Source organism: Cololabis saira, chromosome 8 (genome assembly GCF_033807715.1).
Source record: "Cololabis saira isolate AMF1-May2022 chromosome 8, fColSai1.1, whole genome shotgun sequence".
Classification (NCBI taxonomy): domain Eukaryota; kingdom Metazoa; phylum Chordata; class Actinopteri; order Beloniformes; family Belonidae; genus Cololabis; species Cololabis saira.
In genome coordinates, this window is record NC_084594.1 from 18,527,280 (window position 1) to 18,652,033 (window position 124,754).

A 124,754-nucleotide genomic window follows, 5' to 3' on the forward strand; every position below is an offset into this window, starting at 1 on the left:
CAAATCCTTTTCAGGTAAAACTTTCTGAAAGACGCGACTGACTTGCAGGAGGCCACCAGCTCCAGCAGAACCTCCACCAAACGCTCCCTGGCCTTGCTCTTCGGCCTCCTCAAGAGTATTTCCACCTCATCGAGACCAATATCCTAAAGACAGGAGACGCCGGACAGTGTGAAAGGTCATTACATGACCTATTTCGAATGATGTCCTATGGGAAAAAACAATCCTTATTGTTCTCACAAGCCTGTCGGCCATCTTGCTGAGCCAGTTTGCCTGATGGAGACGAAAGCTGTGGTCTTCAAACTGACTCCAGATGAACAGGCAAGGCTTTAGCCTCACTAGGGGGCGTTGGAGCTCTAGACACTGGAATGACCTAATAACAAAGACACAAAAGGAGAAGTGAAGGGAAATGGAGGTGCTGTTCACCACTGTTCCCTAATGCACCAGGGCCGTTTCTAGCTCTGCCGGGGCCCTGAGCAAGATGCTGTCTGGGGATCCCTAGTTTTCCAAACTATGATGGAGAGATACCGTATTTTCTGGACTATAAGCCGCACCTGTATATAAGCCGCATCCGCTCTATTTAAAAAAAAAAACAATAAAAAAAGATATACAAGCCGCACCTGTATATAAGCCGCATCCGCTCTATTTAAAAAAAAAGATATGCAAGCCGCAAATATTTCTGTTGTTAGATTAGACATTTACTACATGTACAGAACCATTTTGAACTGTAAATGATGTACATGTTTGTACCTAAATAGATCCTTTCCTAACAGTGTCTTTTAACACGGCAGCAACTTTGCTGATTAAAACTGGACAGAACCAAGATAAAATAACCAGTATTTATTTATCTGTTCATCTGTTTGAAATCTGCTTCTACCTACTTCTATCTGCTAAAGAAGAAGTAGCGTATTCTTCTTTGCATTTATTTTGTCTTAGCTTTTATTCTAATTCCGGTTAGAGCGCCCGAGCGGTGGAAGAAAAATCCACAGAATAGCCGCACCTTTGTATAAGCTGCATGGATGAAAACCTATGAAAAAAGTAGCGGCTTATAGTCCAGAAAATATGGTACATAATCCATTAGATGATCCACAAACATGCCATAATCTATTAAAATGTACAAGCAAAACAGACAACAGTCATGATAAGCTCTCGTATAAGATCTAAAAATTTACCACTAAAGCAAGATAACTGATAAAAAATGACAATACAGGAAAAAGAACTTCCCTTCCGACACTTGACTTTATGGCAGACTAATGACGTTATTGAATCAATCCAGATGTCTCTTTGTAGGAGATGTTTAACACAACAGGTGGCTGACTCTTTACCGGTCGTATTCAGTGGACTGAGGTCTCATGGCAGCAGACACAGATCTGTTCTCAGGTTCAGCATTCTGCATCTCTTCTCTGTCCAGCTCATCTTCCGACTCGAGCAGACCCTGCGCCTCCTCGCCCAGGTCCTCTCTGCTCCTCCTCAGTTCTTCTCGGCTCCTTCTCAGCTCTTCCCTGCTCTGACTCTTCTTGGACTTCGTAACTCCCACCGCCTTTCCGTAATTCCCTGCCAAGAGAGAGAAAAAAGGATTAGCTCCTACAGTTAACAATGGCAATAACCTAGAAACCTCAGACTTATTTTTTCATACGAGAAGAAGGATTTACTTCTGACGAATATACATGATCGGATATCATTTATGACAAAAAAATAGGCAATATAGTCTTTCTGTAAGTCTGTAAGCTTCAGACTAGTTCACATGTGGAGTATATTTAATAATGTTTACCTATTGAGAGTTCAAACGTTAGTGGCTTTGTTCCCACAGACGGGTCGATCATAGTGACTTCAAACAGCGATGCAAACAGCAGGAATTCTTCTTTCTGACCCAGAAAAGCCTGAAGACAAACAGAAAGAAACAAAGACACTTCTGAGGGTTGTAGTCTGATGCCCCATTCTGCTTTCCTCTCAGGAAGTAATTTCCACAGACCATCTCAATTGGTTTTACATTTCATCTCACATTGAGTCTCTACCTTTGTTTTGCTGCTGTCTTTCTGGCTGACTGGCTTAACTCAACTACGTTGTCTGTCTCTGTTTTCTATATAAAATGTGGGTTCATGACTCCGGAGCTGATGACCAGAGACGTCTTGTATTAACTTATTGTTATAATTCTTTCTGTGTCACAGGGAAAACACTGACACGGAGGTCAGGAGTCCCCTGTTGGTGCGTAGATGAAGGCGCCTTTACGACACAGTCAGATTTATCCCTATCAACGGTTTCTCTTGGTCGCCTTTTCCATCATTACTGTCTAGGCTCTCAGTCTCCTCTGCCATGATGCACAGTGGCTGTTTTTACCGGGACACAAATCAAAACTGACTTTGAGTGGATTTTGCCCATAATAGGAGCCGAGACCCTTAGATTTGACCATGGTACCAAAAAATAATGGAATAATCGTTCAAATGAAACTGAGACCATTTTCTTTGACAGGAAAACACTAATTTGCATTGTTTCCCCTTCTTATTTAAGCACACACCTCTGACCACACGTCAGTGTCGAACATAAAGCCAAGCAGAGCAGCAGACCGGGTTTCCTCAAACATGAGAAGGGGAGGACTAAAGGCGCCCACAGGCATGAGCTGGCAGAGCTAAACTGCATGTTGTATAGAAACAGATATCCCCAAAATGAAGTCAAAACAATCATATAGCTTTAAAATGATATCAAAGTCAAACATTTCTTTTCCATCGTCAAAGTTTTGGTCTTTTGATTTCAGCCGAATGAGCACCCAAAGTTAAAATAAGTTATATTTTATCATAAATGTATTTTTCCAACATACCTATACTGTATAAAAAGGAAAGAAGAGATGAGATGAAGACTGGAGAAGAAAAAACTGAGAACAAATATGTAGGAAAAAAAAGAAGAAAAGTAGCCTGACTGAAAATAGGCTACCCCAAAGTCACAAATGTTTAAAATGAAATCTAATTTACTCTTAAACATCAGTGTGTTTGGGCAGTTTCTCTGTAAAGGGCTAAGGTGATGAGTTGGTGGCGATTGTACAGACCTCAGGGAGAGGATGGATCTCCTCAACATCCACGGTTACAGACTCTGGCACCTCAACTCCTGCCTCCCCGGACTCATCAGCGAACCCACTCTCAGCTGAAGATGCTGTGAAGGAAACATTCTACTTTTATTATGTACTGTTAAAATATGCAAATACAAGTTTTCTGTGTTAGTCTCCTTTGGAATAAATCAAATCAAATACAAAAAAATTGCTTCAAAAATTGCCCCAACCTCAAATATCAATCTGGTTCTCTCCCCATTAAAAGAGACATATCTTTTATTTTTCTTTTTAGTTTACACAATGTATTCAGGCGTAAATACACTGTTTGGGACTTATGTGAATCAGAACTGCTAAGCGTCAAGCAAAGTTAAAAGAATTTGTTAGATACCCAAATGTATGCTCTATATATTAATGTATACTTTAACTCACAGAAAAATAGATATTGTTTAAATAACATGTTTGCTTTAAAGTTTTTTCTCTGTAAATCATCTTCAGCAGACTAACCATCTTTCTTTTTCTTGGAGCTCTTCCTTTTCTTCAGTCCAAACTTTCCCAGCGCTCCTTTCACCTAAAAAGACACATTAGAAATAGGTCCATCTCATTTACAGAGGTTATAATACATTTAAAGGTGTGTTGTTGTCAAAGTAACAATACTGTCACTCTGAAAACAAGTCAGTAACAAGAATATCTAATAAACCATACACACATACAGTCGTTCCAACAGCCCAACTATTACAAGGTACCTTTGCCACGGCGATGGAGCCTGTTTCCGTGGTGACAGAGGAAGGGGAAGAATAAACTTCCATGCAGAGAGCAAGAAGGATTCGCCCTCGATAGAAGATTCCATCGCCCAGACCCTCGTTCAATGCCTTGAAAAAGGATGTGGGTGCTTTTACTTTTTTATTACAGGCTACAGCTCAGAAATCCTCACGTTTACAGATTAAAAAAAGGAGATTAACAGTTTGGGAGTCCCTTCTATGTGATTCATTTGTCAAATAAAATAGAAGAAAACATTGTATTACCCTGACAAACAACAACATCCACCTATCAGAACTTGTAAAGCTCATATATCAATAAGCTTTAAAGCAGACGATAGGGCAGGTTGGTTAATTTCTTAATTTTCTTGCCAATAATTTTCAGTCTTCGTGCTCAGCGAATGTGATGAAGTGCTACCTGTCATCTCTAAAATTTCTAATTGACAAATAGGAGATTGCTTCATATATATTTTTCTAAGTCTAAATTGTCTTAAAAAACAGAGGAAGTTAGAGGTTTAGTGAATCTTACCTGGTGGACATCTCCGAGGGTGGAGTTCTGAGGGGAACCGTAAAGATTAACCCAACTAGGGCCAAAGGTGGGGTTAAAACCTGCGGACAAAAGACAGATATTTGATTTAAATGATGTTACACTGCACAAAGAAACAAGTCCTCTGGTTACATCCTCTCCTGCTTTCTTATACCTTATTAGTACTTCTCTAGGACTACTTTATTAACTCTCATGATGCTCCTTTTACTCTTGTTTGTATATTATTATTGCAATCAACATTGATTTGTCTCAGATATGCCTGGACTAATCGGTTCAGGTTGGTCTCACTCAGACGGTCCACCCCCAGAGACTGGTTCTGCTGGAGGTGAAGATTTAACTCTGTTGGCTTCATTAGCAAGACTGTTTTTGTTTGTTTTTAAATGAAATTGAATCATTAATTTTAAAAGTGTACTCATTTTGAATGAACTGGTTTCTGGTTCTGTTTAAAGTGCCTTGAGATATTTTTAAATGATCTGGCACTGTACAAATAAAATTAACTTCATTTTTATGTTCATCCCAACAATATGTTGTTTAATTTCTTAATACAGATTTGTATTGTTTGTACTTGACCTCAACAAGGTATTAAATACCTAAACAATCACGAGTGACAGCATGGTAGAAACATATAAGACCTTTTTGGGTCAGATCGAGCTAAAAGTCCAGTCTATTGCAGAGCAATGCCAACAGTAATCCTCTCCTGCCTCTTTTTTGTGTAGTTATTTCAATATTTGCTGGCCTTAATTGTGAGACATTTGTCCTCTGGCTATGTTGGATCCGTCTCTGACTCTGTTTGCATAATACTTATCAAGCTAGTACATAGTCATATGCGACACAATCCTCTACCCAGACTTCATCTCTCATTTGAACTACCGCAACACTGTCCGAGCAGGTCTTATTGTCTCCTCTGTGTATTTATGTGGTTTTGACATGTTTGTGCATTTGTAGATTGGCTAAACTGCAAATGTGCTGCACTACTTGTAATTAATAAAGTTGTCTGAATCTGAATGAGGTGTCCAAGTATATACTGAGAAAATACCTGCAGATGGTCTTGAACAACATGCCTTGCAAGGTTTTAGACCAGCCAGAAAGGGAACATGTTACTTCTACACTCAATAAACTCCAAAGGCTATAAACTCGAGTTACTCAGACTTCCTGCTATAGCAGGTATTCAACCAGCACTTATGCTCCTCCACTTCCTCCAAAAGCCCTCCTCTCCATTTTTAAGTCACACGGGATAACAGTGTCTGCAGTGTCTAAAAGATGAAATCTAAATGTAAATACCGTTCCTGGTGGGGTCAGAAATCTGCTGCAGGTCCAGGAAATGCGTTGCCAAGGCAATGTCTCCCATCTTTTCATCATCAAGGACCTGGACTTTGATTCTCTGAGCTAAAGGGGGGAACTGCTCAATGAAGGAGATCTCCTCGTTCCAAACTGGACAGCTGGTGGCACCGGCGACCGACGTTTCTCCCTGGAAGCCGCCAAAGAAGCAGAAACGAAGTCTGAGATTTTGGTTTGCTACACTTAGGAGCTAAACTGGGGAGTAAAATATGATGGAATAATTCTTTTGTGTTCATATTGGAACAGAAGACTTGTGAGGAGAGGATGTTCGTAAAATTAACAGCACAACAAAACATATCCTCTTTAAAACAAGAATGACAATGCTTTCTCAGGTCTTTATTCACAACTCGGAAGTCAAGTCAGTGCTGAGGGCTAATTGGCACAAGTGATGATAACTAGTCATATGCTGTACAAAAATAAATTCACAGTCAGCCGTAAAAATTTACTCCAGCTACAGAGACCAAAACTATTTTTTGAACCAGGCTCTAAATATGTTTATTATTATACTTAAACTAGACATTTCAACATGGGGTCGATGGAGATTGACTCACTATTGAAGCCCCCAGTGGTCACTCGACGAACTGCAACATTTTTTTATTTCTGTGTTGCCTTCAACCCAGAATCTATGATGTTGTGGTAGAGATGCTCTGATACCAATTTATTTTCTTTCTGATATGGTATTGGTATTGTAATGACTAGTAATGACTGCCCCCAATCATGCACAGCTTCTACAGAGGCAACATTTAATCACTGTGTGGTACGGCGCCTCCACCGTGTCCTGCTGCAAGACTCTGCAGCGCATAGTGAGAGCAGCTGAGAAGATCATTGGTGTCTCTCTCCACCCCCTTCTGGACATTTATAACACCCGCATTGCCAGCAAAGCCATCAGAATCGCAGGTGACCCCACCCACCCATCTCACAGCCTCTTCAGCCTGCTGCTGTTTCTATACAATTTAAAATCTATTCATCTCTCATTTTATTTAATCATGTAAATACTGTAAATATTCAAGTTTAGTTTATGTCTTTTTAATTATTGTGGACAGTTTATTGTTTTTAAATTTTGTTTATTCTTCTATTTTATTACTTGTATTTTTGTATTTTGTATTTTTGTATTTTGTGTAGAAATTAGTACCTGTTGACCAGCGAAGGTCACTTGTACGTAGGGGTCAATGAATACTGCCCGGTCAGTGACTGACATCTTTGCCATTAGGCCCGCATCCATGGCGGGCAGGCCCTCCGCCCTGTAGATCCTGATACGAAACCGGGCCCACGGACGTTCGGATGGCATGCCACGCGGAAGCAGAAGATGTCTACAATACAAATACAGAGCAAGAACCGGTCACTGAGTTGCTCCAAGTGCTCAAACATCCACACTTTTCCATGTTAATCTTTACTTGCATTTTTCTAAAAGGGGTCATGTTATGTTTTGAAGGTATTCATGCCATCTTGCAACTTATTCAATGTTTTGGTTAATAACCACCCTCATTTATTTAATCATATTCCTCAAATAAGCAATTTATGTACCACAATGACTTTAAATCAAAGGGCTTGATTGATTATATTTGGATTTTCTGATGCAAGATGTTTGTTGTCACATATGTTTCGCTACTATGGATCCTGTGCAGATCTGAGGTTATTTGTTTTATTGTTATCCTCCATCCATTATTGGTACTAGCGCTGATTAAAATCACTAACTTTTCCATGTCCTCGCTGCCTCCGGACGAGGAAGCCGGTGACATACTGGGCATGCGCAGAGCTTCGCCCTTCATCATCACGCTGAGGCTGGCCTTGACGTAGCCCTTCACCCCCGACCTGGTGTCTGCCGGGTCGGTGAGAGGAGCCCACTTCTGGTAGAAACGGTGGTCTGGAGCGGCAGAGAGGCCAGAGATGAGTTCCTACTTGTGGTATTTAGATTAGTGCTTCTCAGTGTGAGCGGTCCTGGTACCTGGCTGGCGGTACACAGTGGAAATGTCAATCTTAAAGGTTCCGATGTGGGTCATTAGGAAGGCCAGCGTCCGCCTGTGGAACACCTGAGAGGAGGAAGCGTCACAGGTGATGTGATGAACACTCCAGCACGTGCTTTACTATGACGCAGACAGTAGAAACTAAGGAGAAAAAACACTGGTGAACTGACCTTTATCTCTATGACTTTGTCAAAGAAGAGTTGTTGAGCCTCCTGAAACTCAAACTGGAAGATCTAAAGGAGCCAAAGCAAAGAGAAGCAGCTCCACCTTATTTTACTGTACTTTAGACACTACATTTATTTGACTGTACAATAAATGTTATTGTTTTCTACCTCATTCTACTAAGCTATACACGGTCTGCTGTATTCTACTGTAATCACATGCAGCATCCTATCACACTGGAGGCTTTCTGCTTTACTGTAACCTAAAAGCTGTTGTACTTTACTGCCCTCTGCAGGACTGTGGACAATACACTGACAACACTATTATACAGTTTATTTTAACGTACTGGCTTTCAATGCATACTGCAGCATTTTACTGTATAAGTCTTCAACTGTACTCTTGGTATACTTTAATTTGCTGGCATCCCACCATAGTACACTGAATTATGCAGATATTTGATAGCGCTTGGGAAGGTCTGTTCCATTGTGGAGACAAGCGGCCATCTTGGTAGCTACAGAAGGGCGAAGTAAACAAGTCCAGAGAAGATGAGAGTACATCAATCCTATTGGAGGGTCTCAGAGTAGAGATGCGGCTCCTTAAATGGATGGATGGATGGATGGATGGATGGATGGATGGATGGATGGATGGATGGATGGATGGATGGATGGATGGATGGATGGATGCATGGATGGATGGATGGATGGATGGATGGATGGATGGATGGATGGATGCATGGATGGATGGATGGATGGATGGATGGATGGATGGATGGATGGATGGATGGATGGATGGATGGATGGATGGATGGATGGATGGATGGATGGATGGATGGATGGATGATGGATGGATGGATGGATGGATGGATGGATGGATGGATGGATGGATGATGGATGGATGAATATATGGATGGATGATGGATGGATGGATGGATGATGGATGCATGGATGGATGGATGGATGGATGGATGATGGATGGATGGATGATGGATGCATGGATGGATGGATGGATGATGGATGGATGGATGATGGATGCATGGATGGATGGATGGATGGATGGATGGATGATGGATGCATGGATGGAGCGATGGATGGATGGATGATGGATGGATGAATATATGGATGGATGATGGATGATGGATGGATGGATGGATGATGGATGGATGGATATGGATGGATGGATGGATGGATGGATGGATGGATGGATGGATGGATGGATGGATGGATGGATGGATGGATGGATGGATGGACGGATGGATGGATGAATGGATGGATGAATGGATGGATGGATGCTTTGTTCAGCTGTATTCTTCTGGGCTACACTGAACCGTCCTGCCCTGTATTGTGCTCTCTTAAACTTATTTACAAGAGTTTTCAGCTGTACCTCGTTGTAGAACGGGCAGTTGGTGGACTTCTGCGTCGCCGTGTTTTTTTTCTGCCCCCCCACTCTGATGAAAACTGCAGGATTGATGTTCACACCAACGAGCTTCTGGGCCTCCAGGATGTTCACGTTCACCTGCATCCACAAACAGTAACAAAAATACTCCCACTTCAGTAAACAGGGAGATTTCAGGTTGGACAGCAGAGACTTCTCACAAGACGATACTCTGTGGCATTAATGACACCTAGTGGTGAAGACTGTATGTGTTGCATTTTATAATGAAATCACATTTATGTCAAATGTTAAAGGTATTCTATGCAACAAATCCCTGATCCCTGATCAGCTAGCAAGATTTGAAAGAGGCACCTCTAAGCCCCCCCCATTCGGTCCGAATGATACGGATTGGTCCAGGTCCAGGAAGGGAAAGAACCAATCAGATGCCTTCATTTTAAACCACGCCCCCCCGCCCTGTCCCATGCGCGCACTCGCTTCCAGCAGCCCGACGTGTTCACTTCCCACGGGTCCTCCTGGGCTGACAGTGTCCCAGTGTAACCCCCTCCCTCCCTTCTGCCACAGACCCCAGTATGTAGATATTATGTACCGGTAGTTATTTCCAGAGCGGGTCGGTCCCGCTGTGTGTGACCGGGGAGCGGGAGCCGTTAGTCTGTTGCTGCTGCTGCTGCTGCTGCTGCTGCAGCAGCAGCAGTGAGCGGGGACACGTGAACAGCCGCAGCCGTGAAAAGCCGCAGCAGCTCCAGCTCGGAAGCTGTATGGGGTCCGTGGGGATGTAGGCGTCTCACGGCGAGAGTGGAGAGTGCCGGTGCACGGCAGCGCGCTGCGGTGCCGTGCCGTCTCTGTTGCCGCAGCTACGCCGTACCCTACGGCGTAGACGCCGTAAGCTACGGCGCCTGCTTTAGAGCCTGCAGCGCACCGCAGCGCTGCCGTGCCGTGCTTTTGGGCATGATGCACGTTTGGGTGGGCACAGCCCCCCCCTGCTTACAGGTGAATGAGACATGGGGTTTTGCTGTAAATGTGCTGTCCAAAATGTTTAATAATCGTATGCGCGTTCGTGTTTGTGGGGGCGAGGCTTTGGACGGAGCACTCGTGGCTGGGGACGGGGGGGGCGGGGCTTAGAGGAAGCGCCACTTTCAAATCTTGCTAGCCCTAGGAAGTTGCATAGAATAACTTTAAGAGAGTGATTAAAGCAAATTAAAATGAATCAAAGCCACGGTGGGCATCTGTGTGGGTGTGGTCCGACTTAAAATGACCAATCATGTCTGCAGGCAGGCTGGTCAGTAACAGCAACCTCTCCTTTTGCAATATGCATGCATGGATGTCATGTTATCATCATCTTATTTAAAAAATACATAGACATCACATGAAAGCCTAAAGTTAGTGCCCTGTCTTTTATTGCTATTTTTTTTTTTTTTTTTTTTTTTTGGAGAGACACAATAAAAGATAATTTAATCATAGTGGGTCTTAGTATTGGGCAACTACAACCTCAGCCAAACAGCAGCATAATATGTTATGTAAACATACCATTATTTGTTTCAGAAAATTAAGCCAAACAGAAGATATAATGTAGGCAATACTAAGTACCCTCCAGTATTGTGTGCTTGTAGATCCAGCTTTAGAGGTAACAGCTTGAGCTAGTCTCCTGTGTGACTTTGTAAGTCTCTGGTGTCATTGAAGGAAATCTTTTGACCCATTCTTCTTGGCGGCATTGCTTGAGTTTATTGAAACTTTTGGACATTAGCATACAACCCTCTTAAGATCCAGTCAGAGCATTTACATTGTGTTGAGGTCTGGAATTTTGACCAGGCCGGTCCAAAATCTTGATTTTATTTATTTTTTGTTTGTATTTTTTTTATGGATGAACAAAACAATCTTAAAGGCTGAATTATCTCACCTGGAAGCTCTGGACTCTTGGCATTGATGCAACAGCTCTCCTAGAAAGTGGTCTGCAGCGACTGCAGCACACACACAAACACGCACACATCAGACAGCAGATCAGTTTTACTGCTTTAACAATCAGACTATCAAACCGACCTCATGATTGTGGTGAAGATGATGTCAGAAGCTTCCAAGTCCACCAAATCTTCATCATCATCATCATAATCGTAGTCATCATCATCATAGTCATTGTCTTCATCCCCCGTCCGGACCAGACTCCGACCGAGACGCTGAGCTTCTCTTTCCACCTGATCCGGGTTAGCAACCACTGATCCCCTGATCACGAACAGAGAAGAATGAATGAACGGCTGAGAATCGGCTGAAGTACTGCACAACATTATGAGGTAGGTGACGGAGAGGATAAGTCCTAGCAGTGTTTTGGATGAAGCCCGGTTGTATGAGAATAAGGCCCAATCCCAATACTCCCCCTACTTTCTTTCACTAGCCCTAAAAAAGAAGGGACAGATTTTAGGGCACTGGAAATCTTCCCAGGGGCCTGTCCCAATACACCCACTACTCCTACTTTCAGCACCACCACTAATCAGGAAGCTGAGAGCCAAAAGCTGTTTTAATTTCAGCTGTAGCGCTGTTAATATGCCACTTTATTAAGTTTTAATATTTTTTCAGGCGTAAAAGTAACCGTTAAGATCCCCAACCTGGGCTCAGTTTATCCAAATAACCCCTGTTAAGAAATTTGACCCGATGTTTTCGGAGATGAGAAGAGCCGCTGGCCCGGGGGGGAAACAGCAGCAGCTCACGTACAGACGTGATCGCAAGGTCAACCTGCGCCGTCGTCCCGGGGGAGAAACCTGCAGCTCTGTTGAGAATTACCGCTGGCTGAAATAAATCATTTATGAAGATAAATTTTGGTTTGATAGATGAAATCTATCAGCTGTAGCTACGCCTGTTAAGACATTTGCTCCGAAAATTTCGCGATTTCTGCCTGCCGGCTCCGGAGCTGATTTATGGGTCTGCGTTAAATCGACTCGGTTACGTACGTTACGTAACCTACACCGTAGGCTCTGCGTTGGTGTAACGCGGAACCATAAATCAGCCTTTATTCTGGCGTGATCTTCGGCAAACGGGCAAACAAGTGATTATGTACATTCACTGAGTGAATATTATGAAAGTAAAACATATATTTCTCGCTAGAAATGTAATCAAAATGCATTTTTATGCAGAAACTAACTCAAAATATTGATTTTATTCACTAAAAAATAAGAAATGTCCCCCATGTTGTTTTTTTTTATTCAGTCCGCAAATGACGACGAAAAGCATTCTGGGAAAAAATGTTGTCCCTAGATCAAACTAGTGAGGATCGGAAATCCCTACGTCCGTAGGGAGAGATTCATAGCAACTACACTACTTTTCGTCACTACCCCTAGGTGGAAAGAGGAATTGGGACACCACTACCCTCACGGGAACGCGCAGAATTTAGGGGTAGGGATGAAAGGGCCTTAAGGTGCGGGTATGGTTCTGCGTCACACACACGCAGAGCACACGGCGCACCCGTGACGCCGTCACGAATCGTTCAGAGTTCTCCGTCTCTCCATTTGGTCGCGGTGCAGTACCCCCCGCGGCCACTAGTTAGCGATCTTTTTCTGAATGGTTTATCCGACTTTTTCCGGTCACAGTAAATCAAAGAAATAAGGACAACTATTGTGCAAAAAACAAAAACAAAAAAAATCACACATAAACGAAGAAAAAAGCCCTGGAAGTTCACTACTGCTTCAAACCGGAAACCGGAAATGCTTCGCTTTCAAACGAACCAATCACAGCCCTCTCGGTCTGCGTGTGGTCGGCGTCTCCTCGACGCGTAGTTACAATTTTCGGGAGGTGCACGTCACTGACGGCGCATGTGACGGCGTGTCCTCTGCGTGTACAAAAACCACACGCCGTAGACACGGCGTCGTTTTGACGAAGAAGCATAATTCAGCCTTTACTCTGGCAGCAGCTGGTTTAATAAAAATCCCAAAAGAACCTAAACATAAATTCAAGGAGAAGAGTGAGCAAACAGATCTGAAATGTCTTCTTTACACAACAAACACACATTTTGGATCCAAGAGACATCGGGGGGACAGACAGGCTCTGTCTCCATCTCAGAAGCATATAGAAGTGATCAAATATTATTTACTCATAACCGTTTTACAGCAAACAGAACTTGTGACCAACGTATGCAACATTTTCAGATGCACAGAATATCAAAGAAAGATTGAGACATTGAACAGACATATCAGTGTCAGAGTTTAAGCTATCGTTACAGCTGAAAGAGCGTGAGTGAGGGTAAGTCCTACCTCTCTGGGTCGTCGAATCCTTCATTCCTGAAGACCAGAGCTGATCTGAGGATAAACAAAGAACAAATCTATTTTCTTTCTTTCTATTCTCTCCTAAACGCAAATGAATCTGATTTAATAGCCTGAGTTTTCAGAAAACCTGAAGTATAAAAATAGTGGGTGACATGTGGGACAGTTCAGATGCTTCAAAAAGTCCTGAAGTAAATTCTGCCTGAAAGACATCACTCTGTGAGGACCTGAACAAACATGAGCGTTCGCTTTACATTCAAAGTCATCTTATCACAGTTTTCCACTTTGTTTCGGTCGATTTTAAACGAGCTTTGGCCCGGAGAAGATGGTGGTGTTTCTGGATCATGTTCACGTCTGGTACCTGTATGAGTGGATGCCATCGCCAGCGATTTACAGAAATGTTAGTTATTTCCATGACGTTGTGGAATCTGAGGGCCTGAAGATCACAGATCTCCAATATTGTATTTAGATTTCACCAAATTCTCTCAAACCTTTGATGATATTTAGAACTGTAGATGGTGAGATTGTCAAAGTCTTAGCAATTTTTATTTTTTCACAGATTGGTGAACAACTGTTCATTTTCACTTATGATAGTTTCTATTTATTTACGTTCTGTTTCCAGGTGTTTCTATTTAGTACCAGTAATTTTTTCACATTTTGTTGCTTGTGGCCTAAAATCTGAACGATCTTAACCTTTTTCACGTGACAGTCCAATACCTCTCTTTAAGTTCTTGATGTGCTTTAATCAAGATGACTTCAATGTCACGTTGTGCTGTTGGAAGGTCCCAAATGCAGGAGAGCAGGAGGAAGGAATTCCAAAAATTGTGATTTATTAATCAAACAAAACCAAAAGTGCCTCTGAGCAGGAACGACAAAAAACACAAGAGCTTAGCACTAGAGAACATCAAAAAAACTGACAGGACACAAGGAGGGTAGAAACAGTACGGACCAGCAGGGAGCAAGGGAAAGACTAGACAAGATATACACAGAAGGGTTGACGAGACACAGGTGCAGACGATCAGGGCAGATGGGAACCAGGGAAGTCAAGACAAAACTGAAACACGAAGACCGGGGTTTCGAATTAAAACCAGAACCAAAACAAACCGTGACATTCAATACATTATTGCATCTAAGAGTGAGTTCCTCTTTCAGATCCAACCCTTCCCCAGTCACTACAGGTGTGCCCCAGGGCTCTGTCCTGGGACCCCTTCGCTTCATCACCTATGTGTTCCACCTCAGTAATATCTTTTGCAAAATATACATTTTTAATACTTTTCCTATGACACCCAGCTCTGGCTTTCCAGCAAAACTAGACTCAATACCTCCTACCTCACTTCCTTCCTATCCAAAATCAAAACCTGGCTCACTGCAGACTTCTTGAAATTAAACACCGAAAGAACTGAGCCTCTCCTCATTGACACAAAAGCATCATTATCCAAAGTTGACCACTTCTCCTTTAACATTGACAGCTCCTTAGTCTCCCCCTCCTGTCATTCCATTCACATATCAACAACATCACCCAGTCTGCCTATAAGTATATAAATCCGTATTTAAACCGACTCCACCCCTCCCTTACTACCTATACTGCCTCCATCTTTGTCCACTGTCTTTTCACCTCCTGCATCGTTTACTGCCACAAGCTCCAACTGTTCCCTGCCCCGATCATAACAAGATCAATCACATCACCCCCATCCTGCAGCAGCTCCACTGGCTCCCAGTCTGGCAAAGAGTTTATTACAAACTCCTTCTGTTCACCTTCAAGGTCATCCATAACCTCTCACCACCTTATCTGTCTGACCTCCTCCAGATCGTCACTCTGAGCCACTCCTTCAGATCTTCCTCCTCCAACCACTGTCTCCTCTGCCCGCCTTAGCACCTGCATAGCTTTCAACCGCTCTGCTCCCAAACTGCCACATCCAAAATATTGACTCTCTTCCCATCTTCAAATCCAGACTCCAGACTCACCTGGCTAAGACTGCCTTCTCACCCAAGTCCTACAACATGTTCTTCATGTTTTTACTATGTGCTGATTTTATCCATGTTGTTTTATCTCCTTGTTGGAAAGTGTCCTTGGGTTTAATGAAAGGTGCTTAGAAATAAAATGTATTATTATGACGATTGTCCCTTTCTCAATGCTTGAAAAACAGATATTGTGAGCAACATTTTGTATTTAATATTATTTTGTTCCAATTTTAAGATATGTTAGGGATAGTGGAAACCAATTATTTTTGGATGCCTATGACACAAACATCTTCTCATCTTTTATCAATACAGTTTTATGGTGCTGCTGTTTCTGGTTCAGCAGACGATCTTACTCATCATGGTCTTCAACTGTCAGAAAGTCCAGGCCTTCCCAGTGTCCGGCTGCTCCTTCCACCGGCTGGAACCGGATATCCAGCTCTATAATGATCTACAGGGACACGGAGAGTTAACCGTAGTAGCTGTAACACCCACATGAACACCCACTAAAACATAAATGTGTGTGTGTGTGTGTGTGTGTGTGTGTGTGTGTGTGTGTGTGTGTGTGTGTGTGTGTGTGTGTGTGTGTGTGTGTGTGTGTGTGTGTGTGTGTGTGTGTGTGTGTGTGTGTCCATACATCAGTCAGGCTGTAGTTGTCATCAGTGAGTGGTTCCCGTAGCAACAACCTGCCGGAGGTAACTACATGCTGGAGACTGATGACCAGCCGTCCAAGCAGTCTACACACACAAACAGACACTCGTCACATTTTCAGTTTCTTTTCGGGAAAGCTCTTTCTTTGACCAAAATAGTTCTGCAACTATTTACTTATTTGAATTTTTTATTGATATACAATTAATATTCTTTCTGATGAATTAAAAATACATATAGATTGTTAAGGTTTGTGTGGAGGAAAGTGTGATGGCTTAGATAAAGATACGCACAGATGACACTAAATAAGCGCATCTCACCTGTTGGAGAAGAACTTGCTGCTGTTGTAAAGACTGATGGACAAAACTTCATCCGTGATCACTTTACCGTAGTGCGGCCAACGAAAATACTGCGGGAACAGAATCACAAAAAAAAACATTTACTGACAGAGAACAATGTTTTGAGTTAAAAGATCTTTTTTTTTTAGATCTGACTTCCTACTTCTTTGAGACTGTTATTTTCTTTTAATGTCACAATTACGGAGCCAAAATTCATACCTCCCAACAGTTTTTACTGTGTTGCCAACGGTTGTAGTTTTTCCATTTCTCCACAAAATAAGCTAAAATGGTATCCAACTAGAGGGCACAAAACCTCTGAAAAGTAATAATTCAGCCTCTTCTTTATCTATTTGTTGTTGGATTTTTTAAATGAAGATGACTACACCTTTAATTCATGCAATTTAGGGATTAGTCTAAAATATCAATATAAAACAGTTTCTAAGTATACTCGTGTGGTAATTTAAATATGGTTTCACTGGCTTTATTTTTATTATCAATTTTTCATTTAAAAAATTGAAACAGTTAAAAAAGTTGAAGATTTTGTTAAAGTAGATTATTTATTCACTAAATAAACCCTCCACAATCACAGTCAAAGGTTAAAAAACAAACAAACAATAAAAAAAGGATTTTACCTTTAAAAAGATTGTAAAATTTCAGATTTTTAAATTTGATTTTCATCATGTCATAAAGAAGGAATGAATCAAATAAGGGTTTTTCTGACTAAATAACAGATCTTCATGCTTGTTTTGTTGCAACACAAGTGATATTTACCTTTTACTGAAAATGTGCATAAAACTTTCGTTTTTCCTACTTTTGAGAAATGTCCTTTTTACAGCAGCAACAAAATCAAATTATTAAAAATAGGATAAAACATGTTAAAATAAACATAAAACTAGGCACCCTATACATTTCTGTATAACGCATATACAGTAGGTATATAAAAAAGTATAGGTCCATCATTTAGTATAAGATCTTGTAAATATATAAAACACAATAAACTTGAAAGGGAAGGCAGAAAGTGCTCCTGTCTCTACTTTGGACATTTTCCAGTCCAACCTTTGACCTTGTGAGGTGAGTACGGGGGTAGACACGCACGTATTCACCTGCTGGTCACACCTGAAGAACAAACACCTGCCTGACTCAAGCAGAGAAATGCAGCTCAGACATCCAGAAACCTCACGCCCGCTCACGTCACGCGCAGCTTCCTTATTTACTTTACTGCTACTGTCAACCGTGTTCATGTCAACAAACAGGAGGCGACATCGGGAAAGACGCCGCAGCGGCCTTGGTTCAACATACATCTTCCCTGATGATCTTCCCTGATGATAAACTATTACGGTTTTCTTCCTGGAAACCACAGATTAAAGATCATGATCTCCTCTGCTCATCAGGGTCAAATCTGTTTTACGTTTCCGTGAGTCAGTAGGACGACTACAGATACCTATGTATGTAAATGTATCTGCAAAACTCCCTCCTTATGAGACACTAACATATTTATGGCCTGCTACAATCTATAGCTACCTGTATGCGGTCCCTAAACCAAAAACTCCTGTGTTGAACGCCAATGTCACATAAGGAATGTGACATTGATAATGCGTTACATAAATGCTCAGCTTGCACTTTGGAAACTTGCACTGTGATCACCTGCACATTGTTGGACCGCTCTTTTATTCAACTCACTGAATCACTTACTGTGTATATATTAGATATATAGAAAAATCTGTTGCACCAACTACACCAAAACAAATTCCTTGCATGTCCAGAAACATACTTGGCAATAAACCTTTTTCTGATTCTGATTCTGATTCTGAAAGTCTGGTGATTGTTTTTAAACCCTTGTTTGCTGTTCTTGGGGGTCCAGGGTCCACAAATCAGGAAGTAGCTTCAGCTCCGTGCATACCATACGTCCAGGTTCCCGAGAGTTTAACTTTGAATCAGCCGAAGCAGTGCTCGGTGGGACACTGCAGCTGTGATTGAAACTATTAATGTTATGGTTTATAAAACACAGCAAAGGTCACCACACGCAAACCAAGGTTGCCCATTGTGAACCTCTGCTGCTAAATTTACTTTGAGTCAAAAATGAACAATGTGCAGAATTGGAGGAAATAAATGAAACCAAGAGATTAGGAAAATCTTAATTAAACTAAGAAAATAATTCGACTACAAAGAATGTAGATTTAAAGGTAGGGTAAGTGACTTCTGGATGACATCACATCTGTTGATATTTGTGCAAAACACGGAGAGCTAATTCCTCATCATGAACTCTCACTATGAGGACAAACCCTCCCCAGTTAGTGACTGGCTGGAGCAATGCTGGAGCTACTGCTTTGTATTAAGACTAGTTTGGTTTAATTTTTTTGGTCAGAAGAGATATTCACTGAATGTGACGATAAAGTGTTCTGGGTTAGAAATCACATAGAATTGCTTACCCTACCTTTAAGGGCATCATCTTTCAAACATAAAGGCTTCATAGGTCAACAGTTTGAACATTTCTGTGCTGGGAAGAGCGTTACTGACCTCATTGAAGATGGCCACATTCTCACACCGCAGGACTCTGGTTTTATGGATGAAACCTGGAAGACAAGCAGACTGGTTACCATGGAAACGATAGCTTCACCCTCTGTTGGCAGCAATCTGATTGGTAAAACTAACCAAAACTAGATACTAATCTGACAACGACCCGGATTTGGGACCTGGTCAACGTTAGAAGGACGAATAAGAGTTATTTTTTAGAATTTAATTACCTAAAAAATAAAACAGTATCAAGTAAATCTTACAAGCTTAAATAAATGTGATGTGTCTGTAGTGTTACTTAAAAGCATTTTCTTGATGCAGCCTATAAAGCCTCCACAGACCCCTCAGTAAGAGCTGTCTCCAAAAGCAGCTAAATCCAACAAAGTTAAAGCTGAAGTTCAGTTTTGCATTTTCATTTGACGTGAAAAATCTCATCCCTTTTAAACAAGAGATGCGAAGACTCAAATAGTCGTGTTTGTTATGCGGGAGTTGAATGAAAACAACAAACGAGCCTCCTGATAAAGTTCCCACTCCCTCTGTCCATCTGAGAACTTCTAAATTCTTCTTCACGTTTCCAAGTTAACATGAACCCAACACTGAGTCGTTACAGCATCATCACCACCAAAATAAAGATATAAGACTAACGTCCTTAAGAGGTGCTGGTACAGGTGTTTTTTAGATGGATTACCTCTGAATGCGAGTTTGACCTTTCTGTCGGATCGTCCCGGCAAGTTGGAGATCCTCTTCAGATTCACGGTGATGGACATGATAGCAGATGTCTGTCTGTCCGTCTGTCAGAACTACATCACGTCTGGTGGAGGATTTCTCTCCGGCAGCAGCTGAGTGTGTTCCTGAAGCTTATTAAAGTCTGTGTGTTTCTTGGGGCAGGTCTTTCTAATGTTTGATAAAGCAAATAGAGTTGCTCAACTAGTTTCCACCGCAGAAAAAAACCCATAAGCAAATAGAGAGACAGAAAGAAGGCACCACATACTGTAACACTAAAAGATAAAGAAGAATGAGGCTGATATTTACTTATAAAGTACATTCGTCTTCTGAAATGTGAATGATTTTTGTTTGTACTTTTCAGCTTTCTACAAAATAATTGCTGATCTACGACAAAAGAAAATTGGAAATTACGAGAATAAAGTCATAATATAATGAGAATAAAGTCGTAAAATTACGAGAATAAAGTCGTAATGTTGCGAGAATAAAGTCGTAATAGAATAAAGTCGTAATATTATGAGAATGAAGTCGTAATATTACGAGAATAAAGTCGTAAAATTACGAGAATAAAGTCGTAATGTTGCGAGAATAAAGTCGTAATAGAATAAAGTCGTAATATTACGAGAATAAAGTCGTAATGTTGCGAGAATAAAGTCGTAATATTATGACAATATAATTTATGAGAACTCTAACAGGAAGAGCTTCTTCTCCCTGAGGAATATTGAGTATCTTGTGAAGTTATATTTATATATTTATAATATATTACGACTTTATTCTCGTAATATTATGACTTTATTCTCGTAATTTTACGACTTTATTCTCGTAATATTATGACTTTATTCTCGTAATGTTACGACTTTATTCTCATTACATTATGACTTTATTCTCGTAATTTCCTTTTTTTGTTTTTTTGTTTGGCCCTAATACTCCGTCGTACTGATCAGCTTCTTATGAGTTGCACAAATAAAGTGTTTCAGATAAGCTGCTGAGACACAAGTGGTTATATTAACAGCTACAAAAGTAATAAATAATTTGTCATCTTTGTTGAAGGGAAGTACAAACTTGGTAAAGACATTCTTAGATGACTTTTAGACGACTGTTTTTCAAACTCGACCAAAATCAGCATTAAAGAATTTCAGTCACAATCTGTTTGTTCAAAAGGAGACTGTCTTCATCTTCAGGGTTTTTTTCAGTCTGAGTGTCGTCATTTTGTCTCGGGTTGTTTCTGGATGATGCTAGTGTGTTTATTATTAATATATCTGGTTGTTTCTTCAACCCCAGAATCAGAATAAGGATCAGAATCTTTATTGTCATTGCAGAAATGCAGTATTGTATAATGAAAATATAAGTATGCAGTGTTCAGTGTAAATATGAATGTATACAAAAGTTAAGCTTATGGCATATGATAAGACATGAGGATTTATTGCGCTTGCTCCCTTCCAGGCTGGGAGCAGGAAGTCAGGAAGTGAGCGTGAACACGCCCGCCATCCAACTGACTGCTGAGCAGCACTTAAATAAAACTGTCCTTCCCGCTACTTGTATCTGTTTTTAAGGATCTGAAACATCCACCTGAAGGCAAACGTGTCTAGGGTGTGATGGATCCTGAATAATCCTCTCAGTCTTTTTGAGATGGTGCAGTTCTCTGCAGAGATGGGAGAGGGCAGCTGACAGTCACCCGGTGTGTGACCCAGCGCAGCTCTCTTCGAGTGCTGCAGGAGAACCACACACAGATGCGATAGGTCAACACACTTTCCACTGTGCAGCAGGACAGAAGGACACCAGCTCTCTCTCAGGGATGGTTTTCCCTGAGAACCGTCTGGAGATGAGCCCTGAGTCATATGTGTAGAGAATATGAAGCAGGAGGCTCAGCACGCAGCCCTGAGACGACAGAGCCGGTGCTGATGCTGATGATGGCTGTGGAGAGACGAGGCCCACACACACCCTCAGCCTGCGGCCGCTCAGAACATCTTTGATCCAAAGGCAGGTGGAGTATGGGAGTCCAGTGTCTAACCGTTTGCGTTTGGGGAGAATTGTATTAAAAGCAGAGCTAAAGTAAACGAAGAGCATCCGGGTGTAGCTCCCCTGCTATTTCAGGTGGGACATGTGGCCACAGCATCCTCAGCAGACCTTTTAGCTCTGCCGGGAAACTGGTGTGGGTCAAACCCAGGGGAGCTGAAGGACTGGAGTTTGTTTCTAATGAGTTTTTGAAAACAATTCATCACCACAGGGGTCAAGGCCACAGGCCTGCAGTCAGTGAGACTGCTGATGGTCTGTTTCTTCGGCAGGGCGGCTATGATTGAGGACTTCAGGCAGCTAGGGATGGGGACTGGTTGAATATCCTGGTTTGGGCTGTTCTTCATGATTCCACCTCCAACCTGGCAAAGAAGTGGTTCAGCTCCACTGCCAGTGGCACATCACCTCCTGCAGATCCAAAACCGGTCTTGTAGTTGGTAATGTGCTGGATTCCTCTCCACACCCACCTGCTGTTGTTGCTGTCCAGGTTGTCCTCAATCCTCCAGACAGACTTGGCCCTCCGGATGCCGCTCTTCAGGTCAGTGCGGCTGTGCCGTAGAGAGCCCTGTCACCAGATCTGAAGGCCCCGTTGCTCTGGACCTGGTCATCCAAGGCTTGAGGTTTGGGTAGACCTGGATGCTGTAACAGTATATATGCCAGGGGTGTCAAACTCATTTTACTTGGCGGGCCGGATTTGACCAATTTTTTTCTCGCGGGCCGCAATACAAAAACGGTGCAGAAAGTTTTTTCTCAAATTCTTTTTTTTTTACTATTGTTATCTAATCCAATATCAGTTTAGTTAATTTTAAAGGAAATATGCACTTTGTTTACACTCTAATTATGTAAAATATATTTCTTATATATTTTCTTGAAATTTCTCATTTTCTTTCAAATTATGTAAGATACTTTAAATATCATTTTACAAAGATAAACAGAAACAAGTACCGGTATGTTTTTTTTTATATTTCGCTTTTTTATAGGAAATTTAATTAAAAGCAAAATCTTTCTTATTACATCCGAGAGTGTTTCTTTGTGATTTAGAGATTTTTCCAGTACAATTAAGTGTATTTATTTTTTTTAATTAGCGCGGATATTTACGCCAGTGTGCCGAAAAAGTCAGCACTTCTTTTTTAACTGTTTTACTTTGTCACTATCCTCGTATTCAAAACTGAAATTCTCAGAATAAATATCTTCTATCATCTTTTTTAGCAGTGATATTTTTCCTGCGAAAATATATAATAGTAGTCAGTTAATAAAAATAAACAAAATGAAAATAAAATCGGCAAATGCATTCTAGAAAACTAAAAAAATGTTGAAAACTGCTCTATTTGTGGAATAACGATGGATTTGTAGAAGAAATATATTATCGGATATGCTGTGATTAATGGCAATTATTTATGCCTTCCTTTTTAGTAAATTAACATTTAGTTTTTTTGCGTTGGAAACTTCTCGCGGGCCGCACATTTGACACCCCTGATCTATGCAGTTTTTGATATAACATAGTACCGGTACACGAACACCCCCCAGGTCTGGGTGTTCAAAAATGACCCAATCAGTCCTGTCATAACATCTAGTTTATAATGCGGCGTGTTTTAAAATTAAATCAAAGTAAGAACAGAGGAAATAGCTAGAAGGGAAGAAGGCAGATTAATCAGTTGCTGCTAAATACAAATTTTGTTCTTTTGGAAACATTCCTCTTTTCAATTTCAATTAATTCATGAGAACATGAGAAGCTGCAATGTTTTATTCTAACTTTGTGGGCAATAAAGTATGTTGTAATTTAACTGGAGTCAGTCGAATGTAAAACGTGAATATTTTTTCTCAATTTGTTATTATTTTTTAATCCAATTTACATGTTAATGACCCAGCATGTGGTTTACATCAATAAACCCTAAGCACTGTCCGTCTGGTGTAAGAGCAGTGCACTTAACATTGTTTTTGTTGTTTTTTCTTTTAAATCGGCTCAGTAACATCAGCAGTTTTGTTTTCGATTTTCCTTTATTAGATCTTAAAGGAGCCGTCTGTAATAAATGGCCAAAACTGGTACTGCAGTCACTTTCAAAATATTGTTGAGCGGCGTGTACCCTCCCCCTCCTCCCCCCGACCAGAGGTTGCCAGTTAGGCTGCAGAATGCTGCAGGAACGTAGGCTGCCATGGCTGCGATAATTAGAGCCGAGCTGGCAACCCGGATGCTGAAACAATACTGACTTGGTGATTGGGAGATAGGTGGAGGGTGGAGCTTCAGGCCAAAACAAAAAATGACAACATAAACATCAGTTGAGGGCTGCAACTCCTCTTTCTAAACTGGAATATCCTGGCTTGAGTGCTGTTGTCAGTGACATAAGTATTTGAAATGAACATGATTTTTAAATGTCTGTTGACATATCGGGGTCATTTTATGATTCGTTTTATTATTGCTCTTACATACAGCTCCTTTAAGTTTCATTAGTATTCATCCATGCTGGTGTAAAACTCTGTTCTAGTTTCTGGATGCGTTGTTCTGTGTTTTTTCCGATGTATTATTTCAAATAAAAGTTTAAAAAATAATTTGATCCGAGTTGTGAAAAATGAACTATTAATCTCCAAAATAAATTCAGTGAATCTCAGTGCCGTGACTGTGTTTGTAATCACCTTGTCAGTAATCTCCATCACTACAAACACGCCACCAGACTGGCGTATCTAAAGTTCTGTCTTTGTGTATTTATTATTACTTTAACTAATACAGATTCTATTTTTTTTTAAAGGAAATGGTACGTTTAAGGAAATGTTAGGAACCAGTCCTAAATTCTGGCCCACTATTTCTATCTCTGTGGTCTTACAGTTAATATCTGACATTTGAAAAGTGTGTGCCAAGAAAATGTCACATTTACAGGTAAAACAGAAGAAGCTCCACCCACTCAAATACAATACAGGAAATCTTTTTATTTCATGGCTGTTTTATTGTTGTATTTTGACACTCAGAATTACACGTATTAGCAAGTTACTTGTTAGGTGAAGAAGACAGTGAAGCTGCTGGTCGCGTGATAACGACAACAGCTACACAAACTTCAATAACAGCATGACGGATATGTGACATGAAGGAGCTCGGGGTTTTTCACTTTCTTTTTGCCCCTGAACTGAAGCAGGCAGAAAAAAAGAAAACAATGATAAAGACATGCAGAGATGTGCATGTGAAAGGAAAAAGAAGTCTGTCCATCTCCCAGCTCATCCATTTAACAAGTTATCATAAATGTATTTCTTAGGTGGTTTCCCAGAAGCTTGTTTATTAACTCAGGTGATTCATGTGTTTCCAGTCCAACCATTCACCTTGTGTTTTGTAAATATTGCAAATATAAACTAGTAGTTCCCAACCTGAAGGCTGATGTGCATCTGATCATGAGCTCAGAGAACATCTTACACTCAAATCAGGCTTAAAGTCGACTTTCATTCTCGTTGAAAACTGATTTGAAACAACAAAAATATGTAAATAAAAAAACTTTAAAGAATCTCCAAACAGCTCTGTGGTTTTCACCCATGTCTGAGAAATAAGTGGTTTGTTTGACAAAATATTTCTTCCAGTTTAGCTTCAGAGCTTTTATCAGAACTTAAAGTGAACAGAAAAGATCTTTAAACTGAGGTTATTGAGTTGAAATGTTCCCAAACAGAGATCAACTCCTCCGCACACATCAAAACAGGAGACAGATCTACAAACAATAACAGTTTTACAAAAGATCCCAAAGTGTATCAAAATTCAACATAAAGAATAATGATCTAAAGCTCTAACGTTAACATTTTTGCTGACAAATCCTAACTATTTTTTAAACTAATTAAATATCCTGCTTCAGCTTTTCTTTGACAGTCACTAAATAACTTTTCATTTTAGAAAATAAAGTTCTTTCAAGAATCCCTTTTTACAAAACTAAAGAGTGTGAGATTGAGATTTAAAGTGATTCCAGTCGCAGCGTCACAACATGAAAAGTGCCTTTGTTGTGGTTTTGACTCATTTAACTCTATGTTTGTGAGATTCCAGCATCTCTGACAGCAGAAGTCAGGAAATCATTTTGGCATAAAAACAGACACACGGTGGACGTTGACATTCATTCAGATGCAGAGTGCAGATTAGCTGCAGCCGTCGCTGGACCACGACATCTAACTGGACGTCCTTATTCTGTCCCAGTTTACTTGCACACGAAAGGGTTCAGTTTTCAGCTCGTTGGTCCGGTTTACCCAAAACAACATCTTTGGTTTAGCTGCTGGCAGCAAAGTGGAAAAATGGCAAACTTTTACTGTACTGACTTGCATCAACTTCGAGGAACTTTAAGGTTCCTTTTGTGCCCGAAGCCATATTCGTGGAAATTTTAGTTTTTTTAAGTGCTAATTAACAAAATGCTGTGCAAAAACAATCAATAATCAAAAAGCATGTTTTTAAAACAGATTACTGTTCCCAAGAACAATCCAGAGAGACAAAATCTCAGAACGTTCCTGGTCTCGTGGAAGGTTCCTGCTGTGTGTGAACATGTCTTGTTCTCTCAACGCCCAATAATCCATATTTGATAATTAAACCGAAACAGATCTTAAATCAAAATAATAGTCAGCTTGACTCACTTTGTTTGAGGAACACTGACGTCACTGAGCTGCTGACAGTCACGTTCCCCACCAGCAAACACTGAAGACTTCCTCCTCCTTCTTAAACCCAGCAGTCTTCCAATTCCATCTAATGTCCATAAATTAATACTGCTCTTCATTTTAACTGGTTTTGTTGATGTCTTCGATCTGAACATGTAATTTCTACCTTTTTTTTTTAATCTAAAAGTTTGTGACGTACACTTGAACATTTCCACCGCAGACCCTCGATTTAAACAGAAACACTGTGAGCAGATTCGTCAACAGTCTGGCTTTTTAATACCCTGAACGGAGACTGGTGATGTTCATATGACACGTAAATACTCAGGATATCAATACAACCCGACAATTTGGTGATTCACTAACAATCTAATATGTACGGTCCCATGTTTACCATGCTAACATAATTAGACGTGATGGCTGAGGAGTGGCTGAAGGGTTTTGTGCTGCTGGCCCTCAAGACGACAGAGTCGTAATGAGCAGCATCACACAGCTGCACTAAAGACTGCAGTAAGGCAACAATAACGTTTATACTAAGGCTAAAAGTGTCAGTATACATCTTCATTCATGATATGGCTATACTGCACTAAATGCAAAAGCTAAGTGCAAACTGTTGTAAAGTGGCACTTGATTAATAAAGCTAGGAACAAACCCCCCGTTTGTCAAGTTGTTTGGCATTGCCATGGTAACCAATGAGAATGAGGGAAAAGAAACAACCTTTTTATGGCGGATACACGCAGCTGCAGTTCCTCTACTGTCCACTAGTGGGTGCTGTAGTTGCAACATGGAGCAAAAAGACCAAACCTGTGTGTGAGAGGCTCTGTGATTGTCACACAACCTGCTCCTAAATAAATGGCATTTGCATAGTTATGGCAAAAGCAGCAGGGTACAAACTTACAATCTCTACATTTATCATTGCATAAAAGTGAACATGGAAATATGCAAAATAAGGAAAGTATAAAACAGATTTTGAAACCTAGGAATGTTACATCATGATAGAATGACATCAGGCTGACCACTGGTCCATGTTGTGTGGTTGTGTGCAGAAGCGGGGTCTGGAGTGGTATAATGGTTTGTCTTGCATTTATGTGGTTTGGGGAATGTGGAATCTGCTATAAAAGCACATGCAGGGGGTCAGCATTTAGGATTTGGCAGCAGGTTTCTGTTTCAGTGGTTCAAAGCCTCTCATTTTGAAGTAAGACACCAGCTGGTTGGGGACTTCGGCGAGGACAGACTTAGCCAGAGCTGCCACGGGAGCCTAGAGACACACAGATTTAAGAGATGTTACTGTACATGAAGTCTGCTTTTTAACAATAGATCACTGCATGTGTACAGTCCTCGTAACATCTGCAAGACTTTGCAAATTCTCCTTCTCACATGTTCTGCTGCAACATCTTTGCACCTCCTTCACTGCATATACACCTCATCTAAAGAAGCCTAATATTCCTAAATCTAGTCAGTCTTACAATAAACAATATAAAAAATACATTTAGATAAAACAATATAACTTCCTAAAATGAGGCGTCTTTAATATTCAAAGTTGTTTTCAAGGTTTATACGAAGGTCAAATTAACCTGTTTTTGCATGAAATTGTTCATTTCCGTGGTTCCATGCTTTCTTTTGCCTACATTATATCTTATCTGTTCATTTACAGAAGTGATACGAATGATCAGTCCAAGAAAACAACATCAACAACTTCTGTTCCTGTTCCTAGTGGTAACTAGGAACAGGATTTTCAAGGATTTTCACGTCCTACTAAGAGTCTGAACTCACTTTGGCTGCACATGAATGTTCTATTTTGGCACTTTTCCTACTCAGCCCGACTTGACTCGCCTCGTCTCGATTCGACTCAACTAGCCTTCGTTTCTTTTCCATACCCGGATCAGAAGTAGGTGGAGTTGGAGGAAAACTGCTGTGACGTATTTGATCGTGCGACACAAGTTTGTAGCCCTGAGCAGCTATAGACTGAGAAAGCTCCTGATATATTTTCTCATTCCTTGTCGCCCCATCTAGCTTTCTCTGAATATGTTCCTCTACCACGAGGTTTAATAATGTCTTCATCTCGGAATTAGACCACAGAACAGACTTTTGTGCTGCCATTGTTCTTCCAATAATATGAACAAGAAGCCGCGAGTCGCTCTTGAAATCATGTGACATCCCAACTCAGACAGAGATATAGATAGATATAGAAAAAGTTTCTACTGGGCACAGTTAGACCTAGGGCTGTGCGATTAAATCGATTTTAAATCTAAATCGGATTTATTAATCAAAATTGATATTAAAAAAGGAAAATCGGAAAATCGATTTTCCTTTTTTGCAGCTGGCTGCATTACAGACAGAGCTCGTCTAGTCATCTTTGTTTGGTCAAGAAAATTGTAAATGTTGTCACTTTACTAAACTCAAGGAGGATTAACAGTATCTTTCAATTGCACTTCATTCCCAATAGGGAAATTTGTTTGCTATTTTTCTTTAAAAATAAAGATAAAATATTTTAAACAATTTATTCCATTGTCTTTTGTAGTTTTACCAAAAAAAACGAAATTGAAAATCGGGTTTTCAGAGAAAAAAAAAAAAATCGGGATTTTATTTTTGTCCAAAATCGCCCAGCCCTAGTTAGACCTCTAGTGGAAAAGCACCATTTGATGCATCACCAGGTCATAAAACTGCTGTCTAAGAGCACAGAGAGCACAGAGAGCCTTACGTCTTGGAACTGTCTGAACGGGACAAACTGGACGATGTCTCTGGCGACGGCCTCTCCGACGGTGGACCTGAGCACGCCGTCGTCTCCGTCCAGGAGCTCCATGGCCTTGAAGTCAGCTGGTCCCACGCCCACAATGATGACCGACAGGGGCAGCCGCGACGCCCGGACTATGGCATCCCTCGTCTGGTCGAAGTCCGTGATCTCGCCGTCCGTGAGGATGAGGAGGACGCAGTATTGCTGCAGGAGACGGAATCAGATCAGTCGGACAGTTCCTGTGCGCCCGCTTGAGCTCCTGTGTGTTTGTGTCCTCACCGAGGCGCTGTCGGCCTGGGCGGCACTGGAGGCCATTCCGGCGACGTGGTTGAGGATGGGAGAGAAGTTTGTGGGTCCAGAGAGTCGGAGCTGAGGCAGAGCCATCCTGTAGGCCTCCACGATCCCCTCAATGCCTGGCAGAAACAAAGTAGATGACAGAAGCAGAAGCTTATTCCACAACCACCAACATCCAATCAAGTATTAAGAATATTCTTTTTATCTGATGGCATTTGGGCCACTGAACACTTCTGGAGGCAATTTGAATTTCCCTTGGGATTAATAAAGTAACTATCTATCTATCTATCTATCTATCTATCTATCTTCTCTGCTACAATTGAACACACAGACTTTTGAAGTGTCTCATGTACCTTGGCAGTGGGGGTTGGCAGGGTTGAAGTTGAGGGCAAACTCATGATGTGCTGCCTGTAGAATCAACAATAAAACTGTTTAATGTGCATACAACTCAAATTAATCAATAAGATGCCATAAAACCAGCATCAAGCTCAACTAAAATCAGATTACAACAATCTCATATCATTTTACACATCAAGACTGAAGACTGACCTGATAGTCTGGAGGCAGTTTGGCTCCAAATCCGAAAGCGGGGAAGAATTTATCACTGAAACAGAAAACATAACTCAGCTGATGATACACTCAGATTAGGGCTGGGCGATTTTGGACAAAAATAAAATCCCGATTTTTTTCTCTGAAAACCCGATTTTCGATTTAGATTTAGATTTTTTTGGTAAAACTACAAAAGACAATGGAATAAATTGTTTCAAATATTTTATCTTTATTTTTAAAGAAAAATAGCAAACAAATTTCCCTATTGGGAATGAAGTGCAATTGAAAGATACTGTAAATCCTTTAAAATCTTTTTTAACATCGATTTTGATTAATAAATCCGATTTAGATTTAAAATCGATTAATCGCACAGCCCTAACTCAGATTAATAAAAACACAGAATTATGATTTTAATCTTTAAGGGGGCGGGGCTAAGCGCCTCCTGACCAACACAGATCAGGAAGCTCCAGGAGGTTCAACACCTCCAAAAACCGGTGAAAACTCTGCCGGCTGGGTTCAAATGAAAAGCCTGAAACCACTTTCAGTGGTCCTGCCTCAACTATGACCAAAACAACAGCACAATGGGAGTGTAACGACCAGCTTTCAGGGGCAGTACTACCACGGGGCTGAAACTGGAAACTGGTGCTGAGGTTCTGTGGTTCAGAACTTGTGCACCAACGGGAAGCAAACATGTTCCCGTTGTTTGCCGTGAAGCAAAGCAGCTGCTGATGAGGGTTTTGACACCTTAAACAACGGCAACTGAAAAAGGGCCAATAACTACCACTTTTACTGAGATGACTACAACGCTAAACAATAAGGGAAAAGGATCGGATGATGTGCACCAACGCTGAAACAAACTCATCCATGAACTGGCAGCGCATTTAAAATAAGATTTCTGATCGTTGTATTGGGATTATGAACATGACGGATCACTTCACAGTTTCTTACGTTTGTGTTTCACACAAAAAGCAGTCTGGCATGGAAACACTGGACTGCTGCAGGGGGAACTTTCACTCATGGAGAGGTGCGTTATGACTGCAGGCAACGGTATGGGGATGTGGGAGAAGACCCAGAGATACTGAACTGATTAGGCCTGTGTTGAAAAGATCGATTCTCTGATTTTAAATCGATTCTCATATTAATTCCTAAAAATCGATTCATACGTCTAAAGATCGATTTAAAAAATAAATAAATAATTTTTTATTTTTTTTCATCATTACATTACAACTTTTGGTACTTTTTTGTTTATGCCCAAAAAAGGAATATTTTGTTGGATACGAGAATAACTGGTGCCATGTTTTTGCCTTTAAATATGTTTAAAGGTATGAAAACATTAAAGTTTTCAGTTATAATTGCATAAATTGTCTATATTTCTTTGCTTTATATACTGTCTTGGGGTTACATTTGCATAAATGTTAAAAACCAAATTCTCATAAATGGGTAAAAAATAAAAGCGATTTCTTTCGTCCTCTGTTTGCTGCCCTGGATCTGTTTGATAATTCTGACCCACATGATGTTTCTGAAAGCAGTTTTATCAGCATTCTGGGAGGTGATTGGTCCTTACAGCATCATTAGCTGCAATACTTGCTGTTGAATCTCAATATAATACTAGTATTCATATGTTGCATAACTAGACAGTCATATCATTCATGCAACAGCTGAAAAAACAGTTTTATTAACAGTAACCCAAATCAATATCGGATCGAATCAAAGCGTGATAATCGATTCTGAATCTTAAGAATCGGAATCGAATCGATTCTTGATATTTGAATCAATCCCCAGCCCTAGAACTGATCAGTTCGGTTGCCTGGAAAGGTCAGGTCTTACTGGGACCGGTGTCCCCATGACCCAAATCCAAAGAAAACAAAGTTATTGGATGGATTTATAGAAGTTCAGACCAGAGTTGAGGGTGTACTGCTGTGGTAGAGTTTACTCACGTGTCGTAGTCCTGGATCACCTGACCCACAGACCACAGAGCAGAGAGATACTGGTTCAGCCCATCTGGACTCATGTAGTGGAGAGAGTTGGGGGAGCGCGGATCGCCATTGGAGCCAGTGAAGTCTACGGCAACCTAAAGTGTCCACGGAGATCAAATCAGAGCTCTAATACATTTACTGTACATCCTGTATACATGAATATATTCAAATAAACCAATGAAATGTGCCTGCTTGTCGACGTGAACGTACAGTGAAGTTGATCTGGCAGCCTCCCATCACAAAGTCCAGGAAGGTGTGCTGGGTCACCATCTGCACACAAACACAGTTGTTATTTTATAGTTTATGAACAGGAACTCCCAAGTGAGAACTGGTGATCTTTACCTTACAGCTCTTCACACAGACGACGCCAGAGTTCTTGTAGTTTTTCTTTTTCTTCAGTTTCTCAGGGTGGAGGCAGTCGAATTCCACCTGAAAACCCACACAGCGTTTAGGTCAAAGATCCTCTATACAGAAGATAGCGCATTACCGTTACTGCCAATGGTATGAAATGGTATACACTTCCGGTCTCCTAAGTGGGCGTGGCCGCCCCTCTCCCCACATCGTTTTGGAACATACAACACTAGATACAGTACAACTTTCTTCCAAAAAGACTTAAATAATAAAAATAACAGTATTATTAAGCAAAGAAGCAAGTTTTATTTTAGTTTTAAACTTCATTTTATCCGATGGGAAAACGATGAGAGCCAAATCTCGCAAGAGTGTGTTGCTCAGACAGAGACAGGTCTCAAACAAAGTTCATTTTCTCCTAATCTGTCGGTCTGAAAATTGCCATTTTGGTGTCAGAATGTTCAGAAGGTTTGTGGCTTTTGAAAAATGGGTCCCATATTTACTTAGGTTACTATGGGGCGAAGGAATTGGTAATAATCTGTGCTCACGTTCACTTTTCCCATAGGACTCAATAGACTCAGGACCTACTTCCGGTCTCCTAAAGGGGCGGGGCAGTCACGTGACACAGATACAGGAAACCCAACCGTAGTGGGCTGTCTCGTCTATTGAACGTCTCTGTTTAGGTTTATGACCTCCGGCCACACAAGAGAAAGACGATAAAAATCCTGGTTCGTCGTCTGTGACTCACCGCCGAGCCGTCGGCTTTCTGCAGCTCAGACACTTTGGTGGTGAAAGAACCAATCAGATCGTGGGATCCGTCGCTATCGTAGTCGGAACAGTCGACCTTCAGAGGTTTCTCAAGGTCGCCAGAGCAGAAGGTGTGCAGAGGAATGGTGAACTTCTTCCAGGAAGGATTCAGATTGTTCTTCACCACCTACACACAGAGATAACATCATTATGATGGTCGCATCATCTTCTTTTGTTGTGGATCAATTACATCCTCTTATACTTATCCCGTTAGTTCATCTCTACATTAGCTTCCTACTTTACTATTGAAAACCCTCCATCACCAACAAATACATTAACAGCCCTTTTTTAAATATCTCAATGTCTGATGGAACCCTGTAAGATCACTTTGCAGAGTTTCAGGTCGGAAACGGGAAGTAGAAATTTCACTGAAGGCTCCTTTAATGATGAACAAGGTTTGAAACACAAACAGTTAACACCTCCCTGGTTTAAAACGTACCTTTTTGGAAAAAGCTTATATTTTTTGAACTGTTACTTTTGACGAGTTATTGTTTTTAAACTTTTTTGGCACCTGAAAAAGTTGGATTTCTGACAGAAAACAACTACCTAAGAAAATTGTAAGTGATGGAAGAGAAAACGAGGGACCAAACTCATCTTACCGAGTCTTAAAAGTGACTTAACCTCCGAACCCATCGCAGAAGATGCTGAAGATGCTAAAAATTGCACAAGTTGTTTTGCGCTGCTTTAAAAACAATAATAAAAGTCCAGATTTTGCACTCCTGTAACTCATCCTCTTTGGATGGAGAAAAGGTGAGCTACTTCCCTTTTAAAATCAGGTATGTGTGAATGTGTTTGTTTAACATCTGCTCACAAGCATGGGCTATCTGAACTGTACAGAAAAATCCTCCCAAATTACTTCTTGTAGCCAACAGTGGTAAAAGAAACTAGTAAATCTGTCCACATTTCTGCAACGGTGTACCGTTAGAGATGTAAACAGTCAGTGAAAGGAAGGAAGATTTGGTGGAATACTTTAAACATGTGTCTTTGAGTTTACCTCTGTTCTGTGGACCAGCTGCCACTTTCCATCATCTCCTTGTTTGAAAAACTCCAGAAATGGATCAGACTTCCCAAACGTATCCTGAGCAGAGAGGAGGCGACACTTGAACATTAATTTAAGCTTAAATAGCTTGTCTGGTCACATTTAACTGGTAGAGTGGAGGAGAGAGACGAGAAATCTGCTTAAAGCAGCCGGACAGTGGAGCAGGAGGATGAAAAGGAAATCCTTCCACATGATGAAGCAATGCGTACGAGATAAAACTGACTGATGGAGAAGAGAAGAATGAAAATATGCACGTGGAAGAGCAGAGCGGCAGTCACCTTTTTGTCGAGCTTTCTAGCCTCCAGCTCCAACACGATGGCTCTGTTATCCTTGATCTCCTCTGCAGTGATCTACAGAGAGACAAAAATATTCAGTTTTTGTATGTGAAGGTCACAACTATGCCATTTCCTTATCAATGATTATCCATGGAACAGTAACAATTTAGGATGCTTCTCTTCACTTACTGTGATGCTTCCTTTCCCTGCAGGCTTGCCTTTCTTCAGCTGCAGAGGTCTGGTCAGAGTCTTGCTGGAAACTATCTGAAACACACACAGAGAAGAGACGTCTTCAGCCGAGTTCACGAGAACAGATGCCCCTGTGGATCTGCAGCATGTGCAGTCCACTTTAACAGAGAAACTGACTCATTTCTGCACTCTGCTTCCTCTGGAGGACTGAAGAATTACCTGTGTTTAAGAATACTGTCATGGATGTGAAATCCTAAATCTCTTCCCTGTCCAGCGTGCCTTCAGCTTGCTGCACACGTCCTCAAAACTCCCCTGAAGATCAGTCGAACTGTCTGCAGCCATGAGATCATCTGAGTTCACAGTTATTAAAGTAATAACTGTTTAAGTTGAGCTTCCTTTTCCATTTTCAGGAAAATGTCCAAAAACCAACGCTCCAAAGTGTTATGGCTTATTGATTCTTTTGGCCGATCGATTGTAAAGTGAATAGTTTTTTTTTTTTCCATTATTCTCTCGCATCATTTGGACAAAATGATTAATTGATGACAAATTAAATGTAAGATGAATTTAATATTAGCTGCAATACTTCCCTAAAAGCCTGCTGTAAATCTGCACACATTAACGCAGCATGAGAATTTTTAAAATATGAGTTTAAATTTCATTTGAAGAAATACTGTGTGTCTGGTCTTGTTTGGCTGAAGCAGCATCAACAACAATAAAGTTAGCTCACAGAACGAGAGCTGACATCACAGCAGAGTCGACTAAAAGGAGGTGGAAAATAAGAGGGGAAATTAAAGAGGATCTGAGAGGCTGAACAAGAGGAACTGACCTCCACACCTGTAGCATGACCCTCTCTTTCTTTGTGCTGATTCAGTAAGAACAAATGTTCTGGCTTCAGCGACTTCAGATTTATTTTTAAATGATTTTTTTTCAATCTATTTTATCGAACTGACATAATAAAGAAAAGCTGAAGCTGTTAAAGGTTAAATGTCGGTCTAAATCAGAGTCTTACATATCCCTAAAAGTTAAGGGATATGTTTGTTTAATGTTTATTAAAATGTTTCCATTTCAATAAAAATTTTAAACGAAATCAATGTAATATATTTCAGTAAATCAACACGCTGAATGTAACCTGACAAGACTTGATAAAGGCAGTCTGAGTATGTTGGGAGTTTAACCACCACTTTCTACTGAACCAGAGTAAATGGTGGGGAAAAAGGAAATATCCACAATTCTAATAAGTCTCAGATTTGTTTTTGAGCGACACTTTGTCATTTTTGGTGTGTACCTGTCCGAGAGTTAGCTCCACGCCTCCCAGGTAGTCATCATCGCCAAGGTCAGAGCTGGAGTTGTCAATGTCGTAGACCCCCAGCTTCAGATCCTGAACCGTCTCAAAGTGATAATCCACCCTGAGACGCTCACTGAAAGATGGACTTTCAGTGTTTTTTATCCGCTCAGTGCGACACAGCTGATGCAGAGACAAACAAATGTTAAAGATGGTGGGATTGTTTCTGGTCAGCTCACATTAAATCAATTAGGAAACGGCAGCCTAATGTGAATGGTGCATTACCTCAGTCCATTGGTCTCCTGATTTCTGCAGCAGCACACACAGAGGATCAGACTTTGATCCGACATCTTTATCCAGCAGATCAGTGCAGGAAACGCTCAGCTCTACCTTGGTGACACAGTCCGCCATCTGAATGGGAGAAGAGATTATTAGATTAGCCCAGGGAGCCAACTGCCCTTGCAGAAACGCTGGCTTCGAAAGAGTTCACAGGTCTCAACTTCTGATTTTTCTGATTAAAAGAAGAAAAAACTCTTTACAGCTATTATGCTCAGCATAAGTATAATAATGGTTGGCATGACAAGGTTAAATGACAACGTAAAAGTGATCTTCACAGGTGACGAATCAATGCAGGTTGATCCGAGTATCAGAAACGTGACTACTAACCATTCTCCGTAATTGTAAATGTAGAAATTCTGTTTCCTCAGAAATCAAACAATAAAATCAGTTATTAAATGCCAAAAAAAAGTATGTAAGCCATCCCTGCCAATGCATCTCTCTTTTTTTTGCAGCAACCACACCCGATATATTAACCTTGAAGGACGACTAGAAGTTCATCACTTTTAAACCCTGAATTTTCTTGTGTCTCCAGGATGAGGAGCAGAAATATTGCCTTTAAACACACTTTAGCAACGATCTGCAGACCTCCACTGCAGTTTCAATCCCTTTTGTGATCCTTCAACAATAAAAAAGTCAGTCACAAGCAAATATATCCATCTCTCTGAAGGTCCAGGGACAGACATTTTCTGCAGGTCTTTTCCACTTTAATCCATCGCTCTTTGTTTCATCACGTCCTCTCTGACAGCCTTTAGATAACAACATATGACTTAATTATTGTATCTTCTTCTCCACATGCAAAAGAGGCCACCTGTCCTCCAACTGTATAAACAGATAGCACTGCAATATTTCCACCGTCAGCAGCTATAAACTTGACTCTGTGGGCGTTTCTGGATGAAAAACTTGGTGCAACTAAGATTAGAGAAGGGCCTTGAAAGCCCCGCAACGACACGTAAACGCACCACAAGGGAGATTAAACCCCCCTTAACTGTAATAGGATTTCACTGTCATCCGTTAAGTGGTCTTAATAAATAGTAATAGCGCCATGCATGAACTTTGACACCTTTATATGCTGAATTATATGCTGAATGAAGTGTGAAAGAAACAAAGTACTTCCAGGAAATGAGAGTATTGAGTGAATGAGGCTTGACTAAAGTTGTAAAACACAATCCCCAGCACGATTTACAAACACATATCTGTACAATTAAAACAGATTTCACTCATAATAAAGAGAGTTATGCAAACATAAACTTTGTAATGTCACCTTAGATGAAATCAGCTTTTTTCTTCTCCAACACGCAGAAACAGACACGGGCAACCACTCCCACAATCCGGAACAGGATACGAGAGCTTTGTTCAAGCACAACTCAGACACAACAACACGTTGTCTGACCTGTTTGACAGTTTTTAGTTTTAACAAGTACTTACTAGGAATCGCTCCGTGAGAGTAAAGAACAAGAAAGACGCTTCTGGCTCCGTTTATCTGCTTTTAATGACTGCGGTGGAGCGACCAGCTGCCTTCTGATTGGTTAGACGCTTTACAAGCTGCTCTCTGATTGGCTGAGGCAACTGTCGCTCAGCGCTCTGGTTGTTTCACAATAAAAGTCAAGTCCTAACAGCACAGTTTTTTCAAACACATTTCTCTGGGAAAAGCTGTTCATTACGAGATGCATAGCCTATTATACTTTAGTACTGTTATACAAGTTGATGATATTATTCAATATTCAGGTAATCTTAAAGAAGATCTACAAGAAACAAAATGCAAAAGGAAGAAAATAAATGCCAACAGAACCTAACAATCAACCATTAAGACTATAACCTATAACCAGTACTCGAGTTGAGGGGGGATGAGGGGGGATGGCATCCCCCCTGAAATAAAAACGGTCAAAATCATCCCCCCTGTAAAACTGCCATCCCTCCTTTCCATCCCTTATGTCATTTCATCAATGAATGTGGTTTTACTGCTATTTCAACATTTAGTCATGATCATCACCAGAAGAATAACACCAGAAAAATAACTTATTTGACAATTGTCACCTGTTTCAAGTACATTTTCACTTGAAATAAGTAGGAAAATCTGCCAGTGGGACAAGATTTATCTTCTTATTACAAGCAAAAAAATCTTGTTCCTCTGGCACATTTTTCTATTTATTTCAAGTGAAAATCTACTTGAAACAGGTGAAAATTGTTGTTTTTTCCAGTGATGAGTCTTGTTTTAAGTGTAATGAGATTTTTTTTTACTAAAATTAGATATTTTAACTAGAAATAAGACAAATATTCTTGTTAAGATTTTGAGTTTTTGCAGTGATCCATTTTACTTATCCTGTGAAGGACAGAGTCATATTGATAAGTTCAGAAAACTGTTTTTTATTTTTGTGTTTTAATGTATTTGATGTAAGCCCATTGGATATTTAAAGCTTACAGAAGGCTGCATTTAACTGATGCTATGTCATTCCTGCAGTATTTCTGCAGGTGTTTTGGTCAGTGCTATTATTTGTAATATATTATAGCACAAATTATCTGTCCCCATATGATAAAATCCACCATCCTCCCTGATTTTTTTTTTTACAACTTCGAGTACTGCCTATATAGATTTCAAAGTGCTTTCTGCAATAGTTACTATATTATCACAGAAATTGCAGTATCCTACCAACAACACTCCATAAACAACAAGAGCCATTGTGCCAAAACAAAATAAGGACCCAAAGCTCTATGAAACTAATCAAGACTAATACTTTTTTAATTGCGTTTAAAGCAAGAACAGCAGACTTAATCTTAACTGTAATAATGAGCATCAGCAGCTCATCAACAAACAAAAAACTCAACAAAGAATTGTCACACTGCTGGACAGTTCATTCAGTGGTGTCATGACATTTAATGATCCAGTAAAAACCAGCAACAATATGTGAAGACTCAACTGTGTGTTAACTCATTAACCAGCACTAAATGTTGTTCTAATGGAGCGTTATAATCATATACATGACACTCAACCCTCCACAGCATGTAAGGGGTCTCAGAATACTACATTCAGTTTAAATATAAAAGATCAAACACTTGTGGTCTCGTCCAAAGCTTCTGAGCTTTGATGATGAAGAGCATACAAACCAGAGGAGCTGAGAATTAACCCAGCAAACCAGAACTCAGCCATTTCATAGAAAAAAAAAAGCTGTTTAATTTGATTTTAGTCACCGTCTGTAGTAGAGCCACGGTGGTCAGCATCACGGCACCAATGAGACAAACGACACCAAAGACCATAACACAAAAAACAACATCCCGAAGAGGGGAAAAAAAGGGATAAAATAGAACAATATGATTTTGCTAATACCCACACAAAAACAAACACACACACACACACACACACACACACACACACACACACACACACACACACATAAAAAGTAATGATGTCTACAATTTGAATTGCATGCAGCATCAACAGAGGTGGAACAAGCTTCTGCAATATTCTGTGTCTAAAAACAACTTCAGAGGAATCAAAGTAAAAACTGGATGTTGTGTACTCAAATACACTGATTTTATTCCATCATGATCAAATACTTTCATTAAGGATCTGATCAAACAGCTCAGCTTGAAGCAAATACACAAGCATACGTCAATGGATTAAAAAAAAAGAAGGAAACAGTTGACCATTGACGATAATTTACGTTATGTTTAACACATATTTGGTCCCACAACTCAAACTCACATTGTCCTCAAAAACTTGATGACACTTCAAAAAGCCAAAGCCAAAAATGATACCCTCTGCCATCTTAAATCAAACTCAGTGATTTATAAGTATATATATGGAAAGTAGTAACAAGTCATATGTAATATCCGCTTCTTAAAACATGTTAAAAGCCTGAGAACTATGCTAACATGATGTCATTAATACAGCACAGCTCGGTACAAGGGAAGTGAATCCTGTGTTTAACACAGTAAAGTGAACAGACCTCTGATGATGCCTTTGGCCTCAGATCAGCTCTCCATACCAGTTGTGCACGTGATTTACAGTGAGGAAAACTAAATGATCTGCCCTAACAAGAAAATGGGATTTTCACAACTTAAAGAAACGAGAAATAATGAAAGATAAGTCTGGAAGCTCATTATTAATTAGGTTTATTCTTTGAGGATTAAAAGGGCCAAGTTAAGGATCTTGTATCGAGCTCTAATGGGCCTTCGCTTGTTGTTTCTGGAGAAACACACACCTTGTTTCAGTGATAAACACGTGGATTAGTTTTGTAAAGCGTCAACACAGTGACTGTTTTAGGAATAATTGGATGCACAGTGGAAAGACTGCAGATCCGTGCCTATAGAAACTTGGGGATTACCTCAAAACACCAACTTTATACTGGTATTTTTTCATTTATTTATTTATTTTCCCCAAACTTTCACCAGACAAAGTAAAGCGTAACCAATGCACCTCTGGCACAGTGTATTACAATCAGATTGACTCTCACTCTCCCTCCAAATAGTCTCATTCTGTAACAGCTCATAGCACTCAAATGTGATGCTTTACTAAACAGACGGTAATATCTGTCAGTATACGACACCTCTCACCAGTCGGTGGATTGTTTGGCCACTTTAGATACAGCTCCTGCAATCATTTATGGGCACCACCCACCACCCCAATAAAGTCATACATTTACAGCAGAATATACCGTTTAACATGTTAACGACAGCTAAAGCAAACATGACAGTTATTGCTTTGGGTGCATTTGCAACAAGTGGTTGTTTGCTAAGCGTGGGATCATGACAATTACAGATGAGGAAGTGGAAACAGGTAACCATGGGCTGAACCATCTGTCAATCATATCAGATATAAATTTAATGCTGTATATAAATTCTCCTGGCCCGGCACAAAGAAAGTGCCAGGCCAGGGCTCAGAGTTGTCATGGCTGTGAAACCAAACGATTGAGACCAAAACTAGGCTGTAAATATGTCTATTTTTGCTCTAAAGCTGGACATTTTAACAAGACAGAGGTTATTGAGTCGCTTTTGCAACCGGCCTCTAGCGGCCAGTCGAGGAACTGCAACGGATCTGATTTCCACATGAGCTTCAACCCAGAAGTTTAATGGATGGCACTTGTTCCCAAACGCTCAGAAGCTTTACAAGGAGACGAAAAAAAGATTGCAGCAAAATAAGAGAGAACAGACAAAAAGGCAAACAAAGGCTACTTTTTCATGTTTCAAACATACACTGCTGTTGTAGTGAATGAGATTAAAAGAACCCCCCCACTACTACATTGGCGTAATACCAAAACAAGACGTGAACCGACTCGTCAGCCCATCTATCATTTTTACTTGTAATTTCCATCAAATGTAATTGCAGCAAAATGTTTCTGGTCCAATAAGCTCAAATGAGTTGTGTCCCGATGATTTAGGTCCACATGGGAGTTCTGAACATAATTTAGTAATCCCATTTAGTACCATTGGCTAATCTGAGTATCTCTCGTATTACTACAATGATTTTTGCGCCATAAAAGTTCCTGAAGGCCACTTTTGCAGGGCGTTTGCTGGAGAGACGCGTCAACAAACCCAGCCTTGAAAAAAACTACCCAGAACTCCTGCTAATGGAAACGCACTCTTAGTAGCAGCAAAGCAATAGTGAGGTCTTATTTAACATGTCCATATCAGGAAACAACTCAAAAGTTGAATTTACTGCCACTCAAATTAGAATTTCACCCGAAAATGTTCAGCTGTATTGCACAAAAGGCAAAGTGCTTGGATGTGTTTTCATCTACTAACGTTCAAGCTGCAGGACACAATCTACACACTTTTTACCATTTAGCACATAATTCATATTATATCCACTACAAACAATATCTTATATGATCCATTTTAAACTATCACCCCTTCATTCTCCTTACCAGTATAGGTTTAAAGGTTAAAAGGTTAAAAAGGCACAATACATCAGCCGCACAAATTTTCTAATTTACCCGACCATTTTATTTAAAGTAACTTACAAGGGAGGGTCAACATTCACATTTTTTAAACTAACTCTGGTTTTCTTATTCAAAAGGGTAACACACGGAAAAGGTAACAGTGTGAAATAAGAGCTAATTTCCTAAAGCGAGTGAGTATAAAATGTGTGCTTCTGCAATTTAATGGAACATTTGCAAGATTTGACTACACAGAATTTTCCCCCCATGTCATCAGAAAGTGTTGTGATTTTTCTTAACTCATTTTATCTGACAACCTGAGTTACTTTTTACAAATGAGGATTCTGTCTAATGCAGTAATGAAAATCCTAAGAAGCGTTTTTTAAGGCTAAACGGACAGAAATGGATGAATAACTGAAAAAGTTTGTAAGGCAAATATGAGTTACACAGTTGCACATTAAGTGACTGCAGCTTGAATTATAGTAGGGCTCCCCTTCAATAAATGACAATATAATATATATATGCATATAAACTAATGCATATATAATAATAGTCATCATAAACTATAGGCACATGTCCATTAACTCATATACTTTTGCTTGAAAGAGTAACTGCAGGACTTTCACTGGTCATTGATTTGAATTTTTTGTTTAGTTGCTACTTTAGAAAACTTGAATATCATATCCACTGATTCACTGTTTTACAATGGCCACATTTATGCAGACCATCTGTCTATCTGTCTAAATTCTAAGAGCACAAACAGCTATCTCCTCCTCAACATGCATCATTAATAGACATTTATCAACTATAACTTTCTATCTGCTGGATGTCATTTATAGAGCATCTTCTACAGTATATCTGCTCACATGACCTACCGACCAGTTACCCCAAACTACAGAATACAATATCATAGCTGAAAATGTGATTATAATCTTCCAAGTTACTGGTTCTCTTTTCTACATTTAATTTTGAAGCACATTTAAGTCTCAAGTTTACAGACGAGGAAGTCGGATTGGGTGTTAATTATCTCTGCTTTCTCACATACTTTGACAGAAGCTTTTAATGTTTTTTTTCTGTGCCCATCACTCACCTGCAAGATCTGCCTTCAGTCTACTAATCAGGAGCGAATCAGGAGAAATCTCAGCAGTTGAATGACTCACAGCTCAGCGGTCCCACAAACACACATCACCCACTCAGACTCGCGCTCTCTGCAGAAGCCAAGTCTTTCATCTGGATTTATTAACATTTCCTGCACAATCTTCTCTCTTGCCACACACCAGCAGCACAATATAGACACATCAAGTGTTTCACCTCACTTTATTCAAGCCATTTTTTTCTCATTTGCATGCACACACACAGACAAACCAGCACAGACAGTGAAATGAACATCATTCTTGTACCTGGTTGAGGTTAACCATTTCCTGAATCTTGATTCCTCTTCAGACCATGCTACTTACACTTACGCTTTTTACTTTATGGTTCAACACAGCAAAATTCACAATGGTTTGTATCCAGTAAGAACTGCACCATAAAGCACGTCAAACTAAGAGCAGCTGAGGTAACCAGCGGTTTTAAATAAATAATGTCTGAACACCGTTCTGGTTAAAAACGTTACTCCCTGGTGAGTGGGGGATAAAGAGCTTTTACACATTTGTTCTCTTTAGAGTTCAGGGAGCCAGACTATAATGAATCCTGCTGGTATGGAGAGCAACATACAGACAGAAACACACCTTTATGACTTACTTTTGTGCTACAGTAAAAATATTATATAAATCTGAGCGGATTTTAGGATCTTAAAGTGAAGATCATTTGAAAATTTTTAAAAGGAGTTGAAACAGAATTATGATTTCTGCATCTACGTACCAAGATCTATGCATTAATGTTAATGACCATGGCATTCCCTTGCTGTAGGCCACTTTTGTTACTGTTCTTGCAGTTTAAAAGAAAAATCAACATTAACAACTAACAGCTTTCATTCTTAGAATATGCTAGATATTTCGGAGCTCCACTACCTGGTAGGTCATACATATATTAACCCAAAGACAAAGCCTGAAGATCCTGCAAGTTGAACGCTTCCCCTCCGGGTCACTAGTCAGCATAATTGTGTTGTAGCCATTGCGGATGTGCAGACAGACAAGTTTCTCGGTCTTCCTGTTAGCATTGGTGGTCCAAATCTGTAGCTGACTCAAAGATACAAAAGACATCACTACAAGATACTTTTTTCCAACATAAAACCAACAATCAGACATGTCCATCATCCGAAAGTGAAGAGGAGACAATCAGGGGGAGCTGTTCGCAGGTGAGGAACGTCCTTTTATTAGCCAAAGCAAAGGAGACTCCACATCATGTACGGTTATACGTTCATACAACTTTAGTCACACCAACATTAGAAACAAATCTGAGCATTAAAGTGGAAAAATTCAAAATCATGATGAAACTTACATACAAAATAATGCTACCAAACTAAAAACACTAAAGACTTCATCTCAGCACTCCACGGTCCTAATTACCTACAAAGCATGTGCTACAAGGGGGAAGAAAGAGGAGATCTGGGGGTGGTATTGTTCAAAAATAGCAACATTTAAAAAAATGTGAAAACAATTCGGCAGCCCCAGCTTGCAAAACACTTGATACTCCAATCTGTCCATCTCATATCATCTATATGACAAGTATTGTGTCAATACTTTACCAAAACTACAGAACTTAAAGTCAGTATGATTTTACCACAAGAATGGGACATGTCAACATTTCACCATGGCAACAGATCACAAACTTTATCATGGCAAAACAGCATTTTACCTTTTTTTTTTTCTTTTACCATGGCAACATAATTTTGCACAGCAACAGAGGATGTAAAGAACAATGCATCAGGTTTTACGATATCACATAAACATTTTATCATAGCAACACACTGTGGCTGTTCATCATTTTACTATAGCAACACAGCATGTTAAGATAAACAGAGCAAGTAAAACTTCAAACCGCAGCAGCTGAGCACATTTAAGCATATACAGCAACACTTTTTTTGTCAGCATCATTACAGTCATTGAGATACCAAAGCAACAAAACAGGGGTGTCATGTATGCAAGCCCAAAGTAGACAAGAATTGGAAAAGAGAAAAACAAAAAGGAACAAACAAAGAAAAGAGGGCTGCGTGACTGCATGATAAAGGGTAAGAAAGAGTCCAAATCCTGCTAACGTCCACATCATAATCACCGTCATCAGTCTGTACAAGCAAAATCCGATAAGCAGCTGGAGAAGAGAACCAAGACAAGTCTACAGTCTTTAATGGACAGACTGCAAGATGGGGCTTACCTGCTGATATCTATAAACAGAGGGAAACGTTTTTATAACTGACAATCAGTTGACAGTACAAGGTGTTAATGGGGCTCGACAGTCAAGTTCATTTCAGCGTCAGGTGTGGTTTCAGTTGCCTTTGCTTCACCTGAAATGTTGATAAATCTTACAGTGTCTTTTGGTTAGAGCTTTAACCCAGGCTTATCTTAACCTTGCGCGCTCCAATGGGTCGATCATTGAGATCCATGACAGCAGCGCTGGCCTCCTCGTGGCTCTGGAAAGCCACCATGGCCTCACCAGTAGGCAAACCTTTTTCACTGTACTGCAAGCAGACGGACCCAGGCAGCACCTGGTATCCATAGAAGAAGTCCATGATCTCATCCACAGTTACAGTGAACGGCATATTTTGAAGCTTGACAATTGTTGGGCCTGCGCCGCCTCGCTGATTACTGGGATTGGTGGGTCCTCCCGGAGCCGGCGGGTTGAGCATAACTTCCGCCCCTGGAGTAAATCCCTGCTGTCCAGTAGGTGGTCCGGCTCCTGGACGTCCCTGATTTATGTTGGCCCCTCCTCGGTTCTGGCCTCCTCCACCCCCTTTCCTGTTGGCAGTGTCAAATGGCACCAAGCCCCTCAGTGCATCCTGGCCAAATGGAGCACCTCCTGCAGCTCCAGGTCGAAACCCAGGAGGCTCCATGATCGGTGCTCCAGGAATTCCTGCAACTATTGGAGGAGCCATGCCCAGATTCACCTCACCGAGCCCTGCAGCCAATGGAGGGAGAGGAGGAGGACCTGCTAGCCCATTTCCTGGTGCTGTGAAGGGAGTCACAAAGGGCGCACTGTTGAGATTACCCATAGTGTTTCTGAGAAAGTTAAAGTCCTCTCCACTAATCCCAGCAAAAGGATTGATCTGGGGCTGCTGAGGATTGGGCTGGGCTTGTTGGTGCTGGTTCTGATTCTGGTTTTGGTTCTGTTGGTTTTGGTTACGTTGGCCTCTCTTGTTTTGGGGTGGAGGATTCCTCTCAATTTCTTTCATCTGATCAAAGGTTACCAGGTGGACGAAGGCATCCCGGCCGTTGAGTTTTTGCCGGTGCAGCCTTTCAGATTTACGGGCATCTTCTTCAGTTCGCAATTGGAAGATGGCTTGTCCTAAACCGTTGCCATGAGTATCAGTCAGGACTTTCAGAGTGTCCTCATAGATGCCAACACCTTCTAGGAAGGCACGAACATCCTTTTTCGAGATATTGTAAGGGATGTTGGTTATGTGGGCACAATTTCTAGGAGCCTTTAAACCATCCTGGTTTTTTCCATCGCCCTGTCCTACATCACGCTTACGGATAGCGTCGACCTTTTCAATCATTCCCTTTCGGCTGATTGGGTGAACCTGAATGAAACGGGAGCCCATATATTGCATATGAGCTCCAAGGGCACTCTTGTAGTCCTGCTCGGACTTGAACTCAAGAAAGCCCTCTCCTGTAGCGCGCCCATTTGGCCCATAGGCAATGTAGACACTATCTTCCACAATGGTCAAATTCTTAAAGAACTCCTTAATCTGTTTTTTGTCTGCCTCATAAGGAAGACCCTTTAGATAGACACAGTACTCATGTCTATGGGGAGATCGTGACCGTTCTCGCTCATCTCTTCCTCCCATCCCAGCATTACCACGGCGGTGCAGCTGATCCTGTGAGTCCATGCTGTTATTTGATCTGCTGATATTGTGAAGGGCATGGCCTATTCCACTATCACCGAGGCTAGCCCACTGACGCTCAGAACCTGGGGTGATTTCAATAAACCTTTGACCCATCATACCACCCCCCCGCTTCAAAGCTTCAAAACTGTCTTGGGGTGAGAAAAACTTGACCATAGCCCTGCCATTTGGCCGACCGTGCCCATCCCTTAGCAGGCGAACCCCATCCACACCCAGACCCCGAAAAAAATCCCTGACTTCCATTTCCGAGCAAGAGAATGGAAGGTTCTGCAAGAATATAAAGAACTCATCAGGATTAGCTGCTCCTGCCCCAGTAGCTGCGACAGTGGCAGCCTTCATATGGGCTTGAAGACCAATTGAGGCCAGGGAGGAAAGAGGGTTGAACAGCATGGGATTGGGTGTTCCAAGAGGAAGGCCAGAGCCCAGTCCTGCTGGGGGAGGAAGGGAGGGGTTGAAGGGAGGTAGGGAAGACATGTGAGGGAGGTGGGACATAGGCGGAGGCCCTTGAGATAATGGGGAGACAGTCGGGACAGGGGGGAGGGAAGACACAGGAGGAGGAACTGGAATGGTGGGCAGTGTGGGCATAGGAGGCATGGCAGACATGTTGGGAAGTGGAGGGATGGGTGGGGGACCGGTATTGAGTGATGACAGAGGTGTGGTGATTGCGGGTGTAGAGCTGTAGCTGTTGGGGAAGCTTGGCACCACGCTAGCCAAGCTAGATGTTGCCTTGATGCTCGGCTGTTCTTGAGATGAGCTTGCTGCTGTGACGGTGGCTTGAGTGTTTGTGAAACCTTGGCCTCCATGGCCTCCATGGCCTCCATGGCCGGCATGGCCGGCATGGCCTGCGTGGCCTGCGTGGCCTGCGTGGCCAGCATGGCCAGCATGGCCAGCATGGCCAGCGTGGCCTGCGTGGCCTGCGTGGGTCCCATGGCCTCCGTGGCCCCCGTGGCTTCCATGGCCCCCAGATCTCCCTACTGTTCCGGGCTGAACTGCAGGTATGGAGGCTGCACCTGCTTGTTGGTTAGCATTTCCTGCTGTAGGTGCAGACATCTCCACAGCTCCGGCCCCAGCCTCAAATCTTCGACGGCTGAGTTCAATCATGTTCTGCATCTGTGTCTTGCTACTTAATAACAGTGACACCTTAGAGCCTTTGATGGACCCCCCTGTCCGCATCATTCCTAATCGAGCATCCTCATCAGTGGCAAACACGATGAAGGCTTCACCATGTTCACCCCCCACGATGTGCACTCCCCCATCAGGAATGGTGAGACCAGAGAAGAAGTGTCTGATGTCCATGGTGCCAGCCACTATGGGCAGACCCTGCAGCCTGATGACTACCGCCATACTGACTGCTAAACGACAGCCCTAAAACCTGGGGAGAAAGCAACACTTCCATCAGATGAAGAGCAAAAAGAAGAAGACCAGTGGTTTCCAGATGCTTCTTGCCAAGCCGATGACGGTATATGCAACCTAAACTAGATTTCAGTGTATTTGTTTAAATCAAAATACACGTAATACACTTATTTAGGGGGATCACACTGGAAACCAATGGTGCTTCCAAGTTTTTTTGTGTGTCGGGGGGAATTTTGGCAAAACTAAAGAAACCTAACAAAAAACAGCTATACTTAAACAATTTCTATGCAACTGTATTATGCTCAATGAACTTGTTCTTTCTCAAAATTAAGATAACATTTAACATCAGATTTTTTGTGAGACCACTCCACAGTAAATACAATCCTATGCACAAACATAGCTAAGGGTGCTTTCACACCTGTCCCGTTTGGAACAGTTGTTCTGGAACAGGGAACGTTTCCCCCTAAAGATCGGAACGTCTGGTATACGTGAACACAGCAATCGCGCTCTGAAACGGCACAAAATAAGCGAGCCGAGATCACCTCGGAGAGGTGGTCTCAGCCCGATTCCATTCGAGACCTGAAACGGTTAATTTTTCTTATTTGGAGTGAGAACATAATCGACACAGCAACCGATACAACTCCATTCATTGTGTATGTGCGACCGCGGCGCAGCCTCCACCACCTTCTCTCTTATTGGACGTGCCGAGATGCCGTCCCAGCGCAGCACAGTGAAATTAAAAAATGTCCAATTCGGGCAGGGTTTGCGCAGCTCTGCGCCGAGCGCACATAAATGATTGGGTAAAGCCCGATTTATGGTTCCGCGTTAAATCGATGCAGAGCCTACGCCGTACCCTACGCCGCAGGCTCTGCGTTGGTGTAATGCGGAACCATAAATCAGCCTAAAGAAAAAAATCAGCCAATCAGAAAACAGCTGGTTCGCGCATGGCATTCGTTATCAGCTTTGAAACGGGACAGACGGTTGCCTTGTGAACACAAACCCCACAAACGAGAAACGGAACAACTGTATCGATTTAGCCCCTGAATCGGAACAAAACAAACGGGCCACAGGTGTGAAAGCACCCTTAGTGTAAAAACAAAACAGAAGTTAAAAAAATGTGACATGGAGAATAGATTTGAGGAACAACACACTTCAGATTTAGATGCTGCAATTCATTCTCCTCTTAATAAACGTTGTGACTTACACATTAAGAGCAATCTAACGAAGCGAAAATGTCTCTAACTTGCCAAAATGAACGTAAAAATGAGCCATATGTGAAATGTTTCATTTCTGGCCAAATTCTTTTTCCAGTTGACTGTACTAATCTCCTTTCCTAAGCAAGTAAGCATGCATCATAGACTACTCATAACCTAAATAAACCTCCTGGTGATGTCTGTTTGGTTCTAAAAAGATTTCTCGTTTTATCCATCAAGTTTTGTCACCATGCAGATACCCTGACATATATTGGATTCTATAGAATAGGAGATGCACTGATTGACCAGCTGGTGCTCAACTAACTGATTTTTTGGCTAAAATATTATACTGATATTTTTTTTACTGGTTTTCTTGTCCCCCCCCAAGCATGTAAGTATTATATATACAGCCAGAGAAATGTATATATTATATATATATTATGTGGGTATGCATGCATGTCACAATGGCATAATCATCAGGGAGCATTTTGTAAAAAGTTAAAAATAAAGGTATTAGAGTGGAACACAACCTCAAACTCTCTTAATGTTTCATTATATTAATGTATGCAACCAATTTCCGATTTTAAAACAAAAATCATATCTATCAACATATCAGTTGGAAAGTGACACTTTCTTGGATGACTTCAATCAATCCTATTTGAGTTACACTGTTTGTTTTCTTGGTGTTCTAAGAGCTTAAAAAAATCTCAGCCTAAAAAATACACACTAGACTGAAAATAAAAGATCTACATTGTGCCCCAAATGAAGTAAACTAAGGATCATCTAAACAGTATTTAAAAAAAAAAAAAAAATCATGTCCCAAGTGGGATTCTTTTTAACCCATTACAGGCAAGTGAGTATATTTGGTAACTTCGGTAGAACTACATACTATGATTACAACAAAAAAAAGTCAAATATTTTATTAACTGCCCTTTAAAGGGTTAACTTGAACATCACAATGAAATGTTAATAAACCCTTTCATATAACCAAATTACTTCAAGCTATATTAAAGCTTAATATCAGAAGACTTCTTCAGTCACTGTAGGGGTGCTGTATTACCCATTTCCAACCAAGACAGATGCTGCTAGGATCAATTCAGAGTTGATTTTCAACAAACTGAAGGGGCACCACAAAACTGTGGTCTTGGTCTATTTATCATGATAATCCTATCCACTTTGATCAGTAATTTGGCTCTACAGTGTTTCCCAGAACTTGGAACAGCCTGGGAAAAGATAACACATGGTAAAAATGAGCTGCCTTTCATTTTAAAACACCCATATTTCAGTCCTTACTGTAATGGATCAATTAAAGCCCATTTCTCTCTGCCTGCAGTGAAAGGTTGGTATATTTTGCTGAGTACTTTCTTGGGAGGTAAAAAAAAATGCTTTAAAATGTTTAAAAATGTACTACATGATGCAAGAAATAAAAACATAGGTGGCATTGTAACCCAATAATACTTCCACTAGTGCATGATGGATATGATTGCATTGGGATCAAATGCAGCCTGAGAGTGCGTGTGTGAGAAAGACAGAGATAGAGAGACTAGTTCAACAGAGGAACGTTGCACAACTCTGCAGTAGAATGAAGCATTGATATTTTGGGTAGTAAACAATATTAATAATTGCATAATGACAAATGTATGCAGGCAGCATGCCCGAGTATTAACTTTGAGTGGGAGACACTGATTTTAGATGAAGAAACAAAACTTAGTGACATTCTTGAACTTTTGTTTTACAGCTGAAAGCCAGTTTGGGCACAAACACAAAGAACTAGATCAAGATTACAAACCTGCTCCAAACCAGAACTGAAACTGCCTCAGTCGAAAATGGAAATGTATATTTTTGACCCCTAAAATTGAATATTTCTCTTAAAGAAATCTTTACTACCATGCGGTACACAAACATTTGCCTTATATTCAGCTGAATGTGAAACATTTGGTGCAACAGTAAACCTTCATAAATTTCATGCAACTTGAAACTCACCAATGCAACTAAGCAGTGTGTATACTTTCACTGCGTAACAGAAGATTTCTGCAGGACACTGTAACCTGGTGAAAAGGTCAGAAAAACAAACATTCCTGTTCAAAACATTTTTCACAGCAAACTGAGATTAAGCATTTTATTAGCTTCCAGTGAGAGGCTTATACATGTTTTCAGCAGCTGACAGGTTGTGTTAATGGGTGTCAACTAACTCTCAATCAGACTTATGGTGCTGAAGAGTAAAGTTTTTGTATGATGTGATTTAGGAGCTTTGCAACAAGAAAGTTGTCTTTAGCCCTGAGCAGTGCAGTAACTAAATTTGAGAATCTAAGAGATTAAATGTTGAAAGTACGAAAATGACAGAAAAACCAAAGATCGCAATCAGTCTTTCCAACCTGAGAGCAATGAAACAAACATGTCCAAAGCCAACTTTCATAATCTCATCCAGAATTACAATAAGACTAATACAGGACCCAGATGAAAAACTGACACATTTTTGAACCTAAAGAACAATGCTCAGTTTCAACTATACTCAACCACCAGCTACTAAAGAAAACACTTATCAAACACAAGGCCACAAGGCAATCAAGTGATCAGGAAAGTCAGAGATCTGGATCATAAATCCGCAAGTGACCAGGCACCTCTTCAGAACCCGTTTACACGAACAACACAAGCAACATGTCAACCAGCAGGTATGCAATACATCGTCAATAAAACATTATCATTATCATAACAGGAGCAGTAGCAGCAACTCATCAACAAGAGCAGTAAGAACAACATAAACCATTTTGAAAAAAGCAATATCAAGAACACGTAACAAAAGCAGCATCAGCATCGTCATGTCAACCAAAGCAACATTAGCATTATGTAAGCCAGAGCAACTAAAAACCAGCACAATCCAGAGACAGCAGCTGGCCAGAGAAAGTAAAAAGCACTGAGATGCAGAGCAACACATTAGATAAAACATGTGTCTAAAAAAATACAAATACAAACTTCCCAATTTGAGTAACAGCAGCTGGAAAAATGCTTTCACTTCCACAATCTTCTCGACTAAACAGACATCAACCCGTGGCTCAAAAGCAGTTACAAAAATACCAAACGTTTCAGGTCGGTGTGTCAGGTTGCTCCAAGCAGTGCCCCACACTTTTAAATAATGCCAGACAACAAAACGATTAACATCAGGAAGAGCCATGTTCAACATCATAACAACCACATTCTGAAAGATGGTTGCCAGCTTTGTTAAAGGAATTCTTATCCACTTGTATCTAAAGGCTTGTTGGTTTCAAACCATCAAAAAGAGGCAAAGCACAAAGAGAAAAAAGGGAATAACATTTTGCTGGACAGGAAACTGCAAACGCTTGTATCAGAGACAACGCCAGTGTCCAAAGGTGCAGGCAATTGTTCAAGCAAAGCCACATTTTCCACTGAATGAGCAGGGAAACATGAGGGAGCTGAAGGAAGACTGAAAGCAACCAGAAAAGAACTTTTCATTGCAGCAAATTCAAGATACAAAAGAAAAACACTGCCTTACACCAATGTGTTGGATTGGACCTCAAAGTGGAAGATCAAAGAACAGTAAAACATCTAATATAAATCAAAATAAAATAAATCAAACGCACTCTCACACACACAGAAGCAGTCTAATCCAAAACCAGCCAACATGGAGCTCAAATCTGACAATCAAACCGCACCAGGGCTAAACTGCCGTTTTCCACCTTATTAAAACACTCATGGGACTGCAAACATTTCTGTTTTCTCTTGTACAGAGGTCTACTGCCCTCCACAGTCTGAAGTCACAAACAATTCAGCTATTCTACCCATTCAGCATGTAATTCACTCATTTGACACCTAAAAAGAAGCCCTTTTCAGTCCACTTAATGTGAAAGTCTTGGCCATAACAAGTCTTACAACTTTGGAGTTAATCATCGTTGACATCAGGACTACTTAAAGGGAAAGTTCGGTTTTTTACAACCTGGACCTTATTTCTGGCATTTTTTATGGTCGTATACTCACCCAGGCAAGTTTGGTGTCATTTGGAGTCCTTCGGAAGATATTAGGGTTTTTTTTGCGAGCCGCTTCTCCATATAACGGTAGTGAACGGGGCACAGCGGGACACAGACGATGCAGTGTCTAAATAACACATGATTGCCGCGAAACTATTCATTTCTTTTATGAATCACTAGATCTGCTTCCAGGACCTGTTGTCTACATCCGGGGCTGTGTGTGTAACAAATAAATCAGTTTGTAAACAAGACCTCTGAACTCATGACGTCATCTCTGTGCGCGCACTCTGTCCTCCGTTCAGTGAGCTCTTCAGCCGTATACTCTGGCTCAAATCGGTAAGGACGTCCATCATATTCAAAGTCGTCGTCCACAACCTCAGAATTTGACAAATATTCAGACATGTTTCAAATAACTAACAGTAAACTAACAGTAGCGAACTCCAGCTGTACACAGAGCTGTGTCTGGGATGCGCGCACAGAGATGACGTCATGAGTTCAGAGGTCTTGTTTACAAACTGATTTATTTGTTACACACACAGCCCCGGATGTAGAAAACAGGTCCTGGAAGCAGATCTAGTGATTCTTAAAATAAATTAACGAGTTTCGGGGCAATAATGTGTTATTTAGACGCTGCATCGTCTGTGTCCCGCTGTGCCCCGTTCACTACCGTTATATGGAGAAGCGGCTCGCAAAAAAAAACCCTAATATCTTCCGGAGGACTCCAAATGACACCAAACTTGCCTGGGTGAGTAAAGGACCATAAAAAATGCCAGAAATAAGGTCCAGGTTGTAAAAAAACTAACTTTCCCTTTAAAGAGAGCGGCTATTCAGCAATCCCCTGAAAAGGAAAATCACATCACATCATGCTTATTTGGTATCAAATATGTAGCTGTTAGTATAGTTACAATTGTAATTAATCATGGCCATAATGCTACACTACATTAAGAAGTACACATGACTGATAAGACTAAGGAGAAGCAGGATTACACCACAGATCCAACATTTCTTTCATGGTTCGAAAGTATGTACACAATTGGGACATGTATATGACAGCAAGTGCTGAGTAATAAAAAAGGCTTATGTGCTTGTGTGTCAGAAAACAATTTTAAGAATTGGTCTAGGTTTCCATGACAACTGTCTCCCAGTTTTGAACATCTTTGTTCTTGCTCTCAGCCCGTTGCGCATTGTGACGTCCTGCGGGCAGTGACCAATGGCAGCGCAGCCAACAATTAAAAATATGTTAATGTCAAAATCTACTCCTGAGTTTGCACAAAAGAAATAAAAAATATATTTAAAAAAACATAATTAGCATCTTAAATCTGAAAACTGATCCTCAACTGGCTGACAGCTACTAAATTTACATCGTGTTTTTTGTGTGCATCATTCCTAATTGCCCTAAATGGTTTTACAGGCTCTACAAACATTAGACAAATAAAAGTGACGACTAAACGACCTAACTAAGTTCCCAGGTGGTAAATTCAAATTAGCAAGCTCACGCCCGTTAGCAACCTAGCTCCGCGTCAGCGCTGCTTTGTATGTGTTGGAGCGAAAACAGCGAGCAGGACGGCTGTTTTCACCGGCTCCCGCAGCCCTCGGCTACCGCTGAGACAACGTGATTAAGCAGCCTGTCGCTGGTGAATTCTTACCGAGAAATTTGTCAATTATTACAGTGAGGTTAAAGTCATTGGCGAGGTTCTTCTCTCTTCTCTCTGCAGGATGTTTCTGCACGAAATGTCGGATCAAACATCGCGAGAGCTGGACGAGACGAGACCCTGATGACGTCACACCGACATCAGGACTTTTTTTAAAAATTCAATCACATTTTAAATGACAAAATCCAGCATTACATAGTCGAGACAAAAAAAATCCATATATTTTATTGAAGACCTTCATTTTGCAAACTTTGTAGATTAGAATATTTGAGAACATTGAGAAAATAATTTCAGTTGTTTTGGAGGGAACATAAATTAGACAAAGCCTAATTAATTACACAACCAGCACTGCTCACAGTAGACCACATACAACCTGACAATAAATATACAAACCGGAAAATAATGTGCAATATCATTCTCTGCAACGTGCAATTATGTAAATAACATCTGTAAATATCCATCTGTTATTAGTTAGTATTTCTTATTATTTATTTTTATTCTCCTTCTTCTTATTATTATTATTGTATACACTGTTTATAGTGTTTTATTATTACTGTGTGATATTGATGCCTCTTGTTTTTTTGCACTATCCCCTTTACTGCTGTAATCTGCAAATTTCCCCTCTGTGGGACTATTAAAGGATTTCTTATCTTATCTTATCTTATCCTAAACATTCGTTATAAATCTCATAATTATTTTGGCCAAATTCCACATTCACAAATGTAAAACTTATTTTATTGATTTTCACAGTGAGGTCAAGCACCGACTCAGGTTAATTTGATCACAATCAAAAGGCAATAAAAACTGTGAATATTTGTAATCTTTTTCTGTATTTTCTTGTAAACCCCCGATCCCCCTGGCAAGGTATATTGTGTGATGTTATGAGTATTCAATTGGTTGTTGAAGACCTTTCATTTCGCAAACTTTGCACATTAGAATACCTGTATATTGAAAATCTATATTACTGTAAACTGCGCATATGATAAATAAAGTTTTGTGTGGAATATTCAATCACATTTTAAATGACAAAATCCAGTATTACATAGTCACGATAAAAAAAAAATTGACTTGGAAATTTCCAGCAGCATATTTCAAATAAAACGGAGTCAGGCCTCTGTCATGATTCTGATTTGAAAATAAATAAACCATAAACTAGGTGATGCACTCTGTAGTCTACTGCTTACATTTGCTGGTGCACCATGTGTTTACTGCCTTAGTCTGATGTTAACACAGACCTGAGCCACACAATGCTGGATTTGTTTGCTTTAAATGCCAAGGAGGATTTTATTCCAACATCTTAAAAGGTGTGTTTTTCAGTAATGCAGTGTCAAACTTTTCTGATGTTTACTAAATTGTAAATCTATCCAGTGAACCAGAAACTGGCATGTTAACATATTCCTTTTCCCTTCTGCTTTCAAATAATGTTTATAACAGTGCCATAACAAAAATATACTCAGAAAAAGGGAAAATGTCATTTGAGTTTCAAATAGATATTTAATATATTCTATAACCACAAAGAAAAGGTCACAGTACAGTAATTGTTGGCTCATAAAATATATGTCTATAAAATAAATCCATATATTTTCAACAAGTGTTGACTGAAAGACCAGTCAATGGTGATTTTACTGAATACTAATGTCTTGAGTAACAATGAGAATTAAACCAGAAATGTGATAAAACACAACATCTTGGATGTATCTAGAAACACAATGCAAAACTTTTAAGATCCTCTCAGATGGAAAAGTCACATTTATCAAGCAATTAATTTCATTTTCCTGTTTGGATTTTGCAGTTGATCCTTGGTTTCTTGACAAAAAGCACATCTGTTGCAGAGGATTGGGCTGATTTTTACTTTATTTTTAAATGAATGTCAACCATCTTGGTGGATGAATCTGGACAGCAGTTTTGAAGAGTGTTTTTAGACTGAAAAAAACAACAAAAAAATAAATAAATAACACTGTTGCTGACAGTCCTGTTTGACTGGCTAATGCACTGCCAACCAACATGAAATCCTAATTTTTCCTCCACGAATATTAACCAGCTAGAGGCAAAAAGGCCAAACCTGCTAATCAGCTATAGAAAAAACTGACTCAAGAGATTTTTTGGGTAAATCGTTACACTCTGATTGCTTACTAATCCCATAGCTAATGCATAGTTTTGATGAAGCAACATCTTCCTTTTATTTCAGATTTGTTCCTCATCCTCCAAAAATGGGATTAGCACTAAAGAGAGTCCTTTCTACGTTTAAATGTCAACCTCGTGGTATCTCAAAGCACATTCACATTTAAGAATAATACTCCACTGCAGAGGCTGGGGTAGGTCAGCATAATCAATATATGACACAGGTCAAAACTAGGCCAGAATAAGCAACCACATCCTGGATTATCATTCTCAAAAGATCATGCCAGGAAACAAACTGAGTGTGAAATAAAATGACAAGATCAATTTTATGAATAAACAGGACCGCAACTTCATGAAAATTATTTCAAAGAGAAAAATAATAGCTGTGATTAAATAAGAATCAGCCACTCTCAACACATGAATCCATGTTTACAGCTGTAGTTTACAATGTCACCATTTATATTTCACTCCTATTGATTTTTTCCATCATCATGTCAGTTTTCATCATCCTAAATCTATCAGTTTTTGCTGCAGATATCACCATTTTTTTTAACAATTTCTTTCTTGGTTTTGGTGGTGTACATGTTTTACAACAGCTAACTCAGAGCTGGATTCATTAATAGATTTCAGGAAGATGGACTCTGTAAATCATGGCCCAAACAGAGGCAGATCACAAACACCGTTAGGTCATGAGCTGAGCTGAACTGAAGTGAATTGCTGCATTTTCGGTGATATAATAATTGCATGTAAACTGTGAGATGAGTCAATAAAAAAAAAAAAAAAAGTTTCAATGTGATTGAAATTGTGCGTTGGATACATCTGGATTAGTTGCAGTGAAAAGTTCATACAAAAACAAGACAAGAACATCAGTTTGGCCAAGATTTCCTCTTGCTCAGTGTCACACTGTTGGTTTTTGTTTGTTTTGCTAGCTTTTTTTTTTGTCTTTCCTTCTCCACTTTCTGCCTCACATCATTTATATTTGTGTGACTCATACTGTGAGAACTTGGTCCTAAACTTCTTAATGAATTTCGCTGCCGGTCGTCTTTGGTTGTTAAAATTTCATTCTGGCTGGTGGTGGTCTTACAGTGAGTACACTGACCCAATATTTCACAATGTTTTTCTCACAGCTGTCAAGCGTTTCTCAGAGAACCCGGATAACTTTACATTGGAGAAATAAAACAAGCAGAATCTGCAGTGTTGCGGAGCAACATCTCCTCACAGAGCAGCAGCAGGAGCTAAGACGAGCTGCGGCTACAAACAGACTTCAAGTCACAAAGGAAGTTTGTGCGTGTTTATGTGGAGGAATTAGAAGCTAAATCGCTCCAAGAACTTCTTGGGAACTATAATCATTTTCGGCAGCTAGGAAGCAGACAGGAAGTGAGAGAAGTCTAGTGCTGCGTCCACTTGATGCTCTTCAGGTCGATGCCTTCCTGCACCATCTCCCACAGAGGACTGAAAGACAAAAAGAGAAGGGAGAGGTGTAGATTACTGGAATTTACAATTGAGGTATCATTTTAGTGCAAAATTAATGTAAACAAGTTTTAGCCAGGCAGAGACAGGGACGTACGAGGGGTTTAAAGTACTCTGTACCACCCGTGTTGAATTCATTTGAATCTGTTCAGCAGGAACGACGGAGTGGACGCATTATTTCAAGGACCTTCCAGATATCAACAAATATCATGGACATCCACTGTACCTCTGCTACTTGCTAATTAAATTGGATTACCAACTGCTTTTGTTAGGTTTATGCTTCTCTGTCAACTCCATGCACACAGAACGGCATCACCTTGATGCCATTGTTCACCTCTCGAAGTTCTACGTTGAGATCTGTGCGCCAAAAAGTGCTGAAATGTGTGATTAACCTCTGGATTGGAAAATTCTAAGTAAAACGTAAAGCAGATGCCGTCTTAAGACTTAGCTACTGCGTGACTGACGAACTGCTGAACAAACACATCATCCAGTTTCTCACGCAGATCGATTCCAACGTGACAAAGCTGATCTCACACTTCACCACATTAATGCTCAAACCCTCGTGTTCTGTCAAACTTCGAGATAAGTTGTGTGTTAATTTCACAGCTCGTCTTCAAACAGGGAAGTTTTAAACGTTGATTTGATTTATTTCTAGAAATATCCAACGTGTTTGGAGATCAAAACTACATATCTCACCTCATCTCTCTGAGTCTGCGGACCTGCTGGATGCACTTGTCCGCTGTGTAATCGATCTCTGCCTCTGTGGTGAACCTCCCAATACCAAACCTGCAAAAACAAAGGACAGACGTAACACAAGTCTGCAAGTTAGTCGGATCAAGTATATGATGCCACATCCATTTGAGAACACTTTGTTTGAGCTCCCCAATCTGACCAGCGATGACATGTTTAGTCGCATGCTCTCGCTCCGCCGCTGGTTGTCTCAGTGGTGTTCAGAAAACGACGTGGACTTTATTGACAACTGGGAGACATTCTGGGGAAAGCCCGGTCTGATTAGAAGGGACGGCATTCATCCCACCCGGGATGGTGCAGCTCTTATGTCTAGAAATCTGGCCAATGTTATTAGACACTCCCCCTGACAATGCAGGGTCCAGGCCAGGATGCAGAGCTGTAGTTTAACAGGGCTGGAGGCGAGGCTTAGTCAGTTAGAGGTCCGGTTTGGCCAACTAGACCATAGTCCGATAGAATCCTCTGCGGACCGGCCCGTAGCAGCTGAGCGTAACCGCTCCCCTGCAGCTCCCCGGCAGCCGGCCAGGCAGGGCAGCTGGGTGACGGTTCGGAGGAAGGGTAGTCTTAAAGGGCTCAGCGACACATCTGTTGCTTCTCAAGGACCAACGCCTGCCAACAAAACTGTAGGATTGCATTATGTAATTAGCGACTCTAAAACTGTAGGATTACATGATATTGGCGACTCTGGCCAGGTGCCTAGCAAAATAGAAGTGGTTGCAGTTCCCCGCCCTCCAAAAGTTCACCAGGTGCAGCGTTATAGAGGCGTTAACCAAGATAACCTTGTAAAAATTAAAACCAATGCACATTTGGTACCAATTACAGACCGAAAAATTAGATGCGGACTACTAAATATACGATCATTAAGCTCTAAGTCTCTGTTAGTAAATGATATAATTACAGAGAGCAGGAGTGATATTTTCTGCTTAACAGAAACATGGTTACAGGAGGAAGAGTATGTTAGTTTGAATGAATCAACTCCGCCCGGCTACTTTAATCATCACATTCCTAGAAGCACGGGCCGAGGCGGAGGAGTCGCAGCAATTTATAACTCCGGTCTCCAAACAAAAATTGAACCCAAGTGCAACTATAATACATTTGAAAGCCTCATGCTTGGTCTGAAATTTCCGAGCCGGAAATCAGAGAAGCCAGTTGTGTTAGTGGTAGTGTACCGGCCCCCTGCTGGTGCGTATCTGGAGTTTTTGTCTGAATTTTCAGATTTCCTTTCTGGATTATTGATCAGCACAGATAAATTCATCATAGTGGGTGATTTTAACATTCATATGGATGTTGAAAGCGATAATCTTAAATTAGCCTTCGATTCTCTTCTAGAATCAATGGGTATCTCACAAAAAGTGGATAAACCGACGCACTGTTTTAATCATACTCTCGATCTCGTTCTCACCTACGGTGTTGAAACTGATGGTCTGTTGGTGTCACCTGTAAACTCCCTTTTATCCGACCATTACTTAATAACGTTTGAATTTAATTTCGTTGATGTTGAAGTGCAAAATAGGAGGTATTATTTTAGCAGATGTTTGTCTGATGAAGTTATTGTTAAATTTAGGGAGGCCATTGCTTATCTTACGACAGTGCGAAATAGTGATGTAGTCGAGGCCAGTGACCTGGGTTCTACCTCTGCAGATGTTGATTTCCTTGCTAGTAACACTGCTGATTTGTTGCATTCAGCTTTAGATGAAGTTGCTCCTTTGAAAAGGAGGGTTTCTAGCCACAGGAGCTTAACTCCCTGGTATAATTCAGATATCCGCATGTTGAAACAAAACGTGCGTAAAATGGAAAGGAAGTGGTACTCTTGTAGGTCTGTAGACTCTCATCGTGAATGGAAAGATATTCTAATAGTATATAAAAAAGCCATTCGCAAAGCCAGAACAGCTTATTATTCAACGTTGATAGAGGATAACAAAAGTAACCCACGTTTTCTGTTCAGCACTGTAGCCAGGCTGACAAAGAGTCACAACTCTGTTGAGCCGTGCATTCCTGCAGCTCTCAGTAGTGAGGACTTTATGGGCTTCTTCAACAGTAAAATCGCGAGAATTAGAGAAGAAATCAACCAGCCGGTTGTAGGTGTTTCTTCAGCTTTAGCGACTTCCCTAGGCTCTGACTTGTCTCTAGACTGTTTTGATCCTATAGACCTCCCTGAGCTGACTTCACTCGTTAATAGAGCTAAGTCAACCACATGTATGTTAGACCCCATCCCGACTCGTCTATTCAAACATATTTTTTCTCTTATTGGTACGACAATACTGGACCAAATTAACTTATCCCTAAGTTTAGGATATGTACCACAGGTTTTCAAAGTCGCAGTAATTAAACCTTTACTTAAAAAACCTTCTCTTGACCCAGACACCTTAGCTAATTATAGACCAATTTCCAACCTTCCATTTGTGTCTAAAATTCTGCAAAAGGCAGTTTCAAGCCAGTTATGTGACTATTTGTATAGAAATGATCTGTTTGAAGTCTTTCAGTCAGGGTTCAGAATGCATCATAGCACAGAGACAGCACTTGTTCGAGTCACGAATGACCTCCTTATGGCCTCAGATAAGGGATTAGTGTCCATACTGGTTCTACTGGACCTCAGTGCTGCTTTTGACACTATAGATCATGGCATTTTACTGCACAGGTTAGAGCATGTTGGGATTAAAGGGACAGCTCTATGTTGGTTTAAATCATATCTATCTGACAGGTTCCAGTTTGTTCATGTACATGAGGTCTCTTCAGAACAGTCAAGGGTCTGTTATGGTGTTCCGCAGGGTTCAGTGCTAGGGCCAATCTTGTTCAGTTTATACATGCAGCCGTTGGGAAGTATAATCCAGAATCACGGCATACACTTTCATTGTTATGCTGATGATACGCAGCTCTATTTGTCTATGAAGCCGGATGAAACAGAACCGTTAGTTAAACTTCAGGCATGTCTTAGGGACATCAAGGACTGGATGTCCAGAAATTTCCTGCTTCTAAATTCAGATAAAACAGAGGTTATCATTCTTGGTCCAGAGCATCTTAGGAAGGGATTAGATGGTGTTGCGATGGCTTCCAGTGCAACTGTGAGAAATCTTGGTGTTATTTTCGATCAGGATTTGTCGTTTAAACCATATGTCAATCAGGTTTGTAAAATAGCCTTTTTCCATCTCCGTAATATTGCAAAGATTAGGAAAATCCTCTCACAGAGTGATGCAGAAAAACTAGTTCATGCGTTTGTATCTTCTAGACTAGATTACTGTAATGTGTTGTTAGCAGGATGTCCAAGTAATTTGCTGAATAGGCTCCAGCTGATCCAAAATGCAGCAGCACGAGTACTGACAGGAATTAGCAGGAGAGACCACGTCTCTCCAGTGTTAGCGTCGCTCCATTGGTTACCCGTAAAATTCAGAATCCAATTTAAAATTGTATTACTTGCGTATAAAGCCCAAAACGGCTTAGCTCCGCATTATTTGCAAGACCTGATAGTGCCTTATGTTCCTGTCAGAGCTCTCCGTTCTCAGAGTGCAGGTTTACTTGTAGTTCCTAGAGTATCTAAATGTAGATTTGGAGGGCGGGCGTTCTGCTATCAGGCGCCACTACTATGGAACCAACTTCCAATCTGGGTTAAGGAGGCTGACACCACCTCCACCTTTAAAACTAAACTTAAAACATTTCTGTTTAGTAAAGCCTATAGTTAGTGTTTAGTAAACCTCTAGCTGGTGTTGGTAAATCTCTAGGTAGTGTAAACTTTAGTGTGTCAGAGTCGCTCCTGTGGTTTCTTGTGCTGGCCCCCCCCTTCTCCTCCCTTTTCTCTCTTTTGTCCATGTTGCAGCATCCTTTGCCGGACACCGGAACCTGCAGGTGGTCGTGGGTGGCTTGTAGCTTGCATTACGGAGCACAAGTCTTTCCCCGACCCTGCACCCCAACCTGGGACTTGCTGATTGGGCCGGAGCTTCGGGAGCTGCGTGCTGGCCTGCGGTCCCCACCCCTGGTCATCCCGTTGCTGCCCCCCCCTTCTCCTCCCTTTTCTCTCTTTTGTCCTGCAGGTGGCCATGGGTGGCTTGTAGCTTGCATTACGGAGCACAAGTCTTTTCCTGACCCTGCACCCCAACCTGGGACTTGCTGATTGGGCCGGAGCTTCGGGAGCTGTGTGCTGGCCTGCGGTCCCCACCCCCGGTCATCCCGTTGCTGCTTCCACCTGCCTGCTGTGCTGTTGCCGTCCCTGACCCACCAGTCTGGCCCTCGGCAGGAGGGTCCCCCCTGATGAGCCTGGTCCTGCTCAAGGTTTCTTCCCTCCTAAAGGGGAGTTTTTCCTTGCCACTGTTTGGCTTAAGGTTTTTCTCCCACTAGGGGAGTTTTTACCTGCCATTGTTTATGTAATAACTGCTCGGGGGTCATGTTCTGGGTATGGGTCTCTGTAAAGCGTCTAGAGACAACTCTGTTGTATTAGACGCTATATAAATAAAATTGAATTGAATTGAATTGAATTGAGCTACTCGTCTTGAACTTATAAGTGTACACAGGAGTTAGGATTATAAACAGGTTTACAAAGTCAATCCGATCCCGGTCAGAACCAAGCCTCTGCAGACTTATCAACACTCCCATTAAAGAGTAATGAATTAAAAGTACATGTAAAAGTTAAATACATACAAATAATGAGTTATGTCATCGACTCTTCGTACCTGATGGAGGAGTGAGCCAGGTCTTCATCTGCTCCGATCGCTCTGAGGACATACGACGGCTCCAGAGACGCTGACGTGCATGCGCTGCATGAATACAAACACACGGAAGCTCAAGTAAACATTCCTCTTTAAAAAAAGTAAATTTCTAGACATCTTGAAGTCAGAAAGGTTGAGACCGACCTCCCAGATGACAGAGCGACGTCCTTCAGGGCCATCAAAAGACTCTCTCCCTCCACGTAAGCAAAGGAAAGATTTATGCAACCTGGAAACACAGAAACACACACACACGGTCAAACAAGTCCATCTAAAACTTCATTTTACAAAACACATGTTCATGTGGGTTGAAACTACACATTACAACGCCAGAAGTTTCTGAGAAAGAATTCCACCTGTGTGTTTGTGAACAATTTTTCTAAAAACAAGCTCCTTTTGTTTTTAGAAAGTGTTTTAAAAGTCTTTTTAGAGTAGAAGTTAGACTGATGCTGATATCAGGGTGAAGCGCTGTCTTAAAGGGCCATCCAAACAAACGTGTGTGTTTACCAGGATAGCGCTGTTCAGGATCTCCGTTCATGATGACGTCTGGAATTTCAGTCACCATCTTCTGGACCAGGCGGTGAGCCAGCATGGACACTCTGTGATGATCATACTACACAAACAAACACGCGTCACTTCGGGGCTTTCTTTCAATGTTTAATCTCTCACGTGAAGTGGTTTTACCTCCATTTCCTTTTGGGCAATGCTGCACGCGGCTCCCAGTCCAACGGCGAGCGGGGTTGGGACGGTGCCGGAGCGAAGACCTCTCTCCTGCCCGCCGCCGTTCTGCAGCGGCTCCATACGAACCCGAGGCCTGCGCCGCACGTACAACGCACCCACGCCTACGCAAAAAAAAAAAAAAAAACACACTTCTGTTCAGTGAATTCATACTACAGTTGGGCGAAATCATTAAAAATAATAAATATTTACACATTTTTATTGATACGACTTGCACATCCCATTTTACCATCTAATTCATTCAGAAAAACACAAAGAAAACTCAACTTATAATGTCAAAACAAAGTATGTAGAATGTATAGAGCAGATACTTCAGAAGGGAAACAAAGTAAAACTAGAGATGCACCGAAATGAAAATTTGTGGCTGAAACCGAAAATAATAATAAACACTTGGCCGAATACCGAATAATACCGAACATTGGTTCTTCACTGTTTTTCATTTATTTTGCCAATTTTTTCACCATTGCATAAATCACATAAATGTGCAGTGCAATACCCGCCAGTCACAATTTGTTTTACTGTACTTATTGTATTTTTTCTCATAATCCTTTTTCATTTTCTCCTGTTCAAATCCAGTTAATCGGGTCACAGTGGGGCGGGGCTGATCTCCGCAATTTGAAGCCTTGTATATTAATTGTAAAAATCTGGGTTATTTTCTTGGAGGATCTCGTCAAACATATCAGACAGTGAGGGTTCGCGCACCGCATCGGTAGTAGGGCCCTTTTCTCTGCGCTGTCCGTGACCGTCTCCATCACCAAGCGGTTTCCCAAATCCAACTCAGCCTGGATCATTTCTCGTGTCCTCTGCTTTTTCCCCACATCCAAGTAATGATCTGACATGCTGCCATTTAACACCGCTCGCCCCTCACTCCACGCTGTTCGCTGTTTGATTACGTCATCTAAACATGCCGTTATTAATTGTTTGCTTTTTCCCCGCTTATTCCACCGAACACCGAAAGTGTTTTTTTGCTTTTTCGGCCGAACAATTTCGGTTACCGAACATTCGGTGCATCACTAAGTAAAACCCCATAATATATAGTCAAGCCTAATTAAAAACATAAATATGAATTGATTACGATCCATGAAACTTAAAAGGTATTAAGTTATACAACATTGTCATTCTCTCGTTATCTGATCTTTTGGGGAAACACAAAGAGTTGGTGGTAAATTGTTTAGTCGTTGGTTGTTTCAGAGAAAGTTTTGAGTTCATTTGAGGCTGACTATAAAGCATAACTTTGGTTCATTTGATTCAAGTGTTCAAAAAACTAAATCAGATGTTTTTGCAGATTCACATATAATTTCATAATAAACAGGCTTTGTTTTCAAAGCCTATGCCCGAATATTTTAACTCCTTGATTTTTAACCTTCTATGAAAAACTGACTTGTCTTATTGTTGCAACTATCACCAACCTTTGGGTCCGTAGAGCTTGTGCCCACTGATAGACATCAGATCCACCTTAGAGCTGGACACATTGATGGGAATCTTCCCGACAGCCTGGGCAGCGTCCGTGTGGAAGAAGACTCCTCGAGAACGGCAGATGTGACCTGTGGAAAGGAAAAGCAGACCCCAGTGAGTCAACAGCCTTTGAATCAAGCTCCGTATGGCCCGTAGTGAAGCACCAATAACATGATACGTTGCCGTAGTTACCAATTTCATCGATTGGCTGCTTGACTCCGATCTCATTGTTGACAGCCATCACTGATACCAGAGAGGTTTCAGGACGGATGGAGGCCTCCAACAGCTGCAGAGACACAGATTACAGGTTGACCTCTAGCTTAGACCTATGTGCAGACGTTATCTCTCCTCCTCCCGTTCACCTCCAGGTCAATCAGGCCGTTCGTCTTGACAGGCAGGTAAGTAACACTGAAGCCTTCGGCCTCCAGAATCCGACATGAGTCCAGGACGCATTTATGTTCGGTCTGCGTGGTGATCACATGACGCTTCTTGGTCTGGTAGAACCTGCCAACACCCTGTGGGAGAAGGATGGGGCGCAACAGTTAGTCTTTAATGCATCACAGGGTTTCTGGCGACATTCTTAACCGCTTAATGCTTTGTTCAGTCAACTTTAACAATCTTAGGACAAAGTAATCATCATAGCTTTTGCTGGTAGCTGAAATGTGATTCTATATGAGATGATGACAAATAAGAGCAGCAGAACAAGACCTTGATGGCCATGTTGTTGGACTCAGTGGCTCCGCTGGTGAAGATGATTTCTCTGGGGTCGGCTCCAATCAGATCGGCCACCTGCTGCTCAGACAGACAGACAGATAACGCAATTAAAAGATAAAATACAGTTTCACGCTGAGATCAAACTAATCGGATAGCTGATTATTTTCAGCAAATAAGGTCTGACTGGTGTGAGTGTGTCTTTCACACACTCACTCTAGGATACAAATAGTCCAATAAGAAATTTCTGCTTTTTTTCTCAATGCCGTGTAATATTAAAGTAACAGGATACTCAATTAAAGAAACACCTATTACTACAATAAAATAAGAAAAAAACCAACTGATTCAATAGCGATAAGATTTTCTACCAGATGTTAGAGACTTTTTAGACTTTCTCTCTCTTCCTTTTCAAAGAGTGTCTTTCTACCTTTCTGGCAGTCTCCATCGCAGTCTCGCTCTCCCAGCCGTAGGCATGTGTCCTGGAGTGAGGGTTCCCGTAGTAATTCACCTGGTACGGCAGCATGGCGTCCAGCACTCGAGGGTCCTAAACGCACATGATTATTATACTACCAACACAACATGTGACTCTTTCTGAAACTGAGTTAAATATGTTCTGTTTCACTTTTATTTTATGTTTAATACAAACAGACAGCTAAAAGGGCCAGCAAAGCCAGATATTGTTATTTCTTAGATGACCGACATAAGTTTGGCAACAGATACCATGGGCGTGGTAGCCTGGAAGTCCATGTAGAGGGGCCGCAGCTCGTCTTTTTCCAGTTCATGTTTCTTGATCAACTCTGCAGCAAAAAACACAATTTCCATAGTGGTCAAGTTTCTTAATGACACTTAGAAAGTCTGATATCACTCAGAAAATCGAATTAAATATCCCTTTCACATTAATGGCAGACGGAGGCAATGAAGGAGAGCTAAAGTAAAGATTAAGGTCTTAATGTTTTTATTGTTAAATACTTTTTGACCAGTTTTATTACTGCTTTCTCGTGAAACGTTAATCTCAATTAATTCAGTCAGATAACTTTAAACTTTAGTCAGTGTTTACTGAGACCTCTCAAGACCTGCAGCTGCATTAACAGTTATTTAATCTGGTTTTAGTCAGAGTTTGATATAAACTACAAGATCCAGGAGTTAAAGATGAGGCCAGGATGGCTTATCAGACATTTAAACCGTTTTTTTAATCATTGTATGTTCACAGAGTAGTGTCAAGCTCTGGTTACTAGAAACCTAGTCAATAATTAGTCAAAATGAAACTGCACTCAACTATCCCATCACTTCCGTTTGTGATCACATGTGCTTATTATCATTGTGTAAGACCCAGCATTGAATACATGCCATGTTTGGAGATTAAGGGAGATTTGGAGGACAATTTTCCATACAATGACCAATATTTTACTTCATATATGCAAAATATGAGAAGGGTTTAATCTAAACCACATTTAATATATTAAAAAGATAAAAATTCTTGACTAGTCCAACTTAATTTATCAAGGTAAACAGAAAACGTGGCTTCATTAATATGCCTTGGCCCAGAAATGCAAACTAAAATACTGTATATTAAAAAATTACACAACAGAAAAAGAAACAATTGAAAATCAGTGAATTAATTGCTCAATAATCGTGTGTATTTTAACCATTAGTAAGTTAACTAGTATTGTTCTACATTATTTGACTGAAGTCGTTGTTATCCTGTCTGCATGTATATTAGATGTGTTTCCTTATCATGTTCAGAATTATTTTATTATTTGTCTTTTTCCTTCTTTCTTATTTTCTTGGAAGTGTCTTTTTCCTTCTTTCTTATTTTCTTGGAAGCCTATGCTGGCATGTGTTCTCATAGGTACATGCAATTTTTTATTTGTTTATTTATTTCCTGTTTTGTTGATTTATATTTGTTTTCTTTTGTTTTTGCTTTTTCTTAAATTATAGAGCAGGTATTTTTTGCACAAATTTGTATTACTTGATGCACACACATGTTGTAATGAAGAAATGTTAATAAAAAAATGTTTAAAAAAAAAGTTAACTAGTATTGTATCCTTCAAAAGAAGCATGTTTCTGCTTTAAAACACAGTGCAAGCGGCTCCTGTGTGTTTTATTCGCAGGTGTTGTGAAGTTTTCTGTTTCCCTTCTGAACTGCGTCACGTTGGGATTAGCTAACGCTAGCCAGTCAGTGTAAATAAACAGGTCAGCTTTGCTTCAGACTATCGTTACCTTTCCGCGGAGAGCTGGTGGCCGTCCTCTCGGATCCCACCCGGAGAGAGAGCCACGAGGTGGGCCTCAGCAGCCGGGATGAGGCGCTCCTGCCCGGGGATAGCATCAGGTCGGTGGGATGGTTTCAACAGGAGAGCCGCTATAACCGCAGTCACCACGACACCACGCAACACTTACACTGGCTGTCTTCAGCAAGAATAACGAACACTGAGCAACTTCACAGCTCTCAAACAAAGTCTGAACTGAAGAGATGTGTCTTTACCCAAAACTCTGAATGTCTGACAGTCTGTTACGTTAAGGTTGCAGCAGAATAGACAAAAACATAAATTGACCTGCAAAAACGTAAACTTCCTGTTTGCTTTCAAAATAAAAGACTTTGGTTATTATTAGATAAGTGTGCAACAGAGTCGTAGAGGTTTCGTTCAGAAAAACTGCTTTTAGCCATAACGCACTATCCATATAGGGTAGTGCGTTATGGAATTCTATACCTGTACACATAAGGGAATGCCCCTCTTTAACAACTTTTAAAAAACAGATAAAAATATGGCTCAGAGGTCAACAAATGTGTACACACACCTAATGTGTGCTTGGGCCTCCTCCTACCTACTAACTTTTTTTTTTATCATTCTCATTTTACTAATTGTACTTGTCTTTACTAATTGTACTTGTCTTTGTTTCTGTTTTCTTTTTCTTATTGCATTTTTACCTTTTCTGCTTTTAACACTACCTGCCTATATTGGACTACAGATGGAAACTAGCCTTGTGCTACAATCTGGCACATTTACATATGTATATATGTTCATCAATGTGCATTGTCCTGAGAAATAAATAAAGTAAAGTAAAATAAGATAGTCCTTTATTGATCACCAGAGGGGAAATTCGGGAGCTCCAAGTCGGACAACATGGACTCAAACTAAAAAACGATAAAGATAAATTATAAGAATGAAAAATAAAAGTATAAAAATACAGTAAAAAAGAAACTGAAACTGAACAAGTGTACTGAAAACTGAATAAATGTACTATAAACATAGTAAGTAGTATAGTAGTATAATAAATAGTCTGCTATACTAATATATATATATATATATATATATATATATATATATATATATATATATATATATATATATATATATATATATATATATATATATATATATATATATATATATAAAAGCGCGCAGTTGTTGTTCTTATTATAAATACTATCGAGTCCAATTATGTAACACGAATGGCTACGCACAAGCCATAAAAAGTAAAGTTCTCCCACTATTCAGTATTGATTGATTGATTGATTGAAGAATTTATTAGAAGAATTGCATAGGATCAGGTACAGTTTCATGACAGTACAGATTCGCTGATACAAAGTCAACTAAAAGGCATTATTCCAAGAAAGCATTACACTTGTTTACATTGGAGACCTTTTTTAAACTCATATAACATTGAATGACATACAGGTAAGAAGCAGTACTTTGTAGGGAAGATTGTAAAAAAAAGAAAAGGGGGGAATTACTGTTATTTTGCACCGAGAGAGACTAAAAAGGTGATGAGACAAATAGAATAAGCTAGGTAATACAAAACAAAAGCAGAAAACAAAACAAAAAACAAAAACAAGAAGCAATAATCAGAAGGAACAGCCGGATGTGCAGTAGAGGCTTTGATTATTCCCAGTTACGAGTAGCAGCCTCCTGTGCTTTTTAGGGCAGACTTGAAGGAGATTAGGGATTTGCTCTCTTTTATGGCTGTCGGTAAGGAATTCCACATGTTGGAACCAACTGATTAGATTGCTACTTTAAAGATAACTAAATAATCGCATTTATTAAAGCTTTAATTAATTAAAGCTTAATCACAAACTTGACACCATTTATTTCCCCCCTATCTCAAAGTTTCAGCTTCCTGCAGATCGACTACAGCTTGACGCAGCTCGGTGTCGACGCTGTTTCATGCTTGTGTAAAGGAAACGCAGGGCGGGATTTCCTGTGAACAGCTTGCGCTTTGATTGGTTAAACTGCTTTGTTATGGAACTGTTGGGGGCGGGAATAAAAAGATGATCGTAACTTGAATGGGTGATTATGAAAGCTACGCAGTCTCTTCACGATGTTATAAAAAGAACAAAAAAATCCTACATTTGCAGCTTATTTCAGTTCCTTCGCAGAGTTGTCAATTAGATATGAATATTTTATGTAGGCAGTGGTAATAAAAGATAAACTAATATTGGTTATATTACTGTAAACTTGAATAGTAATATGCAAAGAGAAAAGCTGAAAATTAGAAGAAGAAAATGTCTGGAAGAAAATACTCTAGGGGTATTATCAGCTTTTGTGAAGCTACTTGAGTGTAAAGCCAACATTAAAGTGATAACAGTAGTACCTGTGTGGCGAATTTATTTGGAGATAATAAAAAAAACAATATCAAAGAGGGTTGAGTCTGAAAATTGTGTCCTTGGGAAGAAAACAAGACAATCTGTCATTCTGACCAGACTTTTAGTAGGTTATGGTGGACTAGTATGGGATCTTGCAAAGACTGGAAAACACTAGGATAGATCTTATGCATAATACATAAGACAACACACTGTCTGACATAATTAATAGAATATATATATTTAACAAGGAACGGAATAGACAGCCATTTATTCAAATGCTGCGAAGGGTGAAACAAGTGTCACTGACGAGCACTGCACATTACCTGCACAAGCCTTCAGTCTCAGAGACTATAAACAAATGAACTCATTACTGCTGTAGGATTAAAATGTACTCTTTGGTTTAACATCTGGAAAACAGACATAACAGCCAAATATGCATTTGCTTATAAAAAGGTCATACTATATGTTACATAAAGTGGCCCAACATCCGTCATCAGTAAATCATTATTATTTTACCTTTTTTCTTATCATTTTATAATTTATTTACTGTTTAATTGTGTCTTGCTGTCTTTAATGTTGATGTAAAGCACTTTGAATTACCTTTTGTTGAATTGTGCCTACAAATAAACTTGCCTTCAGTATACTAACGCAGATGAAGGTACCGATTTTCAGTCAGTAAAAACAAAAACAAAAAACAAGGAAAAAATTGAATTATCATACCTTTTAGGTAAAAAAAACAACAAGGAAATGCAGTCTTTTCTTTTATAAGGTTTCTATTTACTGGGTTGTACTGGAAGTTTACATGTAACTACAAAACTACCTCTGCTTTGTATACTTCTGTGAAAATCCAATAAACAAAAAAACAAAAAACAAGGAAAACCAGCTCAAAATAGCATTAAGGTTTTTAAATGTAAAAATAAAAACATTTGGAAAATATTATTTTCCTGCGTTTCCGGATTTGTCCAGCAGGTGGCGGTATGCTCCTCAAACTAGGACGGTGAAACATCCAGAAGCAGAAGTAGAAGAAGAAGAAGAAGAAGACAACTCCGCACAAGGATCTTATCTGATTAGCTTTAGTTCCTCTTCTTTTAGAAAATAAACTTTTACTTAAAAAAAATTGATGATCAGAAAAACATATATCCATTATTTTGGAAAACATGGGAAATGAGACTCTCCACGACAGCGGTGGGTCTCACTTGTAGGTGAGAATTTCAACTTGTTTAGTAGATTCATGTCGGTGCTGATCAAAACAAGCTAACCTGTCACCATTAAACCCTTAAAAACTGACATTTCAGGAGTTGATCTGGTCATTTAACCTAATATTACAACAGCTGGCTGTAGTGCATGCTGAGTTCCCGTGTTTTGATTTGAAGTAAGGTTGCAGATATGTTGCTGCAGCTACACTTGTTTCACAGTGAAGCGAAAAAGGCCAGTTTTCTAAACAGAGTTTGGTTATGTTGATTTTGTTGAAACTTGGGCACCTTAAAGTCCACTGATGGGTCAAAGCTGCGTCTAAATGCTCTCACACTTTATGAAAAGTGTGTTAACCTTGTTGTCAGATTCAGACACCTGCATAACTCCAACAAGAGCAGCACAGAGACTAGTTGAAGTGATTTACTTTCTAGGAACTACAGTGAAAGATGAAATCAGGAGCTAGACTCTCCTGCATTGTTCCCTGGTGGTGGATTAACCTACACAACCCTGTCAGACCTGCAGGATCTGTTCCTGCTTGTAACAGCAAGATAAAGACTAGTTTCTGCGTCTAGTGGAACTTCTCTGCTCATCAGAGTGAGTTAGAAAATGTGTCCAGCTCTTTGCTGGACTCAGAACTGAGAAATGTATGTACTTCTGACAAGATGAGCGCATGATGGTGTCTTTTTAGACATAGCTTTCTTGTGTAAAGGGGCTGTTGCATGGCAGCACCTGTGTTCAACTGGACTCCCAGCAGTCTGACCAGCACTGGTTCAGCTGGACCTCCTATGTGATTTCTTGCTTGTGTTGTTCTCTCAGATGTAAGTCGCTTTGGTAAAAGCATCTGCTAAATGACAGTAGTAGTGGTAGTGATAGTGGTAGAAGAGTAAGTTGTATTGGGAGATCTGAAAATAGGAACAGTCAGCCTGGTCTTACCTAGTTAATTCTCAAACAAAGATAGTGATAATTGTGGTGAAAATAAGAAAAGATTTAGCTTTTAATACATTTGCTCAGTTAAATTATTTGTCAATTTCTCACATGTTAATTCTGTTTTTATGAGTGGGCAGAAACTATTAACATTTGGGATGACTTCACAGGTGAGGTAACGCCATGATCTCCGAGGCCGCAGCAGCTGAACACTGACAAGTTTGACTGAGAGGTTTCCCTCACTGCCGTCGTCATGGGGACGACGATGAGCGAGCCGTGTATCTACGACAAGCTGTCGGAGAGCATCGACATCCTCCGCCAGTCGGGCTACCGCTACGGCATGTCAGAAAGGGAGATAGAGAGGTTCATCAAGCAGGTCCTGGAGACCAACGAACCCAGAAGAGAGCCGCCGCAGTTCCCCATCCTGAGAGCTGCCATCAAGGTGAAAAACAGGACATGTTCTACTAGGGCTGGGCGATATGGACCAAAAGTCATATCTCGATATTTTTCTAGCTAAATGGCGATACTCGATATATATCTCGATATTTTTTCTGTGCCTTAATTGGGGTTTCCCCCATAGCATTATAGCATAGCATCTCTGTTAGCTTCATTTTTTTCTGAGGCAAACCCTTAAAAAAAACAGTCAGTTTTAATACAAAGCCTCGTGCCCAATGTCACACAGGTTCCTTTGTTAACAGAGGTCTGCACAATATGAAAATGTATAAAACTAATGAAATAAAAATAAACTTCCTGCATATATAGAATAAAAATGCTTCTTGAATAAAATAAAACAAATATCCCTTTCCTGCATAACAATTAAATTAAAATACACTGTGCAATTAATACAATGTAGACAGTAACAGGCAGACTTTTCCACTGAGGTTGACAGTTGTGCAAATAACAAAACATTTGTGCAAATCTCAATTAAAACATTCAAGTCAATTTGTCACAAAATAAGCTATATCAAAATCATTCAAAAAAAAAATGTAAAAAAAAAAATTTTTTTTTTTTTTTTTTTTTTAAATCGATATAAACGATATTGTCTTGTACCATATCGTGTTTGAAAATATATCGATATATATTAAAATCTCGATATATCGCCCAGCCCTATGTTCTACATTAGTGTCTGAAATCCTTTAGCATGTAAAACACTGCAGGTTAATGACTCATACTTATATCTACACATATGAACATATTATTTCAAGATTAAAAGTTCACTTTTTTTAATTTATGTACTTTGGACCTTTTGAGACTGAGACATTTTTTGGGGTATTATCATCTATGCAGTTTGTGGTGGCGGTGGGCTTCTTGTTGGTGGTGGTGCTGGCCTTCACCTACCCCCAGAGTGCTCCCCCGCTGGGACTGGTCAATCTGGGATGTTACAACTGGTCATCGCCTCTCAGCCACGTTCGCTTGCTCTCCCTGCCCATTGCCAAGAAGTACAATTTGCAAGGTATGAACCATATTGTTTTTTTTAATTTGTCTCAAGTTTTGCATCTTTCTCGAAAATTCATATTTAATTTAATATTTATTTATGCCAATTAAATTCTTTTTCATCCATTTGAGACTGCTTTGATGCTTTTGTCAGTCATACAGTTAAGGCATGTGTGAATACACACATCTCAGCTCAAACTGAGTCACATAGATGTTGAGGCTCCAGGCGTCACACACTGAAGACCAGCTTACATTAGTCAGTCAACCTCAGGCAGTTTTTGAGTTGAACAACCTTCTGACTTCAGCCCAGTGTTTTGTTTCTAACAACTTGGCTGTTCAGCTGCCAGAATGAGTCAGATCAGTGATTTCAAACTTAGTTTTTTTGTTGTTTCCATGTTTGTGTTGCAGGTTTCCATGAGTGGTGGAGTGCAGGCTCTCTCAGGCAGAATCTGGTCAACTGTTCGGGATGCGCAGAGATCTCCTCAGTGCTGGAAGTCCCAGAGAGCCTCAGGGGGACGGTGACCCTGCGACGGGGGCCGCAGCTGGTGCTGCTGAAGGTCAGAGCTCAGTGCAGCTGAAAATGGCTGTTGGATGTCACTTACATGGTTACAAACTTTAACAACAGATGCAAACTAAAAAATCTCTCAGAAACTGCCCTTTTTAACTTATTTTCCTCTTCAAAATCAAAGACTTGTGAGGTGGAAGATGCAGTTGCTTCTGGGAGAATATTTCTGTCTGTGCTGCAGTCCCTCAACACTGACACAGAATAAAGAACTGTTAGCAGTAATACGCTTAGCACACATTCAGTCCCTCATTGTTTGCTCATCCTGCTTTCTGCAGGGCGGGGAGTCCCTCAGCGTCCAGCGGCAGCAGCTTGAGGAGCTGTACTTGGCCCATTCAGGCTCCATGTCCATTCTGCTGGAGGAGGACGATGGGCTGCACAACCACCACCACCTCGGCCTCCCCCAGGGACCTGCTAACTTCACCCTGCTCTGGTAGGCGTCCAAGTTCAGATGAATAGCTTCATAATTCACTTGGTTCTTTGTTCTGATCACATCTGCATCATGCTGTGTAATAAGGACACATGGAATCTACTGCTGATCTGCGTACATATGGATCAGTATCACATCGGGTCGCATGTCAAGCCATGTCTGTTAGTTTTGCATTCAGTTTGCCAGTTGTGCTTCTTTACTTATGAGTATAAATAAATAGATTACAAACGCCGGTCAGAAGTGATGTTGGTACTGATCAGAGCAGGTGTTGGGTAACATCGTCTCCCTGACTACCTGTGTTTCTGCAGGAGGTTCAGCTCTGGGGCCAGGGAGAAAGTGTTGAGGTGGCTCTTCCCGAAGGCGGAGCTCTGCCCCCTGCTGGACGGTGCCGGGACCGTCCTGCAGCGCTGCCTGGTGACCCACAGCACAAACTCGCAGAGCAAAGTGAGTGCAGGTTTCTGAAATTTGTCTTATTTTTAGCTAGAATGTGGTTTTACTGTTCCTGACACAAATGATTGATTTAAAGGAGAGGATGAATGTAAATAATGTTAAATTAATCTTAAAGAATTAAATAGAGGGCAAAATAACAGCAAAGTGAATTCATTATTGCATATTTTTCCTAAATGGTGCTGATGTTTGACACTGCTGAAACACGAGGAAGATCATTAAACAACCTGTAATGAAATATTTTTGCTAGTGATGCACCGATTGTTCGGTAACCGAAATTGTTCGGCCGAAAATGGCAAAAAAACACTTTCGGTGTTCGGTGGAATAAGTGGGAAAAAAACCGAACAATTAATAACGGCGTTGTAATATAAATAGACTGGCCGCTCCGTAACTGTTGCGCACCACAAACATAAATCGTTGGCCAACCAAAAACTAACCACATAAGAATTTTACCTAACATTCACCAGCAGGTGGAACCAAAACAACATAAATCAATCTATTACAGGTGCATTTAGATGAGGAAATCAAACAGCGAAGAGCGTGGAGTGAAGTGGTGCAAACATGTCAGCAGTGTGGAAGTATTTTAGAGTGGCAAAGAATAAAACAAGAATGGCTGTTTGCAACGAATGTTCTGCTCAAATATCTAGAGGGGGCACATCTGCAAAGTTTTTCAGTACTACAAGTTTGATTTATCATTTGAAATGATAAAAAACCCTGAGCGCTTTAATGCATTTTTATTGTTTTAAGGCCTATGTTACAATGTTCAGTCAGTTAAGCCTAACGTAAGCTCAAAGATGGCCAAAAAATGTATTTTGCTAATTTATTTATTTTAAGTTATTGTTCTTTACTGGTATAATGTCTGCTGGAATATTTAAGAAATGCTGGGAAATTAAAAAATGTTCAGTTTTTTATGTTCAACAAATGTTTTCTACCTTGTAATTTTGTAAAAGATATTTTTCTTTTAAAAGCATGCCTAAATCAAATGTATTTGATTTATGCAATGGTGAAAAAATTTTCAAAATAAATGAAAAACTGCGAAGAACCATGTTCGGTATTGTTCGGTATTCGGCCAAGTGTTTATTATTATTTTCGGTTTCGGTTTTGGCCACAAATTTTCATTTCGGTGCATCACTAATTTATGCTCTCCTTTTTCAGAAAGCCCTTTATTTGTGTGAGAAATATAGAAACAGAAATTATTTTTGGTTGAATTAAAATAGAGAGTTGAAAATGAGTTCAGATGCAGTTCTACTTGGTTCAGAAGGATATCCCTGAACGCTGCATCTTCTGTCTTGTAGAAAAGCGTTGAACATCTGTGGTGTCAAAGTAAAGCCGCAGGCTTGGTTGTGACAGGAATCTGTGTCTCAGGGTGTCGGGGTGCTTGGCTGGGTGGTGGTGGGAGAGGGACTGCCGACAGTGCGAGTCCTGCCTGTACAGCGCTGCCAGAAGCACTGCAGCTCCTTCAACCTGTGGCTGACACCTGGAGACATGGGTAACTTCTGCAGCTGCACATTTCAACACTAACCTCATCTATTTCTTTATTATTTAACTTGTTTGTTTTTTTTTAACCAGAGAGGAAAAACTACTGTTATTTACAATTACCACTCTTAATTATGGTGTAGACATAAAATACTTAGAATAGAATAGAATAAGCTTTATTGGCCAAGTATGGTGGCACATTTACACTATAAAAATGTAAATAAAACTGCCATCATAGAAGTTTAAAACTATATTAAAGACAGCAGACACAATTTATACCTTTTCGAAGAGTCAGTGTGTCATGTGTTTTGTTAAATGTTTTACTCTAAGGTATTCTGATTAGAACATTGATTGTACAACAATGAATTGTTCTTCTGATATTTTAAAACAGATCTACTCTAACATCGGTCTGAAGTTATTCTGTTCAGGTGACATGTGACATGCTGCTACTGAAGCTGTCTGATCTCACTACTCACTGACGACGGTGTCTTCTGTGGTTTGTGCAGTGTACGCCGACCCTCGGTACTGGCAGATGGAGCTGTTCCCCGGCCGCGGCCAGAACATCGTCTGTGACGGCTCAGCCTTTTAGCCGAAACGCATGCGGACTTCAGGACCGGGGTGTGGCGCACAATTCAGTTGTGAATGTTTGGTTTTGTGCTAAAGCGTTTTTGGAGCTTGTTGGTCTTTCCGTGTTTCTGCACATTGATGCCTTATAAACCCCCCTCCCCTCGGTCTTTCGTTTGGCACTGATGATCCTGCCAGCAGCCTCAGACCTGGAAACTTCTGCAATACCAGAAGTCAGTTTGGAGAACCAGGACCTAACATAGATTCATCTGATGAACGAGATCAGCGGATTCAGAAATGACTTTTTGACTTTCTTCTTTTTGTCAAACAGCTTAAAATCATCGGTGCTTGTGCCACAACTTCCAACTGATTTAAAGCAATTAAGAAAAAAGGTCACTGTCCCTGGCTCCCTGGTCCCTGAACTCAGAATTGTTGCCATCATCTCCACCTTAGTGATCTTAAATCAGGGTTTTCTGTTGTACTAATTTCTCACTGAAGAATAGAAAATAGTGACAAGAAAACTGAGCACATTATTTGTCTTTTGTGCCAAAGTTTGAAATAACGTCTTGCAATTGGGCTGTAAGAAAATTTTCAGAATAATTATTCCTAAATTAACTTAATTTGAGAAACCACTGTTGCGAGGCTCCGTTACTATCTAGAAAACTTCCCCCATTTAACTTTTTGGTCAGAAGTTTTGTGATTTCAAATATTGAGTAATAAATGATGACTATTAAGGTGGCTGGTGTTCAAATGGATGCCTGAAGAGAGCAAAAAGTGAGTGCAGCGAAGCATCAAAATGTGCGTTCCTCTTAGGCAACAATATGAAGAACAACCAAACTTCCAGCTGCAGAGAAATTCACTAATCAGTCTGCAATTATTTGCTTTGAAAAAGCCGTCTGTGGACATCCACAAAGCTGCTGCTCACCTGCAGCCTCACATTATGTACTTTACCTGCTTCTTTCCTCACTGATAGTTCACCCCATTTAAAGCGACAACCGTTTTCCGTTATGCCCAGCACCACGGACAGCGCTCATCTGATCAAACAGGGCTAGAAGAAGGGCTGCAGAAGTCTAAGGCAACTCTTAGTCTCGCCATTTTAACAAAATATTTCAGTTTTGTATTCCACTCACTTTTAGATGCAAACAGAAATAATGTTGAATATTCTCTTCCACCTCCAAGAGTTAAATCTGTGCTCGATTCTTGCAGAGATCACACAAACATACTGCTTTTTTTTCTGTAGTCATTATTTTCTGACCTTTTGTGTGGTTTTATGTTGTGTACAAATTGTGCTGAAGTCAGCCAATAGGTTTTTGTTGTTTAAAAAAAAAATAGGCCCACAATCAGTCAACTGATGAATCGCTCTACATCTAACATTATTATCACTGATTAATAAGTATAGATGGACATTAAAACTTTGATTAAAATCAAGATTATTGATGCCTAAAACTTTTGCATAGTAATGTAAGTGCAATTTTTTCCCGCTTATCTTGTCATTTAAAGGGATTTTTGTGATTTTTATCATCAACATGGACAAAAAAAAAAACATGATCAAGTTTTAATTTGTCCCCAAAATGTGTGTGAAAGTAAACATGGAAAAACAGAATGACATGGCACCTCGAATCCTATTAAATCAACCATGTGGGGAATAGCACGGAAATCAATGATTTAGTTGAAAACTAAAGTACCTATAATCACGATATTGAAAAGTCGCCTAATATTCACAGGCCTCAGTAAGGATTCACTTAAGCTTAGGCTTTAACAGTAAAATGCTGCTCACATCACCCTCTTCTGCTTCTGGAACAACATGGAAATGATACAAAGTGATGTTTCTGTCTTGAAGATACAATCTTTAAATGTAAACGGTTTAAGCAGGCACTGCAAATATAAGAACACATCAAAGTAAAAACTGGAATTAAATGTGTTAAAATGACATTTCTTCTTTTTCACTGGACGATGTTTGTCTAAAATGTTAATTTTCTTTCTATTCTAAAATACTCAAGTGGTGGGAAAAATTGACCTTTCAAAATGTAATTTAAACAGTTATACAAAAAATCTGTTTCACCAGCTTCAGTTTGGTTATTTATTGTTTTCAATGTGTATCTACAAAATCCTTCATTTAAATAACAATATGTTGTAATATATTTTTGATTAATGTTGAGTTTAAGAACAAAGTGACAGTGGAGGATATATTTTGTGCATAATTGGAATTTGAAAATCTAAATATTATTAAAAATGTTTGCCAAAGTTAACGCTTCTGGAGTCAAAGTTTGTTTTACAAACCTTTTTTTTTGTTTGTTTTTAAGAAAAAGTGTCTGACTTGCACACACAAAAAAAAAAAGACAAAATAACAATTAAAATGTGCTTGTTATTTGCTTGTATCTGTTTGAACTGGTCGACTCAGTCAAGATGGTTTTATTGAAGGCAATTTAAGATAAATGTATTGTCAAGAATCCACAACTAACCGTGACAAATTAATGCAATTCATTGTTTTGGATTTTTTGATTCAGCTGAATATTCATCATAAAAAAGGGTTTACCATTGATTTAAAATGATGGTACCCTGAACTTTTGCACAACCTTTTTTGTTCCCATTAAAGATACAGACCCCCAGATTCAGAGCCATGTAAAAAGATGTGAATAATGATCTGAATGAAGCACGATGATAAGGTGTAAACATAGTAAAACCCAAACCTGAAATTTTCCATGAACAGGAACTTCTTTTCCAGAACATTTTTATCAAAACTAATAGGTTTACAGATTATTTTTAAACCCACAGTGATTCTGTTTTTTTGAAAGGGACTGAATTCTATATTAGTTTTTATTTCCATTTATTTTTGTTTTGAAATGGAAACCTGGCAGCAAGGTTCACAAATTGAGAATCAGTTTATCATGAGTTCGTTATTGAGAACGTTGTAATTCTCACAAGTCTGCAGGATTGAATGCACGACATTGGGAGTTGTGTTTTAATTGTACTACTTCAAGAACACAAGTTAAATTTGTCAGTCACTGAACTTGGTGCTCGTATAGTTACTGTAATGCAAAACTGAGTTCCCTGACCGGGAATCGAACCCGGGCCGCGGCGGTGAGAGCGCCGAATCCTAACCACTAGACCACCAGGGACCTGAAAAAGCGCTTTGACCCGATTCAAGTGTCTTACCTCAACAACAATTATTCGCAACCGCGCTATATGTGGGCTAGAAATGCAGAGATGCAGAGATCATGTGATTGTATTTAAAGTAATTTAAATTAAATCCCCAACGTGGCTGCGTGTATGTGTGTGTGTGCGTGCGTGCGCGGGCACATGTTTTATGTGCATCAGATTTTTTATTTAATTTATCAGGATATTTAATTGTGCAGATGTCGACGACACAGGTGCAAGTCATTCATAATCAGGTAATGAAACTCCTCCCCGCAGCATCCACACCGGCAGGCACAGAGACCCTCATGACATTTCATTAGATTATTTTGAAAAAAGCCTCCTTTTTTCCGATTTGCGTTTCAAAATCGGAAATAGAATGAACGGAAGGTACACGGACCAATATAGTCGAAGAAAATGTAATTTTAAACATATACTTGCCCGAACAACTTTAAAGCAGATCAGTGTTTCTGTTGTTGGAATTAAGTTATGGAATTCACTACATGATGATTTAAAGGGCTGTATAAACATATTTCAGTTTAGAAAAAAATAGCACTGTATCGATGAAATAGTTAAGATTTATAATATATGCGTATGGAGACAGACGATCTATCTTTGATTTTTTTTGTTTTATTTGCCTTGTGATGTTAACTGAGTAATTGTAATTGTGCAGACCATCTGTTATTATTGTTCAATTTTGTTTTGAGGGACGGGCAGGTATAGTAAGATTTTCTTCTTCCTGCTCCTTTCTGGTTATGGAATATGCTTTAGTTGATGATTGTGTTGTTGTTATTTGTTTTTTCTGTTTGATCGGAATAAATGAAAAATGAAGTAAATGATACTTTAGTCAGAGAAGAGGGGGAGTAGCGTGATGACATTTGTGACTTTTTAAATGCCAAATGGTGCCGTTTACAGCACCTGTTACAGAAGCCTTATGACTTATTTATTGACATTTGGAACTGAGTTACGTAGCTAACTTTACCCGCTGCTTGCATATGTTATGTCAATTTGCAGAAAATGAAGAGAAAAGTCCAAAGAAATTTCTACTTTTTTTATGAAGAAAGAGTGAGAGAAAGAGTCGACAGGGAAGCAGCAGAGGCTTGGTGAGGAGGAAAAAGAGGAGGATGGTATATCAGTAGGCATTCCGTACTTCTCAGCCTGTATACTACAACAGTAGAATACAATCCTGTAATGATGGCGTTTAGTTTTGGTGTCCACCCCAAGAATTTAAGTGGTCCCATCTGGCCACCCCTATGAAAAACTTTTGGAGGCGCCCCTGCATCCAAGGCATCAGGCATACCTGCTAGATAAGGTAATAAGATAAATAATAAGGTTGAGTCAGTTTCTCTAATTGGTATAGAACGTTGTGTGTAAGAGTTGAATGTAGATTATTGATTTTTTGATGATAATACTCTAAAAGCGCCTATTTGTTAGAGTCAAAGTGCCTTAACCTTGTGGAAAAGCTGTATGATCTCAGCGCTCCCTGTTAACACGTTGAAAAATGTGTGGATAGAGTGAGCAAGAGCTCTCTCTGCTGGTCAAAAAAAGCTTACAGCACCTGCTATTCAATACTAATTTTTCCAACAATTTTCCAACAAAAAAATGGATGTGTTACTGTTACACCACTTTTTTGTGTTACATTTTTTTGCATGGAAGAATATTTTGACATGTTTTAAATAACAGGTTAAATATAGTTTGATATTGTCCTCACAATGTAAAACCATAATGACACATTCTCTTTCTCGCAGCTTTCTAATCAACTTTTCTCTTCATTAATTCCTCATCAACGACGTTCTTGAAGTGTTAAAACCAGGAGTGGTTGATTTCTTTGTTGCTGGACAGTAGGTGAAAATTTTTTCTGACTGCTGGGCGGTGGTACAGCTACGAAGCAATTGCTACCCTCACTGCATGATGACCTCTGAAATTGGATGGAGGGAGCCTGTGGTTGTGCAGGAACCACCGGGAGTACGGGTGCTGCAGAGACTCTGGACGCTATGCGTGTGGGCACGGCGGGCTTAGGCTGAATGGGCCTGAGCGCCAGTTCTCCACCATCTAACCTGAATATAAAACATAGATGTGATGATGAGTATGATTTACTGTATGTCCACACTACAAGTGTTGTACATTTTCACTTTTGTAGGAGGTGAAATTAAGCGTTAACCAACTTACTTCCGCTTGTCACCATGCCTTTTACCAGCAACATGATGAACATCCTGGAACTGCACCTGAGGTCGATCTGGTGGTGGTAGAGATGTTGGCAGAGTTGGTGCTGCTGGCATTTGTTCCTGTGAAAGTACTGTCCGGTGAGGCTTTGCTGTTGGGGTTACTGTAGCCCTGTAGTTGTCCTTCTTCTCTTCTCTTGAGATGAAATTGGAGATGGATCTGGCATTCAGATTGGGCAGAGGAATAGAGAGTGCGCAGAGGATGGAGTCGGCTCTAACTCTCTCAACAATTCTTTATGCCTCCCTTTATGGCGGCTGTTATTTTACTGAGAGAGGAGAGGCGACTGGTTGGTTGTCGACTTTTGAGCATCTTGATGACGATGTGCAACAGACAAATCTGATCAGATCCTCTGTCACTTGTGCTGCCTGAGGGTACCGCATCCAAGGTCTGGGGTGTGTCGGTCCCAAGACACCGGCCAAACAGGGTGTAGCCCCACCTGGACTCGTACCGTGTCCGTTTCACAAAGTTGGCAGCAATCTTCCCATGCTCCTGAAGAGAACTGGCAGCAGTGGCAATCTTCTGCCTGAGGTCAGCTGGGACAAGGTGATGGTGACTGTTGTCAGCCAGTTCAAGAATCAGTAAGGCCAACGCCTCTACTTCCTCTGTTCCGGCCCGATCCAGATTTCTCTGGCTCACTCACATCCTGCAGAGGGGGACTATCCTCCTCCACCACCTGTTCTGCTTGCTTGAGGATAACGTGTTTCCTACAGACGACATCAATAGGATCCTCATCTGAAGGCATGTTGATACCCTCATCTGCCATCTCCTCCTTGCTTTGCTCAGCTGACTCCTCTCCGTCACGAGCCTGCTCTTCCTCAACTGTAAATATGTAATTGTACTAATCACAAATGGCCAGTTCCAACAGCCACTTGTTGATTAATGCACACACAGACATACCGATATATGCACACTTTCTTTGTTTTATATGGATATTACATTTAACATTTATATCATGTTAACTGCAGTGTTGTGCATAAACAAGTTCAAATGAACGCGTTCATTAAACACGTTCATTTCTGTGAGAACATTGAACTGAGGTTGATCTGCTGGTGGTACAGATGTTGGCAGAGTTGGCGCTCCTGTTGGTGTTCCTGTGAAAGTACTGTCCGGTGAGGCTTTGCTGTTGGTGTTACTGTAGCCCTGTAGTTGGCCTTCTTCTCTTCTCTTGAGATGAAATTGGAGATGGATCTGGCATTCAGATTGGGCAGAGGAATGGAGAGAGCGCAGAGGATGGAGTCGGCTCTAACTCTCTCAACAATCCTTTATGCCTCCCTTTATGGCGCCTGTTATTTTACTGAGAGAGGAGAGGCGACTGGTTGGTGGTCGACTTTTGAGCATCTTGATGACGATGTGCAACAGACAACTCTGATCGGATCCTCTGTCACTTGTGCTGCCTGAGGGTACCGCATCCAATGTCTGGGGTCTGTCAGTCCCAAGACACCGGCCAAACAGGGTGTAGCCCCACCTGGACTCGTACCGTGTCCGTTTCACAAAGTTGGCAGCAATCTTCCCATGCTCCTGAAGAGAACTGGCAGCAGTGGCAATCTTCTGCCTGAGGTCAGCTGGGACAAGGTGAGAAACAGCAAAACGCAGTTCCCTGACCGGGAATCGAACCCGGGCCGCGGCGGTGAGAGCGCCGAATCCTAACCACTAGACCATCAGGGATGTGAGCAAGCCACGTGACCCGGTTTAAATTCGGGTGCCATGTCTGCTAACTCTATATCAGGTATTTCTTTCTTTTTTAATTGTTTCTGTTTATTATAATTCTCAATATTTGGTTTGTTATCTTCTATGTACCTTGTGTAATTAAGTTCTTTGTCATGGTTTCAATGCCTTATTTACGGTGGCCGACAAGGGCCAAATGCGCTGCAACAGCCTAATGCGTCTCAGTTAAAGGAGCATGAGGCTCCTTTTAAGAAATTAGACTCTCTAGCGCCACCATTCGCAACGACGGCCGTCGGGGGTACTGCAGCCAACAGTGAAGCCGGCACGGGAGAACGGGGAGAACGCGCATGCAGCGTCATGTGACGTCACATCCGCAGGACAGCACGGGAAATTCGGCCCCACAATTGCAGCACATTTTGCAGCACACAGCCTGTTCAAGGCAACGGAGAGATACACTAGAGGGCTCACTCTTTTTGGTTTGGAACGCTTCATCTGACATTATTGCCTTTTGTGTTTGCTGGCTTGTAGTCATCTGCTGTATTTCTATGCAATCATCAGACAACTTTGCTGTAAACTTTAAAACTGTTGTTAAATGGCAGTGGACCTCGTTTTATTTACTGGAGGGAACGAGGGAGCTGGACTCTGCAGTGGTGCTGGAGGTGCTGATACCTGTAATAAACAAGAGTAAACGGTAAATACTTCTGACGAAAGGAACACATCGGTTTTTACCATATTTGGCATGTTAAAGGAGCCGTCTGTAAGAAATGGCCAAAACTGGTACTGCAGTCACTTACAAAATATTGTTGAGTGGCGGGTACCCTCCCCCTCCTCCCCCCGACCAGAGGTTGCCAGGTTGGCTGCAGAATGCAGCAGGAACGTAGGCTGCCATGGCTGCCATAATTAGAGCAGAGCTGGCAACCCGGATGCCGAAACAATACTGACTTCGTGATTGGGAGATAGGTGGAGGGTGGAGCTTCAGAAACAATACTGACTTCGTGATTGGGAGATAGGTGGAGGGTGGAGCTTCAGGCCAAAACAAAAAATGACAACATAAACATCAGTTGAGGGCTGCAACTCCTCTTTTTAAACTGGAATATCCTGGCTTGAGTGCTGCTGTCAGTGACATAAGTATTTGAAATGAACATGATTTTTAAATGTCTGTTGACATATCGTGGTCATTTTATGATTCGTTTTATTATTGCTCTTACATACAGCTCCTTTAAAGCAGGAACGCTAAACTCCTGAAGAATGAGCAGGCACGGCACCACAATTTCAAACGGGGTCACCTGGCACCCCCATGTCCCTGATGGTCTAGTGGTTAGGATTCGGCGCTCTCACCGCCGCGGCCCGGGTTCGATTCCCGGTCAGGGAACTCAGTTTTGCTATATCTTTGTCGGGATCAAATGCACACCAAGTTCAACTCAAAGAAACTTCTTTGGTTTACTGTTGAAGTAGTATGATTGAAACAGACCCACCTTTTGTGTAAAAAAGTCCTGCAGATTTTGAAAATGAATTACAACTTTCTGAATAATGACCTCATTATAAGCTGATTCTCAGCTTGTGAACTTTGCTGCCAGCTTTCCATTTCAAAGTAAATAAAAAGTGAAATAACAAAAACTAAAATAGAATTTAGTCCTTCTAAAAAACAGAATCACTGTGAGGTTAAAAACAATCTGTAAGTCTATTTGTTTTGATAAAAATGTTCTGGAAAATAATTTCCTGTTCATGGAGAGTTTCAGGTTTGTGTTTTACGATGATTACACCTTATTATCGTGCTTTATTCAGTGCTTCTGGCAGTGCTGTACAGGCAGGACTCTGCCGGCAGCCCCTCTCCCACCACCACCCTGACCCAGCCCAGCACCCCGACACCTGAGACACACACATCCCGTCACAACGCAGCCTGCGGCTTTACTTTGACACCACAGACATTAAACGCTTTTCTAAAGCGTTTTTCAATTCTCCAGATGTATTTTAATTCAACCAAGAAAAAATGCTGTTTCTATATTTCTTACACAAATTAATGGGTTTTTGAAATAGTCAGGCAAAAATATTTAACCACAGGTTGTTTAATGATCTTCCTCGTGTTTTAGCAGAGCAACAGCTATTCTTCTTGGAGTCCACCTCAATAACTGTATTTTATACAATGCAAAACATGTTATATGTCTTGATACAAAAAAACAAAGAAGTTCCTTTGGGTCACTGAACTTGGTGCTTTATAGACACTTTACTGATCCCGGTGTCGTGCCAAAAAGTGATTGCCTGCCAGAATCTGATTTCTCCCCTGAAAATGCGTCTTTTTACCTGCCAAAAATTGATTGAAGGCCAAACACAGTTAATGAAAGGTTGTTTCTACCTAAATATGATTTGATCTCATTCTTGAGCTTCATAATAAACACTAGAGCTCACAGGATTGCTTTTAACTCTTTTAAAGGACCATTACAACACAAAATAGGCATTTTCACCTGCCAAAAATGGATTGAAGGCGAAATACAGTTAATAAAAAGTTGTTTCTGCCTAAATATGACTTGATCTCATTCTTGAGCTTCATAATCTGAAAATTTGACGTTTCAGCGCTATCTAAGGGCTGCTGTGCGCGCTCCCGCGGCCACAAATCAGATTCTGGCACGCAATCACTTTTTGGCACGACACCGGCAAAGAAACAGCAAAACTAAGTTCCCTGACCGGGAATCGAACCCGGGCCGCGGCGGTGAGAGCGCCGAATCCTAACCACTAGACCATCAGGGATGTGAGGAAGCCACGTGACCCGGTTTAAATTCCGGTGCAATGTCTGCTAACTCTATATCAGGTATTTGTTTCTGGTTTCTGTTTATTATAATTCTCAATATTTGGTTTGTTATCTTCTATATAGCCTACCTTGTGTAATTAAGTTCTTTGTCATGGTTTCAATGCCTTATTGTATGTAAACGATACATTTTCAATAAAAAACAAAAAAAAAATTACTCTATATCAGGAATCTAGCTTTCCTGCTTTAACGTGCCAAATACGACAAAAATGAGTGGTAACTTTTGTCAGAAGTATTTACCGTTTGCAGTGTTTACTCTTGCAGGTATCATCACGTCCAGCACCACTGCAGAGTTCAGCTCCCTCATTCCCTCCAGTAAATAAAACGAGGTCCACTGCCATTTAACAACAGTTTGTCCTCAGGAGAACTGCTAAGAGCCTTTTTGAGGTTCCTATGAAATGGCTACTAAATGCTGGCGCCCCCTGCTGGACAGTGCCAGAAATAATTATGGCATATTCCCTTCAACCTCTCACAAACATCCGGCTTTTTTTCTGTAGTCATTATTTTCTGACATTTGTGTGTTTTATGTTGTGTACAAATTGTGCTGAAGTCAGCCAAAAGGTTTTTGTTGTTCATAAAAAAAAAAGGCCCACAATCAGTCAACTGATGAATCGCTCTACATCTAACATTATTATCACTGATTAATAAGTATAGATGGACATTAAAATTGATTAAAATCAAGATTGTTGATGCCTGAAACGTTTGCACACTACTGTAAGTGCAATTCTTTCTGGCTTATCTTGTAATCTAAAGGGATTTTTGTGATTTTTATCGTTGATATGGAAAAAAAAAACATGATCAAGTTTTAATTTGTCCCCAGAATGTCTGTGAAAGTACACAAGAAGAAACCGAATGACACAGCACCTCGAATCCTATTAAATCAACCATGTGGGGAATAGCACAGAGATCAATGATTTAGTTGAAAATGCTGCTCACGTCACCTTCTTCTGCTTCTGGAACAACATAGAAATGATACAAAGTGATGTTTCTGTCTTGAAGATACAATCTTTAAATGTAAATGGTTTAAGCAGGCACTGCAAATATAAGAACACATTAAAGTAAAAACTGGACTGTTAAAATGACATTTCTTCTTTTTTCAGTGTAGTCTGTCTTTTTAATTGGACAATGTTTGTCTAAAATGTTAATTTTCTTTCTATTCTAACATATTCAAGTGGTGGAAAAACAAACTTTTCAAAATTTAAACAGTTAAACAAAAGTCTGTTTCACCAGCTTCAGTTTGGTTAAAATTCTTCATTTAAATAACAGTATGTTATAATATATTTTTGATTAATGTATAATATTATTAAACATGTTTGCCAAAGTTAACGCTCCTGGAGTCAAAGTTTGTTTTACAAACCTTTTTTCCAATATTTTTAAACATGAGGTCGTTATTCAGAAAGTTGTAATTCTCACAAGTCCGCAGGATTTCATGCACAAAACTGGGTCCTTGTTTAATCTTACTACTTTAATAGTAAAACTGAGACGCTTCTTTGAGTCACTGAACTTTGGTGCTCGGTTACACACTTAATTGATCCCGACAAAAGATGCAGGAAAAACTAAGTTCCCTGACCGGGAATCGAACCCGGGCCGCGGCGGTGAGAGCGCCGAATCCTAACCACTAGACCATCAGGGACCTGGGGGAGCCTCAAAACCCGGTTTGAATTCGGGGTGCCATGTCAGCTAACTGGTATCGATTCCCTTATTATTTATTATAATATATTATATATTATATATATATATATATATATATATATATATATATATATATATATATATATATATATATATATATATACATTTATTATATATGTTAATTATAATTTTCAATATTTTGTTTGTTATCTTCTATGTGCCTTGTGTAATTAAGTTCATTGTCATGGTTTCTATGCCTTATTGTATGTAAAAGATATATTTTCAATTAAAAATCGTTCCATCCAGTAAATAAAACGAGGTGCACTGCCATTTAACCACAGTTTAAAGTTTACTGCAAAGTTGTCTGATGATTGCATAGAAATACAGCAGATGACTACAAGCCAGCAAACACAAAAGGTAATAGATGAGCAGAACACGTGTGAGGGCGCCTACAGGAGAACTGCTGAGAGCCTTGGAGGTTCCCATGAAATAGTAACTGAATGCTGATGCAGTTAGAATAATGTTTTCAAAAATTAAAGTTCAGCATTAAAGGGACATAAGGAAAAACATGGTTATCAAGATCTTAAGCGTTGATTATATCATTATGGAGCAGGAGTGTGTACGATGAAGCAGGATTAGTGGTTTAGTGAGGAAATGTCAGGTTCAACTCTGGGTTTCAGTGTCACAACGCAGGTTTGCTTCTGTAGCAACTGATCTGGGGGCAACTAAGCAGCAAAACATGTAACATGTAAATGTATTAAATATCTTATAAAAACAAAGACAATGGTGCAACTGCTGCAAGAGATCTTCTGTCTCAGAATCAACATTGAGTTGTTTTCAAGGCTTATCTCAGCAGAAATTAAGCTCATTATAGTTTAAAATAAAGCTAAACAGCTTGTTTATGTTGACTTTAAAAGATTTGGAAATAACTTTTTGTCTTTTTGAGAAAAAATAAATAAATAAATCACTGAACAAAAATAAAGTTCCTCATGCCCTCACAGAGTCGGAGCATAGTTCTACAGTCGGTCTCACATCCAACATAAAAATACAGAACTTGTCTTCATGTCTCGGTTGACCCATCGAGCCGATGACCATAACGTGATCCTGACTCCTGAACCAGATCACCTAAAGAAACCCTGGATATGTTGAACCTGCTTCATCGCACCGCCCCTCTTCCACACTCGCACACCAAAATAAAGCGAATCAATAAAAGTGATGAAATGCAGCTAAATATGAGCCTGATGTCAGTAAAATCACACGGGAAGGTTAAATATCAGCTAACACTTTTGAGACTATAAATATATAAAGTGCAGAGATGTTATCAAAGTTTGGAGAAAAAAGTGCAAAAGCATCACATTTGGATTTTTGGGGTCAGTTTCACCCAAATCACAACAACATCTCTCCTCCAATCGTTTATTTATTTGTTCTTTGGGGTTAATGTCCGGGGCTGGAAGCGACTCAACTCAAGTTCTCTCTTTAAATATTTATCTGGAGACAGAAATCCCAGATGGACAACCTGGCTGGATAAATAGGGAAAGACTGGAGGGAGAACATGTTTGGATGCTCTGACTGTTTAACACCCAGCGCACCTTATATAAACCCCTCATACGAAAGCATTCAAAGAAATTATAAACAGTAAAATATTGCGTCAAGGCAGTTTGTGTCACGTGGATCCCGCCAGCAGCGGAGACGTTTCAGAGTGTTTGCCCTGATGAGGCGGTCTGCCGCCGCCGTGTGTCCAGTCGTACAGATGACTGCTCTGCAAATCTGCTTCCGCTCGCAAAGTGATTTTCTACAAAAAGAAAAAAAGAGGAATTATTAAGCTTTAGACTTTTTACACAGTCCACATCACTTTTCCTTCCTCATTTTCCACCTGCTCTTGTGGTATGATTTCTGAAGGCCCTTCCATGCCAACATTATGCACAAAATCTATAAAATCAAAATCTATATTCTATATATAAATATATATGTACCTATATGTTATTCAGATTCAGACAACTTTATTAATCCCTTTGGGAGGTTCCCTCGGGGAAATTGACATCTCCATCTCACTCACTCAGTACTGTCATATAAAAATCAAACACCCTAGAAATCAAACACCCATATAAAGATAAAAAGATTAAAAAAAATTAAAATAAAGATATTAATAAAAACAAAAATAGAAAAAAAAAAAAAAAGCGCAGTTCCATAAATAAAATTATATGGATAAAAAAAGAAATGAGAAATAAGAAATAATATTTATATTTATATTATACATGTTTCCGGTACACCTACATGCACATATATTTTTATTCTATTTTTTTATTTCTTTTCTATTCTATATATATCTATATTTCTATACTATATATATATATATATATATATATATATATATATATATATTATATTATATATAATATAATTCTATTTATTGCACTATATTTTTATCTGTTATATGGGTGTTGGTTTTTGGGGTGTTTTATTTCTCCTTGTATATGACAGTGCTGAGTGAGTGAGATGGAGATGTCAGTTTCTCAAGGGATTAATAAAGTCGTCTGAATCTGAAACATTCTCTCTTCTTTTATGTACTTTGGACCAAAATTCAGAAATCTATGTGGAAACTAAAGTGGATCCGGTTGCAGCTGCAGCTTCGAGGGGGATGAGACAAGACGTCACCTGAAAATCTCTGATGTAGGTGAGGAAGAAGCTGATGAAGGAGAAGGCCAGAGACCATTCAGACACGGTGCTGATAATGTGGGCTGTGTAACCCTGAAGGGGGGAGAGACAAGCAAGGTGGTTTTCATGTTTCACACTCGGGTTTTACAGAACTGACTCTGAAAGATGAAGATGAAATATTATTCACACACACACATGTGAATTGGTCTCCTGGAGAAGCTATCAAAAGCTGCAAAAGACAGGAATGCATACATGCACTTACACATGCACTTACACTTATATACACACTTAACAATATAACATGCACTTTATACTAGACTACCACTTACATTACAATATAACATTACAAACACTTAACGTGAAACATTTTGTGGTCCCAAATTATACATTTATGTATATGAGCTTAACAATTGTTTCTTTAACTGGCTTTTCAATATGGAGATGGACTGTGACTTTCTAAGGCTCATCATTCAACTCGTTCCAGATCTGTGGTCCCCGACACACAACACGCATACTTGTTCCCACAAGTTTACGTTGTTTTCCTATAATAAGGTGTTTATGTCTCGTATTCTGGGTGTGCTGGGGAACGGAGATTGGGATGAGTTGAGTTAGTTACTGTATATCTGCTAGTAAAAAGACCACCGACCGTCTCGCCTGGGATCCAGTGGAGTTTGCGAGGCACGTCCACCCCCGGCAGGCTGCTGTACATGATGACCGAGGATACAAACACTGACAGCTGTCAAGGAGAAAAGCTTGTTCTCGGAGGAACTGAAGCAGCTACTCTACAACTCTGCTCATCATCATGTTTGAGGATACTGCTGATGATGCTGGTCAGCGTCCACACTCCGATCACGAGACGGACCACGTAGATGTTCTTGCTGTGGATGTGCGGCTGCATGTAGAGCGAGGCCAGCGTCTGGACCAGGATGTAGAGAGCCCCGAACCCGAAGGTCAGCACCGCTCCCACCAGGTGCATGGAGAACAGGGTGGTCTTCTGCTCGGAGACACGCAACGCAGAGTTCTGAAGGTGCTCAAGGCGTGGGAACCCGCCCCGCACCAGCGGCGCTCACCTGGAAGTTGGCGACCACGCACATGCCGAAGGAGCTGATCCAGCCGAGCACCAGCCCGACGCGGTTCAGCCTCTGCAGCCCCAGCTCGCTCTCACCTATCAGGCCCTCCACCTGTTTGTATCGCACGTACATCGTGGCCATACCTGCAACCGATACAAATGAAGTTTAAAAAAAAAAAAAAAAAAACAGTTTATACTTAGGCCTGTGTTGAAAAAAAAAATCGATTTTCCGATTCTAAATCGATTCTCATATTTATTCCTAAAAATCGATTTGTATGTCTAAAGATCGATTTTTTTTTCATCATTACATTACAACTTTTGCTATTTTTGTGTTTATGCCCAAAAAAGGATGTTTTTGCCTTTAAATATGTTTAAAGGTATGAAAACATTAACGTTTTCAGTTATAATTGCATACATTTTCTATTTTTCATTACTTTATATACTGTCTTGGGGTCACATTTGCATAATATGCTAAAAACCAAATTCTCAAAAATTAAAAACCCGAAAAAGACCGAAAATGGAAAAAATAAAAACGGAATCTGGGAAAGAATAAAAACCAATTTCATACGTCCTCTGTTTGCTGCCCTGGATCTGTTTGATAATTCTGCCCCACACGATGTTTCTGAAAGCAGTTCTATCAGCATTCTGGGAGGTGATTGGTCCTTACAGGATCATTAGCTGCCAATACTTGCTGATGAATCTCAATATAATACTAGTATTAATATGTTGCATAACTACACAGTCATATAATTCATGCAACAGCTCAAAAAACTGTTTTAATAACACTAACCCAAATCAATATCGGAATCGAATCGGATTGAAACAAATCTTGATAATCGATTCTGAATCTTAAGAATCGGAATCAAATCGATTCTTGACAATTGAATCGATCCCCAGCCCTGTTAATACTCCATCAGTAATGTTTTGCATCTTTAATAGGAGATAGAACATTTAAGTTGCTAGAAGGTGCAACACTCTGACCTTAAATAATTGTAAAAGAGGGGGGTGGAGCAAAGTTAAGCGACTCAGTCCACCTCCTGAAAACTAGCTGCCACTAACAAGCTACGTTTATCGTTAAAACGGGATTACGGTAGTTGTAGTCTCTCTGTTATTTTTGACCAAAGCAAGTCACAAATGCTTCATCAAGACTTCAGGAAAGCTGTGTCAACGTATGGCGGGATAAAAGGAGCGTATGTTTCCTTTAAGGCTCAACAGTAGATCTTCTGTGGGATCCCAGCAGAAGAGCAGATTTGACTCCTCATGCACATCCATGGATCTCATGAGTGCATGTGACATCGACCAACTGTCTCTCCTCAGACCACTTATGTCCGTCTTTAATCACTGCATAGTAGCAACCCCCTCCCCCCCTGCCCCCTTATAAGGACCGGATGTTTTTAGAGATGCACTGGTCCAGTTTCAGTATCTTTTGGGCCTTGAAGATATTCAAGTTTGCCAGTTTTTGCAGCTTCCAAGACGTCAACTTCAAAAACCAAAACTTAAAAACTCAAAGGAAGGCTCTACAAAGGGTTGTGAATACAGCCAAAAACTAATCGGCTCCCTTCACTGGAGGACCTGCACAACGACCGCTGTATTAAAAAGGCAAAACATATCACAAAGGCCACTTCTCACCCTGGACTCTCTCTGTTTGCACCGTTCCCCTCAGGTAGACGGTACAGAGCAATAAAAACAAGAACAACCTGTTTTAGAGACAGTTTTTATCCTCCAGCTGTAACAAAACTCAATCTACTCAAAAACAAACAGTAACTGAGGGATTATGTGCATGTGTGGGTTATTTTTAATTATTTATTGCTTTTAATCAGTTATTTGTTTCATTTTATGTTCTCTGTAAATGTTTTATATACTATAGTATTTATATATTGACTGATGGCATTTTTTATTTCGTTGTTATATAACAAGTATGTGTAACCCCTGCCTCTCGCCTGAAAATGGGCTGCGATAGGCTCCAGCAGACCCCCGTGACCCTGCAAAGGATAAAGCGGGTATAGATAATGGATGGATGGATGTTATATAACAATGATGATAAAGATCTAATCTAATCTAAACTAATCTAATCTAATCTTCACAAACTTCTAAAAATGGACAGATGTGGCTCAAGTGTTTTCTGATTGGTCAGATCTTTGGAGGCTCGCTGACAGGCGGAGCTAATAGATTGTGAATGCTTAGGACTCGCATGTTTTCATCACTTCAAAACCTTATCAACGTTGCACCAGCTGAGCAAAATCCAGCGTTGGTCTTTTTACAAATCTGGCAGCGTTCTGGGCCTCGATGATAAAACAGTCCAAAAAGAAGAATGCATTCACTACATAGCCTGATCCCTAACCTTGGAAAAAGTCGGACGTAATAGTGGATCCACCACTTCTGATTTACAACAACCACTGAAACTAAAGGGCTTTTGGACGCTTAATGGAGTATCTTGTTCATAGGAGTACTACAGCATGTGTTTATCTTCACGACTAAGAAGATACATCTTCATAATAACACTGCAGATAAATCTGAATGCACAGAAAAACATAACATTTTTATTTATTGATTCATTCAACAATATTGGGAAAAAAACTCAATGAGTCAAAGGTTAAATAATACCTGTCAATCAACATCCTGCTCTATTTTATTCAGCTGAATAAAGTCGAGTTTGTACTAATTCTGTATGTTACTTTTCACATATTGTGTACAAGTAGGAAGGATTAAAGCTTCAACCCTTCAGTGCAAGTAACGACACTGGGACTTTACGTTTGTCATGTCAGGATTGATGTCCCATGGAAGCACCAGCCTCTGCGATCACATGGTCCTAAACACACAGCGGCCTGTTCTACAGAGCGAAGGGTTCGAGTGTGTAAGTGTGCATGTGTGCATGTGTGTTACCTAAAAAGGCTGATACATCCAACATGATCCCAAACACGCATCTTTCTGGGGCCATCGTTCCCGTGTCACTGCAACACACAACAAACGTCACCTGAGAGAAGGTCTCGCTGGCTCCGTTGAGCCTTTTGAGTGTAAAGAACTGACCCAGGTGAGATCTGAAAAGCTGCAAATAACTATCACTGTTCACTAAAGTCTTTATACCTCCGTCTGTGAAGAAACCTGGACATGTAGTAAGACCCGATCGGGACATTAACAGAGAGGAAGATGCATACCTGTGTCTCAAGAGGTTAAAAAGGGGAATCTATTGCATAAATAAACTGTTTCATGTCAAAAGCCTTTTAATATGAAGGCGTTTATTCTCCAGGATAGAATATTATCTGGCATCTTTACAGTTGTCAAATTTTTATTTTATTTTTTTTCAAAGTTTATTTGGAACTGTGACTTTTTCTTTCTTATTTACACTTTTCAGGTGTGCACACTGATTTTCCTGATCAAGTGGATTATGGTGTGTGTGTGTATATATGTGTGCAATCAGCTGTGTGTCCACGCTCAGACCTGATGTACGGCACAAAAGGATCCACATGTCTCAGCACCACCGCTGTGATGTAAGCGAAGATGAAGGACGCCGCCGTCCAGACGACCAGAGCGGCAGGAAGGAAGCAGAGACCCTGCTGGAACCACCACATGATCTCCTCGCTGTGTGCTGCTGATTCCCACTGCTGCCCAAAACATCATCATCATCATCATCATCATCATCATCATCATCATCATCATCATCATCATCATCATCATCATCATCATCATCAACATCATCATCATCTTCCATACAGAATATTTCATTGCAAATACATTAATATTTGATCATGAAGTCTCTTCCTGTTTTTAAAACCTCAGTTAGGACGTATTTATTCTCCTCAACTTCTAATCAACATCGAGACAACAGTGTTATTACATTGTAACTTGTGATGGACCAACAAACTTCATCATCTTATTTTATCTTAAGTTTTTAATTCCAGGCGGAGTTACTCACTTTTGTTTACGTTAAGGGTTATCTTTTTATTCTCCTGTTTTTTTATACCCAGTTTTGAGATGCTGATTTTCTTGGTAATTTGTCTTCTATTTCAATCTTTTTCCATCTATTGTTTTTATTCATTTTAATCTTCTTTGTGTCCAGCACTTTGGCCAACTGGGCTGTTTTTAAAGTACTTTATAAATAAAACTGAGTTGAGGATAAAATGGACACCTAAGATAAAACATTATTCCTGTAGTGCTAGAAGAAAAAATAAATATTTTTTTTTAATCAATTATTCTCTCTCTTTAAGATCTACGCTGAGAATAAAGCACATAGTCCAGCTGTTTTCTGGTCTCCAGTCTCCAGCAGACACAGATTTGAGCCTAAACTGTGCTACTTTTGCCACTTTGTGTCTCAGTTACGAGCTATGTGGCACAAACTTCATGAAGTAGACCAAACCTGGGTTTTTGGTCCATGTTGTCTGTGTCAGATCAGGCTGTTTCCGCTGTCCCATTTAGGAATCACTACACATGTATGCAGCAAGTGATGGCATTTGATCAGTGGTGGACAGTAACAGAGTAAATTTACTTGAGTACTGTACTTAAGTACATATCCAGAGGATTTGTACTTTACTTGAGTATTAGATTTCTTTGGTACTTATTACTCTTACTTGAATACATTTCCAAGACAAATATTTTTACTTTTACTCGAGTAAATTTCTAGGAAGGCTGAAAAGTACTCGTTACTTTCAGGTCTGCTCTTTTTTCTTCTTCCCTAAAATCCTATTGAACACAAGCTGTTTTTGTCAAAGGAGGAGACCTATCACAGTGCACGCTCTCCACTGGGATGTACGTAAAGCGGAAATACATCAAGCCTCCTCAAAACGATACCGCCAAAGTAGCCTGCGTTTGTCAAGACAGAGCCGCAACAATGGCTACGCCTGCGTCAGGAGAAGAAAGACAATCCGCTGAGTCGTCTGAGTCTGATAATGAGCCGGACTCGGAGCAGGGACTTTCACAAAATCCTTGGCCGTATCTTAACTCAATGTTTGAGTTCGACTGAGTAAAAAACGAGGGCACAGACAAACCACAGACATTTACAACTTAAACTTTACAACTTAAATTAATTTAGAAAAAATATAGTAATTTACTGATGTGGAAAATAAGAAATTTACTCTTACTCTTACTCTTACTTTTACTTAAAGTAAATTTAAAAGCATTTACTTTTGGATACTTAAGTACCTTTATAAGCAAGTACTTTTCTACTCTTACTCGAGTAATATTTTGACTGAGCTACTTTTACTTTTAACGGAGTAAATTTTGACCAGTAGTATTTGTACTCTTACTCAAGTACTGGGGTCCAGCACTCTGTCCACCTCTGCATTTGGTACAATACCATCAGTTCAAGTCAAATACATCCAAAGAAAACAGCAGAAGCGGGCCAAGTCTGGGCCAAACATTTGAGCAGGTTGAGCTGGTTTTACAAGTGACTTCTGCTTTTCTCTGCACTATCAAACTTTGATTATTTTTAAATGTCTTTTTCATTTTATTGCTTTCTTTGAGCAAACAACCCAAATAAGAGCATTATCTCCAGACCTCGTGCCACTGGTTTCTACTTCCACAGTTTGTTAGCAGGTCTGAGCCATTATAACTAGTTACAGCCATCAAATAACAGCATGTGACCGTGACACTGTAAAACATCTGCCGTGGAAACATCAGAACTCCTGATGAGATTAAATAATCTGCTGGGAAACAAAATCTGATTAAACACTGATTCTCGTAGGAAAATTTAACCCCCTGGTTTCAGTCCTTCATAAAATGGAAAAATAAATATTAGATTTTTAAACATGAATCACTTTTTATAAGACAATGAAAGCGTGTCAAGTTTCATTTCCCCATTCTCTCCTCAGAAATGAAACTTTAAACATTAGAAAGAAAAAAAAAACACTACAAACATTTACAATCAGTTTCTAAAGATTAAAGTGTAACTTTACAACCAAAAGGTGCTTCTTAACTAAATAACACATATAGGAAAAACCCAAAACCAGAATATATTTATCTAATTAGGAGTAATAAAAAAGCTGGTTTATAAACACGATTTAAAGTACTTATTTTGTATCCTATATGAAGACGGCGAAGTGTAACATTGTTCCAACATTTAAGGAGATTTTACTTTAGATCTATAGAGGTTTTTTGACTGACAGTTACAGTAATAAGGTACAGTAACCAGGAACATAATGACACTCACGTTATTCGAGTCCTCCAGCCAACATTATCTCCCACGACGCTGAAAACTACACAAGCAACCTATTTCGGTATGTACATCTGCGTAAGAAGACTTCCCTTTACTGAATGCTGCTTGAAAGCTTACGCATATCTGCTGAAATGTAAACTTTAAAATTTCACACACACTGCTCACTTCCCCTCTGTCGAGTGCGGCGCATGCGCAGGATAAAATGACAGATAAGCGGGGATTTCTTCTGTCCTGAATTTTGCCTCGTAGGCAAAAGTGAGCGTTCAGGCAGTGGCGTCAATTCAGTCGAAGCTAAGGTATGGCAAGGCAAAACTAGAGTATCAATCAACACGTCCAGCAAATACTCATCACAGAGGTCTGCTATGGAGCTTATCTGTGTGGTCAAGAAAATTGGAACTTTTTCAAATGCAGTCTCGCTCACTGCAAAAACTCAAAATCTTACCAGGAATATTTGTCTTATTTCTAGTTAAAATGTCTAATTTTTAGTCAAAAAATCTCATTACACTTAAAACAAGAGTCATCACCAGAAAAATAACTTGTTATTTGACCATTTTCACCTGTTTCAAGTAAATTTTCACTTGAAATAAGTAGAAAAATCTGCCAGTGGGACAAGATTTATCTTCTCATTACAAGCAAAAAAATCTTGTTCCACTGGCAGATTTTTCTACTTATTTTAAGTGAAAATCTACTTAAAACAGGTGAAAATGGTTGTTTTTGAGTCTTGTTGAGATTTTTTTTTAATAAAAATTAGACATTTTAACTAGAAATAAGACAAATATTCTTGTTAAGATTTTGAGTTTTTGCAGTGTATAATAACTAGTGAAATCGATCATGTTGTTCTGATTTGCATTTGTAGTTATTCTATATGTATTAAGTAATTCCATAAATATATTTAAAAAACAAACATTTACATTTTCCCTTGAAGCCAAGGTGTGGCGGCTGCCATACCTTGCCATACCCAATTGACGCCCCTGCGTTCAGGCCAGCCTTCTTCTTGAATAGTCTAAATTGCGCTCATAAAACATTGCATCTTTTAATTGGACATTAAATAATTTACAGAGGTTAAACAACAGACATCTCTTTGGTCAGAAAATACAATAAACTACTCATAGTGTCGTCAGCCGTGTAATAGCTGCAGCGACCTTGAAGGTAAAGGTCCCTAGTGTAGCCTATTAGTGTAGTCAAATTGAAATATTTACCCTCTCTTAACATGTTCAAACATATGTTAAAATCAGTTTTCACAGAACAATGTCATTGTTTTTAATCAAGTGTCATTCTTTGTCATGAATTCTTTTTAACTTTCTGATCCTTGTATGTTTTATGTTTGTTTGTTTCTTGTTTTGATATGTTTTTATTTTTTTTGTAAAGTTACTTGTCCTGTATGTATTTTCTTTTATATGAAACTGAGTTTATTTTTCTGCTGCCATCTTGACCAGGACTCCCTGGCAGAAGAGATATTGTATCTCAATGGGACTTTTCTGGATAAATAAAGGATAAATAGTTGTGTTCATGAGAAATTGTGTGCAAGTCAAGTGCACACAACGTACTTGGAGAGGTACAGAGAAATGGTGCTGCAACAATAAAAAAAAAATAAAGAAAAACATATATACAACATCTCACTTAGAGGGAACACATTTGCATTTACTGCAAATTAGCACCAAAGATATTTGACGAAAGACTTCAGATCAATAACGCACAGGATGATGATCTACTTTCTGATGAAGACGATTGTGCAGTCTTTATCTGAGGGATAGAAAATATAAAGTGTTTACCTCAGCGTAGTTCAACAGAAATATTTACCTAAGTTTTAAATGTCCAGAGAACAGTGTGAGTGATTTCGTTCTTGAACTGTTACATTGAACTTGAACTGACACATTTACCAAATGAGTCCAAAGTTCAGTTTTGGGAAGTTTCCTACCGATAGAAGGGAATTAGGGCAAGAAAAAAAAGGTAATTCTCAGTTTAATCTTAGAATTGTGAGATTAAAGTCAGAATTCTGGTTTATTTTTTTCATAATTGTTTTTTTCTTCCTCAGTGGCCCTGATACTCTTGCGTACCTACCAGTGCTGATCAGTGATTTCTTTTTTTCATACTTAAATTTTCACTCTACCTTCAGCGTTATGAGATCCGGCCAATTGAAAGATTTACTACAGAAAAACTACATAATGTTTCTACTTTTGTAAATCTTCATCTCAGTGCAACAGATAACTCTTACTCATAAAGTTGTGGAAGGTACCGGTAATTTTTTTACCCTAATCTGACAGATCAGACATACTTTAGTGAGCAGAGGTGTCAAGTAACAAAGTACAAATACTTCGTTACCTTACTTAAGTAGAAATTTTGGTTATCTATACTTCACTGGAGTAATTATTTTTCAGACGACTTTTTACGTTTACTCCTTACATTTTCACGCAATTATCTGTACTTTTTACTCCTTACATTTTAAAAACAGCCTTGTTACTCTATTTCATTTCGGCCTTAAAAAAAAACTATCCAGTTAAATTGCGCCATCTGGATAGAGTGAATTTGGTTGTGGTTGTTTCAGATGTTCTTGTCCAGTTTTGTTCTTACATCCGTTGCCCTCAGATTCCTGCAACTAAACTTGGATGTACATTCCAATAAACGTTAGGTTAAATGATAACATGCCTCTGAAGTTTGACTTTTTGCACCATTACAATACTTATAGGCAACTAGTCATCATATCTCCTGCTCTCTGAAACACATGTTAATGCTCAATAGTACACATATATGGTTCTTTAATATATTTGCATTATACTAAGATGCATTCATTTTCAATGGCTTTTGTCCTTAATGGCTTTTTTCCCCCTTACATTACTTTTACTCTTATACTTTAAGTAGTTTTGAAACCAGTACTTTTATACTAGTACTACCAGTACTTTCAATATATGTGTTGCCATTCCTTTTTTTTTTCGGGGAGGGGGGTGAGTTGGACTACTAAATTTAATTTTACTGGCAGTGGGGAAAAAACCTTCTTCACAGCACCAGGAGTGAAGCTTTTCACAGTATCTTCAATTAATCTTGAGTCAATAACCATGTCTACCTCATACTGCTGCACCTTTCATTTTTTTAAATTGTATATATGTTAATAAGAGCTGTCATTTGTCTATTTACTGTACAGTGAGCGAACCGAGTCAAATTCCCTGTCTTGTTTGACCTGACTTGACCAATAAACCTGATTCTGATTCTGATCAAATCCACAGACGTGCTGCAACAAGACTGATGGCATCTCTCTTTTGACATTTCCAGTAAAACACAATAGAAACCTGGTTCCAGATGGGAGTATGATGTTTATTTTCATTGTTAGGTGAAGCAGAGATTGTCAGGGGATCTTGTTCACTGTAGTCGATTTAAGAAAAAACACAAGTCTGGACACAAGTAAAATACCTGAGGTTGGCATTCTGGCCAACAGAAGACAAAAACTTTCACACAAGCCTCCGAGAGCACAGATACACTCACACACTGACGAAAGGCTTCATTTCTGTACAAAATAGAAAGCAAACGTGCTTAAGGCAAATTTGTACTCAACAGAATGCGGGGGTTTGATCTGACATTAGAAACTAAGAACACAAGCTGGAGCTGTTTCTACCTCACAGTCGTCGTGGAAAGCTTGTGGGTTCAGGTACAAGTTAAACGGAGACTCTCCAGGTAGGACAAAAACTTAGTGGGACAAAACATCATGCAGGTCAGAGCATCAGTAACACTGAAAAGACACCAAGTGAAGAGGGGAGGGAAAAAAAAAAAACAATTCCAGGACTGAGTCACCTCTTTCTATATCTGAAATGCAGCATGTGGCTTTTTCACACGTTATCTGTTAAATCAAAACATCTCAGGAAAGCGGGGAATTCTCAGAATTGTTAGTTTGAAAGCTGAGTCCAACCACGTCACAAAAAATAGATCAGTTTTAGTTTCACTCTTCCAGATGTCAGTGTGACATCCACGCACCTGACCCAGGCTTGTGTTTCACTTTAAACATAACGCAATATATTTTTACATTTTTCCCTAAAATTACAACCAACTGCTGTCAAACTATGATTTTAGAACGAAAACAACCTCAAACTGGCCTAAACGTAGGCAATAAAAGAAAGTTACCAATATATCTAGTAATTTTATAAAAACAATGAGTTTAATTTCTAAAAAAAAACATGACTTTTTAAAATTTAAGATTTCTGAAATCTTGAAATTTTAAATATAAAAAAAGTTTTCCTTAATAGAATGAACATATTTCCATAATATGCAACTTTCTCAGAAAATGAGTGATTTTATTCTCAAAATGTGAAGCTTAATTGTTTATACCATTGTCATAAATGTTAGGGCAGTAAAGGACTTTTTTTTTTTTTGTGAAGTGGGTGAAACGGTTCTTTTACACTCGATATAAAACTACCGTCAGACTTTTTCAAATCAGACCCAGATGAACGACCAAGAGCAGTCGGAGCTTTAACAGACGCTCTGAAACACTGTACATGAGTAATCCTCGTTACAGTCAACGTATTTAACATAATGCAGAGGCAGAGCACAGTATTAGAAACAGGCACAATATGTAAAAGCAAAAAAAAAAAACCCAACCTAATGTCAGCTTTCAAATACAGAGACGTGTGCGTGGACGCAGCTCAACACCGACCTCGCGTCCTCAGGGAGCAGCTCATTAATCAGGACCTGCTACAGTATGAGATGATGTGGATGCAGAGCGAGCAGCAGTCACACTTTTAAATAAACATCTTTTTTTTATTAAATTTGATCCGATTCTCGTCAGTATCATCTTAAAACGGTGACATTAACTGTGCATTCATTCACAGGTGCAGCTGTTCTGCAGCAGCAGGTTTGTTTAGGGGGGGAAACATAATGCCAAATAGATCATGTTAACACCAAACACATTACACAACGGTGCCTCGGCCAGTAGCTGCAACCCAGAAATTCCTACATTGTTCAAATAATCCTTTGAAAAGGTGGGGGGGAAAAAAAGAAAACAAAAACAAATGAAAAACAATCTGATCCTCTTACAAGTGTAACCTGCACGTCAAAGTCTGGAAATTAAAGCGGTAGATGCACTAAAAATCTGTGAAGCTCCTCGTTTTTTGTTTCTTTTTTACACGGACTGTACAAGAGCATAAAAATGAGTTCAGAATATGGGGACGAGACATTAAAGATTAATTAAATATATCACACTATTTTTACATTTTTATCTCGTTAGAAGGAAGTAACAAAATCCAGGTGAGAGAAGGGAAAAAAAAAAAGTGTTTTGGTCTTTCCAGGGGATTTTTGTGACATTAAAAAAAAAAAAAAAAAAAAAAAAAGAGAGAGAAATGGATGGAGTTCAGAGATGGCTTGTGGAGTGTTCGGACTGACGTACGTTCAGATACAATGCTTTGGATCGCAGACTTCATCTTTAAACATTTTCATCTTTGTTCCATCAGCTGCAGGATGTGAGAAAACCCGTTGTTTTGGAGAGATTAAAAGGCCACCGAGACTTTTCATCCCCCATCTGCAAAGCTAATAACACCAAAACATAAGACTTCCGACTTTAGATACTTTTGTTGTGAAATACTCAAACTGTGCACAACTTCCTCTCCCATTTACTGTAAAAGTAAGAGAGGGAAGCTTCGCCTAGTCAACCATAAACGTTGGTATATTACAACACAAATTCCCACATGAACTTGGCAAGTACAAGTCAAGTGCATTGTTAACCCCAAAAGAAAAAAAAAGATAGCAGTACACTTTTTTGCAGTTTTGTACAGTAAGGACGTTTTCATATGCTACATAAAATTTTAATAAAGATGCTGTTAAGTTTCCTCCGAAATATTTAGCTGATGCAAAATAGCAGCACAGTTCTGAATAATGTGCAGAAAAAGAACTTGCTTTAAAATCGCGTACATGAGAAAAAAAAAAAAAAAAAAAAGATTTTATAAATGTGTCAAAGCAGAACCTTTAAGCGAAGCACAGACACGTAACAGTTTGGTATTTACAATAGCAAAAAGGTAAAGTTATGCAAATGTTACAAAAATTATAATCGTGGAAAGCAAAGAGTTTGAATCATTTCAGACATTTTCTTGCACCTTAACAGTTAAAACACATGTAAGTTTCTCTCCTTGAACACACCGAGTAGCACCTGTACTCTCCTGAAATATTCGCTGTGACCGTGAGTTGGTCAGAACATGAAACTGGTACCAATTCAGTTCTGCACTAGTGGAAAAACAAACAATAACAGTAATATTCCAGTATCTTAATATATATTATTTGTCCTCACATTCAGTTGGCAGAAGCACATACTTTACACCACATCATCCCCTGCATCTCTACATGGAAAAACTGCGGGGAGAGAAGATGAGTGCGACTAACGGGGAGGGACAGAGTCAGTAACGGCCGGCGCGTCTCAGTGAGGAGCTGGACTGAGGACTGAGCAAGGCTTGATTTTGAAAACGAAAATGTGAAGATGGCAGGCAATCTGGTTGCAAACACTGACACAGTAACGCACCAAGTCGAACAAGGAAATGATCTGCAGGAGAGAGAAGGAGAATCACCTTATGTTTTCACTATAGCTTTATATGCAGTGTGTCACAAATTTAACTTTCTGCTTCTTGCCATTTTGACTTTAGAACTAAGAAAGCTTAGACACCGAGTAGGTTGATATTTATCTTTTCAAACACTCAAGTACAATTTTTTCATAGAGATAATAGGCTTCAACAACTAGTGAGTGAACTGGTTAGAGCTACACGCCTGGACTTAGGGCAGATACATGTAATGGAGACATTATTAATATTAAAATGATGCTGATTTGAAATGTTTAACAGTCACTAATATGTTTATTTCTTGTTATCATAGATGTTCTTACCAGTGCAATCCAGAGCACCAGATACTCATCAATGAAACTATTGAAATATTGATCCAGGAACAGTAATCCTGGTCCCAAGAAGGCTAAATCGTGGAGATGCATTTCACTTTTTGTCATATGTGCAACCTGTGAAAAGATAAACAGAATCAGCATCAAACAGTGGATATTTCTGTTTGAAAGCAAAGCACAAAAATATCCTCATATGTTGTAGTTCAACACGCCAGTAAGACAGTCAGAGTGTGTGTGTGTGTGTGTGTGTGTGTGTGTGTATCAGAGAAAAACAGTTCACCTCGACTCTGAAGTGACTCACGCCTGATTCACAGCTCTTGGTGAAGTTTGGCCTAAGAGTGGGTCGTGAACATGTTTAAAAACACACTTTAAATTTATATTTTCTGTGTCTTGTCTGCTCTGTGAGCTCGGTGCTGATCTTGATAATGGTCTCCTAACTACGACTGATCTTTGAAACAACAGTTTTATTTCCTCCATCAAGAGTTCTAAACGTAACAAATGTTTGTCGTGAACCAACATTAAAGTTTAAAAATCGATCCAGTCAGAATTATGCTGGCAGTAAGTTTAAAAGTTATTACCTCTAATGAAGCTGAATAAGCTTCATTTGTGGTAAAGTGACAGATTTAATCCAATTTATTTATTTATTTTAAATTAGTGCTAAGCTGACAGTGTCTGCCTGCTTTGGGTGTTTGTGCAGCGCTGAAGTGAGCTGTGATGAATGAACTAAGGATAACTTTAAACAAACGGTTTCCACGATCATCTGCAGCAGCAGCAACAGAAATAAATGAACCACTTACACCGCAGACACACACACACACACACACACACACACACTTCACTTCTTATAATAAAAGTAGGTGTGACTTACAACTAATTTATTGGTGATTTTTGCTGATACAAAGCCAAACGCCAGGATATAAAGACACGGATGTTTCTCGAAAAGCTGGACAGCAGACTTCTTGTATATCATCATTGCCAAAATGATAACTGAACCAATATGTAGGACTGGAGAAAGGACGCTGGTTCCCTGGAGACAGAGACAACAGAGGGAACAATAAAAACTCCTAATCAATGTTAGTGGAAAACATAGAGAACCATTAAAGATTCATACTTCCAACAGCAAAAACATAATTAATAATCTAATCATATATGAAAAACTAAGATATCTATGAAAATCCATTGAAAACTGTAAATGTCATTTTATAATGAGCTACTTTCTCTAAACCCGCATGTTCTGATGAATCACAACAATTACATTACTTGGAAATAACATTTTAGTAAAAAAGGAGACGGAAATCTGTTCTTACTCTAACAAATAAAAACAAAAAACAAAAATGACAAGTTTTTTTTACCGCTATTGTGGATCCATTTTTGCCCACACCTCCTGTAAAAATAACTCTGAAGTAATTTGTGCAAGAGAAGATGGCTCCTAAAAAAGTGAAGATGGCGGGAATCATTTTCATCTGGATATTTAGGACTGGAATCTGGGAATCAAGACATTCACACAGTCAACTTACAGATGAAAACAAACACGCAAAGCAATTCCTGCTCAATGTTCTGTGTAGTGTTTGTTGGTAATACTATGTGAGAAGACTCAGCGTATCTATATGAGTAATGTTATGCTAAAAGCGCCCAGTGGGATATCTTTGCATCTTGGTTAAAACTACTTTACAACACATATGTTAGTGCAGCATTAGATTAAATTATGAATAATCACAGATAAGCATCATTTCCCACTCACTAAATCAATTGGAATTAGAACTGATCAGAATTACCAGTGACTGCCAAAAAGCAGATCCTCCCACGGCGGCCAGCAAATACATGATTATAATGAAGATTTGCACCTCAGTCACATCAATGCTGAGTGGGAGGAGAAAGCACAGTTTAAAGTGAGGATTAGTAACTTCTACAAGCACATCATCATCCCACAGCCTTCCTCCACAACACACTGCTGGAAACAGAACTGGTTCTTCAGCACCATGCAGGCTCGATATGAAGGTTGTTAAAGATGCAACCGGTGGGCTTCTTTTCCCTCCGGCTCGATACAAGTAATCCACCTTCACTGGGTTTCAAATTTTAAATTGCCAAGCAAGTTTGCTCTTGAGTCGAGGGATATTGAGGTCTGGTCATTACTATGAGGTAGAGCCATGTAGGCATGGGGCGATATACGATATTATCTTATATCGCGATAAAAAACGGCTGCGATAACGTTATCGTGGGGTACTGTAATTATCGCCAATTTTTTTTTTTTTTTTTTTTGGTCACACAAGGCTACCAGCCAGGTAGAAGCCAGTGTTATTTTTTTCATGTATTTTATTAATATTATTTATTATTATTATTTATTTAATATTTTTTCAGAGAGTAGTACAATCCGTGTGCATTTGACTACTGTGGCACTTTATTTTCACTCAATCTTTGTGTTGGCCATGCAGCTTTTGTTTTGTATACTACAGAGCAGTGCCTTTATTTTATTATTTTTCCAGAGAGCCGTACTAAGTAGCAGGCAGCCAGCCACTGTTAAAGTTTCAGAGAGTATTACAATCAGTGTGCATTTGGCTCTACTTTGTCACTTTATTTCTATTTGTCACTTATTTCTTTCGACTCTCAGGGAAGTATTTTCTTACAAAAAAAGAAAGTTCAAATAAGTACCGGTACCGGTACTATAGTTTACACTTTGTAATGCATAACATTTACAGTACACTATTTGTTCTCTACCTCAAGTATCACTGTGTTGAGAATGATTTGAGAATCTGAAGGAACCAGTGGATCCACGGTTAGTGTTTTTCCTTGCATTTTAAGAATTTTATAAGCGACACGCTAATATCGCAATATCGTAATCGTGATATTTTTGTCCACTAATATCGTGATATGAAATTTTCATATCGTCCCATGCCTAGAGCCATGTAGCAAACGCTGACCTCAGGAAGTTATTCAGACATGGGAGCGCTGGGTTCTGCTCCATCTCTAGAGCAACCTCAGGTCCCAGAGAGAACATTGCTGAAGTGTAGTACTTCCTAGTGATGTCTGGTTGCATTTGTGAGATTATGAGTTCACCCAAAACATTTGAGATCTTGAAAGAATCGTAAAATCATGCAGTAATCTGGATGTTTTAAGATGTGATTATAAGTTAATACTCATCCTCCACAGCAAACGCTACATCTACTTCACCATGCCTTGTTCCTTCTGCTATTGTCCTCATAAAAAGTGTAAAATCATTAACTTTTCAACTTTTAACACAGACCTCTCGTCATCTATGGATTAAATGTCATTCAAAACCCTGTGGCTTGTTTATCTGTGGCCTTTTTTCCACAGGTTATGATGCAGTAATGTAAGACTAATAGTCTTTATTTTAAAGATTTACCAGATTCTTTCCGTCAACCTCGAGTCTGACTCTGCTGTGTGTAAACTGACATGGTGGAGTTGCGGCCCAAAGTCCAAAAAAAGACTTAAGCAGAGCAGAGGGTTGCCTCCGACACTCCTGGGGGGCACCAAACACCTCCGGTGGGATCACTATCGGTGACCAGAGAGGCCACGATTCGAGACGTAAATAAGTGCAGAGTGGAAACACTGAGTTGGCTGGGGGTCGAGAAAGCGCTCAGAGGCAAAACAAATACAGACAAAAAATATTTTTTCTTCATATAAAAAACTAGTTCCAACTAATTCCACCGGCCTAGCCGTGTGGCAATTAAGGAAGTTGAAGCAGTTATTTGCACTAATTTGTCAGGAATCTAAAAAGCACAAAAAAAGGAACTTTATTGATTTCCAGTGACAAAAAAGAAAAAGAAAGCATATTTAGTAAATCACATCTCATTTGTGAGCGGCACATTGGCTTAACTTGATGTCACTGAGAAGCCATATTTTACTGACTGCATCTTTCTACACAACACGTTTTAAATGGGATTGTGGAGGCAGACAGCAGTGAGCCATGCAGGCAGCAGCCAGGAGGTTTACCATCATGTTCCACAGGCAGGGACCGACAGTAGCTGTGAGCAGATGTAATCCTGCTAGACAGATCTGCACCTCTGTTATGTCAAATCTACACACAGAACACATCCACATTTATTCCACCTCAACTGCACATTTATCTGATATAACCTAGTGTCAGAGCTGATATCCAAGTAGCACTTATCAACCTGCTCTCACATTGAACTCAATAGTTTTCAGGCCAAGAAAAAATAAATAAAATACACAAACACACCACCCGATTCTTATTTACCGTATTTTCTGGACTATAAGCCGCTACTTTTTTCATAGGTTTTGAACCATGCGGCTTATACAAAGGTGCGGCTATTCTGTGGATTTTTCTTCCACCGCTAGGGGGAGTGCTAACCGGAATTAGAATAAAAACTAAGACAAAATAAATGCAAAGAAGAATACGCTACTTCTTCTTTAGCAGATAGAAGTAGGTAGAAGCAGATTTCAAACAGATAAATAGATAAATAAATACCGGTTATTTTCTCTTGGTTCTGTCCATTTTAATCAGCAAAGTTGCTGCCGTGTTAAAGACACTGTTAGGAAAGGATCTATTTAGGTACAAACATGTACATCATTTACAGTTCAAAATCCTTCTGTACATGTAGTAAATATCTAATCTAACAACATAAATATCTGCGGCTTGCATATCTTTTTTTTTTTTTTTTAAATAGAGCGGATGCGGCTTATATACAGGTGCGGCTTATAGTCCAGAAAATATGGTACATGCAAGTCTACACTTATGAAATAATTATTACTAATGTCTTGTTCTGCTAAATTCAAACTTTAGAAACTTCAGCAAAGTTTGTATGAAAGAAAAAAAAAATCATTAATAGGCCTATAAAACTGAGCTTTCCAACCAAACATACAAACGAGTATAGAAGGAAACTGGTACAACCAAAGTAAAGCAGGTGTCTTAACATCTAGTGCTGGTTCAGAGCAAACACTTTTGCTTGTTGTTTTTTTTGTAAGTGGATTGAAAAGCTCTGGCTTCAGGCTTAGAAAACTGGCCCCCGTAGCAAGTCTTTGCTGGTCCAGAACAAAGAACTGCTGGCATCTGCCAGGCACACAGGATGAAGTTATAGAAACCAAACCACTGATTCAAATGTTAAGACCCTCCATCCAGACCAGAAGTCCACACAAGCTCAAAAGTGACTCCTTCCAGTGTGGAGGAGACAGTTGAGATCAGCACGTTACAAATCCAGAACAACGTAAAATCAGCCAAATACGATAGTAAAACAACCCTGAGTTTCAACACGAATTAAAGCTGCAGTTGATATGAACTCATTCTTTTAATTTTCAAGTCATGTAATCACTAACAGGCATTTGTGAATGCTGCCAACGCACAGAGCAGCATTCACAATTGTGATTTTCTTCCAATTTTAATCAACTTTTGCTAAAACTGGTGTTGGAGACACCACACCAAACCGTACGTTTTAATCCCATTTTCAACATAATTCATTATGTTCCAAATTTGGAAATATTGACTAGCAGAGAGCATTTATACAAACCAACTATCGTCTTCAACAGCTTTTATGAATGATTTTAAAAACATGCACAATTAAGACATTGGCTAGCTGGGAAAATTAAATAAGCACTGCAATCTGTGAAGATAAATTGTCTTTTTTAGGTATTTAATGGTATGAGACATGACTACAAAGTATCTTAAGCTATGAGTGTTTCTATTAACTTTATTACTAAAGTTCTTTTTGTCTTTTGGAAACAGTGAAAGACCAATACACAAGCCAAGTATTTAGATTTCCTTCAGGTGAGGGGGAAAAAAATAAAGAAAAATGGGAGGCTTTTCAGTTTTCCATGACTTACATGCCAAACCGTAGCGTTCCCGACACATACGTCTGCCAGTGTGCGCAGTAGAACATAAACATCCCAGCAAAACAGCAGAAGAACATCCAGTCTGGGTTGGTGCCCAGCTGCACTGCTATACTGGTTCCCAACACCACGAAAACTGTGAAAATAAGCACACCGATGCAGGAAATGTCAACGAGTCCCAACAATGAAGACATTCTAAACTCACTTTCTAAAAGTTGAAGAAATGAACTGACCTGTGGAGAGAGAGTCACAGCCATGGTCAAACAACTCGCCCAGCGGAGAGCTGCTATTGGTGCGTCTGGCCTGTTTCCCATCAATGGCGTCCAGAGACTGGTAGATAAACAGACCCACCGCACACAACAGGTACGCCCAGAGAGGAGCCTGGAACACACACAAGCCATGAATGTCAACTTTTGGATTTAATAATAAGGGAAGTTTTCCCACCAACCAGGTCCAGTATCTTACATTTTAAGATAGATTTACGAGAAATCCAAAATAACTACCTTTCAATAGGCATGGGGCGATATACAATATTATCGTATATCGCGATAAAAAACGGCCGCGATAACGTTATCGTGGGGTACTGTAATTATTGCCAAATTTTTTTTTTTTTGGTCACACAAGGCTACCAGCCAGGTAGAAGCCAGTGTTATTTTTTCATGTATTTTATTAATATTATTTATTATTATTATTTATTTAATATTTTTTCAGAGAGTAGTACAATCCGTGTGCATTTGACTACTGTGGCACTTTATTTTCACTCAATCTTTGTGTTGGCCATGCAGCTTTTGTTTTGTATACAGAGCAGTGCCTTTATTTTATTATTTTTCCAGAGAGCCGTACTAAGTAGCAGGCAGCCAGCCACTGTTAAAGTTTCAGAGAGTAATACAATCAGTGTGCATTTGGCTCTACTTTGTCACTTTATTTCTATTTGTCACTTATTTCGTTCGACTCTCAGGGAAGTATTTTCTTACAAAAAAAGAAAGTTCAAATAAGTACCGGTACCGGTACTATAGTTTACACTTTGTAATGCATAACATTTACAGTACACCATTTGTTCTCTACCTCAAGTGTCACTGTGTTGAGAATGATTTGAGAATAAATGTTTTGAAGGAGCCAGTGGATCCACGGTTAGTGTTTTTCCTTGCATTTTAAGAATTTTATAAGCAACGCGCTAATATCGTGATAATATCGTAATCGTGATATTTTTGTCCACTAATATCGTGATATGAAATTTTCATATCGTCCCATGCCTACCTGTCAACCACTTACAAACTACAATTATGTGCTCAGAATCTGATAATCCAACCTTTGTTGACACTGAAATGCTGAGGACATTCCTATGTATGTAATTCTTACAATAGAGCCTAAATGAAAACACAAAAGGGAATTAAAGCACACTTATTTATTTTAAATATTTTAAGTTTATATACATATTGATTGTCTTCAAGTGAAACATTTTCTTATAATTTGTCATTTTCACTCATGAGGCTGTCTGGTATTCATGACTGATGACACAGACACATGTTTCTGTGCCTCCGACTGAAATAACTTTCACAAAGCGTAACTGAGCTCCATCCTGCTCCTCTTTAGGAAAGTAAATTTGGTTTCGCATTTTTAGATATATTTAAACAAAGTCTTTGCTTTTTGGGCAGAAATGTCTTCTCTCTCGTTACATCCATCCATCTCTCTGATTTGTTGTTCCGAGTTTGTTCCCGTTGTTGCCACAAAATCGCGAGAACTGCCAGTGACTTTTTTTAAAATTATCATATTATAAAACGGGAAAATACTAATACGGGAGGACGGCGGGAAAGAGAGGTAAAATACGGTAGTTTCACGGCCAAAACGGGAGACTTGACAGGTATGACACAAGCACAGGGAGGAACATTACCACTCGTTTGTAACACACAAAGTTTATTTTTTGTTTTATGCAGCAATGTTGGTAGAGTATTATATCTATATTATACATTATTACTTGTTCAGATTATACTTTTGGGAGTCCAGCAGAATAATCAGATTAATTCTTATAGTATTGATGTTGCAGTAGTGCAATACGACTTAGGTTACATAACAGAGCAGCAGACCGCCTTCACTTTGCTCTCTTACATCTCTTTCAGCTGTGGAACTGCTTCTTGTTTTTCTGCCACTTATTGAACAAACTGAAGTCTGTTAGTCAGCCGTCACACTCGGAGCGCAACCAATCTGATCATTCTGGTAATGCAGCGACATGACATCACCCTCTGTGTCTAGCCGTGCCAGTTACCGTCTCTTCCCATAAGTAATTATGGTCCTTTGAAATGTTTATAAATGTTTATATTTTGCTTAACACTTATGAAGTTAAAAAGTTCCTACAAAGTTGTGGCTATATCTATTAAAGAAAATTAAAAAGACAAACAAAATTAAAAAAATCAAAACAATGTAATCCAACAAACCAACCAAGTATGATCACATATTGATTTGCTCTGTTTGAATTAACAGAGAGGCAGTTTAACAGTAATCTGTGTGATATAGATGGAAGGGTTGAGTCGATGAGTCGTGTACATACCTTTACATTAAAAGACAAAGTTATTTTAGATATTAAAAAACTGCTAAATCTGTCAGTGGGTTGTAAATTACTTGTGCACTGCAGTTTACATATAAAAAAAAAAAGTTCGCCTGCTTTTAATTCAGTTTGAGATAAGAAAAAAATTGAAAAGAAATGATAAATCACCTGAGCCTTACCAGGTTTTGAAATAAATACAACTTTATATGATCACACCACATGCCCCTTTACAGTCATTATGTATTATATTATTGCAAAATTTACAGGCAATATGTGAAATACTAATTATGCCCCACTTTATATTCTTTAGAAATAACTTGGAGTGAGTTACAGCCATCTGCTTCAAATATATTCCCCTTGGTAACTGATCCTCGGCAAGAATGAGCTCTTTTATCAAAGTTCAAATTTGGTTGTTTTATGCTCTGGAATATTCAACAAAGTAAACACAAATTCATGGAGAAAGACATTCACAAGGATCCCAGAGAAACAATTCAGTCCGGAAACAATCACACAGCTGTTTCCAAACAATCTGGAGTCCATCAATAAACAGAGGAAAACTATTCCGAACAAACAAACAAAAAAATCAAGCCAGTTGCTCATCTTCCCAGGAGGAGTTCTTAGCAGGGTCAACACAAGGTCATAAAACGATAAAACGCCCAGCAGCTGATTGATCAGCCCAGTTTTTACAAGACTCGGCATCAGCCGACAACTAAATACAGTAATCCAATTATTCAGGTGCATCTGTGGGCAGCGTTTTGTTACTGTTGTGGAAAAGAAAGGTGAAACATGTGACAATGTGTCATATCAATCACAAAGCATGGTGGATATTTAAAGAGCTACATTTTAGAGAAACAATTGTAACATCTCAGGAGAATAGAAAGTTTAAAATAATGATCACTAGAAATGTATTTTGAGTTATGTAAAACATAACTTTTAGAAAGGAAAAGTGAATAACCATAGGCTACTTTGAAACTGTATTGATGGAAAGCTTTCACCTGTAGCTTAGGTAGAAATTAGCATCTAAACATGCAGGCTATGTGCAGAAAAGAAAACACATTTCATTTAACTATATTTCTGCTCTTAGAAACAGAAGACTAAAAATTAAAAACGCTGACAGGAATCAATTAGAGTTGATGCTGATAACACGAGTTATTAGCACAATGTTTTTTTTGTTTTTTTTTTAAGTAAAGCAATTTGATCAATTTAAGTAAGTCATTCTTCTCCAACAGCAGTATATCTACAGAAAAAAATGTTTCTCATATTTCTAATAATTTATAAACACATTAAATAATTTCACTCTTATTTCTGGAGAGTAGGAATGGGTGATATTTTACCGTTCACGATAAACCGTCAAAAAAATTCCCCACGGTAAGAATTTGTCATCTCACGGTGAAAACGATAAATTCCCGTTGATGACGTTTTTGTGTAAAGCTGATTTATGGAAGGAAGGAAGGAAGGAAGGAAGGAAGGAAGGAAGGAAGGAAGGAAGGAAGGAAGGAAGGAAGGAAGGAAGGGAGCCTGAAAGAAAGAAAGAAAGATGTGAGCCTGAAAGAAAGAAAGAAATGAGCCTAGAAAGAAAGAAAGAAAGAAAGAAAGAAAGAAAGAAAGAAAGAAAGAAATGAACCTGAATGAAAGAAAGAAAGAAAGATATGAGCCTGAAAGAAAGAAAGAAAGAAAGAAAGAAAGAAATGAGCCTATAAAGAAAGAAAGAAAGAAAGAAAGGAGCCTGAAAGAAAGAAAGAAAGAAAGAAAGAAAGAAATGAACCTGAATGAAAGAAAGAAAGAAAGATATGAGCCTGAAAGAAAGAAAGAAATGAGCCTGAAAGAAAGAAAGAAAGAAATGAGCCTGAAAGAAAGAAAGAAAGAAATGAGCCTGAAAGAAAGAAAGAAAGAAAGAAATGAGCCTGAAAGAAAGAAAGAAAGAAATGAGCCTGAAAGAAAGAAAGAAAGAAAGAAAGAAAGAAAGAAAGAAAGAAAGAAAGAAAGAAAGAAAGAAAGAAAGAAAGAAAGAAAGAAAGAAAGAAAGAAAGAAAGATAAATTCCCATTGATGACGTTTTTGTATTGGTATTTTATTTATCGTCATTTTTATCGTTATCGGGATAAATGCCAGAAATTATCATGATACATTTTTTAGTCCATACCGCCCATCCCTACTGGAGAGACAATAAAAAAAAAAATTAAATAATCAATTGATGTTCTTCAAAATGACAGGAAGCATTCATAAAACCAGTCTTATCTTCAATCTTCATAAAGAACAAGTACGATGTAATAATGTATTGAAGTGGAGAGCGAACCTGTTCAGTGGCAGTTGGACAGTAGTAGACGAGGACGAGGGTGGTGAAGACGTTGGTGGCCAGCCCAATGATAGTGATGAGGTTAGGGGCGATCCAGGCCGGTACCTGTCCAACCAGCCATTCCCAGTAACGCTGCATGAGAGGCTCGAGGAGGGAGCGCCCTGCACTGCTGTACCTGCAGGAACCAACAGCCGGGTCAGGCCCAGACAAGTTCACTCAGGAGACTCACCCAACAATCAGGGCTAGTGACGGCACGATGATGACTACTGTTAGGGAACATTTTGATTATCCCTTTTCATTTTTCAGAGGTTTCCTGGGGTATTACTAAAATAAAATAAATAAAACCTCTTTATGTAGTAATGAATGTTCAGCTATGCACTTTCAATGCTGTAAATACTTCTGCAAAAGGCAAAGTTTTATGCAAGTTCAGTCATGACAACAAGAATCCATTACCTATGCTCTTCCAGTCTCTTAAGCTGGTGTCGAGACAAGGGGGGAGAGGGAAGCTCGATCAGCCTGCGCAGCACTCCGGGGGCGAGCCAGCAGGCTGCTTCCATGCCCACGCCCTGCCCGGGGTCCTTGTCCCGGACAAGGCCTCGGCGAGAGCGCAGGCCCCCCCCTTGCTGCTGCCCCGTGGCGCTCATGGAGCCCTGTCGGTCTGCTCTCTGATGGCTCTGCCTCTGCCACTATCCTGCCGGAGGGCCTAAGGATCCACAGTGTCCCTGGTTGATGATTCCTGGGGAAAAAATAAATAAATCAAGTAGGGCTGGGCGATATATCGAGATTTTAATATATATAGATATATTTTAAAACGCGATATGGTAAGAGACAATATCGTTTATATCGATTTAAAAAAAAAAATTATATATTTTTTTTTTATGATTTTGATATAGCTTATTTTGTGAAAAATTTACATGAATGTTTTATTTGAGATTTGCACAAATGTTTTGTTATTTGCACTGTCAACCTCAGTGCCTGTTACTGTCTACATTGTATTAATTGCACAGTGTATTTTAATTTAATTGTTATGCAGGAAAGGGATATTTGTTTTATTTTATTCAAGAAGCATTTTTATTCTATATATGCTGGCAGTTTATTTTTATTTCATTTGTTTTATACATTTTGATATTGTGCAGACCCCTGTTAACAAAAGGTACCTGTGTGACATTTGGCACGAGGCTTTGTATTAAAACTGACTGTTTTTTTAAGGGTTTGCCTCAGAAAAAAATGAAGCTAACAGAGATGCTATGCTATAATGCTTTGGGGGAAACCCCAATTATGGCACAGAAAAAATATCGATATATATCGAGTATCGCCATTCAGCTAGAAAATATCGAGATATGACTTTTGGTCCATATCGCCCAGCCCTAAAATCAAGGAAATTTACTTCACAATTCTGTCCTATGAAAAGATTTGAACATACAATATCATCTTAAAACAGTCATGTTTGGAAAATAAATACTATCTTACAGCATTTAAGCATCAGGCACCACAAGTAGCCTGAAAGACAGCTGGACAATTAAAGTTCTGTTTACACGGTTAGAAAATGCACCCCATTATAGGACTTGTCAGCCCGAAACCTTTAGTGAACCAGATGAGATTACACGCTACCAAGAAAAAGAAAAAACAAATTAGAAAAATGATAATAAAAATAAAGTGAGAATAAAAGCCCTTGCAAGGAAAATTAGATGCATATTTAAAAATCAACCAGGTAAAAAAAAAAAAAAAAACATTTCCTTTAGTAATCCCACATTGGGAAATTCTTCCTCTGCCTTTAATCCATCTTTAGTCAAACTAGGAGTAGTGGGCTGCCGTTTTTGTACCGCGCCCGGGGAGCAGTAAGGGTTAAGGGCCTTGCTCAGGGGCCCAAAGTGGTTGAACCTGGAAACTCCAGACCCCAGCCCTCCTCTGTAAACACCAGGCTGAAAATGATGATGAGAAGCCAGTGCTTTTCATCTGGGGATTAATCTTGATGGTCAGTGTTCAACCGATGGAGACCAACATCACCGAGAGGCAAGGTGCCCTGTGCGTTTGGCGGCACTCTACCAAACCCATGGCGTCTACCTTGAGACCTGTATATGTGCATAAGGTGACAACCAGGCAAACACACATTGACATAAATATTTATACGTCTCCAGGGTGTCTCTAAAGGACTGTACATATTACAATATTCTTCCACCTTATTTAAAAATGTTAGAATAGAATAGAATAGAAAGACTTTATTGTCATCGGATCATTTGACTGCAGACAATCAGAGTCAAAAGAATGTTAAACCACAGGAAGAGAGCGGGACAACATCACATTTCTGAAGGAAACCTCAGCACCACAGTCGGCTATGTTGTAATGAGCCAGCATATGGAGTTAAATGAGGTAATATAAATATTAAAGCTTCACATCAGCAGCCAGTAACGCTCCACAAAATACAGAGGCCTCTTGTACTTTGTATATAGTTGTTTAGACTAATTTGGTAAAACTGAATGTTACATTAAAGAGTGACACACTATTTCATTTACAAAAACATGCCTGTACTCCACTTTGGTATCCAGCTGGTTGAAATGTACAGATGTTACCAAAGAAACATCCTTAATACAAATGTTTTAAATTATGGTGAACTCAAATATTTAGTTTGAATGAGCAAAGGGAGATATACACTAGGAATGGGCGATATTTTACCGTTCATGATATACCGTCAAAAAATTCCCCACGGTAAGAATTTGTCATCTCGCGGTAAAAACGATAAATTCCTGTTGATGACGTTTTTGTGTAACAAAGCGACGAGCTCGTTGTTAAACGAGGCTCCAGCTCCGTTATCTGGAACTGGTTTGGATTTAAAAAGAGTGATGAGGAGCAAACATCATCTATTATATGCAGAGTCTGCAAAAAAAAACAGTGAGTGCAAAGGATGGCTTTTATTTATTTGTCCTGTTTCTTTATCAGGTTGTATTTTTTTCCTACTTTGTGATTTTATAAGAAGAAAACTTGAAGGACAATGGTACTTTTGCTGTTTGCACTGTTATCCCACTGTTTAAGCCATACAGTTTGAATAAATGTTTAATCTGTTCTTACATTTCAAACTTGTCATTACAGTTTTGCAGTACAGGTGTAACTCATTTAATTGTTTTTTATTAATTCAATTTAATTGGTGTAGTTTAGTAGTATTTAGTATTCTTTTAGAGCAGTGATTTGGGGGCTCCAAAGACTGAATGTGGTGATAGATTTATAGTTAAAAAGGTGGAGTTGAATTGGTATTTTTTTATCGTCATTTTTATCGTTATCGGGATAAATGCCAGAAATTATCGTGATACATTTTTTAGTCCATACCGCCCATCCCTAATATACACTCATTGGACACTTTATTAGGATGTCAAATTTTTAGCGCTTCTCCATTTTGTGCCACAATAAATAAAATGCCATAAATAAAATAAGATAGAATAAAATAAATTAAAAATAGAAATAAAAGCAAGGCATTTACAGTGTCTGTATGATTTCAACAGGATGTTCACTGCCTGGATTAGACTGTGTTGTGGGTGAGACTGTACAAAAAAGGGTGAATAAAGCTGAAGAATCTACTTCAACTATAAAAATAAAAATAAAAATCACTTATTTTCCTGTAGGGAGGGGGATAAAAAAAAAAAAACATTCAAGGGCGCCAGGAAAATTGTGGCCTAAGGAACCCAACCAGCCTTAACTGGCACACGTCGCCATAATAACAGTGATTGATCCCATCATCAGCATCAAACTTCCAGATGATTCCTAAAAATACAGCGAGCTGCCATGTTGCACTTTGACGGAGTCTGTAGCACAAACCCCAGGCTTAAGCCTGAATTATGCTTCCGCGTTAAATCGACGCAGCTCCTACGCCGTAGGGTACGCGGCGACGCGCAACGTACGGTGCGCGTCGCCGCGTACCCTACGCCGTAAGCTCTGCGTTGGTGTAACGCGGAACCATAAATCCGCCTTTATCTGCCGAGCACAGCGCACGCATGCACTGACCTGCAGACTGAAGGACGAGACGCCGACGGCCACGAGACAACGATGCGGGTTCCACTCCGGCAGGCAGCGCCTTTCAGTAAGGGCTGCGTCCGAATCCGTGTCAGTGATATTTGGGGCACCAGAGAAAGGTTTGCAGCTGTGGAAATATGTCCACGACCGGTGTCACAGGAGTTGACACAGCAGGCTAAGTATCGTTAGCGATGGAGGAAATCTCGCGAAAGTATGGTGCGATAGGGGGAGATTTTACCCCGAGTCTGGTCTGCCAGGCGAACAGTCCACAAATCAATGACTGAATCAATCAATTGATTTGATTTGATTTGATTTGATTTGATTTGATTTGATTTGATTTTTATTTTTGTACATGTAAAAAACAACACTCCAAGAGAAGTTAAGAAAACAAAACAACAAAACAAAGAATTTCCTCCTTTAACACTTGACATCATTTACATGTACAAAAAAGGAGTAGGAAGAAGTGTACCTTATTTAATCCTACCCCCATTCACTAATCATTTAACCCGTATTTATAAATACTCACACACTGTACTCACACTGCTAAATACCAGTATTATTATTATTTATATATATTGTAATTATACTGACACACATACCTATACATACATAAACATAGTTGAATATTTATATATATTTGTACACATATGCCCATATAAATATTTATATAAATAGACTTATTTACACTATACTGTCTCTATTAACTGCATCCGTTCTATATCTATGTATCTACTATCTACTTAACACACACACACACACACACACACACACACACACACACACACACACACACATATATATATATATATATATATATATATATATATATATATATATATATATATACACACACATGCATACATACACATATAATTAGTCAATTATTCAACTTTTAATTGACTAATTAGTAATTAGTCAAATAAAAAACAATTAAAAATTAATCACACCAAATAAAATTAAACAATAATAACATTTTTTATCATTATTTTTATAAACGTATATAGTGTCATTGTACAAAACTGCTGCAGAATTGTTTTTAAAACAACAACAACGTTGTCACCTAGGCCGGATTATACTGAATCGGGCGAGGGCCCAGTGACACCAAATCAAATGACTAACTGGACCATATATGTCATATTATGTTTTTTTCTCTATATATTTGCTGGACGAGGAGCAAACAGGTACAGCAGTAACCAATGATATAATAAAAATACTTGAAAATAATAATAATAAAATAAAAAAACCTTCACATCAGCTCATTCAGTAGGCCTGTTTGATTGTTTAGTCATATGCTGTAATAGTTTTACATGTAGTCCTCAGACAGGCCATATATGATGGAAATGATGATAGTTAACATTTTCCTTTTTAGACAGTAAAATGTGGGAAGAAGGAGGCACTTCAAGTGTGGTCACCCTGGGGCACCACACTGAGTTAATCCAGGTCTGGTTGTAACATGTGCAATATCTGTCTACCTCATACATATCATACCTTTTTTACACTGTTTTTCTTTCTTTCTGATACTGCTCTACGTTTATTTTCATTCCAATGTAAATACTATTGTTTATATTTTGTAATTATATTTTTTTTTTACTTTTTTTACCCTTTCCCTGCATGTGTGTGTTGAGTGTACTGCTGCTGCACAAAGCGAATTTCCCCATCGAGGGAGGAATAAAGGACTATCTAATCTAATCTAATCTAATCTAATCTAATCTAAGAAGAACCACTATAACAAACTCTTTATCAGAATCAGAATCAGGTTTATTGGCCAAGTATGAACATGCCAGACAGGGAATTTGACGTGGTTATTTTTCGCTCACTGTACAGTAAATAGACAAATGACAGCTCTTATTAACATATGTACAATAAAAAAAAGTGAAAGGTGCAGCAGTAGGAGGTAGACATGGTTATTGAAAGGTGCATTGTTACGGCCTATGATTGTGGCTATTATTATTATTATTATTATTATTATTATTATTGCACAGTGATTGATTACTCTGAGACTCTATGAGTGATGAGAGTTCATCAGAGCAACACCTTGGGGGAAGAAGTCTCTGAGTCTGGAAGTTTTGGCGTACAGTGCTCTGTAGCGCCGTCCAGAGGGGAGGAGTTCAAACAGACTGTGTCCTGGGTGTGAGGGGTCTGCAGAGATGTTACCGGCCCGTTTCCTGGTCCTGGACCGGTACAGGTCCTGGATAGATGGGAGGTTAGTCCCAATTATCCTCTCCGCAGACCTAATTGTCCGTTGCAGTCTGTGCCTGTCTAGTTTGGTGGCCGATCCGAACCAGACAGTGATGGACGTGCAGAGAACAGACTGTACGATGGCAGAGTAGAAGGTGGTCAGCAGCTGCTTTGGCAGGTTAATAATTAATACACGAGTTAATATACTTATGTTTTATATTATGATGTGTGACATCTGATCACTTTTATCACTGATGCTGATCTTTTTCTGATACTTATGTTTTTATCCATTATTTTATGATGTGTTATATCTGATCACTTTTATCTCTGTTTTTTGTGTTGTGAAGGGTCATGAGATGACCTTTGTTATGATTTGATGCTATACAAATACATTGAAATGAATGTATTGCATGTAAATGAAGCACAGAGTGCTGGGAATCATAGCTGCACACAAAACCATTGACACATCCTGCCTTTGCACATGGGTATTAATAGCCTGGCACCTGATTAAATACTGAACCTGACATGTTTCCAGTTTATCAGCTTGGCACACTTCTCCAGCGCTAGATTATTTATGGAAACAACGAAGGAAGCCTGTCTATTCTTGTGAGGGTTTGCACCAGCACCATGAGACAAAGAGATGGTTATTGCCATTAAATGATAAAAACTTTAGAATAAATGGACAATGCACATTTTATTTTGCTTATTACAAGCTATAATATATATATAATTTGGAGCATCTGTGGGAAGAGTCTATTTTTTGTCAGAGCGGATTGCTTTTGTATGTCACTTTTTATACTTGTGCCCTTGTAGATCACACTAAATTATGATGCAATGAAACTACCATGCTTTGATTAAGGTATAGCTTTTGCTGTTTTGCTACTGTAAAACATACTGAATGGATTGTATACTACTCTACACTGTCTGCTCAACATCAGATTTAAAAGGTGCCAAAACACCAAGTAAGTTAAATGATCTTAATACTACTAAAGGCATTTTGACAAAGTCTTCATCAGCGAGGAGTGAAATGCTGATTAACAGGAGCGAAGGCGATGATGAGAACCCTTTTGCCAGGAATA

At 39.6% G+C, this 124,754-nt stretch overlaps 6 protein-coding genes and 5 non-coding genes across 21 annotated transcripts in view; 2 read left to right on the forward strand and 9 right to left on the reverse strand.

Annotated features, from left to right (window-relative positions):
* Positions 1-19,724, reverse strand: part of fer1l4 (fer-1 like family member 4) — a 39,377-nt gene extending 19,653 nt beyond the window's left edge. The window contains exons 1-22 of the mRNA XM_061726981.1: positions 19,584-19,724; positions 18,899-18,954; positions 16,364-16,452; positions 16,033-16,132; positions 15,752-15,846; positions 13,428-13,472; positions 11,230-11,409; positions 11,090-11,150; positions 9,184-9,315; positions 7,812-7,874; positions 7,623-7,707; positions 7,373-7,541; positions 6,810-6,987; positions 5,621-5,807; positions 4,322-4,401; positions 3,781-3,906; positions 3,542-3,605; positions 3,038-3,141; positions 1,769-1,877; positions 1,323-1,551; positions 238-370; positions 43-143 (exon numbers count right to left, since the gene is read on the reverse strand). Of these exons, the coding sequence (XP_061582965.1) occupies positions 43-143; positions 238-370; positions 1,323-1,551; positions 1,769-1,877; positions 3,038-3,141; positions 3,542-3,605; positions 3,781-3,906; positions 4,322-4,401; positions 5,621-5,807; positions 6,810-6,987; positions 7,373-7,541; positions 7,623-7,707; positions 7,812-7,874; positions 9,184-9,315; positions 11,090-11,150; positions 11,230-11,409; positions 13,428-13,472; positions 15,752-15,846; positions 16,033-16,132; positions 16,364-16,452; positions 18,899-18,954; positions 19,584-19,662 (2,465 nt within the window). The 5' untranslated portion in view covers positions 19,663-19,724. The remainder of the gene's footprint in view (positions 1-42; positions 144-237; positions 371-1,322; positions 1,552-1,768; positions 1,878-3,037; positions 3,142-3,541; positions 3,606-3,780; positions 3,907-4,321; positions 4,402-5,620; positions 5,808-6,809; positions 6,988-7,372; positions 7,542-7,622; positions 7,708-7,811; positions 7,875-9,183; positions 9,316-11,089; positions 11,151-11,229; positions 11,410-13,427; positions 13,473-15,751; positions 15,847-16,032; positions 16,133-16,363; positions 16,453-18,898; positions 18,955-19,583) is intronic.
* Positions 19,725-26,495: 6,771 nt separating this feature from the next.
* Positions 26,496-55,225, reverse strand: cpne1 (copine I). 6 transcript variants are annotated; one of them, XM_061726987.1, is made up of 16 exons: positions 55,116-55,197; positions 51,470-51,534; positions 36,012-36,137; positions 35,730-35,909; positions 34,445-34,519; positions 34,259-34,330; positions 33,936-34,019; positions 32,883-33,068; positions 32,129-32,215; positions 31,997-32,056; positions 31,748-31,881; positions 29,811-29,865; positions 29,615-29,669; positions 29,247-29,380; positions 28,935-29,171; positions 26,496-27,491 (listed from the first exon to the last, which is right to left on the reverse strand). In XM_061726987.1, the coding sequence occupies exons 3-16, from the start codon at positions 36,135-36,137 to the stop codon at positions 27,375-27,377; spliced, it is 1,602 nt and encodes a 533-aa protein (XP_061582971.1). In that variant the 5' UTR covers positions 51,470-51,534; positions 55,116-55,197; the 3' UTR covers positions 26,496-27,374. The 6 variants fall into 6 exon arrangements, with proteins under 6 accessions (XP_061582971.1, XP_061582969.1, XP_061582970.1 ...); XM_061726985.1 differs by lacking the exon at positions 51,470-51,534 and having other exon boundaries at positions 55,116-55,225; XM_061726986.1 differs by lacking the exons at positions 51,470-51,534; positions 55,116-55,197 and adding an exon at positions 37,491-37,605.
* Positions 55,226-57,777: 2,552 nt separating this feature from the next.
* Positions 57,778-69,599, reverse strand: nfs1 (NFS1 cysteine desulfurase). The gene is made up of 13 exons (XM_061726989.1): positions 69,278-69,599; positions 67,778-67,854; positions 67,485-67,601; positions 67,055-67,138; positions 66,709-66,861; positions 66,539-66,632; positions 66,301-66,435; positions 64,838-64,995; positions 64,661-64,766; positions 64,301-64,382; positions 64,121-64,204; positions 59,409-59,498; positions 57,778-58,694 (listed from the first exon to the last, which is right to left on the reverse strand). Exons 1-13 carry the CDS (start codon positions 69,381-69,383, stop codon positions 58,631-58,633), a joined length of 1,350 nt encoding a protein of 449 aa, XP_061582973.1. The 5' UTR covers positions 69,384-69,599; the 3' UTR covers positions 57,778-58,630.
* Positions 69,600-72,663: 3,064 nt separating this feature from the next.
* c8h6orf89 (chromosome 8 C6orf89 homolog) lies at positions 72,664-79,801 on the forward strand. Of its 4 annotated transcripts, XM_061726991.1 has the most exons (9): positions 72,664-72,841; positions 73,928-74,199; positions 75,045-75,210; positions 75,600-75,748; positions 76,032-76,186; positions 76,492-76,627; positions 77,981-78,119; positions 78,613-78,724; positions 78,872-79,801. In XM_061726991.1, exons 2-8 carry the CDS (start codon positions 74,011-74,013, stop codon positions 78,693-78,695), a joined length of 1,017 nt encoding a protein of 338 aa, XP_061582975.1. In that variant the 5' UTR covers positions 72,664-72,841; positions 73,928-74,010; the 3' UTR covers positions 78,696-78,724; positions 78,872-79,801. The 4 variants fall into 4 exon arrangements, with proteins under 4 accessions (XP_061582975.1, XP_061582974.1, XP_061582978.1 ...); XM_061726990.1 differs by having other exon boundaries at positions 78,613-79,801; XM_061726994.1 differs by having other exon boundaries at positions 77,996-78,119; positions 78,613-79,801.
* Positions 79,802-81,717: 1,916 nt separating this feature from the next.
* Positions 81,718-81,789, reverse strand: trnae-cuc (transfer RNA glutamic acid (anticodon CUC)). The gene has a single exon. It is a non-coding gene; the product is annotated as a tRNA-Glu (tRNA).
* Positions 81,790-85,621: 3,832 nt separating this feature from the next.
* On the reverse strand, positions 85,622-85,693 carry trnae-cuc (transfer RNA glutamic acid (anticodon CUC)). The gene has a single exon. It is a non-coding gene; the product is annotated as a tRNA-Glu (tRNA).
* Positions 85,694-86,993: 1,300 nt separating this feature from the next.
* trnae-cuc (transfer RNA glutamic acid (anticodon CUC)) lies at positions 86,994-87,065 on the forward strand. Its single transcript has one exon. It is a non-coding gene; the product is annotated as a tRNA-Glu (tRNA).
* Positions 87,066-88,366: 1,301 nt separating this feature from the next.
* On the reverse strand, positions 88,367-88,438 carry trnae-cuc (transfer RNA glutamic acid (anticodon CUC)). The gene has a single exon. It is a non-coding gene; the product is annotated as a tRNA-Glu (tRNA).
* Positions 88,439-90,057: 1,619 nt separating this feature from the next.
* On the reverse strand, positions 90,058-90,129 carry trnae-cuc (transfer RNA glutamic acid (anticodon CUC)). The gene has a single exon. It is a non-coding gene; the product is annotated as a tRNA-Glu (tRNA).
* A 309-nt stretch (positions 90,130-90,438) lies between these two features.
* Positions 90,439-100,179, reverse strand: dram2b (DNA-damage regulated autophagy modulator 2b). 2 transcript variants are annotated; one of them, XM_061726996.1, is made up of 8 exons: positions 99,995-100,179; positions 97,291-97,451; positions 96,736-96,803; positions 93,854-93,996; positions 93,600-93,777; positions 93,430-93,512; positions 92,784-92,876; positions 90,439-91,920 (listed from the first exon to the last, which is right to left on the reverse strand). In XM_061726996.1, exons 2-8 carry the CDS (start codon positions 97,419-97,421, stop codon positions 91,792-91,794), a joined length of 825 nt encoding a protein of 274 aa, XP_061582980.1. In that variant the 5' UTR covers positions 97,422-97,451; positions 99,995-100,179; the 3' UTR covers positions 90,439-91,791. The 2 variants fall into 2 exon arrangements, with proteins under 2 accessions (XP_061582980.1, XP_061582979.1); XM_061726995.1 differs by having other exon boundaries at positions 97,291-97,454.
* A 3,109-nt stretch (positions 100,180-103,288) lies between these two features.
* On the reverse strand, positions 103,289-121,683 carry cept1b (choline/ethanolamine phosphotransferase 1b). Of its 2 annotated transcripts, none has more exons than XM_061726997.1 (10): positions 121,489-121,683; positions 117,949-118,231; positions 117,496-117,670; positions 112,892-113,039; positions 112,653-112,794; positions 108,632-108,716; positions 108,209-108,340; positions 107,725-107,883; positions 106,848-106,973; positions 103,289-106,511 (listed from the first exon to the last, which is right to left on the reverse strand). In XM_061726997.1, exons 2-10 carry the CDS (start codon positions 118,137-118,139, stop codon positions 106,389-106,391), a joined length of 1,281 nt encoding a protein of 426 aa, XP_061582981.1. In that variant the 5' UTR covers positions 118,140-118,231; positions 121,489-121,683; the 3' UTR covers positions 103,289-106,388. The 2 variants fall into 2 exon arrangements, with proteins under 2 accessions (XP_061582981.1, XP_061582982.1); XM_061726998.1 differs by lacking the exon at positions 108,632-108,716 and adding an exon at positions 110,808-110,892.
* Positions 121,684-124,754: the final 3,071 nt, after the last annotated feature.

Excerpts from the sequence above, each read along its gene's own strand:
- cpne1 (XM_061726982.1), bottom strand. The coding sequence starts at position 48,284 with ATGGCGGTAGTCATCAGGCTGCAGGGTCTGCCCATAGTGGCTGGCACC.
- nfs1 (XM_061726989.1), bottom strand. The coding sequence starts at position 69,383 with ATGCTATCCCCGGGCAGGAGCGCCTCATCCCGGCTGCTGAGGCCCACC. Across the intron at positions 66,633-66,708 it reads ACGGCCTGATTGACCTGGAG|CTGTTGGAGGCCTCCATCCG; the intron begins GTGAACGGGAGG and ends GTGTCTCTGCAG. Across the intron at positions 64,383-64,660 it reads TCCTGAACAGCGCTATCCTG|GTTGCATAAATCTTTCCTTT; the intron begins GTAAACACACAC and ends CTGTGTTTCCAG.
- c8h6orf89 (XM_061726990.1), top strand. The coding sequence starts at position 74,011 with ATGGGGACGACGATGAGCGAGCCGTGTATCTACGACAAGCTGTCGGAG. Across the intron at positions 74,200-75,044 it reads TCCTGAGAGCTGCCATCAAG|TTTGTGGTGGCGGTGGGCTT; the intron begins GTGAAAAACAGG and ends TCATCTATGCAG. Across the intron at positions 76,628-77,980 it reads GCACAAACTCGCAGAGCAAA|GAATCTGTGTCTCAGGGTGT; the intron begins GTGAGTGCAGGT and ends TGGTTGTGACAG.
- dram2b (XM_061726996.1), bottom strand. The coding sequence starts at position 97,421 with ATGTGGTGGTTCCAGCAGGGTCTCTGCTTCCTTCCTGCCGCTCTGGTC. Across the intron at positions 96,804-97,290 it reads CCTTTTGTGCCGTACATCAG|TGACACGGGAACGATGGCCC; the intron begins GTCTGAGCGTGG and ends TGTGTGTTGCAG. Across the intron at positions 93,513-93,599 it reads GCTGACCAGCATCATCAGCA|TGTTTGTATCCTCGGTCATC; the intron begins GTATCCTCAAAC and ends GACAGCTGTCAG.
- cept1b (XM_061726997.1), bottom strand. The coding sequence starts at position 118,139 with ATGAGCGCCACGGGGCAGCAGCAAGGGGGGGGCCTGCGCTCTCGCCGA. Across the intron at positions 108,341-108,631 it reads CTGCTTTTTGGCAGTCACTG|ATTCCAGTCCTAAATATCCA; the intron begins GTAATTCTGATC and ends CTTGATTCCCAG. Across the intron at positions 106,974-107,724 it reads AAATCACCAATAAATTAGTT|GTTGCACATATGACAAAAAG; the intron begins GTAAGTCACACC and ends ATCTTTTCACAG.